Source organism: Rhinolophus sinicus, chromosome 17, assembly GCF_057876585.1.
Source record: "Rhinolophus sinicus isolate RSI-liver-muscle chromosome 17, RSI-T2T, whole genome shotgun sequence".
Classification (NCBI taxonomy): Eukaryota; Metazoa; Chordata; class Mammalia; order Chiroptera; family Rhinolophidae; genus Rhinolophus; species Rhinolophus sinicus.
The window spans coordinates 101262354-101380451 of NC_142517.1; the positions used below are offsets into that span (position 1 = coordinate 101262354).

The window sequence follows — 118098 nt, forward strand, 5'->3', positions numbered from 1 at the left end:
ACCCAGCTGGCTGTGCAACCTGTTATTTAAAAGCTAACCTGATTCAGAATCCGACCTCTCCTTCTACAAGATAACCACGTTAAGAAAGCTGGTCTAACGCCCTTTCTCTGCTTTTCTGTGCAAACCTGCAACAGCCTGCCTCTGGATCTGGATGGGTAGACCACAGTTCACCCTGCCCCTGATCAATGACTTGTGACTCAGTCATTCCAGGTTCTCTCAATCTTGTTCTCCCACTCTGCTTGCCAAGTCCCTTTCTCTCCAGTTCCTTTCTTTCTCTTCTTTCTATCCGTCCCCTATACTTTAGCCCTCCCTGGCAACACCTTGCCTGACAGCAATACTCAGGAATAAAAAGGTGCCTGAGTCCTTTTTGTTGACTAATGCCACCTTTGTTTTGGTGCCAGGTTTGTTTTCGAGGCAGATATCCAGGAAGGCTGGACAGTAGGCTCAGTCCTGCAGAGAGCCTACCGCAGGCAGAGGAGAGAAATCTGCGCTGTAATTTCCCAACAGCCTCTTCAAATCTGTGAGTGATGGCTCAAACACCTTGCCTTTCACAGACAAGGAAACGAGCTCAGAGCTCAGGAGACTGGCCCCAGGCCTCGAATTAAATCAGTAAAGAGGTGGAAGTGAACACAGAGCTCTCAGACTGAAAGCTGTACAGACAGCTGCATGGAGCAGGAGTCCAGCCCACTGTCTTTTCAAAGCCTCAAGCAGAATAGCCGCACTGGACATTTGGCAGTTACTGGTAAGTTGTATTAGACTTTCCTGTTGATTCTTTATCCGGTAAAGGGGTTGCACCGTGAGTTCCTTGTTGAGGATTAATCATTTTCTCTCTTGCATATGACTGAGGCTGTTTCTCACATCCTGCCCCTGGTTTCACTCGTCCCAAGGATTTCATTTGAAGGGCGGGACATTCCCCCTACCTCCCCACACCCCATCCGGAGCCTGCAATCCGGACCAATGAAAGCAAAATACCTCATCCTCCTGGTGACTAAGAACTCAGAGTATTTAAAAGGTTGCAGGAATGGGCTGAAAATTGCTTTTGCTTTCTGCGCAGATGAGCACACTCTCATTGGATTTGGACCACCACTGAGCTGCAGAGTGAAGGGGGCAAAAATAAATTCCCAGGCTCCCAGCCACCATGTGCTACGGCAAATGCGCACGATGCATCGGACATGCTTTGGTGTGGCTCGCGATCCTCTGCATCGTAACTAATATTTTGCTTTACTTCCCCAATGGGGACACAAAGTATGCCTCTGAAGACCATCTCAGCCGGTTCGTGTGGTTCTTTTCTGGAATCGCAGGAGGGGGTTTGCTGGTAAGTTGTTCAAAATTGCTACAACCTTAAAAAAATTCTCTCCTGTTGAATGTGATGTTTTCATGGAAAGCTTTCTATAATTCATATTTCCAAATCCAGTGATATTTGTTTGTTCTTGTTTTGAAAGCAGATTATGCAAAAGTTGAGATAGGTATAGTGTATTGATTTTATTAGATATTGTTTTACAAAATCCTCTTTCAACTAAAAGTGAACTACCTTTTTGGTAAATTCTCTTACTTTACAACTAGAAACAGATACTAGCTTTTAAATCAGATTTGAGAGACTAGAGTTTCTTGTCCTGGAGCCGGCAGTCATTTAACATTTGCCCTGGGGAGCTGGGAGCAGTCAGCTGGTTCTCTGTCTAAATCAACAGTTTTGGATTCAAAATCTCTGCTGTTTATTCTCAGGCATCTGCAACAGAAAAAATAATGAATCGTGAGTGCATTGCTCTTTAGAAAAAACTATAAATTTTCTCCTTTATGTAATGCTGGGGTGTGGTGTCCAGGGAAAACCCTGCAGTTAGCAGCAGATCAGTGTCTGAAGCTAATAGTGGAAAGTTTTTTTTTCCCAAGGTTTGTTTTTAATTGAAGTGAGAGGAATTTGCCAACTTTGGAGCTGAAAATATTAGCTTTAACCACAGCCTGGAAAGAATGTGGACAAACTTGAGTTTGCTATTTTAACATGCTGGGATTAAGAATTTTAGAGAACGCTTATGGAATTGCTAATACTGCACAAAATAGGTTTCTTAGTCAAATACAAGCTATTAAAACATTTAAACCTTTATACACTAATTATGGTCTAGTAAATCTATTTTGAATTTAAGCATTTTATCATGTTAATATAATCATTTGTCCTCAACATCGCACTTGTTTAAGCTTCTTTTGATCTAAAACTCAAAGTATTTCATACTTATTTTATTTACAGAGCTTTATTATGAAGCTAAAACCACACAATTGTATCTTCAAAGAAGCAGTTCACATTTATTATACAGAGATTTCATCTCTCCCATTTGCAAAAACATTTCAATGATTTTGTTAAAGACGTTTGGTATTCTCTATGTTTTACAATAAAAAGCAAATCAGATTTAAAGATAAGGTTTAATAGTTCCAAAACAGCGTTTGCAGCTGGAGTCTCACAGTTAGGAACTCTTATGGAATAAACACATTCATCGGTTATTATTTTAGCCTTCCTATGCTACAGCCTCACCCTAAAGAATGTTTTGACACCTTAGATGAAAACAAGCGGATATTACATTGAAAGGTTTTTTTCTTTTCATAGCTTTACATTATTTGAGATCATTGATCAACTTAACCCAAAGCCAGTCAACAACGTCATAAAAAATATATTTTACCAAAGATGCTTAACCTGACCTTTATGGACTTGGGGAAAGACAATTACTTTAATTTGCTTGTTTTCTAACCAGATATTCCTGCCAGCATTTGTGTTCATGGGGCTGGAGCAAGGCGACTGCTGTGGCTGCGGCGGCAATGAAAACTGTGGCAAGAGATGCGCGGTAGGTCCTCCCCTCTGGTGGTGAAAAACGGCTTCCATGACGTCACCGTGACACTGTGGCTCACTTCCGGTATTTCTCCTTTCCCTAGATGCTTTCCTCTATACTGGCTGCTGTCATCGGAATTGCAGGATCTGGCTACTGCGTCATTGTGGCAGCCCTGGGCTTAGCGGAAGGACCACTCTGTCTTGATTTATCCGGCCAGTGGAACTATACCTTTGCCAGCACCGAGGGACAGTGAGTAATTGTTCCCCAACAGACCACACATTCTTTTCCACCACGTGTGTATAGTGGCAAACCCATCAAACTAAAAAGGCGTCAGTCATCTATTGATCCATCCACTCAGCCAGATTTATTTGGCACTGGCTCAGGCACAGCTTAGGCAATGGGTGTATGCGGCTTGATGCGCTGTCCCCGACGTGGAAAAGCTCTAAGGACTGATTCAGTCCTCATAATAATCCCGTGAGGTGACTTCCACTGTCACTCCCATTTTAAAGATGAGGAAACGAAGGCACAGGGAGATGAAATAACATCCAAAATCACATCACTAGGACATGCAGTCAGGATTTAAACCCAAGTAGCCTGGCTGTAGAGTTTGTGCTCATATATGGTATGTATACTATTTCAGAACAATTGGTTGATTTTATAAGAAAATATTATGGAATCCTTATATGGATGGTAACTATGTGAATTTAACCAAAGCCTAGGGAAGTCATACTACCCCCATACACACACACACACACACACACACACACACACACACTCACATATAACATAATAACTATGTACAATGCACCCTTTACATAGCACCCACTGCTATATAAGACTGGTCTTAATACAACTTTAACATCACGATAATTTAAGATGTTCCATTGTTTTATGTTGATACTTATTTCTTATCTGTTAGTTAGAAAAGAACAGAAATAGCTGGTAGAAACTTATATACATAATAACAAGTGAATAGCATCCTTTGAACTTTCTTAGGTTTAGTTATGAGATTCATGAGTAAACATAAGATGAATAATGAATTTTAATTGCCCTTATATTATGAGGAATATTTGTCTGCCATGAATTGTAGAGCACATAGTGAGGTCATAAGGTCAAGTATGGAATTAGATAAACCTGAGTTTGATCCCAGCTTTGCATTAGGACTAAATGTCTCTGAGGAACCAGGAAAGAGTGAACTGAGCTCTTTGCTTTTCAGTTACTTCGTCTGTAAAACTAAAACCAATGGTAGCTGTCAGGAGGATTGAGGAGACATCATAGGTAAAATAGTTGTCACAGAAGCTGACACACTGTCAGCACTGCTACTGTTAGCCATTAATATGCTCTATTAACTTACAATGAATACAGCCCAATGGTAGCCTCTGAAGGAAAATTAGCACTTACAGGAGTTTGAAATTTTGGTGTTCACAACTGTGATTATTTTTGTTCAGTGCATACTGAATTATTAATAGAAATTGGTTAGTCATGTATGCAGACATACGAAACTATTGCACAAACCCATCTCTTAAAAACTCATCACTAATGCAGCTGGAATGCAGGGAGAGATCCGTATCACTAAATGTTTTTTCTAGCTGTTTAATTGTAAGCTCCTCATTTCAACCTGTCCAGGGATTGCGATATGGGGAATAACTAATGGTCACAAGCTAGTGATTAGTTGGTCAATAGACAAGTGGGTCCTGAGAATTTTTTATATTGTGTCCTGAGATTACAGAGTTGTGTTTCAGTAACATGCAGAAAGACAGGGTCAGAAGAACAGAATATTTTGTAACCAACAAACTGAGTTTCTGATTTGCTCAATGAACCATTCCAAAGCTATTTCGCTAATTCCCAGCCCCTTTGTTCTGTTGTGGTAGGAAGAAGTGATAAGGGGAGAATTATACCAGACCTCTCTGTGGAATTAAGTTAATTCTAGATTTTCCTACATGATTAAATACTATTTCATTAAGAATTCAAACACTCTATGATGTAGCAAAGGCTGAAATTCTAGGAGAGGAATGAGAGAATTTTTTAGACTGTAAGATTATCCAGGAATTTAGAAAATCTCCTAAGTCATTTCACAAAGTGACTTTGGATTGCTACATATTGTTCAATTACTTTTAAAATGTGTTGAGTACCTGCTATGTGCCGGATACTGGTCTAGGGGCTGGCTATACAATGATAGAAGGTCTAGTTCCTACCTTCATGGAGCTCAGACTTGTGGAAAAGATACAAAAGTGGGTATTCTCCTTGGCCTAGGCTAGGTGTCCTTCCTCTGTGGCTCTTTCAACACTTGGTTTACCTGATTAGTATACTTGTTGCATTGAGGTTGTTTACTGTCTCTTCCCTTAAGTTGTGCTTGTCCGAGACAGAGCCCGTGCCACTTTCACTATTGTATCCGCAGTCCTGGCTTGATGTCTAACTCACTCTGAGTGCTCAGTACGCTTTGTTGAAATTTGTGTTTCTCATTGCAACAAGATCTGGGTAAATTCTTGTTTTTTTTAGAATGACTTGGATTGGAAAATTTTGATATAGGACATGAAATTAATTCATTCCTTTTTTTTTTTCTGAACAAAAAAACACCACACAAAAAGCATCTTATGAGACTTCCCATTAGGTGTCATCATGTGTCAGAAGTTTCTCTTTTTTTCATAGGTACCTTCTGGAGAGATCCTCATGGTCCCAGTGCATTGAACCCAAGCACGTTGTGGAATGGAATGTGTCTCTGTTTTCCATCCTCTTGGCACTTGGTGGAATTGAATTCATCTTGTGTCTTATTCAAGTAATAAATGGAGTGCTTGGAGGCATCTGTGGCTACTGCTGTACCCACCATCAGGTAAGAACCTGTGTGAAGATGTTGTAGCTTGACCCTCATTATGCAAGTACCTTATGCATAATGCATTATTGTTCTCACCACAGAGAAAAAGGCAAAATCAAACATTGCTCAGCCGACCAGCATTTATTCCTACATCGTCTTCGTGGCAAAGCATTTACGGCACTCATTTTTGCTCTTAATAATGTTTCCTTGAATGTCACAGTCATGGGGTTATCTTGGTTCTCCCTAGTTGGCTCTGTGAACAAAGGAAAATGCCACCCATAGACAAAGTGCCCCTTTCACTACCACTGCTCTGGCTGCAGGCACAAAAGAAATGTCCTCTTTTTGCATCTCTCATGTTCCCAACTAGTATTCACAAATAATAGCCAACATTCATTGCACTAGGAATGCACTAAACCCATATTTCAGATGAGACTATGCCTCAGAAATTAAGCAATATGTCTAAAATCACCTAGTCAGGAAGCAACAGGTTTCAATACCTGGATCATTTATTTCCACAGCACCTGGTCTTAACCTGTATGCAACACTTGCTGTTCTGTTGGGTTTTCTACAATTCCTTCCTAATAAGGAGTCATAAGAATGCCCAAACAGCTAAGCACAGAGAACCACGAGTTTCAATAGCAGCTCATGAAAAGCCTTTCACTGTGAAAGAAAACCAGGAAGCACTTGTTTCCTGGGGATATGATTTTGAAGAGAAATATGCTTTTGTTAGTAGCGGGGAAAATTCTTGTTTCTATATCCTCCTAAAAACCATATGTTATTGAATTGATAGAAGTCCAGCTTTGGTCCAATTTTTTGAGGGGTTTGTTTTATGTCCTAGTCTCTAAAACAGGATTAGGTAAACAGAAACTTATTTAATTTATATTTTCCTAACCATTTACTTCTCTGGCTCAAGTTCTCTTAACTTTCTTTTAAAATAAGATGAAACCTAACGAACACTAAAAGCCCACTGTTGTCATAAAAAACCTTTGTTGTAAATAAATGGAAACTTTCCATAATTTTTGAGGGGGAGTTAAAATAAAAATGTAGTTTTCTTTATCAGGCAAGTGCAGCAAGATTAATAATTTCCTTGGCACCTCACCAAATTTCCAGGAAAACAAAGGAGTGGGAAATCTTTAATATGGAGTTCTTTCCAGGCAATATGTTTAGGGAGAGGCAAAGAAGAATCCTCTTGGGATTACTATAATGTAACTTATCTTTAGCCTTGAACTTCGTATAAGGCAGAGTTTAAATTAAGTGAGGCCCAACTGGATTTCAGCACTCATGTGTTTTGGGGGCGGCCATAATATGTGTATGTCAATGACCAGAGTTGTAGTGGTTTAGCAGAGTGATGCTGTCCTCTGGGGGAGAGCAAATAGTCCCATTGGGTTTAGCATCTGAGTCACAGCAGGGATGGCTTCTTCCCCAACAATGCAGTGCAGATCTGTTACCTTTGTTTATAAAACAAAAGTGACTTTCAAGATTTTTAGTGTAGATGAGTCAAGTGTGTAACTCAGTAGCATTTAATTGGAAAGGTTACCCACACTGAATCCACTCCTGCGTGAAACTCCCATGGCATTATCTCTTAAATCCCTAAGATTAAAAGTATGCCCCAATCACATTCAAAGCCAACCTAGCATTGGTAAGCCACAGTTTCCATGGCCCTTTCCCAGCTATTACTCAGAGAGGACAACGGGTCTGTCTGGTTTGTTTAGGAAACATTATGTGAGCATTGTCTAAGCTCTCAGTATTGTTGGTCAAAGCTCTGCTGAAGTGGAGATCAGTTATGTTTGCTTAAAACAGGAATTGAAAAGACTGAAATGTCATCATTGTTTGTTTAGCCTGATCATACCCTAATGCATATTTCATTTTCTTTACAGCAATATGATTGTTAAAAGAACCATCCCAAGACGGGACCACAATCTTCCATTATCGCATTGTAATTTATATATTTTACTTGTCTTAATTTGTAAAACTTTGTACTAGTGTATCATACTTCTCATATTCTACTTTTATAAATGTTCGTAAAGACTGGCATCTTCACGTGATGTCAGTGTTTGAACTTAGCAAACTTTTTTTTTTTTTTTTTTTTTTTTAAGGACTGAGAAAATAAACCACACTCTAGAGGTAATTTACAGACTGAGTGACAGTCCTCAGTATATCTGAGGTAAACTCCGGCTTGAAGTAATGTTTTTGAAAAACATTACAAACATTACAAATATAAATATTACATTCCAATTACTACTGTATATACATGTGCTCGTGTTTATTAAATGAACTATTTTTAGTTGCTTTTTTTAAGATCATGAAGGAGAAAATCCAACAACTTGAAAAGATGTTCTTTCCACTGTTTATATGGTGTTTCCCATTCATATGCCTACAAATATCTAACACGAGGACTCTTTGAACTGTTTCCCGTTCTGGGAGAGACAGACAGGTGCCCAGAGCGGAAGGACTGACTGAGAACGCTACAAGCTAAATGAGTGGGTCGCAAACAGGGCAGCTAATTGCTGCGAGTACTGCTAGATCCTAAATTTTCTTAACATGTGGAAAGCTTTTTGTCCTTCCAAGACAAGTCTTAAGGGTCATGTATTTAATAAAAGAAAGGCCTGGATAATTGGACAGGAAGAAAGATGGGAAACGGAATAAAACAGTTGATCAGCATCATAAGAAAATTGGGGGGTTGGGGGGTGGAGGAGGAAGGCGGGGCAGGAGGATCATGAGGAAATACCCCTAAAACTTGATTGTTTAAATACAACAAAATAAAGTATTCACTACCACTTTTTTTCTTCTTCAGTTTCATTGTCCTTTCCCCGCCTTCCCCTTCTCTCTCTCTGTCCCTCTCCATATATATATATATATATAAATATCTCTCCCCCCCCCCCCAGCTAGCAGGTTGTGCAGCCCCTATTGCTAGGGGGCTCTTCTGGTTTCTTTATCCTACTTTTTCTCCCTCATCCTATCCCTCCTTTTCTACCTTCCACTGCTATCCATGCATTGTCATTGCTAAGCCATCCCTTGGGTTCATCACCCCAGTTAGGAAACTTTCCTTTCTGCTGGGTGCTGCAGACATCAGGCTCCTGGGGAGGGTAACAGATATTTTCTCTCTTGCTTTTTATGTCTGTTGTACAGAGTTAGGCTCTTTCAAGCTACAGGATCCCCTGATCTATTGGGTATTGTCTTCAGAAATTTTCTGCTTTTGCTGTTGTCCAACGGTGGAGCAAAGGTATAATGACCACCATAAAGAGAAGGTGTTTTTCTCTAGTTGTCATGCCTTCCTAAGAAAAATATTTATGGCTGCATTTTAAGGAACACAGGTAATCATCAACTAGAAGGCTTTGACATACTTGCTAAGGACAGTGAGGTTGGTCAAAATCACAGCATGAAACCAAAAATGAAATGAAATCTGGGACACAGAGATGGAGCGGGTTTTGTTCACATCTACATCTATACAGGTGTTTATTTGCCTGGGCAACAGACAAGCAGGTTAATAAAGAAGCTTCCTGGCTGTTAGACAGCAGAGTTCCTCCTCTCTGTAAGGCGCCCTGCAATGCTTTCCTGACCGAAGGGTCCTAATCTTTTTCATGCCTCTGTTGCTCTGGCAGTCTGGCAAAGCCAGCAGGCTCCTTTGAAGACTGTTTAAAACAACGTAAAAGAAAGGACATAGGATTACAAAGTAAATCAACACATTGAAATATTTTATAAAATATATTTGGGAATTATAAGATAGTTTGTCTTGATAGCTCTATCACATCGACATCTGTAGACAGAAAAACAGAGGTCACATGTGATCTAGCAGTAGTCTAATGAGTGGGTCTAAGAAATTTTGCAATATGATTCCAATTGAAATTTTGAGATACCTGCAACAATTTTAATGTGGTATGAAAATAATATGCAATTTTATGTTGTTGATCAAAGCATATCAGTATTGCTGATACTACTGTGATTTGTGGCATGCAGGCATAATAAAGGAAATACTAATTTTCATTAGGGTTAAAAAATAATGACTTTTTTCCCCATCCAAGTTTAACACCCATTCTCACAGATATCTACCCAAGTGCCTCTTGGGAGTTCTTGGACACCAGGTTAAGAACCCCTGAAACAGAGAATCCAAAAAAAGAGGCATAACAATCAGTTATAAGCACCTTGTTTTCCTAAATGTATCCTCAAAGGAAAGGCAATAATAATTATTAACCATGATAATAATAATAACAATATGTCAGTTATTGCAGTTAGTTTCTTCACATATTATTTCACGGACCTCCCAACAGCCCTAGAAGGTGGTGCTTGTCTCCATTTTATAGTCAAAGCTCAGAAAGATTAAGTATTCTGTCCAAGGCCATATCTTTAGCAAGTGAGAAAACCATAATTCAAATCCAGGTAAGTTTAACGTGAAAACCCAGGCTTTTCCAGCTCCTCTCCTTGGTCCCTGCTACATTCTCTGTCATCCTGTGCAGGTGCTGGGATCTTATTTCCTCCAGCCACTCACCCACTAAGGGGGCTTCGACAGGCCCCTGTGACCCTCAGTCATCCCCATCTCAGAGCCCAAATTTGAGTGACTCAGACTTTCCCTTGGTTTGTAAATTCTTCAATAATAGACATTGCCGTTGCCCAGAGGAAACAGCTTACACAAGTTACCGTCTGTCCTAGTTTATTTATATTTATGGCTCACACTCTAAGTCTGTAATATTCTAAATCCTTCAATTTGGCTGGAAATTCCCTCAGGGGTACTGAAACAGCTCATTATTACCTGGCAACATACATGCACGCACGTGCGCACACGTGCACACACGCACATGCAGACACACAGCATACACATATACACACATTTTTCTACTATACAGCAATTGAAAAGAACAAACTATTGCTACATGAGACAATTTGGGTAAATGTCACAAATAATGAGAATGAAATCCTCCCCCAATTTTGACACAGTTCTAAATGTAATCACAGAGAACCTAGCTAAATCCTTAAAACAGAAAAGGGTGATGAGTCTCCTTACGCAAGATTTCCCACACTAGGTTTTTATAGGCGTAACATGATAATAGTTCCAAGAGGGGCAGTTTCAAGGTGTCTATATTCACAAGTTGCATCCTGCCAGTAGAAGACTGTCAAGCATTCCACTTGCTAATTCTCACCACACCCCTCTCTGTCACATGTGTACAAAGACACTGATTCATGTGCAGGGCTCAGGGCCAATTGCAATGGCCACTACAGTCTCAGATGTAGACGATGCGGAGAAGGGTCTGAAAGCAAAACCAAAGTATCCAGGTTGGGATCTCTCTGAATACCTAACTCCATATTGTTTAAGGCAACCCCTTGACTAAAGCCGTGATTCTTAAACTGCCATCAGCTCCTCCGATGATCTGCGACAGCTATGAGTATTCAATTTGTAACCTTTAAAAATTTTAACTTTTTATTTAAATCACTTTTTTACATTAGTAAAATGTGAACAAAAATGTACACCTCAGTGAATGTTTTACATATGTTTATACCCATGTAACCACCATCTAGATCAAGATATAGGACATTTCCAGCACCCAGAAAACTCTCATATCCTCTCCCAGGCAATATGCAGCTCACCACCACTGCGCACACCTGGAATAAATACGGTTTTGATTTCTATCACCATAGATCAATTTTGCCTGTTCTTGAACTTTATATAAATTAATTAATAAAGCATGTTCTCTTTTGTGTCTGGTTTTTCTCACTAAACATTATGTTGTTGAATGCTGGCTCCCAAAATATCACCAGAACAATCTGTTTATAAAAGAAAGCTGAGTGTACTGCTTACTGCCATCAAGGAGGACACCACCTTGAAAGAACTTTGGTAGTGTGTTGGAGGAGAGAGGAATAAGTTGAATTTGAGATTTTGAATCTGGCTTAAGGTGAGTCTTTTAATCTGAAGATTTGAATAGGATTGGTAAGGATTGTATTGTTTAGCATTGGTGGGAACAGTAAGGCAAGGATTTTGAGGTGAGAGATTCAAAGACTCTAGAAAGATATACTGTTGATGTTCTTCATTGAAGAGATGGTGGGTCTCTCAGGAAGTTCCTATAATGAACAATGAAGTTATTTGCCTGGAGAAGAGTAGTCTAGAATAGCAAATCTATGCTAACAAAGACTATGGAATAATAAAATTGTAATAGTGTAGACAGTAAGTTGTGGAATGACTTATGGTTTCAGTTTCAGTGTCCAAACTGGCAGTGGGGGTGGGTGGTTTCAGTTTGCAATGTTTTTGAGATTTATGTGTGTTGTCTCATGTCTAGTTTGTTATTTTCCTTTGTGGTACAGTGTTCTGTTGTTTGAATATACAGTTTATTTACAGTTTGTTTACCCATGATTTAATTAATGGATATTCTGGTTGTTTCCAGTTTTTGCATCTTAGGAAATATGTTGCTGTGATCATTCTTTTCATTTATTTTTTAATTTTTTTGGTGCATTTAAGAACTCATTGGTGTTGGTTGGTTTGTTTTTGCCTCGTTGAAGAATCAAAATGCCAATAGAGAGTCTTTGGTTGTGCTTTAGTTAGCACCCGAGGGGCCTCAGAGTTTCCCCCTGGCTTAGCACCCAAAAGGCTTAGCTCACGTCTTCCTGCCCGAGAGACTATCAATCAATCACTCACTGGCTCAGTATTTCTGGATTGCACATTGTGTGCCCTGCCCTGCACCAGGTGCTAAGGACACAGCTATGAACAAGATTTTCCAAGTTCCTTGAGGCAGAGTCCTTGACTATGTTGTTCACTATGGCATTCCTGGCTTCTGGAACAGTGCCTGGCATGTAGTAGGTGCTCAATAATCAGAAGTCCACCAACTATGGTCCATGGGCCAAATCTGGTCTGCTGCCTGTTTCTGTAGAGCTTTATGGGAACATAGCCATGCTTACTTGTTTACATATTGTCTGTCGCTGCTTTTCTGCTACAATGCAGAACTGAGTAGTGTTACCGGCGAGTGGGCCCTCCTCGGCGCAGTGTCCAGGTTCTTGGCGTCTCGAGCAAAGAATTGAACAAGATATGGAGGTAAAGTAATGAAAAAGCAGTTTATTAGAAGAAAAAGGTACACTTCGAAGAAATAGAAGCGGGCCCGAGCAGAACGCAGTGGCTCAAGTGCCATTATTAGAAGAGAAAGTACACTCCAAAGAGTATGGAGAGGGTCCTGAGCAAAGGCAAGGCTCAAGAGGCTAAAAAAAAACACAAAACATCTGACTGGTGAGGACTTGGAGTTTTTATCCCTTTTTTCCTAGAATGGGCTGTTCCTTTCCGGGTGTGGAATAACTTGATTGACACCTGTGATTGACAAGAGGCTATTACCTCATCTTTTTATTACTGCACATGTTCTTTCCTAGAATTCAGTCTGTTATAATGAACTTCTGGGCATATATATAATATTATAATGAAGGTATAATGAGGCCCAGGTGAAATGAAGGTCATTGTTGCCTTCAATGCGCAGGTGTGAGTGACCGGTTTAATCTAGTTGGGTATTTTGTACCCATTTGTTTCCTCATAGAGGTAGATAATTACAATGAAAAGGAGAAGATTTGGGTGGTGAGGGGAGGCCTTTTGGGCAGTAATGCAGACCCGATGTCTATCTCTAACTGCCTGCCTTGTTTTCCCCTTGAGAGACATGATCCCCATAAAATCTCTATGGGAAGTTGAGGGACAGAAGGTCTTTTCTTCTGTATCTGCTTCCTGCTAGACAGGGGGTGTAGAGCTGTCCCTACCTATTGGGCAATTCACGGAATTCTCGCCCTATCTGATCTTAGATGAGAGGAAGGGGTCTGGAGATCCACCTGGAAGACTGTATTGGCTTCTTTGGTTGTGACTGGCAATCTTGCTGGGGTATCCTCTGTATCCCCAAGTCCCCTAAATAAGGAAAAATAGATTTTAATTAATAAATCCGTTAGCTCTACAGAGCCTGTTGCCATTCAACCAGTCACTCCGGTGGCATCAACTGTCTAGGAGCTGGGCCCAGAATGGGTTTGGAAAGAACATTAAGTTTCAATGATTACAATCAACAAGTATACTGGCCTTGGGGGGGTTCCGGAATGGCTTGGGGGATGTTGGGAAGTCACAGGCTTTTAAGTACTTATCTGAGGCAGGGGTGAGAGACATTCTATGATTCAGGCTAAGAACAATCTTTAGTCTAGGATTCAGAAACTGATTAGAAGAGTAATCAAAGCCAGGGACTAAGGAGCTAAGAAACTAGGGAAAAGGAGACTTTAAATTTCTATAGTGAGGGGGCTGTCCCATATCACTTGTAACATGAATATATGTCACACAAGGCCTAAAATATTTATAATCTGTCCCTTTTCAAAAAGAGTTTGTTGAGCTCTAGTCTAGCTGGCCACTTGCCTACTTAAAAATTGATACTTCTGTTACAATGGAAGAGGAGAAGAATGGGTATTTGTGTTATTTTTAAGATTATTATAGAAAGATTCAAAGGTATTTTTTTGAGAAGTATAGATATAAAAAAAAATGAACCTAATTTATCTACTATCCAGCTAGAAAAATGGATATTAGGGAATGTATTTGTCTCCTATGGCTGTCGTAACAAAGTACCACAAATTGGGTAGAGTAGAACAGCAGAAATGTATTGCCTCACAGTGTTGGAGACCAGAAGTCCAATATCAAGGTGTCAGCAGGCCCATGAAGATGCTAAGGAAGGATCTCTTCCAGGCCGCTCCTGTAGCTTCGGGTACCCTCAGGCATTCCCTAGCTTGTAGAAGACTACCTTCTTCCTGTATCTCTTCATATCATCTTCCTTCTCTGCACTTCTGTCTCTGTGTCTAAATTTTCCTCTTTTTATAAGAACATCAGTCAGTTACATTGCATTGGGGTTCACCATAATGACCTCATTTTAACTTGCTTACCTCTATAAAGACCATATTTCCAGAAAAGGTCATATGCTGAGGTACTGGGTATTAGGAATTCAACATATCTGTTTTGAGGGGACACAATTCAACCCATAGCAGTGGAAGATATAGCCATCTCTGTCTGGGACTTCATCAGCATCTTCTAAACTAAATAGATGTTCCATGAAATGCCCTTGAAAAAGTCTGGGATCTAGTGCACACAATACAAACCTTCCTGAAGATTCACGACACACATTAGCATTTCAGAAGCTCTGAGAAATCTTATTGAAAATTTGTTTAACTCAAAGCTTCCCAAATGATTTAACTATTAGACCCTAGGGCTGCCGCTTTGGAAAGAAAGTCAACAGCAGATGAGAATAAAAGCACAGAGCTGGGAACATGGTAAACTTATTAAATGGTAATAGAGGATAGATGCCAGAGGAATCCTTCAATGAAAGCCAGGAGTTTAAGATGAAAGAAAAAAATTCTCCATATAATTAGTTGCTGCCTGGTCAATGGGCAGGAACTTAGATGTGCTTTGTTCATATCTTCTGCTCTCAAATAGGTGTGTAGGTTTATCACCCTTGTGGATCTGACTTCAGTTGTCGAGGGGAACACTAGAAAATTGTGCTCCTTAAGCAATCTAGCTCCCTAGGTTTGGGGTGGGGGGCAGATCCTGATTTCTAATGTCAAAATTTTGGAGGAAAGGAAATTCTATTGTGGCTGTCTTGGTATTCAAGTGGGAGACTTCTCTGCATGGGAGAGATGACAGAATTTCAAAGATACAAGACATTTCATTTCATCACATAATTTACTGTCAAGCCAGGTCTCCCATCAACTCCATTTATGAGTCCCAATGTATTTATCATGGGTTGTGCTTGTATGTGAGTATGAGCAGTAGTATGTGTAGCCTAGAATCCTCTGCAATGGTTTTAAAGCAACTTCCATCTGCATTTGCCCATACATCCTGTTGTGCGTGGGTGTAGGGGGCTAGGGGAGAAAGACATGACATGGATGTAAGGCAGGCAAAGCTTGAGGTTGGAAAGAAACAGAAATGAAATGAGGTATTAGTAACCAGCTTCTGCAAAGGCAAGCTGAGTGATTCACTATTTAGTGTCCCTGGCTAGAAGGTCAGAGTGCCCTATGAGACAGGTAATCAGTGAGTGATTGGGTGTTTCTTTGTCCCAGGGAAGCCTTACACTAGAGGCAAGCATGTGTCCCAACTTGTATAATAAGAGAAGTATTCATGTACACATGATCAGGGTTCCCTATGTAGGTGCAGGCATCAGGGTTTGATGGTTTATGGAGTTGTGCCAGATGAGACCAAGGCTCAGGTATAAAGAAAAGGAATATAGAGGCTACTGTGACCTCCCGGAGCACCACACTTTTCATGGCTCCACACCTTACACCCTCCCACCAGTTCTGCTTCTGAAGGTGAAGCAAACTAAAGAGCTTCCATAGACCAGAGCTTGGTGATTCTCTCCATTTGCCTTTTTGAAGATTCCTCCCTCCTGCTGTGGAAGTCATTCGCTTTTAATATCACAGGGAATTAAATGACTACTGGATTCTTATTTGATGAGCACATTTGAGTACTAAAGAATTATAGAAATGTGAATAGCTGAAGAATCATAAAAAGAGCGCTGTGTTTCAGTCAAGAACTCTGGATTTGGGTTATGGCTGTTGATCTTGGACAAGTCACTTTTTCTCTCTGAGCCTCAACTTTCTAACCTGTAAAATAGAAATAATAATATTATCTCTGTCTACCATTAATTTGATTAAATTAGATCCTATGTAAAAATTCATTGGAAAGTATAAAATTTTGTGTCAGATATATTGTTTTGTCCATTAAAATAGTAGTTATAGTGTATTATTACTGTTATTAATTCTTGCCTCACCTTCCTCTTCCTCATCCAAGCCATGAACTCGGGTTCAGTAGCCACGCAACATGTAAAGAACTCACATATTTCTTCTTCCTTTTATCCTTTAGAACAGGGATTCTTCACACTGTTTGCACACTGAAATCACTTGTTAACTATAGACCAATATCTTTCACGACTATAGATGCAAAAATCCTCAACAATATATCAGCAAATCAAACCCAACAATGTACAAAAAGTATTATACATCACAACCAAGTGGAATTTATTCCATGTATGCAAGGTTGGCTTAACACTTAAAAATCAATTAAAGTAATCCATCACATCCACAAACTAAAAAAGAAAAAAGTCACATGACCATATCAACGGATGGAGAAAATCCAGCACTCATTCATGATTAAAAAAAAACAAACACAAAAAACAAAAAAACTTTTCACACTAGGAATAGAACTTCCTTAACTTGATACAAAAAAATATATAGTTAATACCATACTTTATGATGAGTAGACGTTTTCTTACTAAGATCAAGAAAAAAAGCAAGTATGTCCCTTCTCACCACTCCTTTTCAAAACCATATGGGAAGTCCTACCTGATGCAATAAGACAAGAAATGGATAAAAAGTGTACAGATTAGAAAGAAAATATAAAATATCTTTGTTCATGATAGCTTCTGTAAAAAATGCAAAAGAATCAACAAAAAAATTCTAGAACTAATAAGCAATTATAGTAAGTTTGCAGTATACAAAGTTAATACACAAAAGTCAATTGCTCTCCTATATACCAGCAATGAACAGGTGGAATTTGAAATTAAAAACAAAATGCCATTTAAATTAGCACCTAAAAAAGTGAAATATTTAGGTATAAATGCAACAAAATATGTACAAGATTTATATGAGGAAAACTATAAAATGCTGATGAAAGAAATCAAAGAAAAACTAAATAGATATTTCATGTTCTTGGATAGAAAGACTCAATAGTACCAAGGTGTTAATCCTGACCAACTTGATCTATATAGATTCAATCCAATCCCAATCAAAATCATAACAAGTTATTTTGTGGACAGCAACAAATTCTATATTTTATATGGAGACTCAAAAGACCCAGAATAGCCAATATAATATTGAAGAGGAAGAACAAAGTTGGAGGACTGATGCTGCCTGTAGCTTTCAAGACTTACCATAAAGCTACAGTAATTAAAACGGTGTGATATTGGCCAAAGAATAGAGCAATAGATCAGTGGAACCAAACAGAGGGCCCAGAAATAAACCCACATATAGCCAACTGATCTCTGACAAAGGAGCAAAGGCAGTACAATAGAGCAACGATAATCTTTTAAACAAATGGTGCTGGAATAAGTGGACATCCATCAGCCAAAAAAAAAAAAAAAGAAAAAGAAAAAGAAAAAGAAAAAGAAGAATTAACTCAGAATGGATCACAGACCTAAATATAAAATGCCAAACTATAAAACTCCTGGAAGAACACATTTGAGAAAACTTACATGACCTTGGATATGGCAATGACTTTTTAGATACAACACCAAAGGCATAATCTATGAGAGAAATAATTGACAAGCTAGACTTCATTAAAATTTAAAATGTCTGCTTTTGTGAAACACACTGTCAAGATAAAAGACGTCAGAGAGGGGGGGAAATATTTTTAGAAGACTCATGTGATGAAGGACTATTATCTAAAATATATAAAGAACTCGTAAATTTCAACAATAAGAAAACAACCTGATTTAAAAATGAGCAAAAAGACCTGACCAGACAACTCACCAAAAGAGATATACAGATGGAAAATTAGCATATGAAAAGATGCTCAACTGAGCCGCTGGTGGGCGGCAGTTGCCTCAGTGGTTAGAGTGCATTACTCATAACACCAAGGTCGCTGGTTCGATTCCCACATGGGCCAGTGAGCTACACCCTCCACAACTAGATTGAAAACAATGACTTGACTTGGAGCTGAGCTGTGCGCCCCTCCCTCCCACAACCAGATTAAAAATAATGGCTTGACGTGGAGCTGATGGGTCCTGGAAAAACATACTGTTCCCCAATATTCCCCCAAAGAAAAAAATAAATAAAATAAAAAGAAGACGCTCAACATCAGATGTCATTAGGGAATTGCAAATTAGAAGGAAATACCACTACAAACTTATTAGAATGGCCAAAATGCAAAACACTGACAACACACCAAACATTGGTGAGGATGTGGAGCAACAGGAACTCTTCATTGCTGGCGGGAATGTAACTTTGGAAGACAGTTTAGCAGTCTCTTAGAAAACTAAACAAACTCCTACCATACATACAGCCCAGCAATTACACTCCGTGGTATTTACCCAGTAAGTTGAAAATATACACATATAGGTTTACAGTAGCTTTATTTACAATTGCCAAAACTTGGAAGCAACTAAGATGTCCTTCTGAAGGTGATGGATAAATAAACCTTGGTACATCCAGACAATGGCATATTATGCACTGTTAAAAAAAGAAATGAGCTATCAAGCTATGAAAAGACATGGAGGAACCTTAAATGCATATTATTAAGTGAAAGAAGCCAATCTGAAAAAACTGTATACTGTGTGATTCCAACTATATGACATTCTGGAAAAACTGAAACTGTGGAGACAGTAAAAAGATCAGTGGTTTCCAGAGCTGGGTGTGGTGGGAGAGCAGGGAGGGGTGAATAGGCAGAGAACAGAGGATGTTTAGGGCAGTGAAACTACACTGTATGGTACTGTAATGGTAGATACACGTCATTATACATTTGTCTAAACCCATAGAATGTACAACACCAAGAGTGAATCCTCATGTAACCTATGGACATTGGGTGATAATGATGTGTCAATAAAGGTTCATCAATGGTAGCAAATGTACCACTCTGGGGGGCATTGATAATGGGGAGGCTATGCAGGTATGGGAGATAGAGGTTACCGTATTTTGCCGTGTATAATGTGCACTTTTTTGCCCAAATTTGTTAGGGAAAAGTAAGGATGCACATTATACATGGCTAGTACTAATTTCGTATCTATATAAATGATTTTAGTTCTTTTATTTACGCTTATGAGTTAAAGTGTAACTCTAGAAATCAATAACGATAGCCGCATGCAAAATGATACCCTGGAATATGATAATCGGTTTTATTGAACTTACGACAAACTTACAATGAGAAAGAGTTTTGGGCTTTCTATGGTGGGTATAGTAAATTTGTTACCGGTACATAAAATTTCTTGTACCTTGTTATCTGTTCTTATGTTTTGTAATTATTTGTTGCATACAATTTCTTGTACTATAATATGTTTAAAAATAAATGTTAAACTTCCTTTATAATAAAAAAAGTGCCTAAATGTAAACAAATACAATTTTGAGTTAAAAAATTAAAAAGAAACATTAAGTTTGGGCCAAAAATGTGGGTGCACGTTATACACGGAAAATTATGATATATGGGAATTGAACTCTCTGTACCTTCTGTTCAAGTTTGCTGTGAAACTAAAAGTGCTCTAAAAAAATAAATCTGGCAAAGTAAATTACCAGTTTTTGAAATTCTCAATGCCTAGGCCATAGCCCAGATCTAAATCAGGACGTATAGGGATGCAACGTAGACATCAATAAAATATTAATACAACCCACGTGATCCCAATGTTCAGTCAAGGCTGAGAATGAATGATTGCCCTAGGAGGTGATAGATAATCTTACAGCAGTGGATCTCAGAACTGGATGCCAATTCAAATCACCTGGTACTTAAAAAAAAAAAGGTATAGATAACCAGGCCCCACTCTGAAATTCTGATTCAATTGGTCTAGTTTGAGGCCTGGGCACTAGGACTTTTCAAAAGTTCTTCTGATGGTTTAATACGCTGCCAGCGTTGAGAGTCATGCTGGTCTTGGTCTGTAGCAAGAGGAGCAAACTCCTTAACATGTGCTGCAAACTCTCCAGCCCTGCACCCATGGCAGATATCAGTAACCATTCCCAGAACTCTTTCCCAACAGGTCCAGAATTGGCCTTAGGATCCTTTTCTACTCAGCATTATCAGGCAGAAACGAGTAACTGATCAGAGTTGCCAGTGGAATTTCCTTTGGCGTCTCTGCTTTATAGATTTACTCCATCTCCAAACCAGGGATGGCTATGTTGGACCTGCTTCCCCCAATTCCTGCCTCCACCCCCATGACTTGGAAAGTCTGACATTTTCACAGGAGAACGCTCCAAGGCTGTGACTCTGTGACAGCTCTTCAGGCTTTAGGACAATGCTCTACCTTCACACTATGCCTACAGCCTTCAGAGCTCCAGGACTTTTTGCAAGCGTGAACTCATTTGTTTGAAAATGCCTGGTGCTAGGAGGACACATGAGAGAATGTTTATGAAACACTCTGTGTTCCCAAGATGAAAGACAGCAAGCTATTCATGGAAAAGGCCTATTTAGAGGTCTCTGAAGACTCTCACGGGAGTTGGCTGCCTTTTTTGCTTTGCTGCGAATATATTTAAGGCCAGGAAACAGGCCATACCACAGTTCTTTAGAGAAGGCTCAGTGATGTAGGAGAAGCATCAGTAAGAACAGCCTGGTACAACTCTCGTCTTTGTCACTTCCTACTTTTATGATCTCACGCAAGTTTCTTAATATCTCTCAGCTTCTCTCACCTCATATGTCCAGTGGGAATGCTAATGTCGGGCTCATGTAATGTGTGTGAGAATTCTGGCATGGAGGAGACACTCAGTGTCAGCTGTTCGAAGGAGCCAGGGGCCGCCGTGTGCTGATTTTAAAGGGCCACGTATGCAGTACATTTGCACTTCAGTAAGAGGAGTGAAGGACAGTGCTTAACTGTCCAGAAATGAGTCTTCCTTTGACTAACATGAGAATTAGGAGAACTTATGGCTTTGAAAATTTTCCCATGTTGATCTATAATTAAAAACAAGATCTATGCTGAGTCCCAGAAGTCAGGTTATATACTTTCAGATAGTTGACCTTTCTATTCTAAACACCTCTCAACAGACATATACTAAATGGAGTCAGGAGAAAAATAAAAAGCTTTTATTTCCTTAATGCATTAGAAGAAATCCCTGCTACAAAATACAGGTAACACATTTCATCAATTCTACGATGCACATTTTTTCACACTATAACATACCTGAGATTGTAGTTCATTTTACAAGTGAAGGCATGTCATAGTTTGATCAACGCCATTTCTTTCCTTTCATAATGGTTCATAGAATAAATGGGGCATCTTGCAATTGATGGCATCTTAGATTCAGTGAAATACAGTGATAACTATTCATCACTTACTGCTATATAGCAGATTACCCCAAAATTTAGCAGCTTAAAGTAATATGTATGTATATATATATATATATATTCCCCCCCTCACAGTTCCTGGGGGCCAGGAATCCAGGAGCAGTTTAATTCAGGTTTTAGGTCAGGGTTGCCCATGAGGCCACAGTCAAAATGTCAACTTGGTCCTTTGAGGCTTAACTGGGGTGGAGGATCCATTTCCAAAACTACTCATGTGGCTGTCAGCAGGACTCTCTCCATTGAGCTGCTTTGAACAAGGCATCTGGCTTCTCCTAGAGTCAGTGATGAGAGAGAGAAAGAGAGAGAGAAAGAGAGAGAGAGAGAGAGAGAGAGAGACAACACAGCCACCCAAGATAGAAAGATGGAAGCTACAGGCTTTTACACCTAATCTTGGAAGTTACATAGCTTCTCTTCTGCCTTTTGCTCTTGGTCACACAGACCAGGACTGGGACAGACAGGAGGGGAGGGATCCCTGGGAGCCATCTTGGAGACTGACCCCCAGGAAGGTAAGAAATAAATGTTAGGTTTTTCCCTGGTTTGTTTTTTTTTTTTTGCCTCATATAAATTCTGTTGGAAGAGACTGAGTCTACATTTATGTTTATACCACCATCAAGCCCGTATTTTTCAATTGTATAGCAGTAGAGCTAGAGTGGCGAATGCAATTTGGGGTTTCACTATTTGGTATGGCTGGAGATAGAGAGCTTTCCTTCGGGCTGTGTGCAAAGTGGGAAGTCGTAGGATTTTACTGATCTCTTTTTCAAAGAAATGCATCCAAGCTCTAGAGGCTAGTCCCCCAGGAGAACTCAGCCACATCGGTGCTTCTGACCTTTAGAAAGCAGTGATTTGGCACCAGATGAGAGGTCTAAAAACAAGAGCTCACAGGATCTCAAACCTAGGTTCTTTTGGTTGGACATAAAGGAGCTGGCTAAGCAAATCATCACCGGCTAGCATAGTGGAAAGAAAAAACAAATGCACTGTAAAATTCTGGGTGCTGATTTCAAAAGTAGTATTGGAAATAAGAACCCTGGCTATTCAAAGATGAATTTACGGCAGACCTGGATCTAGTACCACATATCCTGAGTCTGTGGTTCTCCAAGTGTGGTCCTGGCCCAGCATCATCAGCATCACCTGGGAGCTGGTTTGAGATGCAAATTAGCTGTTCTTACTCCAGAGGACTGAGTCGGCCCAGGTGGGAGTGGAGCCCAGTGAGCCATCTGTGTTTTAACGAACATTCCAGGTAATTCTAACACTTGCTCAAATTTGAGAATCACTGCCCACTATAATATCCTCTTCTTTGGTTTGAGACATACCCCAACAACCCCCCTCCCACTTCTCAACAAAGCAAAACTAAGGAATAGTGTTTGGGGATGTACTTGTGTAAGGAAACTATGAAGAAACATGAGAAAATGATTACCATAAAGTCAGGATAAGGGTTACTCCTAGGGAAGAAGGAAGAAGATGGGGATTGTGTAGGAAAGAGTATAAGGAGGGCTTCTAGGATGGGGGTGTTACCCATCTGAAGGGGTGTGGGAGCACCCATTATGTACCTACCATGGATTTCAGGAAGGCAGACAATGCAATTATGAGGCTGGCAATTTGACCCCCAGCACAGAGTAGCTGTGAAGTCCTCTTCATAAAAATAGAGTCACAGGAGCAGACAGGTGGCTCAGTTGGCTGGAGTGCGAGCTCTGGGCAGCGGGGCTGCTGGTTGAATTCCCACATGGGCCAGCGAGCTGCGCCCTCCGCAACTAGAGTGAAGTCAATGAGCTGCTGTTCAGCTCTTGATTGGTTGGAGCGCAGGCTCTCAACCACAAAGTTGCAAGTTCAACTGCTCGACTCCTGCAAGGGATGGTGGGATGCGCCACCCCCTCCACTCCCGCCCCTTGCAACTAAGATGGAATATGGCACCATGAGCTGAGCTGCTGCTGAGCTCCTGGATGGCTCCGTTGGTTGGAGCTGGGCTCTCAACCACAAGGTTGCTAGTTCGACTCCCGCAAGGGATGGTGGGCTGCACCGCCTGCAACTAACAATGGCAACTGGACCTGGAACTGAGCTGCGCCCTCCACAACTAAGACTGAAAGGACAACTTGGAAAAAGTCCTGGAAGTACACACTGTTCCCCAATAAAGTCCTGTTCTCCTTCCCCAATGGAAAAAAAAAAAAAAAAATAGAGTGCAAACAGATGAGATCCAGCATGGGTACATTGTGACAAAATTCGAGGTGTTTTTCAACACCAACCACCAAGTTTCATATTCTCTGGGCACCAGCTAGGTGTTCAGCAATGCAATTAAATTCTGAAACTAACTACCTGAAGTCTGTGTCCAATGCCACAGATTTAAGGGTTTGGTTCCACAAGACTGTCCTACTTTGGAATCTGGTCACAAGTCCTGAGCCACTTGTACTTCGGGTGTTCTTATGACACCTTCTTTAGACTCAATAATTTGCTAGAATGGCTCATAAAACTCAGGGAACCATTTTACTTATGTTTGCCAGTTTATTATTAGGATCTAACTCAGGAGCAGCTTCATAGGAGAGATGCATAGGCCACCGTGCAGGCGGGCGCAGAGGTGCCACGCCCTGTCTGGGCGCACAGCCCTCCTAGTACTTTGATGTGTTCACCAACCTGGAAGCTCCTCAAATCTTGTTTTTCAAGAGTTTTTATAAAGCGTCAGCTTCCACCACCCTTCTACTTCCTAGAGGTCAGTGGGTGGGGCTAAAAGTTCCAACCATCCAATTACTTGGTCTTTTTGGTGACCAACCCCATCCTGAGGCTCTCTAGGGGCCTCACCCTAAGCTATCTTATTAGCATAAAGTCTGGTGTAACAAAACTGGGCTTATTATGAATAACAAAAGACACTCCTGTCACTCAGGAAATTCTAAGGGTTTTAGGAGCTCTGTGCCTGGAATCCTGGCAAAGATGAAATATATTTCTTACTATACCACATAGAAGAAAAGGTCTGAGAGGGGCAATATGTCAGTAAAAATTTTCTCAGTTAAATGTGACAGAAACTCAACTCTGATGCCAATGAGTTCAGGGGAATCCAGACCTCAAACAACTGTTGTCCACATACTTTTGTTCTCTTTCTCTCCCATCTTCCACTTCTGCATCCCCTGGTATGATGGCCCCATTTCTTTTACTGCAGATGAGCTTTCTCCATGTGGCAGCATGTGGGCAGAATACATAGCATCAAATAATTCCTCACTTAAATGATCTATCATCTCAGCTTAGTGACCCCAGAGGAAAAGGAGCTCGTGTCTCTCAGCGTCTATAAATACAATTCCAGGGAAAGGCCCTAATTGCCTTGTGTGGGTCACAAGACCAACTTGCTCTGTCCCTGGAGTTGAGGTAGTTTGAATGCCTGTACATGGACAGTGTGTGGTTAGGGGTGGCTGGGGTGGGGCAAACAGGCCAAGATCACATGGAATGCTAGAGGTTAGTTCTCCAAGGAAACAAACAAACAAAAAGATATTTCAGGTGGCCAAAACAATAATACATGGTTGCTAAAAGTGGATTTGATGGGAACCCCCACATGGGGTACTTTGAGCCAGGGATGGAGAGAGGGACATGGAAAGGAGAGAGTGTAAACCAAACTTAATTTTAGACTGTAATAAAGAATAAAAAGCATTTACTTGAGCAAAAGGAACTGCAGCCTGGGAGACAAAGATTCAGGTAGCAAACTAAACTGTATGCCCCAAGACAAAGGGGAAGCTGTCTTTTATAAAATTCCTACCCAACTTCCCAATTTTATGGGAATAAGTTTTCCAATTTGTGCAGTTTTGATTAGATGGGACACTTCTCAGTCCGTTGGTAGAAAGATAAAATCAGGGTTTCTCTGCAATGGTTGACCAGACAGTAAACAAGCAGGGCATAGTGCAGGAAGTCAAGAGTTCTGTCTGAGGTTTTTCCAGGGGCACAGAGTATGTGAGCAGCCCCTGTCAGCAAATGGCCACTAGACTCTTATCATTCATCAAATTTGGGCCCTCGGTCGACCATGGAGACTCCATCTCAGCAGATACATCCTTTCTTGGGGTTCACATCAAATGAATCTTTCTTTTCAGGGTCCACAAAAGAGAGGTGGTACCAAAGACCAGCTGCAGTTTAAACTGAGACGTTTGAAAAGACATGTGTGTTCTGTAAGGGAATGAAGAAAACTAGAGTGGATGTTTAGGGGTCTGCCCTGACCATTCACCTTGACTCATTTCCATCTCCTATCCAGCCTCTAGGCAATTCCTTGACTTTCCCAGCCCAGCAATGTCTCCAGAAATGAAGATGCAGAATAGGGCTGCAGAATGAGCAGTAGATAGCGGTAGTCCTGTATAAAGAAGAGGGGGGTGCCCCCACAGTCTCAGATTTGCCCTGACTTGCTCAAGTTCACTACTTCTCAATAAACATGGCATGAAACCAAACAGTATTTAAGCAGAGTATAGTAAAAACATGGACAGGGCTGGAGGTGGGGAAGAATGGAAGGACACAACACCTCCAAGGGGGTTGGATATATTTGCTATCACAAATATATTATTGTTACAGACGTGTACCCTTATTGAAAAATGAAAATCATAGAATGAAAATATACTTGGTATTGCTGTCAGAAAACAGATTCTTGGTGTCGTCACAGGAAAGAATTCAAGGACACACCAAGTAAGCCAAGCAAGCAAAGCCAAGCTGGCTGTGGGTTTATTACAAGAAAAGCAGAGCGTTCACTCCCAAAACAGTGTAAGGTTGGGTAGGCCAGGAGAAGAGTAACTGCCCTGAAGAACCAAGAGGCTTAGGATTTTATTAGAATGAGGGTAAGAAATAGTCAAGTTTTAGGGTTGGCGTTATAGGCGTTCCCAGGAAGGTCCTCGCTGACCACTCTTTCCTGTCAGGAGGTGGGATTCTCTTGTCTTTATTTAACCCTTGTCGGAACTGTCATTGTGACACAAGGGGTGGAGATTTTTTCATGCCTGCAATGCTAATAGTATTATAATCCATTACAATTAGCTAACATTCACCTTGAGGGTCAAGATGGCGTCCTGGGTCGGTTCTCGGGCACCAGAATCTAGTTCTAGCCGGTCTGGTAGCTGCACCTTTTCTTAAGAATGAACTCATCTCCTTCCTTTGTCTCCCCTCACATCCTCCTTCCTTTCCTCCCCGCTCTTTCCCCACAGTTCAATTCTTTCTGCTTATGTAACATTTTATCTTAGCCCTATAAGAGGAGTTAATCTTCTCTTGTATCTCTTCACTTTGTTAGTGAGAGAACTACAATCTACTTTTCCATATGGGCCAGGACAGAAAATAGCTTTGGGTTGGGGGTGGAGAGTCCCTTAAGAGAATACATAGCATTTAAACCACAGAAGACATGTGTAAGTAAGTAAAGGGTGAGCAATCTAAATTTTGTATGCAAAGGTGACATAGAGAGAAGCTTTATGCCTTGGGAATTGGAGGGTGGAGGGTAGTGTGGAGGGTGGTGGTGGTGGAAATAATGCTACCACCCTGCCCCTTGGTGATCACTGAAGAGAAGGGACAGAATGGAGGGAGTTCTATAAACAGTGGAATCCATTCTGACTCAGCTTCAGGGGCCAGCTCTGGGTGCTCAAAAACTAAAAGAGCTGCGTTGAAAGGGCAACCACGTGGAGGCCCTAGCAGAGCTGAGAGCTAGGGGAGGAGGGCGCTACCGTCTGTGAAGAGCCCCTGTGGCCCCTGCATGGGCTGGTATCTTGAAGGTCCCTCACAGTGGACAGGAAGCATTTTAATGTGAAACAAACTTCTTCAACAGTGACACTGTGTGGCAGAGAGGAGTAAAGACAGCACTGGAATGATAGTCTCTCCTGGGAATGAGGATGCCTGGCCAAGTCGACACAAGTCAACCCACACTTGAACAAAATGAGCACTGCACTGCACACCTGAAGCCGAAGCTGAACAACAATGCATATCAACTACAATTACATACATAGTTACAAGAAGCGGAGTACAGCATTAGGAATAGAGGCAGCGGAAATGTAATGGCTGTGTGCGATGTCAGAGAGGTAGTAGTTGGGGAAGGAGGTTATCACTGTGTGAGGGATATAAATGATAAATGTTTAACTATTACGTTGTTTTGTATTCCTGAAACTAATTCAAAAAAAAAAAAAAAGAAGATACACTTCAAGAGGAGGACTGACCTTCTTGTTACTAAGCTAGGTGGGGGCTACAACGATTTTGTTCAGTATGGATACTGAGGGGGAAGAGAGTTTGCCATCCCAAAATATAGCTTTGGGGGACAATTGATTACTTTAAGCAGGTTATTGCTAAGAAACAAGACTCAGGAAAAACCTTTGATCTTACCCCTTAATTGCCTAAAAGTATTTACAGAGAGGACCTGTTCCAGGAAGGGAATTATTACCGTAGATAACTACAGTTTAATCTGAACTAAATGTAATAAACACAAGGAAATTAGCAAAGCCCATTTGATCAAAGTCCTCTCTGTCTCCCATTGTTAAAGATGGTCCCCGCAAACATTTGTTTACCAAAGATTTGCTTTTCCATTTCCACGTGAATTGCCTTCCTCCCCTTTGAAGTCCAAACTATTACACACACACATACACACACACACACACACACACACACACACACATACACACACATGGTCTGACAATTAAGTTTACAAACTTGTTGCAATAATGTTTCTAACCTTTTTTGATATCAAAGGTATTATTCATTATGAATTTGTACCAACTGGACAAACAGTTGACCAAGTTTACTATTTGGAAGTGCTGAAAAAGCTGCGTGAAAAAGTTAGACGACCTGAACTTTTCGCCAACAATTCATGGCTCTTGCATCAGCACAATGCACCAGCTCACAGGGCACTGTCTGTGAGGGAGTTTTTAGCCAGTAGACAAATAACAGTATTGGAACACCCTCCCTACTCACCTGATCTGGCTTCCAATGACTTATTTCTTTACGCAAATATAAAGGAAATGTTGAAAAGAAGACATTTTGATGACATTCAGGACATCAAGTGTAATAAGATGACAGCTCTGATGGCCGTTCCAGAAAAAGAGTTCCAAAATTGCTTTGAAGGGTGGACTAGGCACTGGCATCGGTGCATAACTTCCCAAGGGGAGTACTTCAAAGGTGACCGTAGTGATATTCAGCAGTGAGGTATGTAGTACTTTTTCTAGGGTGAGTTCGCGAACTTCATTGTCCAACCTTGTAAGCCTCAACTCCCCAATTTGTCCTCAGGTCCCATATTCCTTTGGAACTTGCATGTACATATGTAATTAAATTTGGTTATTTTTTCTGTTCATCAGTCTCATGTCAATTTGATGATTAGACTAGACAGAAAAACTAGGAGGGAAAAGAGGGAAAATTTTCCTCTCCCTTACCATATTTTGAGTTGTTGGAGCAGTTCAACACATTACATTCTAAAATAAATATTATAAATAGACCTAACTTATGTTTTTGAAAATCTATAACTATGTCATTTTGACTTTTGTAGGTTTTTCTGGAGCCCCTGAGCTCCTTGCTCCAAACCACTGAACACAAGCATTGTTTCATTTCTTCTTTCATTGCATGGTGTGCTGACTTGCTTTTTAAAAAGAAGAAGAGGGAAGAGGGAAGAATGGGAGGATCAATTTTTTTTGTTTCAACTGGGACTACACTGGAGTCATTACAGTTTCCTCTAAGGTACATTTCAGCTCAAATGTCTACAATTTTACATGGAACTATTTAATATTTTGAGAATCTCCTGGTAAAGTTATTCATGCTACTGTGGGGGAGGAAGAAATTTTCTTCTACCCATCTAGGTTCTTTCAAGTGGTCTAATAATCATATTGACATGAGACAGATTAACAAGAGAAAATAACCAAATTTAATTACATTCATCTGTGTGGGAACTCCACATACATGAGAGTCAGAGACCCCATATACATGAAAGGTTCAGAGACAGAAAGATACAATGACGTATACATGACATTCTAAGCTAAGGAATAAGGTTAAGCACCTGCAGCTTCAGAAGGGAGGAGGGTCATTCACAGATTGCCAAAAAGAGCAGATATTGAGTAATTAGATGTTTGCCCTGCCATATAGATAGATCAAAAAACGTTATCTCTAATAACTCTTATTATGGGCAAGGCCCCTAATTTAAATTCCTCTAGGTAGTTAAGGGATGGAACAGAAGTTTCTCTTGAGCCCACAGGGTGGCAATTTCCTTTAGCTCAAAATAAGCTGCATACTACAGAAGGATATGTTGGTGTGACTCACCCTGAATCCCTACCCTACTCACTATGGACTTTTTGTTGATTAAATGTTATTTCTAGCTGAACACCACTGCATCATTTCTCAAAGCATTTACAGATGTATTAGGAATATGACTGTGTAAACTAGTCAAATGGGTATAGTCCACGTGGCTTAAAGTGTTATTCATTCAGGCAACGGGTAGTGTGTGAGACCCACTGTGTGCCAGGCATTGATCTGAAAATTGAAGCTAGAGCAGTATAGAACAGAACATGGCCTCTCCCTCAAGGAGTTTGCTTGGCTGAAGAGAACTGAAAGATATTAAGAGAAGAGAGAAGGAAGATCTGAGCCAGCCTTAGTTGTCACCACTGATTTTGACAGGCGAAGATGAATGCCAACAACTAATCATAGAACCCAATGGAACCAATAATTCACATGCAGTCAGTGATGCTCAGATGTCAGGTGTGTTGAATGATGGCGTCAAGATTACTTGGGTTTGAACCCCAATTCCACCACTTAACAACTGTGTATGATGTTGGCCATGTCACTAAGCCCCAAGTGCCTCAGCTTCCTTTCCTGTGAATTGGAAAGAATACCTACCTCAACAGAGATTTAAATTAGGTAGTACTGGCAAAGTGTAATGCTAAGCAGGGTTACTCTATACATTGAGTTTATGGTAACAATGGAAATGAGTTGAAATCTGTAGACCAATCAGATGATGAATGTATTTTTGTTATGTTCAAATCGAGAGTTGACCCATTTAAAAAAGAGTTGCAGGTTTAGAGCAGATGACATTTCCCATATTTCTTTAGTTTTGGAGCTTGACCTTGGCTACATACCTATCAGAATCATCTGAGGTGTTTTAAAACTGATATCCAGACTCCGACCCCAGAGTTTGATGCAGTTGGTCTGGAGGGTGCCTCAGGCTTCAGGATTTTTAACTACAAATTCATGTGCAGCCAGGGTTGGGACCTACTGGTCTAACTAAATATGGAGAGTGAGCTGATCTGTTCTTGGGTCACAAGCAACCAAGGAAGTTGCTGATGTCTTTCCCTTTATACACCCTCATACTGAGCAACAAGTTGTCTCGAAAACAACCAGTGGAAGAGGGAGGCACTTTCACCAACTGGTGCTAAAGAACTGACTGAGGCACCTATAATTCTAACCCCATGAGGCATTGGTGAGTCCTCAGCTGGCATCAGTAGGATGCCTGGAATATTAGAAAGGCGGATTCCAGGGGCAGCTCCGCCACAGCCCGGCCAAGAGACTCTGGACAAGTTGTCTGCCTGTTCCATCTTGTTTGGTCATCTGTGTGAGTTTATGGAGATGAGAATGTCCTTCCCACATACTCCACAGAGCTGTCCTTAGGTCAATGAGATTATGTCGGTAAGGCACTTTATAAACCATAAAATAACATATGAGTGAAATAACACACACAGTAGAGGCTAGACATTTACACTTTTTGAAACTATGAATATGGCTGTTTTGTAAATTATAGTTTCTGCTGTCCAGAGCTGAGATTTTCCCCACCTCGCTGTGAAGCTACGATGATTGAGACCATTTTCTATAGCAATTTTATACACTGAGTGTCACAAGGGCAATGCTGCAATGCATTATATTTTCTATCCTAATCAGTAGCTTACTAATATTGCTAGGTAAATCTGTATCAGAAGGCACCAGAAGGTAAGCTGTTTTATTTATTGATAAAAAAAAAAATTAGCAAATGATGATAACAACAAAAAAGCAATTTATTAAATAATGTGCTTTGTACAACATCATTTACTTAAAAGGACATTCGTTCATTCAACCGACATTTATTATATGCCTATCAACACACAGACTTATTTCATTTTTAACAGGTGCATAATATTCCATTGTATAGATATGTCATATCTTAACCAGTTTTCCTATTAATGGGGTATTAGATTATTTCCAGTCTTTTCTCTCCACAAATACTACAGCGGTATTCTTAATGGTTGGTCCATATGCCCATGGGCAAGCATATCTTACCTGAAAAAGCACTTCCTGGAAAAGATTCTACCTTCTTAAATTCTCTCCAAACTATAGTATCTCCTTGCCCAGTGTTACTACCATATTATAAGCATTTTTCATTTTTAAAAAATTAAGTATTTTTTATTAATTGTAATAAGAAAGTATTTTACATACCTTTTAAATTATTTAAAGAATACGCAAAATCAGTGAAAAACATATGCCAAGGAAGATTATCATAAGATGCTTTGAGACAGGCATGCCCCTGCATATGTGTACACTCAGAAACTTACTCTGTATGTTCTCAGAATATATTAATAAATTCTTTTCTTGACAATCCATTATACATTTTTAAAAGTTACCACGTTTTCCCGAAAATAAGACCTAGCCGGACCATCAGCTCTAATGTGTTTTTTGGAGCAAAAATTAATATAAGACCCGGTATTATTTTAATATAATATAAGACTGGGTCTTATATAATATCATATAAGACCGGGTCTTATATTAATTTTTGCTCCAAAAGACTCACTTTTGAGTCTTTTCTCATACTTGTGCTGTATTGGCCTCTAAAGTAATAACATAAAAATAGATGAAAATATTGCAGTACATCCTGAGTTCCTTCTAGATGTAACCTGATTAAGCATTGCATCCATGCAGCAGTTAACCGACTGTATCAGGTGTTATCCTCTGACATTTCCACTTCTTTTTTAGTACGTCTGTTTTCTTGATCATCAAAACATCTTTCACTTTCGTATCCTCTATTCTCTATTCTCTCCTCTAGTCTCTCTCCAACAAGTCCTAAGTACCACTATTATTTTTCTTCCCCCCTTTTTTTGAAGTGAGGTATGGGAAGGTAAATTTTCCATACAGAGAAATTCACACTTTGAAGGTACAGCTTTGACCAATGTATACTATTGTATAACCACCACCGCAATAAAAATATTATATAAAGAATTTCCATCAACCCAGAAAATTCTATGTGCCCCTTTGTAATCAACTCCTCCCCTGACCCCAGCCCCTGGTAACCACTGACCTGATTTCTACACCGATAGGTTTGTCTTTTTCAGAATGTCATATTAATCATACAGTATGTAGTTTGGCTTCTTTCACTTAACATAAGGCTTTTCAGATTTATCCATGTAGTAGCAATAGTTTGTAGTATCAATAGCTTGCTCCTTTGTTATTGCATTTATAAATGTACAGTTTATCCTTTACCAGTTGATGCTTCCAATTTTTGGTAATTATAAATAAAGCTGCTCTAATGTTCCTATAAATGTCTCTGTGTGGACCTATATTTTCATTTTTCTTAAGTAAATAACTAGGAGTAGGAAGCTGGGTTGTATATCGTGTTCCCCAAAAATAAGACCTAGCCAGACAATCAGCTCTAAAGCTTCTTTTGGAACAAAAATTAATATAAGACACAGTCTTATTTTCCTATAATATAAGACCTGGTCTATAATATAATATAATATAATATAATATAATATAATATAATATAATATAATATAATATAATGTAATGTAATGTAATGTAAAATAAAATTATAATATAATATAATATAATATAATATAATATAATATAATATAATATAATATAATATAATAAAGTTTTATATTAATTTTTGCTCCAAAAGATGCATTAGAACTTATTGTATGGCTAGGTCTTATTTTCGAGGAAACCCCATAGTATGTGTATATTTCACTTTATAAAAGGCTGCCAGACTGTTTTCCAAAGTGGTTGTACCATTTTGCACCCCCACCAGCAATGAATGAGAATTTCTGTTGCTCTGCATCCTCACCAGCATTTAGCCTTTATTTCTGATGGAATTACTACTATTGTCTCTGGACTGATCTCTTAGCTCCATACCTTTTGAACTCTGATTCAACTTTCAGTCTGAAACCAGAATGAGCCTTAAAATGCCCTCTACTTTTAAGTGACTCTGACTTCTTCACGATAAAGCCCAAATGTTTCAGCTTGACATACACAAGACCTTATGAGTTCTGAGTTCCTTCCTCACCCACCCCTGCAACCACATCCCTGCTATCCTAGTCCAGCGGCCAGACACAGCCAAGCTTGAGTGGCTCCCAGCTGCAGCGTGGCCATTCTCCCTTCGCTCAGTGCTTCTCTGCAGCCTAATGCAGTTGTTTGGGCAGAGTATTGATTTTCTGCTTTATGTCGGTAAGGCACTTACCCCAAGGTGAAAGCATCCTCTGAATTTTGGGTAGTGTTGGCATGTATGCAAACAAATGCCTCCCAAGGTAATTGTTTTTCACGTATTTTATATGAAAAGCTTCAAAAATTCAGGAAAGTAGAAAAACTAGTACAATAAACATCCAGATTCAGTTCAACAATTGTTAACATGTTATCACATTTGCTTTATTTATCAATCTACATCCATCCTTTTTGTCCTTCTTTGTCTTCCCCCACCCCTTCTCCTCCTGTTGCTAAACCATTTCAGATTTTTGCTAAACCATTTGCTAAATACATTTCAAGTGTGTGCGTCTCCTAAAAATTAGGTGTATGAACCTCCTTCATAACTATACCATTACTACACCCAAAATAAATTAAAAACAACCTTCTAATATTGTCTAATACTCTCTATATTCATATTTTTCCTATTGTGTCTCCAAAATGTATTTTACTGGGTTGTTTTCCAAATCAAGATCCAACCAAGCTTCATACATTGCATTTATCTACTAGTGATAGATTTAACACTTTTTTAGTCTCAGTTTGCCCAGCTACATGCTTCTATTCACCTAGATTAATTAGCTCTGTCCCCACACTTTCAAGACTCTCCCACGAGTCCCCAGCTCCATTCAAGTTCCCTGTGCCTTGCTGTGCTTTCCAGAAGCCTATGCTTAAATCTACTGCAGATTTACATTTTGTATTACAAGCCTTTAGTTGAACTTTTCTATCTCCTTAACTAGACTCTAAGCAGAGCCTCTTAAAGGGCAAAGAATGGGTGTCCTTTGCCTCTCCGCTAGATAGTAACTGCTCAAAACACATTAAAAGAATAAATGATGAAAGGCAGTTCCTTGGTCCCTCACTGTGAAGAGCTGGAATAAATAAATGAACTCTGGAGGGATGGAGGCCGAGGGAAGGGAATAAAAGGCAGGTAAAACAAGGGTCTGAGAGGCCATTCCAAATATAGAATATCATATGGGAGCTTTGACTATGAATTGTACGAAGGTCAGACAATTAAGTTCGCAAACTTATTCTAGAAAAAGTGCTACATACCTCATTGCTGAATATCACTACAGTCATCTTCGAAGCACTCTGCTTGCAAAGCTACGCACTGACACCAGCACTTAATCCACACTTCAAAGCAATTTTGGAACTCTTTCTGGAATGGCCATCAGAACTTTCATCAGATTACCCTTGATGTCCTGAATGTCATCAAAATGTCTTCCTTTATCTTCAAGTAAAGAAAAAAGTCATTGGAAGCCAGATCAGGTGACTATGGAGGGTGTTTCAATACAGTGATTTACTGGCTAAAAACTCCCTCACAGACAGTGCGGTGTGAGCTGGTGCATTGTCTTGATACAAGAGCCATGAATTGTTGGTGAAAACTTCAGGTCGTCTAACTTTTCCATGCAGCCTTTTCAGCACTTCCAAATAGTAAACTTGGTTAGCTGTTTGTCCAGTTGGTACAAATTCATAATGAATAATCCCTCTGATAGCAAAAAAGGTTAGCAACATTGTTGCAACAAGTTCTTGAACTTAATTGTCAGACCTCATATACTCTTTCCCCTCTCTCTCAGTAGGCAGAACCCTAGATGTTTACCATTAGTTGGAGATGAACCTAGAATCTAGAGGCACTAGAGACGTTTTGGGCCAGATTCTAGGGAAAGAATCATAAACATAAATATCAAGGATACTGCATCCCAGTGGTCCATCTCTGTTTACACAGCTGTTTTACTGATGCTCTTCCAATGTGTTTTTAAGGAAATATCGACTCCCAGTGGGTCTTAGACTGAACTATGATGACCAGCACTTTATGCCCACAGTAGTGGAGGAAATCACAATTCATCCACCGAGCTCCCTGGATGAAATTTCTCTCTAAATATTAGCTTTTGCTGCAGTCAAACTTTTATCTTTGTGGCAAATTTTTGAAAACTTCTTTCAGATAATTTCTTCTTCTTCACTTTCCATCACTCATGGGATTAACTCCAGATCATATATTAACCCTGATTTCAAAATGACTCAGAGACTGCACACCAAGACTATTTTAGGTGGAGCGCTTCCTCCTGAGTCACCTTGTCCCCTGGTAGCAGGCATCCTGCGGATTTCCTCAGCTCTGCTGTTGAGAACGGGAAGCCAAGGCCAGGAGCAGCCAATAAACACGGAAGCCCAGTGACTCTTCCCGGTTCCTGGAGGACCAGCAAGAAAATCCTGATTTAGTAAGAATTACTTGGCAAGAAAATTGGGAATTTACTGGAGTCAAATGGTTTCAGGAATGTTTTTTATGAGCACACTTTTTTTTTTTTCTTTCCAGGAGGCAAGTATAAAAAGAGTTTTCTTAGAAATTAAATTAAGTAAAATTTTTAGTTTTCCAGGGAGATTTCATTAGAGTTTTATTAATGGGATAACCAAAGACCAGGAAATTGCTCAACTCCCCTTTTCACAATTTTATCAAGTTTTCCACTTGGTCATCTCCTCTTCATTCACTTCTGTCACCCTTACTGAACAGTCTTCTAAATGACAATTGGTCCTGCATCTCCCCCACCCAAGTCTTCATAACTGACCATGACATGAAAGCATCACTAGAGACACTGTTTGGGGCGTGACTGGAGAATACTAGCCATGCATGTTGCCCATCTTTGACCCCGCCTCCACAGCAGACATCAGTCACCTACCTAGCTAAACTAGCCAATTTGTATATTTCTCCCGCTGAAACCAGTGTGTCTTCAAATAACACTGTAGGCAGTCACCACCGAGGAATCCGAATATCCAAATTTAAAATTTATTTGCAATGAAGAAGAGAAGGTTAATGCATAGAAGTGTGTGAGGCAAGGGTGAACATGGTGGAAGAGTCCAAAGAATATGAAAGTCTTGGGCTTAACTTCTAGTTCCTGGGAAAGTTTTAACTTTTTTTCTTGAATCCATTATTTTTCACATGCAAAATGAGGTTAATAATGCATTCACCTTAGTGTCATGGTGATAATTTTATTTTTGTTCTTAATGTATGTGAAAGCTTTTAGCACGATGCCTAGCACAAAGATATTAATTTATCATGATTATTTTGAGGGCGGCCCTGACAGCTCACCTCACTGACACTGAAAATTCTGGAAGCTGCAACCTAATACATTAATCATTAATCATTAATACAAGGTGGGAAATGCTCAATGATTCCACTCCCTGTGAACTTTAACAAAAAGTATTCTTAGTCTTTCCTCTCCAAAGTACAAAATATTGGCAATAAAAATTTTACGAAATCTCAACTAAACCTTCTTAGAACCTTGTAAATATATCTGGTAAAACACAATGTTTCTGGATTTCTTGGTAGCCAATTACCGTCTTCAGACATTATCCTGTTCTCCCCCTTTCTCAAATGTCAGCACTTGTTAGAATTTCTATGACAAGAAGGTGAGGATAATTGAAAGCCAACTTCAAACATTTTTAGTATTCTAAACAACTCTGTTCAAAAGTTGATGGGAGAGGAGGTGGTCGTGTGTTGGCTGAAGAGACTGTAAATTTTACTGCTGGATTATATGCTGTCATCAACCACCCTCAGTTCACTCCATCTCGAGCTCACTTCCTTTCATTCCTTGAAGAGTTCAGCGCCTGGCTCTCTGCATAGGCATTCTCTCCAAAACTACTATTGTTATACTTGTTGATTTTAATATTCATTCTAAGTAATCATCACAATACCTGGCCCTGTCAGTTTCTTCCTTCCAATCCTCTTGCCTTCCACCTTACCTTGGCCACTCACACTCATGGTCACACCTGGTGTTAGTCTGCTAGGGCTGCTGTAGCAAAATACCACAGAGCAGGTGGCTTCAACAACAGAAATCTATTTTCTCACATTAATGGAAGCTGTGAGTCCCAAACCAAGATGTTGGCAGGTTTGGTTTCTCTTGAGACTTCTCTCCTTGGCTTGCAGATGGCCACCTTGTATCCTCCTATGGTCTTTCCTCTACACACGGGCATCCCTGGTATGTCTCTGTGTGCTCAAATTTCCTCTTCTTATAAAGACACAAATCAGACTGGACTACAGCCAACCCTACCAGCTTCATTTACACCTAATCACCTCCTTTATAGGCTTTTCTCCAAATGTAGTCACATTCTGAGGTTATGGGGATTAGGCCTTCAACATATGAATTTTGAGGACAAAATTTAGCCCACAATACACTTTTAGACTTTGTCTTCTGTGGGGGCAGAGCCCCAGAAAGTAGTTTACAGGCTCTCGGCCTCACGTGGAGGAGTGCTGGCTCGGGTAGTAGATGGCTGTCAGCTGTGGCTGATTGGCCGTCAGCTGTAGCCAGTTAGCCAATTAGCCGCTAATATAACTGCTGCGGCTACGGAGGAGAGGGGAGGAGAGTGAAAGAGAGTCGTCGGTGGGTTGCAGACAAAAGGGACAGCAGGTCGCACGTCCAGTGAACCCAGCCTCCAGTGAGACCGTAGTGGTATGACTCCCCTACCTATGGCTCCGTGGGTGTTCCTTTTTGGCCTCACCATATCCTGCGTTCTTGTATGGGGAGCGGGAGCAGAGACCCCACAGGCTTCCCCACACGACACTTCACCAATTCCTGAAACATCTTAATCTCAAATTCCAGGATCCCACTTCGTATATATTCATGATTCCTTTGCCCCTCTCTTCATGGCATTTGCCTGGCAAAGTCCCAATCCTGGTTAATTCCAGCTTTCTTACTGCCCACACCTCTGCATCTGAACTTCAAGAACACTCAACCATGCTGCCCAGTCTCACTATAGATTCATGACCTCAATGGGCCCTCAGTGCCTGCTAGCAATCCTGACACATTTCTCTAGACCGTTCACCATCCAACTTTCTTAGGCAACTGTTTCATATCTTCTCTCTCTCCAAACCTCTAATACCCTCTCCCCTTCCTTATTATCTGCTAATAAACCTGCTTCCTGTTTTACTGAGAAAGCAGAAGCCATCAGAAGATCCCACTGCCTCCAATCTTATACTCCCTGTCTTCCCTTCTGTTACTAGGCCTGAACTGCCCAGGTTGCTAAGGTCAGCTCCTCCATCTGTGCATGTGCTCCCCCCTTCCCCTTCTCATTCACTCAGGGACACTGCTCCAGCGATTCTCCCCTCCCTCTCTCATTGTCAATCCCCACCTCGCTGCAAAACCAGTCCCACCAGTATACACACATGCTATACTTATTCCCATTAATTTTTCCCTTACCTCTCACTTTCCCCCCAGCTACTGTCCCATTTCTCTACTCTCCTTTACAGCATGCAAAACAGTTACTTCTTTATGTTTCCAATTCCACTCTTCCTGTTCCATCATGAACCCATTCCAGCTGGACTCTCATGTCTATCCCACCACTAAAGCTTCTCTTATCAAGGTCATTGGCGACCTTCACATTGCTAAATCCAATAGCCAGTTCTCAGTTCTCCCGTATTACTTGCTCTATAGGCAGCAGTTGACTTAGTTGACCACTTCCTCCTCAACTAGAAACTCAACTTCCAGGATAAGTTCCTGGTTTTTCTTCTAACCCGCTGGTCTTCTTTGCTGCCTCCCTTCATTTTCCCAATCTCAATTCATTAGGCTGCCCAGGTTTTAGGCTTCGGGGCTGTTTTCTACCTACACTCATTCCCATAGTGATTCATGGATTTAAGTACCATTTATACCCTGACAACTCTTCATATTTATATATCTAACTGCTTAATTGGCACCTCCACTTGGATCTTTAGGAGGTTATCTCAAAACGTGGGACACCTGAAACTGACCACCTTATCTTTCCCCTCCCAGACCTGCTCAACCTGCTGTTTTGCTCATTTCAGTTAATGATAACTTCAATCTTCCAGTTGCTCAGGCCCCAAACTATATAGTCCTCTTTGACTGCTCTCTTCTTACATTCAATCCAATTTGTCACCAAATACTGTTGGCTCTATCTTCAAAATATACAAGTATTCAGAATCTAGCCTTTTCTCACCATCCCTGCTACTACTGTTTTCTTGAAAAAAGACCTAACCGGAAAATAAGCCCTAGTATGATTTTTCAGGATGACATCCCCTGTACATAAGCCCTAATGTGTCTTTTGGAGCAAAATTAATATAAAATCCAGTCTTATTTTCGGGGAAACATGGTACTACCACGGTCTGATCTACTATCATCCATGGTGCCACTGTATTGTTGAAATGGCTTCAGAACTCATCTCTTTCTGTCACCCATCCCCTTAACAATCTATTCACAACACAGAAGCCAGAGTGAGCCTTAGTACTCATAATGTCTTAATCAAATTACCCAACTTCTCTTACCTCCTTTGCTTAAACAGTAAGAAAGTTATGGATTTATTCCTGTTGTTATTTTTCAGAGAGGGAGAGAAAATAGATACGAACTCTTGGGAGGAAAGCTGTACTGGTGTTGTGACAATAAATTCCTATCAAGTCATTTTTCTCCTCAAAACTAATCTCAGATGTCACTACCCTTCCCCTTTCCTCCCTTGGCTCAAGCTGCAGTGGTCTCCTCTCTGTGGTTCAATTCTACCTCAGGTCTCTCAGCCTATAATGATTTTCCCCACATTCTCTGCATGGCTCACCCACTCCACTTTCTTCAGATCTTTGCTCAAATGTCACCTTCTCAGTAAGGTCTTCCCTGACACCCTGTTTGAAATGACGTCCTCATCTTTATTCACTGGCACTCCTAGTTGTCCTTTTCTGACTTATTTTAGCCACACTTATCACTAGCTGATAACCTATATGTTTTACTTATCCACTTTTTATTTATTATTATTGTTTGTCTTCCTTATAGTAGAATGTAAGCTCCACAAGGGCAAGAAGTTTGGACTATCTTGTTCACTGATCTCTCCTTAGCTTTTAGAACAGTGCCCGGCACATAAAGGTGCTCAATAAATCTTCAACCCAAAATGTTATTGCTCTTCTCATCACCCCAAGGACTCTAGTAAGTAGGATTTTAGGTTGCTTGTATTCCCCTGGGGGCGGGGGATCTAATAACTAGACTTTGTTGATGCAGTTTGCTCATAAACACTACAGAAAAAAAAATTACATCCATCAGGGGTATAAAGAAACCTCTTTGGAACCCGTTACAATATACAATGGCTAGTTTCTAGGTTTATTTTGTTTGAATATAAAGTGGCTCCAAATATCTCAATTAGAAAGATAGTATGAGTATAATACAATTTAAAATCATTGATATAAAAATAAGTTCTTATTCTGTTGAATTAAAAGTATAATATATATGTTACAGAATATTAATACTTTCTGGAAGACAGTAAATTTGTTAAATACTTCTGGGATCAACATTTTAAGAGTTCATGATACAGAAATCTTTTGGTACCGAAAAGAGTCAATGAGCACATTTTACTTCTGATGTCTGTATTATTTTGGTAATTATATTCCTATAACTTCTTTTTTTTATTATTAATGATGGCTCCCATTTATTGCCTACTTTTTCTAATTATCACCTGACACTGTCCTTTGCACACATAATGTCATTTCATCCTCACATTATCCTTGTGGGGGAGGTATGATGTTTTCAATTCCCATTTCACAGTTAAGGCAGTTGAGACTGAAGGAAGCTAAGTCAAGCAGGGTTCTGAGGTTACCAGTAGTAAGACTTGGCAGTGAGGTCAGGCAACCCTTGAATTCTTTACCACAACTGTCTACATCATCTTTACCAAGTTTCCTTCCATTATCCTTTCTCATGTCATAATTAGAGCGGATCTGTGGCTCTTTAAATTTAGGGCAATAATTTGGAAGGGAGCGTTCTTAAATCCTTGTTTCAAACTTAATACTCATAAAGTCTTAATCAAAGTACCCAACTTCTCTTACCTCCTTTTCCTAAACAGTAAGGAAGATACGAAGCTATTTCTGCTATTATTTTTCAGAGAGGAAGAGAAAATAGATATGAATTCTTGGGAGGAAAGCTGTACTGGCGTTGTAACAATAAACTCACTTACTGTGATGTCTTATTTTACCTAGCCACCAGCCTGTCCCTTTCTTTGTCCTTTTTGTACTCCCTGCAATTTAAACAATGCTTGGTGAATGTGAAATAGTGAATGCAACACTAAAGAACCTTGAATAAAAGACAGATGTATGAAGTCAGGATATTTGAGCAAACATACCACATACCGTGCTCTAATATAAGCCACCTTGGTAGTTTCCTCTTAGTCTGACTGTCCACTGTTGGATGAAATTTGCCAGACTCAATGCCAACCCCCACCCCAACTTCCTTCTTCAAACATGCTCAGGGTTAAATCTTTAGTGCTCCAATCCAAAGGAAAATGACTTATTTTAAAAGCAGCAAAAACACCACATTCCTCTGGCACAGGATGAAGACCAGCTCAGCTCTTCAGCCGTAGATCATTGTCTATTGTTCTCCAAACAGTAAACCACTATTTCACACCGAGAGACTGTGGGCTGCAGTTCTGTCCGAGTCCTGGGCTCCTCATGAATATGAAGTAAAGGGCTCTGACCCAGAAAGTGGCAGGTAATTTAAAAAAAGAAAAAAGAAAAAGGACAGGTGGGAAGTAAAACAGGCTTATGTAACTCTACACTCTTGAAATCTCGTGCAGGTTCTGAGCAGGGTAAAATGGGGTCTCGGAAATGTGGAGGCTGCCTAAGTGGTCTGCTGATTCCGCTTGCACTTTGGAGTATAACTGTGAATATATTACTGTACTTCCCAAATGGGCAAACTTCCTATGCTTCCAGCAATAAACTCACCAACTTCGTGTGGTATTTTGAAGGAATCTGTTTCTCAGGTGTCATGGTAAGTGTGACTAGAGACTTGGGATCACAGAAGGGGACTTTTTTTTTTTTAACTAAGAATTGCTTTGTGCCTAGTAAAAATATGAATAATGGAAAAATCATTCTACTAATCCTGGTTTGGGATTTGGAAGCTGGGTTTGGGTAGAGAAGCAGGCAGTCCCTTAGGATTTGGAGAGTGGCTTTGTTTTCGGTAAGCTGCTCAATTATGTAGCTTTAATAAGCAATGCAGGAAATTAGTCCTGACAAAAGTTTGTGAGACTCTGACATGTAGAAATATTAGGTCCTCATGAAGCCTGCATGTCAAGTTAAGTTATTTAGTCTTCAGTGGCATTGTTCTTTTCCAGAACAGATTTTCCACCTGCACTCACAATTTCTTTAGCCTGGTATTAAGACAGCGTGGAAAAGCGGAGACTTGGAGACTCAGACAAATTTGCATTCAAAAGTTCTGTCGTTTGTGCCATGAGACCTGGAGCAAGTTATTCAATGTCTTCAAGCCTCAGTGTCCTCATTTAGAAAATGGGAATAATGACATTTACTTTTCACGGTCATTGTGGGGATTAAATAAAATCTCATGTATGAAGTGCCAGGACAGAGACTGATTTGGAGTAGGTAACCAATGACTGTTGTGATTGTAAATACTTTTGGAAGGATGGGCCATATCAGTGCTAAATAGTCTGACATTATACCCCTAATAATGGAAGGTGGTTTTGAAAACTAAATCAAATTATTCACGGTAAGAATCCATGAATCTTTTCCTGATGATTTTGTGCTCTTTAAAAACAAGTAAATCATGTTGGCAACTCAGAGGAAGAGACAGTTTTCCTGATCATATCACTGCTAAAAATAACACACTGTGCACTGTAAGCTTATTATGCCACTGATAACTAAAAGAAAATCCATTATAATCTACCTCTATGTCTCTGTGGGTGTTTAATTATTGTAGTATTTGAATAGCTGTGTTGGAAAACAGTTTTCATGTTGTTATTGCTTTGCATTCTAAAGTAGTAAACTTTAAAATATTAATATCCAGTGCTGTTGAAGCTAAGTGATAGCTACATCACAAAGGGTGGTAGTGGTTCTATAAATAAATGCAAACATTTTGGAGAAGACTTTTGAAATGACATATTAAAATTTATGAGAATGTTTATGTCTTTTGACTCAGTAATCCTAAATCGAAGAATTCATTCTAAGGAAATATCCCAAAATAAGGAAAGAGATGTATACACAGATGTTTGTGGCAACACTGTTTATAATATAAATAAGTAGAAGCATCCTAGCATAGAAGTAGTCAAAGAAGTTATACAGTACGTTCCCTTCATACGTTGATGAAAATTGTAATTATGAAGGTATAACAACATGGAAAATGAATATTATTCTGTAAGTGAAAAAGATATAACAAAATTGTGACTAAATTAAGATTGCAACTATGTAAAATATACGTATGTGGCAAAACACTGGAGATAAATACATAAAAACATGTGAGGGTGGTGGAATTAAGGGTGATTTTGCTCCGTTATTCTTGAGCCCTCGGTACTGCAGTTACATTTTATAACAAAAAAAGAAAGCAGTTTCTCTTTCTCATTTGCCACAGAACTCCAGGATCGATGTCTAAATATTTCTACCAATATTATAATGAAGCTAGTTACTGTATTTGGTTTACTATGCCTTATCTCATCGTTATTTCCCTCAATAATTGTAATAAATGCAAGAGTTGTAAGACATTATTGGGTTAGAATCTATTAAAATCTGTGATAACTAATGGTGTTGAAAGGAGGGGACTAGAGAACTCTTTTGCTTATATTCCATGTAAAATTTAAAGCAGGTGAAAGTATCTGTTCTCTGTTTTTCATTGTTTAAGATTTCTTGAAAAATAGTAGTGTTACTGTACCAAATCCTTTTAGGAGAAAGGAGAAGAACACAGATAAATAATGCAATGGATACATAAATAAATAAAGTCTGAAGAAATTTGGAAACTGGAGATGTTGACTGCAAACAATAAAATAACTATGAACTTAGCTTCAAGATTCAGTACTGAGCAAGGGAACAAAGGATAGGTGGAGGATTTGCCAGACGCAATAAATGGTCCCAGGGAGGAATTATAATAATCAAGAAATTAATGTCTTTCCAGAACAAAAATACAAAATCTTTTGCTTAAGATACAAAAAAAGGGGGAAGCAGAATACATTGAATTATCCCAGTTAGTTGGCTTCATACAGACAAAACACGGGAAAATTTGAACCTGAGATGGCTTGAGTGCATGGGGAAATTGAACTTGCTTTACTTTAAATTAAGAGATGCAGTTTCAGATTAACTAGGCCTCTCACCTCCATTCCCAGACATCAGTAAATTGAGAGAGGCTGGCAAACTGCAAAGTCTGAATGGTATTCCTTTGTCTTCCACAACTGGGTCTGTGAGAAATGCAAACTTGCTGCCCAGGGTGGTATTCCCGTGTCCCTACCATTTATTCCTCTTTTATCATTAGCTTTTGATGACTGATCTACCATGATAATAATAGCTTATATTTATCAATCACTTACTCTGAATCAAGCACTATGTTCAATATTTTACATATATTACCTCATATCAACCCCATGAGGTGAATTCTCAACACCATTTTATAGGAAGGACTCGAGCTTACACAGCTAGCAAGTGTGAGAGCTGGAATTAGAACCCAGACCTACCTGCACTAGAGTCTATGCTCTGAATCACTGTGCTGTGGTTAAGAATATGAATATAAGCTAGTATCCCATTTCTGATACTTTCTCTCTTCCCTACTGTAGATGCTTATAGTAGCAGCAGTTCTTCTTGTACTGGAGAGTGATAACAATTATAAATGTTGCCAGAGTGAAAACTGCAGCAAAAAATACATGGTAAGAGCAATAGTTTTTTGAGGATGGTTGAATGGGCTCTTTTCCTCTCACTCAGAAACATGAAAATATAAACATTATCATACCCTCACCATGATCCCTTCAGTTCAGAGCCCAAGAGTTTACTCCCAAAATTATCTTCCGTTTTGTTTACAGTCTTTCCTTCACCTTCGTTCTGCTGATGTTCTTCCAGAAACTCAGGATTTGAAAACACATGAAATTAGAAAATAGTACTCTCCTTTTCTAGCTGGGTTTCTGTGAGTCTATTTTTTTCTTCTTATCACCCTTATTGAGGATCAATTTACATCTAATAAATGGCATTCATTAAAAGTGTATAATTCCATGAGTTCTGACAGTTGAATATACCCATGAAACTACTATCACAATCAAGACACAGAATATTTCCATCACCCCCAAAAGGTTATCTTTGATCTGATTTTTATCATTCTAGATTACTTTGTATTTTATACCAACAGAGTTATATAGTTTTGTCTTTTATATCTGGCCTTTTTCAATCAGCATAATGATTTTTGGATTTATTCACGTTGTTGTGTATATGCAAAGTATGAGGTCTGACAATTAAATTCGCAAACTTGTTGCAACATCCTTTTTTGATATCAGAGGGATTAGTAATTATGCATTTGTACCACCTGGACAAACAGTTAACCAAGTTTATTATTTGGAAGTGCTGAAAAGGCTGTGTGAAAAAGATGAAAACGACCTGAACTTTTTGCCAACAATTCAAGGCTCTTGCATCACGACAATGCACCAGCTCACATGGCACTGTCAGTGAGGGAGTTTTTAACCAGTAAACAAATAACTGTATTGGAACACCCTCCCTACTCACCTTATCTGGCCCCTAATGACTTCTTTCTTTACCTGAAGATAAAGGAAATATTGAGAGGAAGACATTTTGACAACATTCAGGACATCAAGGGTAATACGATGACAGCTCTGATAACCATTCCAGAAAGAGTTCCAAAATTGCTTTGAAGGCTCTGGCATCGGTGCATAGCTTCCCAAGGGGAGTACTTTGAAAGTGACTGTAGTGATATGTAGTAATGAGGTGTGTTGCACTTTTTCTAGGATGAGTTCACGAACTTAATTGTCATACCTTCGTGTGTGTGTGTGTGTGTGTGTGTGTGTGTGTGTGTGTGTGTGTGTGTGTTTCCCTGAAAATAAGCCCTAGCCAGACAATCAGCTCCAATGCATCTTTTGGAGCAAAAGTTAATGTAAGATCCGGTCTTATTTTACCATAAGACTGGATCTTTACAACATAACATAACGTAACGTAACGTACCATAACATGACATAATATAATATAATGTATTAATGTTTGCTCCAAAAGACGCATTAGAGCTGATTGTCCGGCTAGGTCTTACTTTCGGGGAAACAGGATATATATATATATATATATATATATATATATATATATATATATATATATATATATATGATAGATTATGCAAACACACACGAAGATAGATAGATAGATATATCTTCGTGTGTGTGTGTGTGTGTGTGTGTGTGTGTGTGTGTGTGTATGCATCTTTGTCTGGTTTTGGAATCAAGGTAATGTTGACTTCATAAAGTGAGCTTGGGAGCCTTCCCTCCTCTTAAATTTTTTGGGATAGTTTGAGAAAGGCAAGTGTTAATTCTTTCTTAAATATTTGGTAAAATTCACCTGTGAAGCCATCTGGTCCAGGACCTTTGTTTTGGGGAATTTTTTGATTACTGATTGAATTTCATTAATAGCTATCAGTCTGTTCAGACTTTCTGTTTATTCTTGATTCAGTCTTGTAAGATTGTATGTTTCTAGGAATTTATCCGTTTCTTCCAGTTGTCCAGTTTGTTGGCATACAATTATTTGTAGTATTTTCTTATAAGCCTTTGTATCTCTGTAGCATCAGTTATCACTACTCTTTCATTTCTAATTTTATTTATTTGGGTCCTCTCTGTTTTTCTTGATGAGTCTGACTAAAGGTTTACCAATTTTGTTTATTTTTTTCAAAGAACCAGCTCTTGATTTCATTGATCTTTAGTATTTTTTTTAAGATTCTATTTCATTTATTTCTGCTCTGATCTTTATTATTTTCTTCCTTCTCCTTTGGGCTTTGTTTGTTCTTCATTTTTTTAGTTTCATTAGGTGTAATATTAGATTGTTTATATAAGATTTTTTTTCTTGTTTCTTGAGGTTGGCCTGCGTTGCTATGAATTTCTGTCTTAGAAGTGCTTTGGCTGGGTCCCATAAACTTCGGGTTGTTGTGTTTTCATTTTTGTTTATCTCAAGGTATCTTTTGATCTCATTATTAACCCATTCATTTAGTAAGGTGTTACTTAGCTTCCATGTGTTTATGTGTTCTTCAGTTTTTTCTTGTAATTCATTCTTTGTTTCATATTGTGATCATGAAGATGCTTGATATGATTTCAATCTTCTTAAACTTCTGAGACTTTTTTTGTGGCTTAACATGTGGTCTATCCTGGAAAATGCTCCATGTGTGCTAGAAAAGAATGTATATTCTGCTGCTTTTGGTGAAATGTTCTAAAGGTACCAATTAGTCTAATGTTTCATTTAAGGCCACTGTTTCCTTGTTGATTTTCTGTCTGGATGAACTCTCCATTGATGTTAATAGGGTGTTAAACTTCCTTACTATGACTGTATTACTGTTGATCTCTCCCTTTATGTCCTTCAATATCTGCCTTATGCATTTAGGTGCTCCTACATTGCATGCATAGATGTTTATGAGATTTATTTCCTCTTGTTGGATTGATCCCTTTATCATTATGAAGTGTCCTTTTTTGTCCCTTGTTTTAAAGTCTATTTTGGCTGACATAAGTATTGCTACCCCAGCTTTTGTTTTGTTTTGTTTTCATCTGATGGGAAAAAAATATATTTTTCTATCCCTTTGCCTTCACTCTGACTGTGTCTTTCGATCTGAAGTAGGTCTTCTGTAGGCTGCATATATATGGGTCTTGTTTTCTTCTCCATTCAGCCACTCTATGTCTTTTCATTGGAGCATTTAATCCATTTACATTTAAAGTAATTATTGATAGGTATGTAGTTATTGCTATTTTATTATTCACTTTTTTTATTTTTTTTCTTCTTGTTAAAGAAGTCCCTTTAAAATTTCTCGTAATACTGGTTTGGTGGTGGTAAACTCCTTTAGCTTTTTCTTGACTGGGGAGCTCTTTATCTGCCCTTTGATTCTAAATGATGACTTTGTTGTGTAGAGTAATCTTGGTTGTTGGTCCTTTTGTTTTGTCACTTTGAATATTTCTTGCCTGCAAAATCTCTGTTTAGAAATCAGCTGACAGTCTTATGGGAGCTCCCTTGTGGGTAACTAACTGCTTTTCTCTTGCTGCTTTTGGATTCTCTCTTTGTCTTTAAGCTTTGGCATTTTAATTTAGTTATGACGTGTCTTGGTGTGGGCCTTTTTGGGTTCATCTTGTTTGAGACTCTGGGCTTCCTAGACTTGTATGTCTATTTCTTTCACCAGGTAGGAAAGTTTTCAGTCATTATTTCTTCAAGTGGGTTTTTAGTCCCTTGCTCTCTCTCTTCACCTTCTGGTACTCCTATGATATGAATGTTATTATGTTTCATGTTGTCGATGAGGTCCCTTAAACTATCCTCATTTTTTAGAATTCTTTTTTCTTTTTGCTGTTCTGATGGGGTGTTTTGTGCTACCTTGTCTTCCAAATCGCTAATATGATCCTTTGCTTCCTCTAGTCTGCTATTGATTCCCTCTAATGTATTCTTCATTTCAGTTATTGTATGAAGATTTATGACTGGTTCTTTTTTATAATTTCTATCTCTTTGTGTAAGTTCTCACTGAGTTCATTAATTCTTCTGAATTCAGTGAGGATCCTTATAATAAGTGTTTTAAACTCTGAATCTGTTAGATTGCTTGCCACCATTTCATTTAGTTCTTTCTCTGGAGTTTTGCCCTATTTTTTCATTTGGGACATGTTTCTTTGCCTCCTCATTTGACTGCCTCTCTGTGTTTGTTTCTGTGTATTAGGTACATCTGATATGACTCTCAGTCTTGGCAGGGTGGCCCTATGTAGTAGGTGTTCTGTGGGGCCCAGTGGCACAGTCTCCAGGGGCGTCCCTTGTGTGACTTGCGTGTGCCCTACTGTTGTAGCTGAGCCTGGATTGTTGTTTACATTTCAGTAGGTGGGATTGAAACTCAGACTGGCTGGCTGTGCAGGCTGCTGTGATTATAGCTGATGAGCTTTTTTGTGGGGGCTGACCCCATGGAGCAGAATTTGCTTTAGAGGGACTCTGGTGCCTGCTGAGTCTACCCTTTGGGAGTTTTGCAGATAATCAGGTGGAGCTCTGATGTGGTTTGAAGTCAGCCACCAGGTGTGTTGGTTTTGGGGACTCTTGGGAGAGCTGTTGGTGCATACTAAAATCAGCTGCTGCCTGTGCCTGGCCCAGGGTCAACTGGTAGGAGCTGAGGTACAACGTGATATGATGTTGGTAGCTGTCTTTTCTGGGCTTAGAGACACCTGGGAGAGGGTAGGCTGTGGACCGAGATCAGCTGCCACTAGTGCCGGGTTGTGGCCCCTTAGCAAGAAATACAGTGCATGCCAAGGCCTGCTTGTTTAGGGTGTGTGGATCTTTGAGGGATTTTAGGAAAGTCTGCAGCATAGGCCAAGGACAGCCACTGAAAGAGGTTCAAGCTGGTGTGTGAGTTGGGTAGGGTGGGGTCTCAGGGAATCACCAGGGTGGGATCAGCCATGTTAGCCATGTTAATGAAGACTTAGACTTGGAGCCTGCAGGCTGAGTGAAGGGAGGCCTGAATAAAGGGACAATTGCATCTACCAGCCCTTCTGTCTGGGGGACAGCTGCCCCTCCAGCCTTTTCCCTGAAGCCAGGCACTTCAATTCCTCTGCATGTGTCCCTGGTGCTTTTCGAGCTGCTGTCCCTTCACTAGAATTTAGGGTGAGTGTTTGTGAGTAAGTGAGTCTGCGCTTTGGATCTTTAAGAGGGTGTCTGGTTCTACAGCAGCCTCCATCTCACCCAGATGGAATCCCCACTGATTTTTGCAGCCACATGCTGTGGAGACTACTCTTCCCAGCACTGGTGCTCTGGGCTAGGAGCCTAGTGTGGGGCTGGGACTCCTCACTCCTCAGGGGGTCCTCCACAGCTGAAACATCCCTCTTATTATTAACTGCCACTAGTGGGTGCGAGACCAACTCATTTAGCATCTCCACCTCTCCTACCAGTCTTGACATGGCTTCTTCTTTATAGCCTTAGCTACAGGAGTTCTGTTCAGCTATTCTGTGGTTCTCAAGAATGTTCTATAATTTAGTTGTAAATTTGATGTGGTCATAGGAGGAGGTGAGCATTTCTTTACTCCATCATCTTCACTAGAAGTCTGGTCTCAGCTTTTGAATTTATTAACTGGCTGCTGCAAGTTTCTGTTTGACTAGTCCTACTTTCATTTGAAATCAACACTTCTAAAATTGAATTTGTTTTTCTTCCAAAACCAAACTATCCTTACTGGCATCCCTATTTTTGTCTCCTTTTCATCCTAGTTTCAAACTCTGGATTTTTTTTTCAGTCTCTCTCCAGCTATTCATTTTCTCCTGAATGTCTTTTCATCCAGTGCATGTCTCTGTCACATGAACTTGAAGTTGTCCCCACATGGAATCCTTATTTATGGATTCTCTCACTTCCAGCTGGTATACCATCACTGCCAGAGAAAATTTTCAAAATCATATATTGGTTCATGTCACACATCCTTGCTCACAAGCCAACTACATGGCTTGTTGGAAAAATAATTTATTCCAAGACTATGGCAACATAAATTCAAAAAATCTCAGGACATCTTGTGCCAGAAAGCAAGTAAATGTTCAAAGAACAATAAAGAGTGTACAATATGCAGAACGAGAGGCAGCAGAGAAAAAAATGGGAAAAGGAAGTTCTTCTGTGAAGAAAAATGATCAGTTATAAATGCAGAATAAATTATAGAATTAGAAAAGCAGTACACTGCAACCAAGTATTATGATAATTAGAGACCAATGGATATGAGGATAATCAGTGGATGCTAAATTTGTCAGTTGCAGTGTCTTTAGGAACAGGATATGACACAGTCTCAAAGTACTATCTCACAAATTATTTACTAATTGGAAAGTGGAAAATGTACATTTATAGATCTAGAGGAAACCACCTTAACCAAAAGATCAAACTTAGCATCACCAGCTGCAGTGAGAGGCCTATAATGTACCCACACTAATCAAGTTTCTTGCCATAAGTTCAACCCAAGTCCAATTGTGAGGAAACAATCAGAAAAGCCTAAAATGTAGAACATTCTACAAGACAACTGGCTGATATTCTTCAAAAACAATTTAATATCCTGTAAAACAAGGCAGTAAGAGTAAAGAAAACAAAAGAAATATAACGTTGTGCATAAACCTTCATTAAATCCTGTACAAAAAAGTAAAAAACAGCAGAATAATAGACTATCTTTATTTTGGGGAGCTATGAGCTGATGTATTTAGGAGTAAGAAATCATGTTATCCGCAATCTACATTAAAATGATTCAGTAACAAACATGTAAATACACACACACACAGAACAAACGAAAGTGGTAAATATTCACAAAAGGTGAGTCTAGATAAGGGGCATATAAGGGTTTGTTGTACTATACTTTCAACTTTTTTGAAGATTTGAATATTTTTAAGTAAAAGATTATGGGAGTTAAAGCTACTTGGCCTGAAGGAGGAAGTCTAGCCTCCTTGATCCAGCATTCAAGACCATCTTCCACCCAGATCTGCCAAGCTGCACTCACTTTGTAAGCAACACAGATCTAGATTGTGTCCTACCAACCTTGTCTCCCTGGTATTAGCAGTATGACAGTCTGGTCTTCATAACTTCTCTCCTTCTCTGTAGGAACCCCCTCTTAGATCAAACCCATCTACTTCTCACAATTCTGCTTGTGTTGATCTGCCTGTGAATATTGCTCATTCTCGCATCCAAATGAAAACACTTTCTTCCCTATCAATCCTTACTTGAATATAAATATGACCATCTAGGCTAACACCTGATATTTCCCCTCATTTTCCTATATGTGAGATTATAGCTTATGATTCTTAGAGAACCCACACTACCTAGAAAATCACATTCAATAAATAAATGTAGATTGATCACATCCTTTCACTTCATTATGTATGAGGTGATCATTATTTTGATATCAAAATTCCAGAACAAATGGAAGAAATTCAGTAAGTCAACTAGTTGCCTCTATGGAATGCCAGACAAAAAGTCATTTAAAAACTTATTTTTAAGATCAGGTGGGTTTGGATCAAATGTTTCCTTTTTTTTTTTTTTTTTTTTTTTTTTTTTTTTTAAAGATTTTATTGGGGAAGAGGAACAGGACTTTATTGGGGAACAGTGTGTACTTCCAGGACTTTTTTCAAGTCAAGTTGTCCTTTCAGTCTTAGTTGTGAAGGGCACAGCTCAGCTCCGGGTCCAGTTGCCGTTGCTAGTTGCAGGGGGCACAGCCCACCATCCCTTGTGGGAGTCAAACCGGCAACCTTGTGGTTGAGAGGACGTGCTCCGACCAGCTGAGCCATCCAGGAGGCAGCTCAGCTCAAGGTGCCGTGATCAATCTTAGTTGCAGGGGGCGGAACCCATCATCCCTTGCAGGACTCAAGGAATTGAACTGGCAATCTTGTGGTTGAGAGCCCTCTGGCCTATGTGGGAATCAAACTGGGAGCCTTCGGAGTTAGGACCATGGAGCTCTAACCACCTGAACCACCAGGCCAGCCCTCCATTTTTATGTGGGCACGTGTTATTACATAGAGTGGATTAGACTTGGATGAGGACGAGAAAGTACCTATCTGATCACTTATGCCCAATATCCCCTTGTTTCATTCTGTGGCACTAACCTCCTTGTTCTATGTTTAATCTAGACACTGCTGTCGATTATCTTTTCTGCCCTTGGAATTGCTTTTTCTGGATACTGCCTGGTCATTTCGGCTTTGGGCCTTGTCCAAGGCCCATACTGCCGCACTCTTGATGGCTGGGAATACGCCTTTGAGGGCACTGCAGGACGGTAAGAACTAATTCCCCAAATCAAGAAGGTCAGAAACACCTGGCCTCACGGTCATGCTCATTTTCTATGAGCACTTTGAAGTTTCATGTGGCTAGTGTAGTGTAGAATTTTACTATTAGTTTGCTAATATCCAGACGAATATGTTCCTGCACAGATCTTTGTTTAAATGTTTTTTCTCCAGTCTTTTAATGCCACATGCATCCACTACTTTGAAGCTGTCATGGAGATATCCAAATGAAAGACGTGTTTCTCCCACACTTCAGAGCAGGGCTTCATGGTGATTGTGGTCTGACCACTGCGGGAGCCTGGAACTTGAGTGGTTCTGGGAGGTCAGTCTTGTTTCGTGGTTAGGTCAGACATGTGGTCTGCTATAGATGTGAAAGGGCTTGGCTGAGACCGCCCTTGGGTGGTGCCACCAGGGCTATACCAGCAGGGGCTACCCAGAGATAGAACCAGGCAGGGTGAGCAGAAAAGTGCAGCCTGAGATCCAGAGACTAGGTATGGAAGTTTGTCGAAGGAGCCAGGAGCTTACCTGGCATATACTAAAGAACCATCTAGGGAAGCAGCCTTGCTCAAAAGGCTGGTAGTTCAGTCAGGTGTTGAGAGACCCAATCTCGAATCGCAGAATGCCTCACACTGGCATTGTTCTGGCTTATGGGCCCATCAACACTTGCAGAAGCAGCTTAGGAGATAGCAGAGCCCAGATAGAGGTGCACGAGAGGGCCATTGAATCGCTCCCTGTCTTGTCCTGTGCTCAGAGTTCTAATGGAGTAAAATGAGGGAGTGTCTATACCATTCCCAGGGAAAGTTACGTTTTCTTCTCAGCTCCCCATCGCTGGCTTTGTTATTCAAGGCCCACATCTATTTGAGGTCTTACATGCTCACCTGGATTGCATGACAGAACTGTTTCTGCCACCTTTATTCTGAAGGTTCAGCAAGGTCCTACCTCCAGAGCCCTCCCTCGGGGCAGGAGAATCTAGAAAATAACCTTCAGCCTTTCTAAACACTTGGAGGAGACACTCCTGTGGGACTGGAGGACCTCAGGAAAGGAGGCCCTAAGACAGAAAGTCCCACTGGTGCAAAAATCCTTTATGTCATCAGCCCCTGAACTGTTCCCCGCCCCAAAAGCAAAGAAGCCTCCCCTTTCAATGCAAGAATCTCAGGCTGCCCACATGCCTCTCCATTACTCCTTTAAAGTGCTCTTGATATTTGCATTCACCTGTTTCCAGCTTCTTTACTCCTTCCAGACTGTGCTAGTGCACTTATAGCTCTCCATGGTTTACAGGAATAAATTGGACCATAGTCTAGGAGACAAACAGAAACCCTGCAAGTCATCTTGCTTTCAAGTGATGGATGATCTGTGCAGAGCATATACTGGGCACAGTCTAAAGATTTTGAAGAGATTAGCTTCCCTGGCTGAGACTGAGTCAGGAGTATCAGTGTACAAGACATGGGTCTAGGGAGATGGCAACAGGAAATTAGATGTATATTGTGCTTTACAGGTTCCAAAGCATTTTTATGTAACTCTCACCAATCAGTCACAAAACCCTTAGGGTTAGATATATTAAGCCCATTGTCCAGATAAGACTCTAAAGGGCAGCTGGTTGGCTCAGTGGTTAGAGCGCAGTGCTCATAACACCAAGGTTGCTGGTTCGATTCCCACATGGGCCAGTGAGAGACAACAGCTTGAGCTTAGAGCTGAAGCTGGGTGGCCGGTTGACTCAGTGTTTAGAGCACTGTGCTCATAACATCAAGGTTGCCGGCTCAAGTCCCACATGGGCCAGTGAGCTGCACCCTCCACTGCTAGATTGAAAAAAACAACGACTTGACCTAGAGCTGAGCTGAGCCCTCCACAACTAGATTGAAAACAACAACTTGACTTGGAGCTGATGGGTCCTGGAAAAACAGACTGTTCCCCAATATTCCCCAATAAAAAAATTAAAAAAAGACTCTAGAGGTCAGAGAGGTAAAGTCCCTTACCCAGGATCCTACATATCCAGGAGTTCTGACTCCATTTTCAGTGCTCTTTACCACTTGAGACCTAAAGGCCATTGGCAATACCAAGAAATTCTCAGAGTGCCTCTGAGTATCCTGGAGCATAGCGAGTGAAAGGAAAGGAATAAGAAAGAAAGGGAGGAGGACAGAGATAAACAAAGAGAAAGGAGATGTCATGGTGGTGGTCTCCAAAATGCAGAAGTCACCCCTTTCCACCACAGGCACTAAGTTCCAGAGCGACTTGGCTGGTCCCCACGTTACCTGAATTGCCGTTCTAAGAAAAAGCATCTTGCTATTGACAAAATATTCATAGACAGCTCTGCCCTGCAAATAGGTTTGTTTTTGCTGGGGGCATTTTTTGGAAAGAGACCAGTTTTCCATTTTGATTTAGTTGACCAGAGAGAGTATCACCCTTCGAAGAAGTGCTAATGGCCAGGTAGACCTGAAAGTGAGCAAAAGTGAGGACATTAGGGTGTGTCCTCATCCACCTTATTCACCGGATCTGGCACCGTGCAACTGCTGGCTCTTCCCCAAAGTCAAAATGACCATGAAAAGTAAACGTTTTGAATCATTTCAGAACATCGAGGCAGCCACCACAGTGCAAATAAAGACACTCACGAGAGAGGACTTCCAGAACTGCTTCAGAAAGTGGCAAGAATGATGGAATCAGTGTATTTGAGGGGGAGTATTTTGAGGGGGAGTAATGGCAATGTGTCTTTTACTGTAATAATTTTTTTAAATTTAAACATTCACCATAGTTTTCAATCACAATTTGTATGTACCTGAATGATTTTTAAAAACATATTAATTCATATTTAATAATATTATGTATTTAATCATATATATTAGTTTCCCAAACATATAAGTAACTGTAGACTTCTCTTTGGATCAAGTGTATAGACTTGGCCATGGGTCTTGTTGACCATTTTCGTCCTCTCTCTCAGTTTCCTTATAGATTCCAGCATATGGATTCAGTGCCTTGAACCTGCACATGTGGTAGAGTGGAACATTATTTTGTTTTCCATTCTCATTGTTCTCAGTGGGCTTCAGGTGATCGTCTGCCTCATCAAAATAATCATTCAATTATCCAAGATACTGTGTGGAACCTATTCAGTCATCATCCAGGTAACAGACTCCCATTGGCAGCTGTACCTCCTCCCTTTTAGCCCCACTGCCCAGGGTTCAACGAGTCTTATTAAATGGCTTTTAGAATTCCATGATTTTCTTCCCATTCATAATGCCCTCACCTTTACTAAACCTCTAAAATCTCAATTTTTTCCAATATTCCAAAGTGTCTGTTGGCTGGTCTATATAGATTGAATCAATGGGACAATTGCAAAATCTGCATTCTGTGTTGTACGATGCAAACAGCACAGTGTTTGAATGAGCACCATTTCAGTGTCCTATGTAGCAATAACCCAAAGCACAATCTTACCATTTATTGAGAATTTCCCTGTTCATAAAATAATCGAAGGCTCACAAGCTTATCCCATTGAAATAATTTCTTTTTAATGCTGTTACATTCAGCTAATAATCCTTCTTTATGCTGAGTTATCAGTGAGTGGTTTTTAAGAAGAGAAACATGTCTTTATTCTATTGAAACTACTTTTGCTTCATCTGCTAAAATACTAATGTTGATTTAGTTATGGTGGAAACTGCTAAACCTATCCAGTGAGTCCAGAGTGAAGAGAAATCATGAATGAAATATACTGTGCCTTGTTTAACAACATGTAATGTATAATATAATGATAATACTTTTCCTAGCAGTGCCAAATAAATATTTTCTTATTCCATTATGTTTTGAATATGAACTATAAGTTGCTACCTCGATTATGAATTATTAATCAAGTCAAATGTACTGCTTTACTCACTTTGGTTTTCCTTTTTTTATAGCCTGGAATCATTTGACTAAGAACAAGAATGTTTTCCATGATCAAGTTATGGTCATATATTTAAGTGTCATATTCAATATTCAAATGATGTTTTCTTCATTTGGTATTTATTGTACACATTTGTGAAATTTACAGTCCTCACTGAAAGTGCAAATTATGCCACCCTTCCATCTATAATTTTTTTCTAAACAATACCATGTATGTGTCAAGATCTTTAGAAATGTTCATACCCTTTGATCAAACAAGTGCATTTCCAATAATCTATACTATGGAAATAAATAAAATTACAAGATAAAACTTAATGCATACTCATATATTTCAATTTTATTTAATAGTCTGGAAAATTAGAAACACCCCACAAGTCTAAGTTCAGGGGAAGGATTAAGTAAAAACTGGTACATTAGTTGTAATATTATATGGCCTTTGCAAGTGATGTTTTAAATATTATGAATAGTTCTATGTGAAAAAGCAGATTGCAAATTTATGTTTACAGCATAAGCATAACTATCTAAAACAAACAAAACACCTATTAATTAAAATACAGGATAAAATCTAAATCTAGAAAAGTTTACACAAAAATGTCAAATAGGGTAAAAAGGTAATAGGTGACCCTTTTTCTTACTTTTCTATATCTTCCAAGTTTTCTTTATTATGTTTTATATAAACTTACATAACCTAACTGAGCTCGTGGCATCGTTTGCTCAGACCTGGTGGTAACTGTTGTGGGCTACAAGAGACAACCTTGGAATAAATGAGCAGGTGAGAACATGTTCAGTGGATTAGAGAAAGTGACCACTGACCAGTTGATAACTATCATGGGAGTTATCACTATCTGTATTTATTTTTAGTGTCTTAAGCAAAACATTTATAATCTTTCTACCTATACTTACCACGACCTCCTTGAGGATAGCAGCCACGTTTTATATTTTCCCAATCACCCGTAGGGCCTAGTACAAAGTGGGCATAGCAGACACTCACTGTTGGGTATTCATGCCAGGCCCTTCTGTTTCTCATGGCTGCTCTGTGGAGTACCTGTCTCCATCATAAGCCCACTGGATCTTAACACTTCTGCCACTTCATCATCACTCTCCTCCTTGGACACTGTCAGTGAGGCTCTGCCAACACCTGCTCTCTGCCAAAGCTGGGCAGTAGCAGGCAGTAATCTGGAGAATGCCTGTCTCCTTGGCACCTGCTCAGCCTACAGCCTTCTTTAAGAGAAACTGCCCAGCCCACAGCCTTTGCTGAAGTGAGCATCTTGAAAGCAAACCATGTCATATACTATATGACCCCCATGCCCTGGGTCCAGCTGACAGAACTGCGACAGGAACTCAAAACGTGGGCAGACTATTGTCAACCTGGTGGCCTCTTCCTTAGCCTAGAGTTAAATATTGTCTGAAACAAGACTGGCAAATTTGAACTAGAAGCCAAGAATGAAGCAACCCAGGCATTGTGGTCAATAATAATAATAATAATAATAATAATAATAATTAAAGGTCAAGGAAGGAAGTCAACATAGAGAGAATACATGATCACTCTATCAAGCCCATAAACTCAGCAAGTCCAGTACCCTCTTTTTTTAGTTCTCCCAGAGACTACTCAGTCCTCTTGTAAATAGACTTTGCACAGGTCAATCCCACCAGTTTGTCAGACACATTCAGACTGTCTCAATCATGTTTAGATTCAATATGGAACCATACGTTGAGTGGACCATGAATAGATGTCAGCTGAATGACTCCACCACAGGACTGGAAACATTGTTTAAAAACAGAGACACTGTCAAATGCAATACAGTATATGTATCAGTAAATTAAACATTAACACAGTCACCCAAAATTTAGTATTTAAAGAGTACATACCAATGATGCAATTTTAAATAAAAGAGCTGGATACAAATCTATGTGTGCAGTTTGAGCCCAAGTTTTTTCAGTAACCATGAAATTACATATATACACATACAAATCTTCAGATACATAGAAAAAAGACTGGAAAAAATACCTAAACGTTAATAGTTAATAATTATCGCCTAGTGATGAGATTATGAGTTATATTTCTTTACATTGTTCTATATTTTCAAATCTTCCTTTGAAAATGTATTACTTGAATAATTAGAAAAAATAAATATCATTTAAAAAGCAAATATGCTCTAATTTTTTCTGTAAAATCTATCTAACGAGCTTAAAATACGAAAGAACTAGACATGAGATATGTGTGTGTCAGCATTTTTTCTTACCCTTTTTAGGAGACACTCTTTTTATTTTTAATTTTCAGAGAGGTTGAGTATTGCCAGCTAATCCTAATTGAGAATGATTTCTATTTGATGCATTTATACTCTTCTATGTATTATTTCTCTCTTATTTTCCTTGCATCTATCTCATTGTACTTCTCCTGGCTTCTTAAATTGAATGCCTAGCTTATTAATTTTCAAACTTTTTTCTTTTAATAAGCATTTAAGACTATACATTTGTTATTTAAGTACTACTTTGGGTGCATCTCACAAGTTTTGAAGTGTTGTATTTTCCTTATTATTCAGTTAAATATTTCCTACTTTTCTTTATGATTTATTTTTTCATTTATGAGTTTTAAAATGTGCTTTAAAATTTCCAAACATATTTTTAAATTAATTTCTAACTTAATTGTATTGTGATCATAGTATGTGGTCTATATGGTTCCGATACTTTGAACATTTTTAAGGCTTGTTTTATGGCTAATATTTGTAAATGTTCTATATACTTAAAAAGTAAATGTTTCCTCCAAATATTTGGATGCAGGCTTCTATATGTTTCCATTAGGTCAAGTTAATTTTGTTGTTCAGATCTTCAATATCTTTGCTTCTTGTTTGCTTGCTTAATCTAAGTTTTATATGAGGATTAAATTAATATATATATATATATATATATATATATATATATATATATATATATCTCAGAAACCAGCGTTTGGCATATGGATGAAATTTACATAACTTAGTGGTTTAAAGATATACTCTGCAGTCAAATTGCTCAGATTCAAATCTGGGCTCTGCCTTATTAGATGTGTTACCCTGGTCAAGTTTACATAAGTTCTCAGTGCCTCAGTTTCTGAATCTGTAAAATAGGAATAATAATAGAGTTGTTATGAAGGTTAAGGGAATTAGGACATATAAAACTCTTAGAAGCAGGATGACTTAAATCTTAACTGAGGTGTAGTTGGAGCAGATTTAGGATGGCTGAGACCTGGAAATACTACAAATACAACAGAAAAGGAAGAAGATGGAGGAAGATCATCGGGTCCTAACGACAATATAAGGTCCTAAGTTTGGGGAGAGAAAATGCACAAAGGTAAGAGGTAGGCATTGCTAGGCTAGATAAAGTATAAGAGAGGGAGCATTCCTTTCTTATAAAGCAGCGTAATAACCGTCATACTCAGGTTCCTAAAACTCCAGCTCCTGGCCTATACACTTCCATTCCACTGAAAAACTACAAGCAATAGGGGCAGTTCAAGGTTACTATTATGAAAACCACAAGCATAAATATTCAGAAAAGCTCTTGCCAGTTCTGCTTCCTGCTCTGTGAGATGAAGCTGGAAGTTAGGAATGAGATTCCAATCCTGGAGGAAGTGGGATATCCAGTAGGAAAGAAGGAGTCAAGTTTGAGTGTGTGTAATTGGGCAGGTAGGGCAGGATACACAAACTTCGCCACTAAAATCTTTTTACTGGATGTGGTGCCTGGCTGCCCAGGTCAGAACCAACCCACACCTGACCCAAAGAACATAATCAATTCAAATCAAATACTTTTTCTGGTTTAATATGAAAACACACACATGTGCACAAATGTACACTAGCACACACACACATCTAATTTCACTCCCACCGAAAATCACACTAAATTCACAATACAGTTTTTTCTTAAAGGCATAATCCATCAAACATAAGGATATCAGGAGGAGAACAGCAATAAAAATTTGGAAGCTACAAAGCATACTGATAAGACATAACTGACAAAAACAACTCAAGAAACATAAAAATCCCAAGCTATGAGGTGGGGAACTGATAGCCAACTTGATTTACACCTCAGAATCTTCAAAAGACTCAGAAATGGATAACACCAGATACCTCTGGCACTAGGAATAAAGAAAGACCACTAAGAAGAATTGGATGAATCCCTGTATCCCTTCTCCTCTCCATGCCCCTGGGAAGTAACAGACATCTGAAAGTTTATTCTCTGAAAAAGGTGAAATAGTGGGTCTCCAAGTTGGAGAGAACTAGATTCACTTAAGATATACATCCCCCAAACCGAAGAGATTAAATGACTGGTACATCCTGAATGATGAATGCTAAGGCACACCTGCCCCCAAGCCCCCTTGACTCACTTGGATCTCAGCATACTGGCAGCCAGAATTTTACCTTTCATGCTGGAACCTCTCTCTAGGGAGTCTGCCAGTGCAGGAGGAAAAACTTAGATACTTCCTGTACTAAGCTGAAAAGTAGGCTCCCCAGATGTCCATGTCCTAATTCCTGGAGTCTGTGCATATGTTACCATAAGATGGACTTCGCCAATGTGATTAAAGTTCTTAAAATGGGAAGATTAGCCTAGATTATGCAGGAGAGTCTAATATAGTCATAAGGGTCTTTACAATAGGGAGGTAAGAGTATCAGATTCAGGGAGAAAAATGTCAGAGCAGAAGCAGGAGTCAGAGAGGAGAGAAGGTGCTACACTGCTGGCTTTGAAGAAAGAAGAAACGGATCAATCAAGGAATGCAGGCAGCTCGCAGATGCTAGAAAGTTCACAGAAGGAAATTCTTGCCTAGAAACTCCAGAAGATCCCAAAGCTTGCTGGCATATGATTGTAGTCCGGTGAAACTGATTTTGGATTTCTGCTTTCCAAAACTGTAAGATAATAAAATTGTGTTGTTTTATTTCACTAAGTTTGTGGTTACTTGTCACAGTAGCAACAGGAAACTAATATAGTCATAATCAGAATACCTTAATAAATGGTTTGCCCAGTTCACCCAACAGTGAAGTTCAGCTTCAATAAACCACACACACACACACACACACACACACACACACACACTCAGTTTCCAACCAGATCTTTCCTCCATTCATTATCATGAGCAGATAGACAAAGATCTGCACACATCTGATAAAAGCCTTCTTACATGAAAGACAGAGACCAAGGGGCCAGCCTGGTGGCTGAGGTGGTTGGAGCTCCGTGTTCCTAAGGCCGAGGTCACCGGTTCGATTCCCACTTAGCCAGTGAGTTGTGCCCTCTACAGCTAAGATTGTGAACAACAGCTCTCCCTGGAGCTGGGCTGCCTTGAGCTGAGGCAGCCCGCTGTATGCTGTTGTGTGCCCCCATGAATGGCCGGCAGCCACCTGCTGTGAATGGCCTAAGGACTGCCTCAGCCCAGGGGAGTGCAAGGCTCATAATACCAGCATGGGCCAGGGAGCTGTGTCCTACACAACTAGACTGAGAAACAACGGCTTGAACCGGAGTTGGGGGACAGGCAGAAGAAGGGGGGAAAAGATAGGGACCAAAACAAATTTAAATAAAGACCAATTTGGAGGAAACAAACATGGAGAAAAGAAGGCTTTTAAAAAAATCATTCATTCATAGAAAGATAAGAGAAGAGTCTGTGTTCACGAAAATAAATGAGAATCTATTTTTTAAAAAGGGACATTCATAGAACAAAAAACAGAAATCTTGGGAATTAAAAATAAGATAGTATAAACAAAAAACTCAGTATAAGATTAGGAAAATAAAGTTGAGGTATCACTCAGGGACTAGAGCACAAGGAACAAGAATTTTTTTTTTAATGGAGCAAAAACTACCGTGTTTCCCTGAAAATAAGACCTAGCCAGACAATCAGCTCTAATGTATCTTTTGGAGCAAAAATTAATGTAAGACCCAGTCTTATTTGACTATAATATAAGACCAGGCCTAATATAATATAATGTAATGTAATGTAATATAATATATTATAATATAATGTAAGACCGGGTCTTATATTAATTTTTGCTTCAAAAGACGCATCAGAGCTGATTGTCCAGCTAGGTCTTATTTTCGGGGAAACAGGGTAAGAAAATTAGAAAACCAATCAGTCAAAGAAGTCCAAGATGAAAAAAAATAGGAATTTCTAGAGAGAAAGAACAGAGAAAATTGAGAGCACAAATAATTATAATTTAAGAAAATCCTATTAAACAGAGGAGCATGACTATCCAATAGAAAAGAAATACCAAATGAAGTTTTAAAACCAACACCTGAAAGAAGATATTCTATAAGCTTCCAGAAAAACAACAACAACAGGTCACGTAGAAAGTATAGGGAATTGTATCGGCTTTAAGCTTTTCAACACCTAAATTGGGCAAAGACTATGGAGCAATGCCCTTTAAATTCTGCAGGAAATTATTTCTATGATATGTGACATTTTCTGATGAGGAAGTTCTCGAAAAAAAAAAAAATTCCCTTTGCAAGAAGCTTTCAAGAATGCACTCCACCAAAATGCAAAAAATTCTTCTTCTGCCAAGAAATAAGATTCAGGAAACAGGACATGTGACACAGGAGAGAGGTTAGGGGAATTCCCAGAAAGAAGGAAAAGTGTTCCAGGTAACACCTGTTCACCAGGTATAGAACAACCAGTCCATTGGAGCAGTGTGACTTGACAGACAGATATGACAAGAGCAGTTGTCGCCAATATACATCCTTTTAATTTCATGCCAGGTGAGATTTTTAACTGGTTTTGGTTTTGTTTAACCATATGCAAATGATGTTCCTGCTCTCCCTTCCATTTTCCTCTGTTTGGATAAGCTAAGGACACATTTCACTCCCCAGAAGCGCTCCTCTGCCCACCTGTGAGAGCTGGGCAATGGGAGGCAGATTGTGACCTAGAGAAGGTTCAGCTTATCTTCTTACAGGAACTTTCATCCAACAGGGGCACAACTACCTTTTTCTAACACAAACAGGCTTATGCTTGCCATTATTTTTCTTCAAAAATAAACAATATATTGTTTAGGGATAGATATACAGGTAAAGTGGTGAAACGATACAGAAAAGGACAATTTACCTTCCAGGGGATGAGCTATGTTAACCAAGATAAATTCCAGCATCACCCTGGCTATTCCTGGATCTTTAACAATCAGTTCTGGATTTCACACAAAGTGTTTTATTGGAAGTCCTGGGGAAATCTAGCTCGATGAAAGCCTCAAACACAGCAACCCAGAAACTTGAATTAATATTGAGGTTTTAAGGCCTGTAACACATTCTCCAAGATTTGTAAGCTAGCCTCTTAGCAAGAGGCTAGCTTAGTGTCACTAAGACATTAAGGTCTGATCTGTGTCTTAGTGGCGCAGATCTGGTCTGGCATGTCCCTTCATGTGCCCTTGGATGTTTGAGCTCGTAGAAGAACTCTGGTTGTCACTCTAGGCACTAAGGTTAATATATTTGTGTGATTCTAAAGATATTTAGAGAAACTTATTTTTATCTATAGACAAATTGAGGAGCCTGAGAATTTTAGAGAGCAACTCAATACAACTTCGGGACTCCCCCTTCTTCCTTTTATCTTCAATGAGACTCTGGTTCTCTACTTTCAGAACAACTATATCTAATGCAAGGCTACAACAGAACATACTCAATGGAAGTTGGAGCTTCATTAGGCTGGGAGCTAAGATTTCTTCTGCAGACCAAGGATGCAGAACCCTGCTGAATGGATACCATTGAGCTCTTTTGGCCTCATGGTGTGAGGTCTCAGGACCCTAGAAATGAGTAGCCTGGGAAATGAGCAAGATGTGGGAGCTCTACCCCAGGGGGTATCATGTTGTATGCTGGCTGAGTCCTACAGCTCTAGAGAACCCATCAGGTTCACCATGAGGTGAATCTCTACAAGTACAGATATAGGTGGCCTGTCATGGAGCTTCTCTGAACTGCAAAAAGAGGCTGCTAGCTTAGATATGACAGAGCAAGTCTGTCTGCTCCGCCTCTGAGCTCTGGGCCTCCTTCTCTTTACCTACTCTGGGCAGAGGCAGATGGCCCCAGTCCGAGAGGAAGCGGCAGGGAGATTAAAGAGAAACATTTTGCAAGAATCCTAGAGGCAGTTCCTAGTGTCTTGGGCCAGTATTTACAATGCCATAAAAACCCTAAAGATGTGTTCTTTTGGACCTGAAGTTCTGAGACAATGCCCAGGGGAAAAGATTGAGGCAGACTCAGAGTTCAGTAGTTGATGTGAAGTTAGCCTTCATTAATTACAGGTCTTTGGATTTCAGTGATCAGAGATTGGGTTTGATCCCTTATGTTAATAAGAGTTATGAATGAATAATACCAAAATCATTGAGTGAATTGTGTTGGGGAATAAAATATTTATTCAAACTCATAGGATCGCCTTTGAGATTATTTATTAATTATGTTGCATGCTTTTCCATGTGATGTGATGCAATTGGAAATATATGACGTTAACTATGTGATATTTTTGCCAAAAAGTATTTAGCCTGAACCTAATAATGAGGAAACAATCACACAGTCCAGATTGTGAAACAGTCCACAAAACAGTTGGCCAGTGCTCTTCAAAAATGTTTTAAACATAATAAAGGACCAAAAAAAAAAAAGTCAATAAATTGTTTTAGAATAAAGGGGACTTAAGAGACACGACAACCAAATGCAAATATGTTCCTTGATTGAATCGTAGGTCAGAAAAAAGATGAAAGAAAGTTAAAAGAACATTATTGAGATAATTGGAGAAATTTGGTTATAGATTGTATATTAGTCAAGTTTCTGGAATCAATGTTAAATTGAGTGTGATAATGATATTGTAGTGATGCATGAGAATATCCTTATTCTTAGGAGATGCATGCTGAAGTATTAGAAGTGACATATCTACAAATTACTTAAATGATTCAGAGAAAAAGTAAATATGTATGGAGACAGAGACATGAAACAAACGTGACAAAATGTTAATTATTGGTGAACCCAGGTAAAGAGAATACAAGTGTTCAGTGTATTAATTAAACTTTTTCTCTAGTTTGAAATTTCAAACTAAAAAATGGTGGTGGGGGGGTCAAACAAAGAGTCTTTAAAACAGAAAAATGAATGAAATACATGTGAATCAAAAGGCTTGAAAATGTGGCTGTTAAAATTGCTATTGTAAAAGTACAAATAGCCATTATTATGGTTGGTGTAATACATTTTAAGCACTATGATATTAAAAGACCAGGTCCAAGGAGAGGAAAAAACATATTTTTCAAATGATTCATCCATAACAAAGAATTAATTCTATTAACCATGAAGTCAAATATACCCAGCTTATATATAATGTTCTGAAAAGGGGCTCTTTCAGAATCATTATTCCAATTTCTCCTATTAAAGCTTCTTTTTTGAAGAGCCAACATTCAAGGTAACGTTTTTTAAGCTATTACATATTTTAAAACTTTTTTAGTTGTTAGATCTGTATCTGCATTGTCTTCCGGCATTTTTATTATAAATATAAATACATGGGAATCTAGTGGTTGTTTAAAGTGACCACTTATGATGTTAGTCCTCATTTAAATATTTCTTCACATGTGACACAAATATCTTTCCTTGTCCATTGTGCTCATATATTTGTTACTTTCCTGATACAAACAGAATGCAAAGTAAATGTAAATGTGGCAAATTAAATGTAAATAATGCAAGACTTGAAAGTCATGAAAAGTAATGACTACTCAATACACAAGTTTTGACAAGAATTTGGCAGAGTGAGACTAGTAAATAACTGAAGAGAAAGTCAAAAAAGATGACAGATTATGAATGTCAAAAGAATAATTTGAAAATTATCAATTAAGAAATGCCTAGGCTGCCCTCTAATGTTTAGGTAAAATAACCCTATTTGTTAAGATGCTGCAAAAAATCAAAAGTGAAATGAAGGACTCCACATATGCTCTCTGAAAGCTTCGTCATTCAAATCCAAATGACACTTGATTTAGATTTGATTCATTCTAAGATTCAATGTAGACCTAACAATCCTTATTAAAATTGCATTAAATATTAGATTGAATAATGTGAAACTGTTATTTTATACATCAAAAATGTAGGGTTTAAACTAATATAAGATAAAATAATCTTAGTTCTTAATTGTTTTCATTTTTCATAATAGAGGCCTAATCAAATATTTTGTCTCCAGTTTCAAAAGGATTCATTTTACTTGGCCATTTTTTCAGTAATAATTATCTTTGGTTTTTTAAATCTACATTTGGGGTTCTAATGGCATTTGGAGGACAGAGGTAGAATCCACCCACCATTTGGACCATTGGTTCAATGGGAGAAAAGTCATCCTGAGGTCCAAGTCATGAATTAAAAATTAATTTTTGCAGTCAACCCATTTTTTTTTTTTTAGCTGATTCATGGCTAAAGGGTTGTGAGTGTGACATACTGTAATTGTTTTAATATGAAACACGCCAGAATGGGCATATCCAAATGAATGTAGATCTGCTCGATGGCATCACTCTGGGAGGTTACACAGACATTTCCATGATAGGGTCAGGGTTCTTCTCTGGAATCGCCCTGAACACTAATTCAGTGGCACTAATTCTTTGTACTGTCTCTCGAGGCGGCACGTTCATCCACTGAAGACGGATTGTTTTCAGTAAAGCAGTAAGTAAACAACCTGGACAATGTATTTGAGGGCACAGACAAGAAATGAGGTTTGCGTTTTGTCTGGCCATATTTCACTTGTGGCTGCACCATCACCCACAGGCCCTCTTTACTGCCTAGTTTCACAAATGACATTACCTCCTTAGCAACTGGAATAAGGCCAGTCACGTAGAAACTCTCCATAAGTACCTGCTGAACATTGAATACATGAACGAGCACATGACTTCTACATATGAGGGCATTCACATACACAGTCAAGTAGAAATGGCCCATAGTTGGTAAACAAGGAAGGGAAAGAATCTTTTTTTTGTCAATATGATTTTCTTTATTGATCTTCCCATTTTATATCCCATTATTTCTGGCCGGTTAAATATCTTTAAATTGTATCAAGCTCCCCTAGTCCTTCTTTCACAAGAATCCTGACTACTCCTAACAGCAGGAGTTGGGGCTATGCCAGTTTAAAATTATTGTTTTATGGGAGGAACCTTGATTTACAAAATCACTGCTCATCTTTAGAGATACTATATAGGGGAACCTGGGTAGGCAGGACTAGCCAGCATTGTTTTGTCATGGAAAAAAAAAAAAAAAAGGCTTTTCAATCACAGTTGTGTCTTATTTACATCTGAAAATAGGAAGTAATAGCATGATGAAGGATTTGCAAAGTAATGTTCCCAGAGCCACTACTTCCTGGTTCCATCCAGTCTTTATCCGGAAACTTAGTGTGAAAACCATCAGCAAAGTAGGTAAAATAGTGAAACAGAGTGACATACAATGTTGTGGATATGAAAGGATCCTTAAAAATAGCACAATTTGTAATAAAGAGAAAAACGCTGAGGCGCCGAGGATGATGTGCTCTCCCAGCCCGGCACACAGGGGCTCTGCAGCCAGGATGCCTGGAAGTCCATTCCTGGCTCTCTCTAACCAGCTGTGTGACGTTGGGCTGGAGTGAGTCTCACCTTCCTTCTGCTTTAGTTGTCTTGCTCTTGAGGCACTGAACACATAGAAAGCACCCCCAAAATGGCTCTGATTGGCATTATTGATGCTGCTGTTGTTTTCCCAGGCCACACATCCAGTTATAGGGTGTCCTACGATGCATTCATTCAGCAAATCATTATTAGGCCCATACTTTGTACCAAAAACTGTTCTAGGTGCTGGGGATAAATCAACCAACAAAAATTTCTGCCCTTGTGGAGTTTATCTTTTAGTAAGGAGAGAGAGATAATACATTATAAACGTGATAAGTTAGAAAAAGTATATGGTAAATTAGGAGATGATAAGTGCTGTGGACAAAAGAAGAAATAGAAAAGACCCCAAGTGTTGGGGAGAAGAGAGGTGGGGCAGATAGCGATATTGAATCAGGTGGTCAGGGTAGACCTCATTAAGTGGCTAATATTTAAAACTTGAAGGAGTCCAAGAAGGGAAACCGTCAGGGTAGCTGAGGGAAGAGCATTCAAGCAGAGGAAAGAGTTAGTGCAGGGCCTTATGTCACAAGTGTGGCTGTTATGTTCAAAGAAGAGCAAAGAGGCAAGCCTGGTTAGAGCTGAGTGAGCCGAGAAGAGAGAAGAGCCATAGAGGTGAGATTATTAAGAAGCTTTGAAAGCCATAGAAAGGGCAATGGCCTTGACTCCATAAGAAATAGGGAGCCATTGAGAGGCTTTGAGTGGAGGAGTGACCTGAGGAGATTTATATCTTTAAAGGGTCATTCAGGCTGCTGTGTTAAGAATAGACTGAAGAGAGTCAAGGTCAGAAGCAGGAAAGCTTTTTTTTTTTCCAAGGAAACTATTTAGGAAGGTATTACGGTACTCAAGAGGGGCGTGATGGTGGCTTGAACCAGGGAAGTATCAGTGGAGGTACTGAGAAGTGGCTGGATTTTAGATATACAGAAGGTGCCAAAAAAAAAAAATGTATACACATTCTAAGAAAGAAAAAAACTGTATAAAATTATAATACTCAATATATACCAATAACAAAAGATGAACATAAGTCATGTGTATAGATCTTTTTGGCACCCCTGGTATTTTGAACAGACTGGATGTGAAATGTGAGAGAGGAGCCAAAGATAAATCCAAGACATTTTTGCCTGACTATTAGAAGACTGAAGGTGCCATTAACTGAGATGAGGAAGGCAGTGTGACTGGAATGGTTTTTGGGAAATGAACAAGATCAGTTCAGTTTTATAATTCTTATCCTTGTTTCCCTATCGGTAAGATAGTTTTCCTGTTTGGTTTCTTTCAAGATTTTCTTTTTGTCAGGCAACCAACAGAAGGGGAGAAGATTTTTGCAAACAACGCCTCTGATAAGGGGCTAATATCCAAAATATATAAGGAATTCATACAACTCAACAACAACAGCAACAAAAAAACAATCCAATTAAAAAATGGGCAGACCATTTGAATAGACATTTCTCCAAAGAAGACATACAAATGGCCAATAGACATATGAAAAAATGTTCAACATCACTAATAATCAGAGAAATGCAAATAAAAACCACAATGAGATATCACCTCACACCAGTTAGAATGGCTGTCATCAACAAGACAAATAGTAACAAGTGTCGGAGAGACTGTGGAGAAAAAGAAACCCTCATACACTGTTGGTGGGAATGCAGACTGGTGCAGCCGTTATAGAAGGCAGTGTGGAGGTTCCTCAAAAACTTAAGACTAGAATTACCATATGACTCAGCAATCCCTCTCCTGGATATATACCCCAAATATCTCAAAACATTTATCCTTAAAGATATATGTGCTCCAATGTTCATTGCAGTTTATTTACGGTGGCCAAGACATGGAAATAACCAAAGTGTCCTTCAATAGATGATTGGATAAAGAAGATGTGGTGTATATACACAATGGAATACTATTCGGTGGTAAGAAAAGATGAAATAGGACCATTTGTGACAACGTGGGTGGATCTTGAGATTATAATGGTGAGCAAAAGAAGTCAGACAGAAAAAGTCGAGAACCATATGATTTCACTGATATGGGATATAAAACTGAAAGCAACAAAGGAACAAGACAAACAAAAAAACAAAAACTCATAGACACAGACAATAATTTAGTGGTTACCAGAAGGTAAGGGGGGTGGTGGTGGTAGATGAAGGTAAACGGGATCAAACATATGGTGATGGAAGGAGAACTGACTCTGGGTGGTGAACACACAATGTGATATATAGATGATGTATTACAGAATCGTACACCTGAAATCTATGTAACTTTACTAACAATTGTCTCCCCAATAAACTAAAAAGAAAAGATTTTCTCTTTGTCTTTGGTTTTCTGTAGTTTGAATATGGTACGGTACAGGGCTTTTGTTTTTGTTTTGGGGGGTTTTTGAGGTGGTATTTATTCTGACACTTTGTGTTCTCTGAGCTTCTTGGATCTGTAGTTTGGTCTCTGTCATTAATTTTGAAAAGTTATTAGCCATTATTGTTTCAAATATTTATTTTATTCTATTTCTTTTTTTCCTTCTTCTGATATTCCAATATTATGTATGTTACATAAAATTATCCCACAATTCTTAGATGTTTTGTTTGTTTGTGTTTTTTGTTTGTTTGCTTGTCTTTTGTTTTCATTCTTTTTTCTCTTGGCATTTCAGTTTTGGAAGTTTCTATTGACTGATCTTACAGATGTAAGGTGCTATTATCATTAGGTCCTTACTCATATTTTCATATGCTCTCTTTATTTTTTAAGCTTATGAATCGCAGAATAAAAAAACCAGAAGGAACTCAAATTTTCTTCCAAAACGTTGAGTTCACACCTTTGGGCCAAATTCAACAAGATTAGCTAAGTAAGTTGCCTTATGTTCTTCTACAAACCAAGAACATAGTCAAATAATGGTGCCCAAGTTCAAATATACTGTATTAAAAGACCAATCTACTGAGGACTATGCACAAAGGGAATGACAGGATTGCAAAAAGTATTTTCATCTTGACAAGCCAGAAAATATAACATTACCTAAAAAAGAAGTGCTCCCCCCCCCCAAAAAAAAAGCTTTTCTAGTTATTTGTTGAGAAGAAAACAAACAACAAATATTTACCAATGCCATTTTCATTGTCTGGGGGGGAGGATGCCAACTTTCTTTGAATTCATATTCTCTATCATGCTGGACGCTATCATGCAGGTCACAGGAGACCTGAGCTTTAATTATTATTATTTTCATGTTACAGATAAGGGGATTCAAGTTCAGACTGATTCTGCAACTTGTCCCAAATCACACAGCTAATAAATGGTAGCGTGGGAACTGGAGGTAGATCTGTTTGATTTGAATGCACTAGACTTCTTTGCACTTATTGGGATACTTACCGAGGGAAAAATATACCAGCTGAACAGATCTTCTGTTATTCACATTCCAGAGTAAAATTATGTTCCTGGGAGGATGAGGAAGGAAGTCACAGACTTTCTGGACAAAGCAACATTTGAAAGCCCATTTAAGAAATCCCGCCTCTTCTGCTTAATGCGTGGATCTTTCTACAGCAGCTGGTCTAGGCTCCAGTCACAGGAAAGGTTATATACAGATGGAAATCTGTGGGACTGTAGCTTCCAACTATTCTGACCCAGTTGGATCGCCTCCTTGAGACCAGAGAATACATTTCTGACCCCTCTCTCATGAGATCCATCTTATCTGACCTGGGTTTTCTCTTCAACCTCTTCAACTCTTTCCCAAAGGCTGCAGCCATGTGAATCTCTTCCTCTTGTTTCTGCAGTAGGCAGTTTCCCCACATACCCCCAATCCTTCTAGTCCTAACTTTTCTGAATTCCTTCCAACATCTGCTGGTGACATTAAAATCTGCCGACGCAACAGGCTGTTTACCCAGCTTCCTTTTCAAACTCACCAAAAGATTCACAAATGTGAAAAACTTTGTGATATGACAGTCTGGGAGTTTTGACTTGTGTAGAATTTAGCAACTGTTGCTTATAAAAAAGACTTATAGTCTCATTATTTTTTAATGAAAAACATGCAAATACTTTGTTGATTTTTTAAAATTAAATAATATAAAAAAGGATTCTCCTTGTAAAAATATTTTTAAATATAATAATCCTCTCTTTTCCTCTCTGGACTGTATTTAGTTTGATATGTACCATTTGGGGCATATCCTTAAGTATATAGAGATATTTGTACTTCAAATAGGTGAGAAAATAGTTTGGGTAATAATTACCTTTAAAATCTCATCAAGTTAAGAACTAATAAAATATTAACAGATGAAACTTTTCAGTAATAATATAGTGTGGATGTTTAGATGAAGTTTCTCAGCATCTGTTGGTAATTTAAGATTTAAGATTTTACTAAGTTGTGTTAAATAATAAAAACCCAGGAAACACATACTTTAATTTTGTGTATTTAAAAAAATAAATCAAATACATTCATAATAGAAAAAAAATTCTGCAATTAAAATGAGACAAGTAGACTTCTAGGTAGTGATATATAAAGGTCACTAAGACACGTACTTAAAGAATAATAGCAAGCTTCAGAATAATACATGCCATATCATTGCATGCCTTAATGTTTCTAACTGTGGGTTTCTCAACGAAACCAGAGCACCACTCTGGCTGTTGAAAGGCACTATGACTTTCAAATTGTAAAGTCTCAAGCAAGATCTAATAGTAATAAATATGATGATACAGCGATCAATGGCAAATAAAGACTCCTGCTATTAACTGGTGCAGCCACTGTGGAAAACCATATGGAGGTTCCTCAGAAAAGTAAAAATAGAACTCCTCATGACCCAGCAATCTCACTCCTGGGTATTTATCCAAAGAAATTCAAAATACTAATTCAAAAAGATATATAAACACCTATGTTTACTGCAGCACTATTCACAATAGCCAAGATATGGAAACAACTGAAATGCCCATCAATAGACGATTAGATAAAGAAACTGTGGTACATTTATATAATGGAGTATTACTCTGCCATAAAAAGAATGAAATCATACCATTACAACAACATGGGTGGGCCTAGAGAACATTATGCTAAGTGAACTAAGTCAGACTGAGAGAGACAAATACACATGATATCACTTATGTGGAATCTAAAGAACAGAATAAGCAAACAAATGAAATAGAAATAGACTATTTGACACAGAGAACAAACTGATGGTTGCTGGGAGGAAGGGGATTAGAGGGATGGGCGAGAAAGGTGAAGGGATTAGAAAGTACAAATTGGTAGTCACAAAATAGTCACAGGGATGTGAAATACAGTTTGGGAAATATAGTCAATGATATTGTAAAAACTATAGTACCAGATGAGTACTTGACCTATGAGGGGTGGGGAATCACTTCATAAATTATATAAATGTCTAACCACCACGCTGCACACCTGAAACTAATATAAAATAATATTGAATGTCAACTGTAATTTAAAAACATATAGTCATGGGATGTACAGTACAGGGAATATAGTCAATGGTATTGTAATAGCTATGTACGGTTTCAGAGATGTAGTAGACTTGTTGGGGTTATCACTGTAAGGGTGTGTAAATGTCTAATCACTATGTTGTTTTGTACACCTGATACTAATAAAAAATAAAAGAAAAAGTAAAAAAAAAAGACTCCTGCTCCTTTCCTCACTTTTTGTAACTGTGGCCAAGGCACTGTATTTATTCTCAAAAAATTAACATATAGTTCTTGGTATCTAGGAGATATACAGAATTTTAAAAGTGGCCCCTAATCTATAGAAATTATAATCTATTGAGGGTAGAGAAAATACCACACGAAAATTTAAATAACAACACTGTCAACACTGTGTGGTTAATTGCCAGGCCTAACTACAGCTGGTGAATTCATAAATATGGGATGTCTGTAGGCTGAAAAGGTCACGGAAGCTTTCACTTAGGAGACGAAGTGTCAGTTGAGGCTTGAAGAATGGGAAACATTCAAATAAGCTAAGGAAGGGAGAAGGGGAGGGAGGGAATATCAGGCTGGGGAATAGGTGTCCATACAATGGTGAAACAGGGTCCAATTGGGACCCCCACAAAAGAGGCCTCGCCTCTCCCTGGCTTACAGCTTAACAATTGATCAACTCCCTCCCTGCGCTTTGAGCTTGGAATGTCCCCTGTCCCAGTTCTCTGCTTTAGAAAATTACCCTGAAACTTATGATTAATACCCCCATGCTTGCCGATTACAGTCTCGATGGCCTAGCATCCTTTCCAGGTTACTGTCATCACTGCTCCTGGGTTGGTGACCAGGTTGAAGAGCCACATCACCAGACAAGAGGCTCCATGCAGAACCCCAGAACCATCACCTAGCGTCTAGAGGAATGCCCAGATTTTCCCTTAAATATCCCAGACTAGTCTGAGAATGTAAGGCAGTTTTTGGTGGTGTTAACGCGCTGCCTTGGCAGACCACCAGCGCTCTGATAATAAACGCTTATTCCAAGACCTAACTCCTGTGTCGGTCTATTGGCTGAGCAGCGCAGGCAGCACGAGCCCCTGACTCCGGTTGGCTTCCAGGTGACTCATTTCTGGGACAGCCTCAGGGCTCCTGTGGTAAGTCTTCCGGCTTGTGGAGGGTGTTGGGGGCTGCCTGGACTGCCCGGATTCCTTGGCGCAGGACCGACCTCTGGAAGCAGCTGCCCAGCGATTTTGCATGTAGAGGTGGGGTTTGTGCCAGGGCCCGCCTGTCATGGACGCCTTTTCTGCTCAGTTAGGGAAGAGTAAGTGTTTGCTCTGTTTTCTGCCTCTAATTATTGGTTTGGAAAGCGGAGTGGCCCCGGTGTGCGCAGCCAGAGGATTTTGCACTCACCATCTGGGGTTCCTCTTTGAGGGCCATCTGGGGGTCATACTGACCCATTGGCACCATTAGATGAGACTTCAACATCCAGCAAGGCATTATATTCCCCACCCATAAGGGGCTCTGGTTGAAAGCTTACTCTAGTTCTGGAAACGCGCTTGTGGTTGGCAACACTGTTCCCCAAGAAGCGGGGCCCATTTGCCTCAGTGTAAAAGCCACCACGTCTGGTTTCGGCCTTTGGGCATCTGGTGGTTTTAGGCCACATCTGATTTCTGGTTTCTGGTTTTAGGCCACTGGCCGATTGTCTGATGGTCGACAGACCGTGTATATGGAGTAAGACGACATGGCGTCGGAATCTGGCACCTAGCTAGGTGTGGTTTATCTGGTGTTTGGATCCAAATCTGGTTTTGTCTGTCTGATTCAGGGAATGAATACTTGGATCTGTCTGTGTGTATGCGAGTGTGTGTCAGGTGCAGCTGTATTTGTTCAAGCTCAATAGTGGGATCTAAGGTTTCCAGGAGCCCATTGGGCAAAATATTAGGCCATTGGCAAAACTATGGCTATAAGCCATTGACCAAAAAGAAATTAATGTTCTATTAATTATAATAAAGTTCTATTAACAGTACTACTTGGCCAATGTATATGTTAAATTCTGGAGGGCACTGGTTGCTCTATAGTTCATTGAATTATTATACTATTTTGTAACTGAAATTGTTCTGTAGAGGTCTGGGAAATAGGATGAAATTTCTTATGTATAAGCCTTTATGATAGACTCTAAAATGAAGGGAACTAAATTGATAGTTCAGAGAAAAGGGGACTCCACCCATCTCCTAATCCACATGCCTGAGGCTGAAGTAACTGAGAGAGACACTGTTAAAACCAAGTGGCTAATTCTCAAGCCAGATCTCCCACCCCTGTTCTAGCCTCTTTGAAATTGTAGGGGTACTTATAAGATCTTATGACCTCTCTGCAATTATTAATTCTGTTTACATGTATACGATCTCTGATATCTGTGCTTGTCTGTGTTTTATATATAATGTAATGTTTTTGCCTCTGGATGGTATTACCAGATTATGTTTGATTGGCTTAAAAAAGATTAAGCACTTATATAAATTTAGATAATAAAAACTAACTCAAGTACTTTTCAGGATCATGTGATCTAAGAAAATATTTTATACTAAGGCTAGTTTAACTTTTAGTTAAATAGATAAGTTTCTTTTTTGTTTGTTTTTTATTGGAGAATATTGGGGAACAGTGTGTTTCTCCAGGCCCATCAGCTCCAAGTTGTTGTCCTTCAATCAAGTTGTGGAGGGTGTAGTTCAGCTCCAAGTCCAGTCACTGTTTTCAATCTTTAGTTGCAGGGGGCGCAGCCCACCATCCCATGTGGAAATTGAACTGGCAACCTCTTTGTTGAGCTCACGCTCTAACCAGCTGAGCCACCTGGCCGCCAGATATGTTTGTTTAAGGTTATTAGCATCAAATATGGTGTCTTTTGTTTTACCTGGGTTTACAAAAATAAATTTATGTTACCTCTGTTATAAAATTTGTCAAGAAAATAGTTTGGGTAATAATTACCTTTAAAATCTCATCAAGTTAAGAACTAATAAAATGTTAACAGATGAAACTTTTCAGTAATAATATAGTGTGGATGTTTAGATGAAGTTTCTCAGCGTCTGTTGGTAATTTAAGATTTAAGATTTTACTAAGTTGTGTTAAATAATAAAAACTATTGAATATCTAGGTATTTCAAAATAAAATGCTGAACTATTAATTATTGGATGAGTCTGAGTTCACCTACTTTTTGGTTTCTTGTTACAGGAAATCTGAAAGATAACTTAAGATCTGTCAGTAAATGTGTTTTATATATTCTTGAAAATATAATTTTTAAAAGTTGGTAGATATATTGCTAACAAAAATCTATACATCTAAAGGTTGCAAAATGTGTTTATGGATTTGCTAATGGAAATATTGGATACTTCCTTTTAGTTGTTAGTAAAAATTAAGGTTCTGAAGGCTATGGATTTTAATTAATATGCAAGTTTTCAAGAAAGGCATAAGGTATAAAAATATATTTTTGAAGGAACTGAAAGAAAGTTTGTCCTAAGGATGATTATTTCTGAATGAGTGAGAGGAGACCTAAGAGGGACTGGGAAAGTTATAGAAAGTTTGTGGGGAAAAAAATTCTTGAGAAAATTTTATATATGGTTAAGCTAAACACAATTAAATAAATTTAAATATCAAAAGTAAGCTGGTACAAAATGAGTTAAGTTTTCTCTCTCTGCCAAATAAGACAAAGTTTGTTAGACTATTAGTCTGCTACTAATATTATGAAAAAGTTTTCTGTCTGAAAAACGAAGATTATATGTGTCATCAAAATATTTTTCTATTATTTTGTCTTAATTAGGTCTTTAGTTACTCAAGAAAATTAAATCTAAGAACTGAGTTTTGCTAATAGTTATGTAAACTTGTGTATCTCAGGACTGCTAGAGTTCATGTGCCCTCCTCGGTGTCAGATACAGGCCAATATAAAGAAGCTTGTTTTCCTAACCTGGTAAGGTATTATAATGGTTCTGGCCCACTGTTATATCCTTGATAAAGAGGCTCAGATCCTAAAACAAGGCCAGGGGATTTGTTTAAATGTCTTTAACAACCGAGACAGGGAAAACGAGAAAAGAAAGGAACAGTGAGAGTGTAGGTGAAACCAGAGGCAGGTCAGATTTTTAGCTGCAGTAATAGACAGGCCAAGGCCAGGGCCACCTCAGGGCCACCCCAGCAGCCCAGAAGAAGAAAAGGGGCCTGCTTTGGATGTGGAAGCCTTGACCACTGGAGGAAGGAGTGTTCTACTCCTACAAAACAGCTGTGCCCTCTGTGCAAACTAAGGGGCACTGCAGGTGGGATTGTCCCCTGTTCTGAAGGGAGTAGGGACCAACTCCTTCCCTGCAAATGGCTGTAATTGACTGATGGACCTAAAATGCCCCGTAGCTCCTGAGAAGAAAGAGGTCATGCTCATCATAGGGGAGAAACTGCGGGTGACTCTTCACGTGGCAAGTAAGCCTGTTAATTCCCTGATTGATATGAGAGGCATTTATTTTGCCTTGACTTTTCACTCTAGACCTATTTCTTCCTCTAAAATCTGTTTGGTTATAAAGATAAAGAGAGCCCCTAGATTTGGGCTTATTTTACTCAGCCTGTTCCTTACCATTTATACCTGAGAGAAAATGTAAAACAAGCAGATCAGATTTAATAAGGCTCTGGAGAAGTTTTGTCAGGAGACCTCTAGGCCCTGGCTGTAATTGCTGCCCATTGCTTTAGATTGTGACCTCAATTCTGTTATCTCCTATGTTGTTAACTTGGGAGAGGTTCAGCAGACACTTAGGAAATATGGGGGACTGGCACATCCCCCAGGCCAACCCCTCTATACATTGTAGCACCGGAAAGCTAGGGAACCAAGAACTATTCAAAGCCTATAGGGGCAAGGGTCTGTAACAGACCAATTAGCTCCTAAATAGAAGGGACCTTTGCAGTTTTTCCAAGCACCCAATTTTTGTCAGACTTCAGAGAGTGAGTGGCTGGGTCCACTTTCCTCGAATCAAACCTGTTTCACTTAAGTCTCTACAGGACTCCCCCAGAAGGAAGACTGTCGCTCCTGTTCCTGTGAGCCAACTGAAGGCCTTAAGCTCCTCTTCAAACAGACAAGTTTGTGTCATCAGAAACACAGCAGTTTTCATCTGCAGATGTCCCTCTGCCAGGGTTCCAACTCGTCCCTCCCGAGGATGACAAGCCATGCCAGCAGCCACTTAACCAGAGGACTGGCTTTTTCTCTTGCAGTTCCTCCATAGCCCCCTCCCTGCTGTAACCAAATAGCAAATAACTCTGGTGCCCACAGGCAGGGACTAAGCCCACTCTCAGCAGGAAGTAGCAAGAGCAGTCGTCCCTGGATTTAAAAATTGTCTTAATTATTGTAGTTATTTGTTTCATCTCTAATCTAGCCTTACTGATTTTATAGAAATAAAATGAACATAAGACAGGGGGGAATTGAAACAGGGCCTGGTTGGGACCCCCACAAAAGAGGCCTCACCTCTCCCTGGCCTAGAGTTTAACAATTGATCAACCCCCTCCCTGTGGTTTGAGCTTGGAATGTCCCCTGTCCCAGTTCCTTAGTTTGGAATATGCCTTGTCCCAATTCCCTGCTTTACATAATTACCGTGATACTTATGCTTGCTTACTAGTCACAATGCCCCCCATGCTTGCCGATTACAGTCTCTATGGCCTAGCATCCTTTCCAGGTTACTGCCATCACTGCTTCTGGGTAGGTGACCACATTGGAGAGCCACATCACCTGAGGGGAGGCTCCATGCAGACCCCCAGAACCGTCATGTAGCCTCTGGAGGAATGCCCAGATTTTCCCTTAAATATCCCAGACTAGTCTGAGAATGTAAGACAGTTTTTGAGGTGTTAACCCGCTGCCTTCGCAGATCACAGGTGCTCTGATAATAAATGCTTATTCTATGACCCAACTCCTGAGTCGATCTCTTGACTGAGCCACACAGGCAGCAGGAGCCTTGGACTTGTTTGGTCTCCGGTTTCAATGGTATTTGCATTTTTTCCTTTTCTGCAATAAAAAAATAATGAGGCTATAAATCTTTATAAGCAACAGTTGCTAAATTCTACACAGGTCAAAACTTCCAGACTGTCATATCACAAAGTTCACTCTAACAATGGGGGAAAGGGAGGTAAAGAACACTTGTTACATGTTGGCTGTGTGCCAGGTTCCTTATGAGTCTCCATACTCCTCTACAATACGTGCTGTCTCATTTAATTTTCACAACTTCCCAAGTGGGTCAGTAATATTATTATCATTTTATAAATTGAAGAAATTGAGTTCCACAATCACACACAGGTCACAGCTGGTATGAGACAGTTAAGATTCAAACCCAGAGCTGTCTGGTTCCAATGCTCATGTATTTCTCCCCCATCCTATGCTGTGTCTTTAATAAGAACTTCCCAGAGAGCAGGGATCCTGTAAGTGAATTATGGAGACAAATTTGGAATATCATATTGAGGGCTAGATTATGGATAGTTTTAGATGTCAAGAAATTTGAGTATAACTGTCGTGCGGGGTGGCCTGCGGGTTCTCTGCTCCCGCTCCCCACATAAGAACGCAGGATATGGTGAGGCCAAAAAGGAACACCCACGGAGCCATAGGTAGGGGAGTCATACCACTGTGGTCTCACTGGAGGCTGTGTTCACCGGACGTGCGACCTGCTGTCCGCTTTTCTGCCAACCGACCAACTCGACTCTCCTCGATTCTGCTCCTCTGCTCTCCTCGGCTCTCCTCCGTAGCCGCAGCAGTTATATTAGCGGCTAATTGGCTAACTGGCTACAGCTGATGGCCAATCAGCCACAGCTGACAGCCATCTACTACCCGAGCCAGCACCTTTCCATGTGAGGCTGAGAGCCTGTAAACTACTTTCTGGGGCTCTGTCCCCACAATAACTTAAAGAAAATCATCAATGACAAGGAATTTAAATTATCATTTGGGGAATAACTTATTAAAAATAACACTTAACGAAGAATCTGGTAATTGTATGTAGGATGGACTGAAACAGTAAGAGATGGAATAGATAATAATCATTGGGGGATGATGGATGTTCTGAGTAATCAGTCTACCCAGTAATTCAAAAATGCTCTCAATTGTCAGTTGAGAACACCTGGCTAAGAACCAGTATTCTCTATAGGTTATGCAACATTTCACCTGCTCTGACTAATGAAAATTAAATGCATTTGGAACAGAAATCACATATATATGTAGATGAAGCACATGATGAGCTCTTATTTGACCTTGGTTTATGTAAATGACCACAAGAAAGGAAGAAAATCTGGATTATAAAAGGAAGGTAAGCATCATCAGTTAGTCTCTTCAGGCTCAGATTTTGAAAATGAAGGACGTTTTACTAATGACCTTTCTGGTTTTTATTAGTTCTCCAGGTTGGGCAAAAGATAGGCACTATTACATAGGCATTAAGGAAACCACTTGGAACTATGCTCCTACTGGTAAAAATATGCTCAATGGAAAGCCATTTTCCAAAGATCAGTAAGTAAGACCTCTGCACTGAAAATTTTACTATCAGAAGCAAAAGTTGGTAATTGTTACTCATCGAAAAAACGCTGAAGAAGAATTTCTCATGATTGACCCTTTAAGGGGACATTTGCTATTAGGACCACTTCCTTTGTTTGTTGTTGTTTTAGTATAAGAATGGCATGGAAGACAGATATTAATATAAATAAGAAATTATTCCTTCATGGGATTATCACCACTCTTGCCCTTGTGACACATTATTTCAGGGGTCATGTAATTCTGTGTTATCAGTGATTTTTGTTTAAGTGGTGCTCTACGTGTAAAACAACAATTTTCTTTCTGATATTGAGTGTATGCCAGAGACTGAAATTGCAGCTTTTTGACTTCTGTCTTCAAGTAATAAGAAGGGGGACATCTAGAGATTACGCATATAATTTCCTGTTTATTAGCCAAACTGCCCCCAATTCTACCAACAAATCCACAGATGTATTTAAATGTGTAAATGACTCTAAGTTATAAGAATTGATCTAATGCTTGAGAACTAAAGTAACATCAATGAGAAAACCTTTTGTAGTACAATGAATTTGGTAAGTCTTTTAAACTAAAATGCCACGTGTATTACTTGCTACTTTTTATTTGGCTGCAACACCTTTTTTGACTTCTTTCCCAATTTCTCCAGGTCTGAGTTTTCTCTATCAAAATTAGGTTGTAAAGCTTCTTACTTCCAATTTCAGTTTAGTCAACACTTCTTTCTTTCTAGTCAAATTTGTTAAAATTCTCTCTTTTATTTTTTACAGAGAGTTTCAGTCCCAAAAATATCTGCAACGTGGCCAAGATAGGATAGGATCTGTTTATAAGAAGGCTTTGTATTTTCAGTATACTGATGATACATTTCAAAGGATCATTAAAAAACCATCCTGGTTGGGATATTTAGGTCCGATAATTAAAGCGGAGACTGGAGACTTGGTTTATGTACATGTGAAAAATTTTGCTTCAAGGATGTATAGTGTTCATCCTCACGGAATCACCTACACTAAAGAAAATGAAGGTAAGTGGATCATCTCTCTTTATATTCCTGAACTTTTGCTTGTAGACAGTATGAGCCCAATGCTTCAGGAAAAGCAAGGTAACGATGAACTGGGCATCATTATGGATAAGAGTAGTTTGGGGTGAATGCAGAGTCTTTCTTCTGATGTCTTTAATGTTAATATCCAAGACAGTCTTTTTTTTTCAGTTTCTCATCTTGAATGAGTGACCACTCTTTTGTTATTCCTGGGAAAGAAAACACACTTTTCATTCACACACACAAAAATTGTTTTTGTAGGAGACACTCATGAGCCAAATGTTAGTTGGCAGAAATGCTGTTCTGCCCCTATTTCATTTCATTTCCTAGTGGATGAGGATTAGTCTCTTGGAAAACATCTGAGTCAAGAAATATCACTACTTTCCAGAAAGTAGTTCCTTTTCCTACACATCTACACTCACAGCTGCCTGATGACACAGTGGGAAAAAAAGGGAAGAGAAAGCAAACAAATAGGGTTTTGTGTTCAGCATGGAGTAGGAGGGTCCCAAAAGATGTATAAACGATGAGAGGTTGGCCATAATTCAAAATGTTCTATTGAATGAAAAAAATATTTTGCCTAGTTATCAGGATTCCAGCCTCAAAAGTTTGAGATCTGAAGTAAAACTTTAGAAGAAGAAAGAAAGGAAAGCAAGGACCCAGATTCAGGGGAATGTAAGCTATGCAGAGGGCCACTTTTGGACTACTTGGAGGTAACATGGATGCCTGCTGATGCCACAGGTCCCAAGTGTGACTTGTGGTGAAGAAAATATGGAGGGAAACTCAGGAGCTTAGATCTCTGCATTCAAGATACAGGGACATAGTAAGTGTACAATATTTGTGGACTCTATATCAATAAAGGTGATGATAGTCTGTTAATATACTGCCCGCTCATCCCAATTTGGTCTACAATGTGGCCGAGGTGGGCATTCAGGTGGAAGCCAACCAAGGGGGATCTAGGGAGACAGGAGGCAGGAGAGAGGAAAGGAGAAATGCACACCTTACTCTGAAAATACAAATTAACATTCGTTCATTGCTTAATGAAGAGAGTATGAGTCACATTCAAAATAGTGTTGTCAATGGTAGCTGTGACCACAGTGTAGATTGTGTTTTCTAGGTGCTCTCTATCCTGATAATACTACGGGCCTGCAAAAGGAAGATGACCGTCTGGAACCAGGGACGCGGTATACTTACAAGTGGTTTGTGGAGGAAAAGCAGGGGCCTGGCCCCAATGACAGTGACTGTGTGACAAGGGTTTACCACTCCCATGTAGACTCTGAAAGAGATGTGGCTTCAGGACTCATTGGACCAATGCTGACTTGTAAAAGAGGTAACATATTTTTTAAATTTCATTGTAGCAGTTGGGTCAACCAAAATATGCGGGGTGTCCCTCACCTTCGCAATAGAATTTTGCTACTATCAAATGAGCTCTATTTTCCTGCCTTGCCCTTGGTTGCCTAGCAAAAGTAAAGGTGCCATGTTGGACTCTGAGCACTAGGTGGCGATCTTGAATACAATGCCTCAATTCAAGTCCAGTAATGCATGTTGATCACTAGGTGGTAGTCAAACCTAGTACACGCCACTTCAGCCATCCTCACACAAAATTACTGCCACCTTGCTCTCTCCTACAGAGAAGTGATCAGCAGAGTGGAGAATAGAGGCTGTCTGCCTGTTCCTTGCATGATTGGTTCCTTAGGTTCTGTCTGTGGAGGTGCACGATTTTACTTTCATATTAAGTTGAATCAGTTAGAATTATCAGCTTATTTTATAGCAGAAATAATTATTGCAAAGAGGAAATTTTGCTGTTTTTGTTTTTTGTTTTGTTTTGTTTTGTTTTAGGCACACTGGATGGAGACACTGAAAAAAATATCGACAAGTCATATGTTCTGTTGTTCACTTTAACTGATGAAAACAAGAGCTGGTATATCGATGACAATATTAATACGTACACTAAATCCGGCCAAGTTGATGCTAGTGATCTTGACTTCCACGGGAGCAATGTCATGAGAGGTAAGATTTAAAAAACTTTCTCATTTATAATGTCCGATAAGTCTAACTTCTGTGATCCTACTTAGTGATTTCCCTTTGCTCAAGTTTGTGTACTTGAATTTGTATTTTTCAGTTTTTCTCTCAAGATACACTGGTTGACAGTCAAGGCATCTATTAAATCCTGCTGATTTCCAAAGTCAACTCTTGTAGATTATGCAAATTGACACTGAGGTGTCTGTAATGAGGAAATGCATAGAATTGATACCCTGTGGTCCTTATCTACCATGCTTCATAGGTTAATTTGCATTTGTTTTCAGCAATTAATGGATACATGTATGGAAATCTGCCCAACCTCACCATGTGTGCTGAAGACAGGGTCAGGTGGCATTTGGTTGGCATGGGTAATATTTCCTCTGTACACTCCATCTATCTCCAAGGACAAACTCTATTCTCTCGGAATCACAGAAAGGATATCATTACCGTCTTCCCTGCCTCACTGGAGGATGCCTTCATGGTGGCCAAGGGCCCTGGAGAATGGATGCTGGGCTGTCATGTATATGGTAGGGATTGACTACTTTTACATAATACAGGGTCAGAGAACTTCCAAGGTTACAACCCGTTACAAATGTCTCATCTTCCAAATGTAGATACTCATATCTAGGGAGGTGATAGGATTGCCTTTTGGAAAGTCATAGACAGGTCAGGACTGGAATGCTTTTATTATTTTTTCTTTTTCCTGCAAAATTAAGTCCTGTATTTGTTTGAAGCACAAAGCTTAAAATTGTTTAAATGACAAGCAAAAATAAATATATACAAATGTTGATGATAAGTACATCATTTAATATACCATTTACATAATCAAGACATAAAATACCAGCATTCAAAAATAAACACTGCTTGCAAATGAACAAAATGCAATTAATCTTGAAACGTTGAAAATTTCATATTATGTAATCTATTTTAAGTACAATCTTAAATAACATTATATCAATGGATTTATTGTCGAAACACATTTATTTTTGTGCAATTTTCTCAGCTCTTTCAACACCTATACTGCTCAGGGAGATGATGAGGAAGAATTAAAAACTGGCCGCAAATATTTTTCTCTGATTCCTTCATCCTCAAATAATCTGGCCATTGCAATTATTTTATTAATGCTTCTATTTTTATTTCAAATAAATAATTTCCAGACTTCCTTTTTTTTTTTAACTTCACCAATTACCAGGCATACTTACCTTGATCATGTGTTTATCTTTTTCTCTTTCTCTCTTTTTTTTAAATTAAAGTTTATTGGGGTGACAACTGTTAGTAAAGTTATGTAGATTTCAGGTGTACAATTCTGTAATACATCATCTATGTATAACATTGTGTGTTCACCACCCAGAGTCAGTTCTCTTTCCATCACCATATATTTGATCCCCTTTACCCTCATCTACGACCCCCTTTTCCTCTCCCCCCTTCCCCTCTAGTAACAACTAAACTATTGCCTGTGCCTATGAGTTTTTGTTTCTTCATTTGTTTACCTTGTTCTTTTGTTGTTTTCAGTTTTATATCCCACATATCAGTGAAATCATATGGTTCTCGACTTTTTCTGTCTGACTTACTTCATTTAGTATAATAATCACAAGATCCATCCATGTTGTTGCAAATGATACTATTTCATCTTTTCTTATGGCAGAATAGTATTCCATTGTGTATATATATATCACATCTTCTTTATCCATTCATCTATTGAAGGACACTTTGATTGTTTCCATGTCTTGGCCACCGTAAATAAAGCTGCAGTGAACATTGGAGTGCATATATCTTTACAGACAAATGTTTTCAGATTTTTTGGGTAAATACCCAGGAGAGGGATTGCTGAGTCATATGGCAATTCTATTCTTAATTTTTTGAGGAACCTCCACACTGCCTTCCATAGCGGCTGCACCAGTCTGCATTCCCACCAACAGTGTATGAGGGTTCCTTTTCCCCCACAGCCTCTCCAACACTTGTTATTATTTGTCTTGTTGATGATAGCCAATCTGACTGGGGTGAGGTGATATCTCATTGTGGTTTTTATTTGCATTTCTCTGATGATTAGTGATGTTGAACATTTTTTCATATATCTATTGGCCATTTGTATGTCTTCCTTGGAGAAATGTCTATTCAGGTCCTCTGTCCATTTTTTAATTGGATTGTTTTTGTTGTTGTTGTTGAGTTATATGAGTTCCTTATATATTTTGGATATTAACCCCTTATCGGAGGCATTGTTTGCAAAAATCTTCTCCCATTCTGTTTGTTGCTTCTTTATTTTGTTGATGGTATCTTTTGCTGTGCAGAACCGTTTTAGTTTGATATAATCCCATTCATTTATTTTAGCTTTTACTTCCATTGCCTTTGGAGTCAAATTCATAAAATGCTCTTTGAACCTCAGGCCCGTAAGTTCAGTACCTATGTTTTCTTCTATGCACTTTATTGTGTCAGGTCTTATACTTAGGTCTTTGATCCATTTTGACTTAATTTTGGCACATGGTGACAGATAGCAGTCCAGTTTCAGTCTTTTGCGCGTGGCTTTCCAATTCTCCTAGCACCATTTATTGAAGAGGCTGTCTTACTTCCATTGCATGTTTTTGGCTTCTTTGTCAAAAATTATCTGTCCATATTTATGTGGGCTTATTTCTGGGTTCTCAATTCTATTCCATTGGTCTGTGTGTCTGTTTTTCTGCCAATACCATGCTGTTTTGATTATTGTTGCCCTGTAGTACAAGCTAAAGTCAGGAAGTGTGATACCTCCAGTATTGTACTTTTTTCTTAAGATTGCTTTGGCTATTTGGGGTCTTTTGTGGTTCCAAACAAATCTGATGATTTTTTGTTCTATTTCTTTAAAAAATGTCATTGGGATTTTGATGGGGATTGCATTAAATCTGTATATTGCTTTGGGTAATATGGCCATTTTAACTATGTTGATTCTTCCAATCCATGAACATGATCAGTCTTTCCATTTCTTTGTGCCTTCTTCAATTTCTTTTAAAAATGTTGTATAGTTTTCAGTGTATAGGTCTCTCACATCCTTGGTTAAATTTATTGCTAGGTATTTTATTCTTTTTGTTGCAATTGCAAAAGGAATTGTGTTTTCTTTTATTTCTTTTTCTGAGATTTCATTGTTACTGTGTGAGAATGCAATGGACTATATTTATATATAGCATCACGTCATCTGCAAAAAGTGACAATTTAACTTCTTCATTCCCAATTTGGATGCCTTTTATTTCTTTCTCTTGCCTGATTGCTCTGGCTAGGTCTTCCAATACTACGTTGAAAAGCAGAGGTGATAGGGGACATCCCTGTCGTGTTCCTGAACGTAGAGCAAAGGGCTTCAGTTTTTCACATTAATTATGATGGTAGCTGAGGGTTTGTTATATATGGACTTTATTATGTTAAGGTATTTTCCTTCTATACCTATTTTATTGTTTTAATCATATATAGATGTTGTATCTTGTCAAATGCTTTTTCTGCATCTATTGATATAATCATATGATTGTTGTCCTTTATTTTGTTTATGTGGTGTATCACATTGAGTGATTTATATATGTTGAACCATCCTTGTGCCCCGGGGATGAACCACACTTGGTCATGATGAATAATCTTTTTAATGCATTGTTGTATTCGATTTGCTAGAATTTTGTTTAGGATTTTTGCATCTGTATTCATCAGAGATATTGGTCTGTAATTTTCTTTTTTTGTGTTATCCTTTCCAGGTTTTGGTATCAGAGTAATGTTGGCCTGATAAAATGAGTTAGAAAGTATTGTCTCTTCCTCAATTTTTTTGGAAGGGTTTGCGTAGGATAGGTATTAGGTCTTCTTTGAATGTTTGGTAGAATTCACTAGTGAAGCCACCTGGTCCTGGACTTTTGCCTTTGGGAAGGTTTTGGATGACTGATTCAATTTCGTTACTGGTGATCCGTCTATTTAGATTTTCCAGTTCTTCATGATTCAGCCTAGGAAGGCTATATGTTTCTAAGAACTTGTCCATTTCTTCTAGGTTATTGAATTTGGTGACATATAGTCCTTCATAGTATTCTTGGAAGATCCTTTGTATTTCTGTGGTATCCATGGTAACGTCCCTGATTTAATTTCTGATTTTTTTTTTTTTTAATTTCTGATTTTGTTTGTGTGTTTTCTTTTTTCTCTTAGTGAGTCTAGCCAAGGGTTTGTCAATTGTATTAATCTTTTCAGAGAACCAGCTCTTTGTTGCATTAATTTTTTCTGTTGTCTTTTTGTTCTCTGTTTCATTTAGTTCTGCTCTGATTTTCATTATTTCCTTCCTTCTGTTGACTTTGGGTTTCATTTGTTCTTCTTTTTCTAGTTCTTCCAGGTGTAACATGAGGTTTTTTAATCTGGGATTTTTCTTGTTTCTTGGGATAGGCCTGTAATGATATAAATTTCCCTCTTATTACTGATTTTGCTGCATCCCCAAAATTTTGGTAGGATATATTTTCTTTCTCATTTGTTTCTATGTATCTTTTGATCTCTCCTCTTATTTCTTCTTTGATCCAATCATTCTTTAAAAGTATGGTGTTTAATCTCCACATATTTGTGAGGTTTCCTGATATCTTTTTGCAGTTAATATCCAATTTCAAAGCCTTGTGATCAGAGAATATGTTTGGTGTGCTTTCAATCTTCTTAAATTTGCTGAGGCTAGTTTTATGTCCCAATATATGGACTATCCTTGAGAATGTGCCACTAGGAAAGAATGTATAGTCTGATGTTCTAGGATGAAGTGATCCATAAATGTCAATTATGTCCATTTCATCTAATGTGTCATTTAGGGCTGATATTTCTTTATTTATTTTCTGTCCATAGCTTTCAATAATATATTTAGGTCCCCTACTATAATTGTGTTTTGGTCAATTTCTCCCTTTAATTCTATTAGTGGTTGGTTTGTATATTTTGGTGCTCCCTGATTGGAAGCATAAATATTGGTGACTGTTATGTCTTCTTGTTGTATAGTCCCCTTTACCATTATGAAATGCCTATCATTGTCACTTGTTACCTTTTTTATCATGAAGTCTGTTTCATCTGACATAAGGATGTTACGTCTGCTTTTCTCTGAATACCATTTGCTTGGAGTATCAATTTCCACCCTTTTACTTTGAGTCTGTTTGTCCTTGTAGCTGAGATGTGTCTCTTGGAGACAACATATGGTTGGGTTTAGTTTTCTGATCCAATCTGCTATTCTGTGCCTTTTTATTGGTGAGTTCAGGACTGGAACACTTTTAACTCTGTGTAATAAACCCTTTTAGGAATATAGGGATTTTTGTTGTTGTTGTTTTTATGAAGAAAAGGTTTACATTAATTAGCTTGTGAGCTTTACAAGAAACCTGAGCATCAGACTGAGAAGGTATTATTACAGTTTTTTGTGTTTTTTTTTAATTGAGAAAGTAAGTTCTATGAGGTTAAAAACTTGCCCAAAACCTTTTAAGAAGCTCAGCGAGGAATTTTGTAGTACCAAATACAGTTGACCGTTGAACAAATGGGAATTAGGGGCACCAACCCCCCTTGCAGTCAAAAATCTGGGTATAACTTTTGACTCCCCCCCCAAAATTAACTACTAGTAGCCTACTGTTTATCAGAAGCTTTACCAATAACATAAACAGCCAATTAACACACATTTTGTATCCAGTATGTATTATATACTGTGTATTCTTACAGTAATCTAGAGAAAATAAAATGTTAAGAAAATCATAAGGAATAGAAAATGCGTTTACAGTACTGTACTGTATTTATCAATACCATAAGTTTACATCGTCTGTTTATAAAATGAAAAAAATCCGGATATAAGTGGACCCGCACAATTCAAACCCAGGTTGTTCAAGGGTCAACTGTAATTTTAATCCAGTACTCAGAAAACCTCATTATTTTAGTTTATTTCCCTCATGAATCACACTGTCCATTGAATAATAGGCTGGTTAGCTATGAAGTTATTTAGTTATTGATCTTTTCTATTCTTAAATACACCAAACTCTACATATGATCATGTAAATGTTTTATTTGTCAGTCAGAAAATGTGACTGTTATTAGAACTAAAGAATTTAAGTTTTTTGTTTGTTTTGTTTTTTTACAAAAAAATGGGGTTTACTTCTCTGGCCAAAACCTTTCTTTTTTTTAAGTCCCATATTTTGATTAACATCATGTGTCAATTAATTATTTAAACAGCTAAACAACAAGTATTTATCAAGATTTCTTGTGTGTTGTGTCCCTCCCAGGGCCATGGGAAAGGGAGAACCACACATAGAAATAAAAATACATAGCTATGTTTTGTTTTACATAAGTAGATCACACTGCATATAGTATTCTGCTGCTTGCTTTCTTCACTCATCAATATGTCTTGAGATCTTTTCCATGACTTTCCCTATTTATTTAACTTATTTTTTAAACTGTTATATAGATTTTCATATTTGGGATGTATCCTAGTTTATTTAACAATTTGTCTACTAATAGACATTTAAATGGCTTTCACTTTTTTGGTTGATTAACAGTTATAGTTAACACCTTTTTATTTGTATCTTTTTTATGCATGGGCAAACATTTTTCTTGGATAACTACCAAGAAGTGAAATTATATATTGGGAGGGTTTTTGATTTTAAGAATGCTGCCAGATTGCCTTCCAAAAAGTCTGTACTAATTTACACTCCTGTGAAATCAAAACACAGAACTGATGCCCTCATGAAAATTTACCTGCCTTGATTTTTCTACTGCCTGCCAACAGTTAATCTAATAAACCAACTAACTCATTAGTGACCTGGTAGCAATTTTATACCCACAAGGGAAGACTTTTTGGCTAAACAGACTCTCAAATTCTTCTTGGTAGGCAGTTGCCATCTTTATCTATGAGTTGGCCCAATGCTGGGTGTCATTCTCCAGTAATATCTATGTTCCTCTAACATTCATTTTTGCATCTTGGTTTTTGTATTTGTATCATAAATTTTGGCTTTTTTACACAAATTCCATAAATAAAATACCTCAGATTTGTCAGAGAAAGGGGGAGTTGCAATATTGTTGGCTAAAATTATATATATATATATATAGATAGATAGATAGATAGATAGATAGATAGATAGATAGATAGATATAGATATAGATATATAGATATATAGATATATATTACAAAAAATGTTTTAATAACATTCTCTGCTTGGGTTTACTCTTTTCAGAGCCTATGAAAGCCTTTTTCAATGTAAAGAATTGCCAAAAACCTTCAGCAGATTTTACTGCGACAGATGTTATGCATTACTATATTGCTGCTGAAAATATATTTTGGAACTATGCTCCAACTGGTATAGATTTCTTCACTAAAAAGAGTTTAACGGCAAAGGGAAGGTAATGATTCAGTAATTGAAATATTTATGGTTAAAGAAAGACAATTGAAGTTTTTCATAATCCAGCTCCTCCTAGAAAAATTGAGGCATCTTATAATAAAAAGATACTGATTAAATAAAGGTAGAAAAATAATTATGCCAATAATTGGGGGAAAATTGAGCCTCAGGATCATTGCCCCACAGTTTTTCTCTAAATGTTTTGGCAGCCAATGCAAAGGAAAACATACTGCCCACATTTTTCCTAGCACTAAATTTTAAAGTGGGTTTGTTTTATAACTATGACATTTAACAACATAGTGGATAATGTTATCAATAGCAGTTTCACAAAAATCCAGAAACGTTCCTCATGTGTAATTTATACTTAGATCTAAAGGCAATTAAATAATTTCCTGTGACATCCTTAAATCATATAATTTTTTTTTACTCAATAACACTTATGACTGTATTACCAATTGCTATATTAATGACCAAAACGTAAGACTGAAATACATTACTGCTGCATCAGTATTTAAAAGTGCACAAAAAGTTTTTCTGATAGTCCCATTGCTAGATTATATTTACTTATTTGAAGTTTATAGGAGTTTTAATCCTTCTGGTCTATGGACTGAAAGTTATATGTCAGAAAATATCAAGTTCTACAACCACCAAAAAATAATATTTTCATAGTATTTATTTTTGTCTAATTCACTCACAAAGAATTTAAAAAACTAAAAATGTTATATCAAGTGAATATTTTCTCTTCTTACATTTTAACTCATCAATGAATTATTTAACCTGTGTAATGGAAATTTTATATTAATCTTGAGAAGAATATCTGGGATTATAGTAAAAAGTACATTCACAATTAGGTCCAACTCTCATTTTATATTGACAAAAGTAAGTACAAATCAATAATTGATTTTTGGGGGGCTTGCTTGATTCTCCTGGCTGTGAAATATTATGATGTATTAGCACTGCAAGTCACCGATTCATTGGTAGGCAACACTTTTTCTCAGGGGACTCCATTTTATTTTCTTAGAATAAAAAATGAAGAATGACGTCTCTCATCTTAATATTCTAGTTTCTTTGTACATAGCTGTTTTAAAAACAGTGTTTATTACTACCTGCCTGAAAATAAATCAGATATTATGTCTTTTTGATTTTTATTCCAAAAGAAAATTTGTAGATAAACTACAGGTAGACAGACATACTAGATACACACCCTTAGACAAAAGATTGCAAAGATATGGATGGGAAATGTTAACAATGGTTATGTATAGATGGTAGGATTATGAAAATTTTACTTTGTTACATTTTTCCTTATTTTTCAAATTTTCTACAATGAGCACGAATTACTTTTATAAATAAATTACAAGTACTTTAAAACAGATGTATGTAGATTCTAGCTTTCTTTTCACGTGATGACTAAATTTAAAAGTTCTTTGTGTATCTACTTTCTTTACACAGTGAATCCCAGAAATATTTTGAACAAGGCCCAACGAGAATTGGAGGAACTTACCAAAAACTAGTTTACCGTGAATACACAGATGCTTCCTTCCAAATACAGAAGGAAAGAGAAGAGCACCTTGGAATCCTTGGTAAAATTCTATTCATAGCTTGCAAGATTATAAATACAATTTATACAGATTCTATGTAATCAAAAAAGGTATTCACCTACCCACAGTTTTATTGATTTTAGCTGTCATCTTATAACCTTATGAAAAACAACATATTCCCATTCACCCGATTTTAAACTACATTATTTTGACCTTATAAATCCAATAATATTAATATATTCATGTGATCCAAGGTGACTTTCTAAGACCCAAATCATTTAGACCTCTTGCAGTTGGACACATTTCTGGTTCAAGGAAAACCTTACCCAAGTAACACAACTTGACAATTGCATTTTGAAAATCAAGGACAACTACTAACTCGGTTGGTTTCTAGGCCCTGTCATCAAGGCAGAGGTAGGACAGACCATCAAAGTCACTTTCTATAACAATGGTCCCCTGCCACTCAGCATTCAACCTCAGGGACTGCGTTACAGCAAAGACAACGAGGGCTCATTCTACAAAACACCCGGAGGAAGTAAGTAGAACTCAAGAGAGGTCCAAGCAAGCCATCCTGCAATATAGTGTCAGGAAGAAAATACAACTTCTCCTAAAATCATTGTGCAGCCCACTTTTTACATCATAAACAGCTCTGTGTACTTACTGTGGCAAAGTGATTCCTTTGGCCCCTTTTAACTGTCACCCAAGGTGCTGCAAGGTAAGCAAGACATGGTTCTTGCTCTCAGATCTCACAGTCTAGACTAGGGTACTTTTGGTCATAGGTCCTATTTTACAAATGTTTATTTCTTACTAGGCACCCCTCCAGCCTCCTCACATGTAGATCCTGGCACAACATTTGTCTATACATGGCAAGTTCCACCAGATGTGGGTCCTACCTCCACGGACCCCAACTGCCTGACCATGTTATACTACTCCTCAGTCAATGGGACAAAAGACGCAAACACTGGCCTTGTAGGGCCTCTCCTTGTGTGCAGAAAGGGGAGTCTTGGAGAGGATGGCAAACAGGTGAGTCACAGGACCTGTGTCCAGGTGTGCCCGGGTGAGGGGGTGCCTGAGACAGAACCACAGAAGAAAGGCACTATGGCAGCCAGCGTCTTGCGCTTAGGTGAGCTGGTACCTCCCACTTCTAGTCTTTCCTCAGCTCCAGACCTGTGTGTTCCTCTGCCCAATGAGCACCCGCTCTGCCATGTTCCACAGACACCTCTAATTCCCTTGACTTTTAACTTTTCTTCTCCCTCTGGACAGCCACAACCTGTCCCTCCAGCCTATAAGTCTTTTCCTCTGCTCTGTAGCATCGGTCACCAAATCTCCAATACCATTGCCTTATTCTAGAGCCATCATCTCTGTCTGAATTCCTTGAACCTCTTAACTCCTGCCCCCACTCTCATCCTGGTTCAATATAGCTCCACATCCCTTCCTTTCAAATCCAATTACAGCACTCGCCACACTCAAAATCCCTCCACAATTTGTTGGCTCACAAGTCAGCACATCAGACCCTAACGATCCCTCCAGATTCATGCTGCCCTCTCTGCCAACAATGCACACACCGTTCTGGCCTTCCTGCACAATTAGCTCATTAGTCTCTGAGTAAGAAAGCTTAATTGACATCTCTTTGATTTTGCCCTTGTCTCTGTCTGAAATGGCCTTTCCTTACTGTTTTGCCGGCTAAAGGAGCAGACATTTTACCATAGTTCCTTGTGTATGTTTCTATTAAAGCCCTGTCCACACAATTATTTTTACTTGCCTGTCTCTCCCACTAGACTATATGTTGCTTGAAACCATACACACGGTTTTATTTATTTTTGTGTAACAACCACAGCCCTTCTGTGGCAGGTGGTAGGTGCTCAATAAATGCTTGATGAATGACTTTCCCTTGTTCCTCACTCACAAATAAACTAATATCCAAATTCCTTTCTGCATTTATAATGCATGTGTAATAAAGCCTATAAACCCCTTACTATAGTTATATGTATAATTGAATATATAGTTTATTAAATATGTGACTATATATTTATATTCATCTATATAATAAAGTTATATAGAAGTCTTATAATTCTTATGTACATATAATTTTTATACTTTATACTAAAATATAAATATGTATACATATTTCATTTCTTAATAAACCCTAAACTAAACATGCAGACTTTCTGGAATTAAAAATATTTTATTTAACTTACTTTCTATAAAGCATCTTCTGAAAGGACACTATCTGTTATTATCTGATTATATGGTTTACTTTTATGAAGTTTCAGATGTAGGAATGCCCAGAGTAAGATCTTTATATGAAAACAGCTGTAGATATTTCTCCCAACTTCTTAGTTCTGTGATCAATTCATTTATGGCTTTATATAAAATGTCAATAACTGGGGAAAGTCAAATGATGAAATTTTCTAGAAGTATATAAATCCCTTGTATGGGAAATCCTGTATGCAAATCAGCCATTTGACTAGACTTTGAATATAGACCATCTATACTTTGTGTCTATTCTTTTTTCTGTTCTCATCCACAGAAGGGAATAGACAAAGAATTTTACCTACTTGCCGCAAAATTTGATGAAAATGATAGTTATCTCCTGGATCAAAATATTAGAACGTTTTTTACCACAGAGCCTAAAAACGTGAACAAAGAGGACCAAGACTTCCAGAACTCTAACTTTATGAATTGTAAGGGAATGTTTAATTTACAAGATAAATGCATTAAACAGTTATTTAATTTCACTATGCCCAAATAATTACAGATTGTTTAAGAGAAACGTACATTTCCCTCCCAATGGTCAGTTAATAAGTTTCATATTTCCTTTCAATACAATTTCCTAATATAAATATTATCTACTAAGGTGATTATGTTAAATTCAATTTACCAAATATTTACCAATGCCTTTTTAGTGCAATATATTGTTTAGCTATTATTAAATGTAAGACAGAATTTCATTCCTGTCTTATTCCTTTATTGACCAATTAATAGAGTGGGTGGGTGGAGTATTTGTTAAATTGGTCAGTTGGTTGGTTTTTGAAGAGTATAAGGTGTAGTAGACGATGGATTGGTCTAGAATCTGGAGACTTGGACTCTGGTCTTAACAGTTCCTTCCATTCATTAGCTTAATGACACTGCCCCTCTGGCCTTAGTTTTCTCAAATCTAGAAGGAAGGGATTGACTGGAACAATCTTGAGATCCTTCCATGAATGAACTGTTTTATGATTAGTTATTTGCTGAGTTTCAAGTGATGTTTAGTACCAGTAAATTAAATAATCTCGTCCTTGTCACAAATGTCTTGCAGCCATAAATGGATACATGTATGGAAATCTGCCCGGACTCGATATGTGTTTAGGAGACAACGTTTCATGGCACCTTCTTAGTGTGGGATCAAATTCAGACTTACATGGAATATATTTTTCAGGGAATACCTTCATTTCTCTAGGACAAAGGGGCGACACTGTATCTATGATTCCCTATACTTCCCAGACACTTTTAATGACACCTGATTCCACAGGTAAGTAATAGGTCTTCTCCTTCAGCCTGAAACATGTTTAAAGTATGAAAAACGTTGTCATTGTATGCATTGAATATTCTGTTTGTACAGAAAAAAATGAACTTATAATGCTTGGAAAATTTTTGCCCTGTTCCATTTAATTTATAGGAACATTAGTATATCATTTTTCTGTACACAAAAATCCCCCCAGCCTCTCCCAGTTTTCTCCTCCTGGGCTCCAGGTTCTAAATCAACCCACACTCCTCAAAAGCAGTGAAGATGTTTTGCAGTATTTGAATTTGCTTTCATTCAATTATCTGCCGTATTTCTTACTCTTCTGTGCATCTGTTTCTCAGTCCTTCATTCAGCTTTTACCTTTCCCTACTCCCTTCTGCCTTCCTCTCTCTACTTCTGTCATTGCTATCTTTACTATTAAGCAAATTTTTTTGCTGACAAATATTTTTCTTAAGACACCCCATATCAGAGAATTTTTATGGGGATCTGAAGAGCCAAGCCTCCACTTTTAAGCTAATACTCTCATTTGTAAAATAAGTATTATAATAATTTACAATTTACAGAAAGGAAGGCAATGACCAGATAAGATGAGATAGAGATAATAAAGATGTAGTAAAGTACCTGGCTTGTGTTAAGACTCAATAAAACGTCAGTTTCTTCTTTTATCCTGCAGATCCATCTTCACAAAAAACAAAACAGAACAAAACAATTCATCCATCTTGCTCAAAAGCTACTGACAGCAATCAAATACAGGCTACACAATATACCGTGTTTCCCCGAAAATAAGACCTAGCTGAAAATAAGATCAGCTCTAATGCGTCTTTTGGAGCGAAAATTAATATAAGACCTGGTATTATATTATATTATATTATATTATATTATATTATATTATATTATATTATATTATACCCAGTATTGTATTATATTATATTATATTATATTATATTATATTATATTATATTATATTATATTATATTATATTATACCAGGTCTTATAGTAAAATAAGACCAGGTCTTATATTAATCTTTGCTTCAAAAGATGCATTACAGCTGATTGTCTTGCTAGGTCTTATTTTCGGGGAAACACAGTACTAGTTACTCTATAAATACCATGGATTGGTATCAACTCTTTGTGATACCACAGATTCATTTGACTACATTTTCTACATTCTAAAAATTATTTTACTTTTCAAACAAACAAAACCTGTGATTAAGAACAACTAAGGGAAAAAAGGAAAGAGTTCTTTCTCCAATACTCTTTCTCTTCTCTGCTGTGTACATTCACTCAGTGGCAAATTATTGCCATCCCCCCGACCCACCCCCCGGCTTTTTCCTGTGCTTTCCTCTGCAAATATTTTCCTGAACTTAAAAAAAAAAAAAAAAGCCTGCTTTTATTCTCTTTTCTAAATAATATCAGCTGTGGTAAACATGTGGAGACATCTAGTACATATCAAGCACTGTGCTGTATGAGCATCATTTCCTGCTAAACAAATCCTCTTTCCCAAACCCTCTGAGTTGGAAGGTTTTGCTTCCTTGTTAGTCTCCTTGAATCTCATCCTCCATAAAAAGTAATAGCAACAACAGAAATATGTAAAGAGTTGAAAGAGAGAGTTAGTGCTGATGAGGGTAATACTAAGAAGCAGCTTCAGAATGTGATGGGCATAAAATTACCAAAATAAAAAAGACCACCAGAATTCAGGTGGAACTTACTGTTCTGAGCAAGGCTGGAGTTTTTTTGTTTGGATTTGTTTTTGTCATGGTCATTTGTTGGGGTTTTTAACATGTTAGGCTGATTCCCTTCCACTTCCTTTCTCTACCTCCACTGCTACCTCTCTGATCTAAGCCACCATCATCTCTCGTGGATGATTTTAACAGCCTCCTAAAAGGTCTCCTTCCTTCCATCTTGTTCACTCTAGTCTAATTCTCAGCAGAGCTGCCAGGGGTGCCCATATGTCACTCATGGACTCACAATCCCACAATGGCTCCCATTTCACTGGGTAAAGGCTACAGACTTTTCAGTGGTCCATAAGGGCCCACGTGACCCAGCCCTCCATTCCCCACTAATCTTGTCTCCTAGTACGCTTACCTTTGCTCACTCCACTCCCTGCACACAGACTTCTAGTCTTCAAACACTCCAAGCAGGCCCTCAGCTTGGGGGATTTTGCTACGTGTTTCCCCTTGATCCAGCATTCACCTCTCATGAGTCTTTGCCCAAATGTCACCCTGCCATCAAGGTCTACCTTGATCATCCTATAAAATATTGCTCACTGCTCCCTTGAACCCCTTTTGTCTCCCACACACTCCTAGAATTCTCAATCTTCCTTACACTGTTCTCCTTTTTTCTTTAATCCATAGCATTTATTATCTTTCAGCATACATAGAAGTTACTTACTATGTTATTGTCTGTCTCTACAACACCTTGCATATAAACTGTATGGGTAAGGATTTTCAACTACTTGATTCATTGATATTTCCCAAGTTCCTAGAAATATGCCTGGCATAAAGAATATACTCAATAAATATTTACCAAATTAATGAAAAAATGAATGAATTATCTTACTGTGCTTCTTTTGGGGGCTTATGTCTTATGAATGACTTCACAGAGAGAAAAGAATTCTGAATGCAATGCTTTATGCATTCTTTTTTTATTCACCTCTAGGAAATTTTGGCGTGGTTTGTCTGATTTCAGAGCCCTATCAAAACGGCATGAAAAGTACATACAAAGTGATGCAGTGTTCAGAGCCATATCCTGAGCAAACACAGGACCAGGAGAAAATTATCTATATCGCAGCTGAGGAAATTGTGTGGGATTATTGTCCTAGCAGGAAGTGGGAGAAAGAACTGAAACGTTTACAAAGAGAGGAGAAGTATGGTGATAATTTGTCTCTAATTGGAAAGGGTTCATTCTGTAGTTTTCCACTCCTTCCTTTCAGTGTGTGTGTGTGTGTGTGTAGTGTGTATATATTTGTGTTTGGTATGGCATGTGTGTGGACCATGCATGTGTGTGATGAGTGTGTGTGTGTGTGTGTGTGTGTGTGCGTGTGTGTTTAGGATACATTTAATTATAAATAACTTCAAAATTTGCATGTATGATATCTTCAATTACAAATCTTTCTAAATATCTACATAACTTCCTCTATGCTTTGTTTCTTCCTGTCTCTTTTCATTTCTCACATCCTATCTTCCTTATGTGTTTACCATCTAATCACATGACTTTGAGGTATAATAAAAGTAACTTCAGCTATACTTAACATTTGGAATCAGTCAGGTTTTTCTTTTGTCTTTATTTGTTTCCATCTATGTTCTTCTGAGAACTTCAAATTAAAGACACTGTTGTTGATTTTTTCTTTCTGTAAACTTTGCTTTCTTTCTTGATTTGCAATCTTACTACTCATTTATCAAAACAAAAATTTCATTTTGAAAACATGCTTTAAAGTATAGAGTGAATGTCTGACAATCTTACCAGAATGAATACATATTTTTAAAAAAGAAGAATTACTTTCCAAGGTAAAAATTGCCTCTAAATAGTAATAAATTACACTATTTCAAAAAGTTCTTCCATATGAGAATTTGTCTAATGGCTAAATTAACTAACTTTGTGGGGTTTTTTTTGTTTTTGTTTTCATTTTCTCAAAGTCAAACAAACATATTTTTGGATAGAACTGAGATATATCTTGGGTCCAAATACAAGAAAGTTGTATATCGTCAATATGATGATATCACATTCACACAAAAAACGGAGAGAAATGAAGATGAAAAACATCTGGATATTCTAGGTATTGATTTGCTATAAGATTGGTTTTGGGGTTTTCTTCTTCTTTAGCTGCTAGGATTGTTGCACACAGTGAGGATATTGTCAACTTCCGCCTTGACAGAGGCAAATGCCTATAATTCTAACTAATTTGCTTGCTGACAGGCACTTTTACTGGGAAAAAAAGGGATTCAAGTTTTGTTTAATAGAAAATAAAGAGACCATAGAAAGTTAGCACAGTCAGTTTCAGACTACCTGGCTTCCTGCACTCAGAACCCAAGAATTCTGGACCTGGGAGGGACCTTAGTAGTAGCTTTTCCAGATAATTTCATTGAAATTAAAATGAAGCCCAGAAACCCTGCTAGTAAGGAGGGGGACTTCTTTGTTTAAATTTAAGTGTTTAATTTAAAGCACTGGAGTGTTAAGATTTAATTTCATCTCTGTCCAAAAGTGAGGAAAATTATAACCGTTCTTCTACCTTTGACAGATCGGCTAGGAAACCTACAGGTCACCCTTGTGCACCCACCCACATGTATTAGGTTGGTGTAAAAGTAATTGTGCTTTAAAAGGTTAAAAATAATTGCAAAAACTGCAATTACTTTTGCACTAACCTATTAACAGTTCCATAAGTCACACAGTATTTCTAGAAGTCACATGATGTTTTCATATATCAAATGGTATTACCTGAAGTCACATGTCATTTCCATATGCCCAAATCTTGTTTGGGTCCTGATATCTGTGTCTATCAAGGCTGTCTTGGTGGGGATCCTGAGAAGATGGATTTACATGCTGATGAAGGGAAATGCTTACTGTTTTGGCTCCTGTGGAGCTTGTCCCTATGAGACTCCTGGAGGGAGGTCTGTGCTATCCAGTTCCCACTGCTTTTAGGTGGCTCCCTATCTTTCATAACAGCAGGATGTCTGTTTTCTCTAAGATTCTGGCCAATGCACCAAGATAAATAACACAATATGACCTTCTAGATTCCATTTTATTTATGCAAAAAAGGAAAACACTTTCTAGAAAGGGAAAGACAAGCATAGTGTTTGGGAAAGTAGAATTGCCATGGGGGTGGAAGAGGTGCTGGCTTTGGCTCACATCCATTGTCCACCATGTCTCTTCAGGTTCTGATTTTAGTAATTATAGCATAAGTTTGAAGAGAGTGCTTACTGCTTAGTTCATCTCAAAATCATCTGTTTCTGAATTTTTAGAGCCACTGATTCAATCTGCTTTAAAATAGAAAGAAGATTTATAACAAATTTTGTACCTTCAGTTCTTGGCCTAGGATGCAAGGGAGAAAGTAACATGAAGTGTTTAATCTGTGAGAGAGAAAATCACCCTAAATCATAGAAAGGCAGCTCCTCCTAATCCTCTACTAGGGTGAAGGGGGAAAGAATAAAAGGCTTAAATGATGAGGCTGTTCAAGAAAGAAAATAAAGTGCTCCATTGTTAAATTGTGTGTTTTTGTAGGCGTTAACTGATGCTCATCAAAATACGTTTTCTAGAGACAGAGCTTATAAAAATTCTAGATGACTTAAATTTTCCAGGTAACAATGATGTTTTATAATCAGCAATGATCCTCTTATTAAATGTGTTTGTGTTTCATTTGGCTGCATATTAAGGAAAAGGGTAAGAATAAGTCACTGTTTAAATCTTAAGAAGACAGATGACTCACCATTGAAAATAAGTAAAAATGATTTACACATTTTTCTTTTCTATATTTCCTAGGTCCTTTAATATTTGCCATCCCTGGTGAGACACTCCGAATTATCTTTAAAAATAAAGCCTCAAGACCGTATTCTATTTATGCTCATGGAGTGAAAACACACAATTCCACCACTGTTCTAACACAGCCAGGTAACTGCTTTGGTAGAAAGAAAAGCCCTCAAATTTTTATAGAGAACTATGGGGCTAATGTTCTTTCTCAAATACGGGTGTAATTCCAGATAAGAAAGACCAGCGGACTAGTAAGAAGGGCCTGAAGAATTTGGGAGAGAAGTATTCCTTTTGCAAGTTGAGTTTGTTTCTAGGAGGGGCGCACCAGAGGTAAAACTCCCCAGCATACATAATTTCTCCTCTAGGGCCATCTCCCTCCCACCTCTCCACCTGTCCAGTTGCCAGATATTCTTATATTCATTCTCACCAACTCAAGTACTAAAGTAGGAGTTGAGTAGCGTGTGAGGGAGGGGGCGGGAGTGAGAGTCAAGCTGCTAAGAGGAAGTGATGACCCACATGTATTAATATTTCTAAGGCATCACCACTATTGAGCATGCCATTCAGCATTTTCAACTCAGAAGGAAATGAAAACTTTTTAATATAAATGCCCAGGAAGCTGATTCTGAAATGAAGATTTGTGTGCAGGGAGTGCTCTTGGGCTCAACGGCAATGAAAAGATAGAGAGGAAGCAGAATTGGGCAGGGGGTGAAGTTGAGCAGAGATGCAGTCTTAATAGAAGTCACAGCCAAACCTACAAGAAATTCTGAAGATAAAGTTGCTCTCAGCTGTCCTGAGTTGGGGTAAGAGGGTTGGCCCTTTATGTGCCTGCATCAGTCTCCAGTTGCAGGCTTGGGCGAGGTGGCTCCCTTCAGCCAACCCTGTCTGTGAAGGGAGTTGACACCCAGTGGATCTAGTCCTTCATTCTTAAAAGGGCATCTGAGAGAAATATCCACAATGTCCCCCATAGTTCTCCACCCAAACAAGTAGTTCTGGGAATTAAGGGTATCAAGGAAAGAGCCAAATTCAGAAAGGAAAGATTTGTGGGGCATAAGACTGAAGGTAGACTTGGATGGTGGTTGAAATATTCCCTTTGAATTTTGAAAACAGACAGTCCTATGGTACAACAGGAATCTCCCATCAAGGGAGTATGCAAGTCAGCGTTCAGTTCTGATAAGTCAGGAAAGGACCACATTACATGCATTCCAGAAATACTTCTATGCATCTGCTGTGCCCCACGCACAGTGTGGTGTGCTGGAAGGGGAGGATTAGTAAAATAAATTGTTAAAAATTTGGAAGCAGGGAGGCAGGGGATGAGATTGATTAGTGGAGAAGGAGGACTATGTGCTTGGGAAAATTCATTTAGCCTCTGGAAGTGAGGGATATAGGATTAGACAGTGAGGGGTGGGAGTAGGGGACCAAAAGAACTTGACCACTAGTGTCAAGAGAATTCAGATTCGGGAGGGCTCATGCAAATAGCTTTGGGGTGGGGAGGTGGTGCCTGTGATCTGTACATTGGAAGGTTCAGAGCTAGGATTCAAAACAAGTCTATCACATTTAAAAGCCTGAGTTCTCATTGTCACTACAATAAGTGTTTGTTGAATGAATGAATGAATGAATGAATGAATGAATGAATGAATAAATATTTAATGATTAACATTTTTCAATGGCAGAATCACTGTGAAGTTTTGATCCAGTAACCCTGAGAACAAAATAGCCAACATTGATAGTTACATTGATTTTGCCTTATGGCCCAGGTAATGCAGCTTCATTTGCATTATTTTGTCTAATCCCTGAATCCCCATTTAATGTACATGAGGAAACAGAAGCTCAGAAATATAAACACAGTGACTAAGATCACGAAGCTGGGAGCAGTAGAGCCAGAGCAAAAAAAGGAGGAATCTGCTGCCAATTATTTTTATAGCTTCAGGGTCTGTTCATTATCTGGTTCTCCATAAAGAAGTGTGATTTAAAAGATTTTATATAAATACACTGTATTTGCCTATTTTAGGAGAGACCCAAACATACCTTTGGCAGATCCCTGAAAGAAGTGGTCCTACCTCACAGGACTTTGAATGTATACCTTGGTTTTACTATTCTACTGTGGACATGGTTAAGGTAAACTTTAAATCAAATCTGTTTTTATCTTATCTCCTCTTAGAAATTATAATGGAAGGAAGAAGTTTATTTTTGTTCTTAAAAAATTTTGGTTCTATGTAAAGTTTCTGTTAAGTAACTTAAATACTGCTCAGCTTTTAATCCTATACAGATTTGCATTTTTCAAGAGCAAACTAAATTAATACATTATGCTCCCTTAAATTTATGACATTTTCCAAAATGTTACTGTGAATTGGAAAGCATGTATAATTATATAATAATAGCCTCTTGTTTGTTTCAGTGAGTAGGATTTGGGTAACAGAAAACAAAGTGTGGAATTTAAAAATTCTATGACTAATGAGAAATATATACATATTATATATTCTTTGAAAACCCTCAACTCTGGACTTCCAGTTTATTTGCATTAAAAAAAAACCACCAGAGTTCCTTTTTTGAACTTTTACTTATTTTGGCCCACTCTTTGCCTGGAACAAGAATTTACTCTGACATTCAACCCCAAAACAAAATATAAACAAACCGAGGCTCCCAGCTGAAGGTGGCTGTACAGGGCGGGGCTAAGGCCTCACAGGGGTAGAGGAAGGATCTGAGGCCTTTACACATCTTTGCCAACCAACTCCAGGGCAAGGGAATTCTGTTTTTTAATTACATTTTCAAAAAAAAGAGCTAAATCCAGCGAGGAATGTATCTAACATCCCTTTCAAGAGTTGTTCTCTAAGCGAAATAAGTCAGACAGAAAAAGTAGATAACCATATGATTTCACTGATATGTGGTTTGTAAACAACAAAAGAACAAGACAAACAACTGAAAGAACAAAAACTCATAGACACAGACAATAGTTTAGGAGTTACCATAGCGTAAGGGGGGAGGGGAGAGCGGGGCTCTAGAAGAGGGTAAATGGGGTGGTGAACACATAGATAAGATATAGATAATGTATTACAGAATTGTACACCTGAAATCTATGTAATTTTACTAACAGTTGTCGTCCCAATAAACTTTAAATAAACAAACAAACAAACAAACAAATAAATAAATAAAATGTGGATAGTAATAGTGTTGTAAGGATTAATGGGATAGTCCATGTAAAACATTTAGTTCAGTGTTTTATTAGTATGTACTCATGGAATATTAGCTAACTTTTTTTTTCACTTACTGAACAGCTAAGAAAAATTCAAGATCAGAATGGCTGAGATCTGTGGTGTTTTCTCCCAAGTTTGTATGCTAGACTTCCTTTACAACTAGAATGTAGCCTGTGCTGTACATAAGAAGTTCTCCAGTGTATAGATGTAGCAAAAAAAAAAATTGTAATACTCAATATATACTGATAACAAAAGATGAATACAAGTCATGTTTGACTTCTACAATTACAAGATGTGCTCAAAGTGGTTACCATCAGTGTAATTTTAATACAGTTTCTTCCTTTCTTAAACTGTGTATACATTTTTTGGCACCCTCTGTGTATTTGTAATTGTCACTTCTTCCTATTGAATTAACCCTTTTGTCATTATATAATGACCTTCTTTGTGTCTGTGACTGTTTTTGTGTCTGTGACTGTCTTTATAATAATGACTTTAAGTAAAAGATTAAGTAAAAAAAAAAAAAAGACTTGTTCTCTTTAGACTTCAGCTCTAATGAGGGAGATGACAACTTTTTTTCAATCAAGGATTTAGCACGTCAAACATTTTGTTCCTTACTCTACTCAGACTTAGAATCCTAATAATTAAAAACTCAGGATCTGACCTCTGAAACTAAAACTTGATTCTACTTTTTCTATTCCCTGGGGGAAATTTTTAGTTGTGGGCACAGTTAATATTCTTGCTTTGTGTCTTCAGGATTTTCACAGCGGACTGATCGGTCCTTTGATAGTATGTCGCAAAGACACCAAAGCCAGCATAGTTCACCGTGTGCTCCTCTTCGCGATGTTTAATGAGGATTACTCCTGGTACTTGGAAGACAATATCAACACCTATTCTCTAAAACCGAACCAAGTAGACAGAAGTAATCCTAATTTCACCCTCAGCAACAGCATGCACGGTAATGTCCACTGAGCCCCCGACTGTAGCCTCTAGGCCGTTTCCCACAGAGGGAACAGATGAAGGTTCAAATTTGTGAAGCTCAGCGCAGTTTAGAGACAGTTGGGATGGATAACACTTGGACTAGGGGTCAACAAACTTTTTCCATGAAAGGCGGCATGGTAAAGAATTTAGGCTTCCAGACTATATGGTCTCTGCCACAGGCTGTCTTATACTCTGCCATGTGGGACAAAAGCCCCCGCAGACAAGACAGAAACAACTGGATGTGGCTGGGAGCCAACACAACTTTATTTATAGACACTGAAACTTATATTTTATATAATTTTCACACATTAGGAAATATTTTCTTTTTAAAATATTTTTTCCCCAACTATTTAGAAGTTTAGAAACCATTCTTTGCTCATGGGCCATAGAAAAATGCAGTGGGTGGTCTGGATCCTACCTGTGGATGGTAGACCCCTGTGGTAGTAGCGTGGTGAATTCCAGGGCCTCTGGAGCCACGCAAGCAATGGAAAAGCAAGACTATCAGTTACCATTTCTGGAGGGTCTTACTGCACACTTTTCTAAACATTTTACCTAGATGAACACAGGGGCAGGTGGGGTCTGAGGCAAACTGGAGCGCACTTGGCCCCACCCACTCTTCCCTGCCACCATTACCAAATTACATGCACGGGCAGAACTGTTAAAAACCCCATGTTTATAAACCAAAATTTGTTTATAGGATGGTTGTGACAAGGCTCATTCTGTTTACGCCCTCCCTTAATCTAGAATCACAGTAATAAGACAGTTATTCAGATAAAAAGCACACAATCTTACTTCATCAAACTTCTGTTCCCAAACCTTTCACCTGCGGAGGTTCAGGATGTTGACTAGCTAAAGAATTCCTTACTAAGGCAAATCCAAATCCAAATATGATCATTTTCAATTTCTTAGTTTTATTCCCCCAAGAAATATATGTAAACTTAAAAATCAATTCAAAAATCACTGGAGGTATACCTCCATTCTAATCATCATCTTTTCATAGGAATCAGAGGTAGGTGCACACAGCACCGTACTAGGCTCGAAGGAGATACAAAGGCCCTTAAGATGGGGCATCTTCTCTTAAGTTGTTTACAGTGTAGGTATGGCAGACTTGTGCATTGCTACAACACAAGGGTGACTTGGGGGGTGCTGTACAAGAAATATAGACACAGGGCTGTATTTTAAATTCATATGTGAAGGTCAAAAAAGCCTTCATGAAGGGAGTGTTTAAGGATGCATAAAAATCTGTCTAGTAGACAAGAAGGGGAATGACATTCCAGGTAGATAGAAGACTGTGAGCTAAATCACACAGCACCTGGAAAAAAAGAGCCAACAAATTGTGAGAAGCCTTGAATATCCTGTTATGAATATAGACTTCATCTAAGCAAGGGTTTCTCAAGCTTGCCACTATTGACATTTTGGGCTGGGTAACTCTTGTTGGGGGGAGGGGGGAGGCTGACCTGTGTATTGTAAGGTATTTAGCAGCACCCCTGGTATCTACCCCATAGAGGCCAGTAGCACCTTTCCCTACATTGTGACAACTAAAAATGCTTCCAGGCAATCTCTAGAGGACAAAATTCTGTTGAGAACCACTGTGCTAAAGGCCCCAGGCACCCTGAGCTAGGAGACCATAGTGATAGATGTGTATTTCAGGAACAGCTCTGGCAGTCAGCGAGGCATTTGTGCTTCAAGTGTGGTCCGTGGACCCGCAGCATCAGCAGTGCTTGGAAGTTTGTTAGAAATGCAGACATTTAGGCTTCGTAGACCTAGTCGATCATAATCTGCATTTTAACAAGATTCCTGGGCCACATGGTCTAAAGCAGTCTCCTAGTTTTTTTTTCCCTATTATATCTCTCCATCAGCTAAAAGCATCAGAACCCTACCTTCACTGATATATGGTTATAAATTATATATTTGTATCACTGTACTAATGCATTTCAAAAGAGGCACACAAAATAGAAAAGTAAAAAGGAGAATATATATTATGTGTTTTTAATTTTAGTATTTTCTTTCTATGACCGCTTGAAAACCATACTTATATAGACGATTGGAGAAGGGGAGAGCTAAGAGGCATGGCCCTCAAGCAGATGGCCATTCCAATCATACCAGTGACAGATGACAAAGGTCTGATTTTGGGCAGTTAAATGGAGACACACACTCCTAATATTCTAAGCCTCTTGTGATAATTTTAAATACACCTTAAATATACAGACATATTTAAGTATCCACTGATTAAATATTCTTAGTTATGAAATATTCTAGTTCAACCCAATTGTCTTAAAGCAAAGTCAGTCCCTCATTTCCTCAGGCAAGAAAAACTCACTAGCATTAGACACATCCATGAATGGAAGGCTTGGTCAAGTTCAACTGCTTCCTTAGGCTGGCTTGAAAATCCTCATGGCCTCTGAAAACATCCACGATACTGTCAATAAGGTGTGTGTGTGTGTGTGTCTGTCTGTGTGTGTGTGTGTGTGTGTGTGTTTTAAGTCACATTATTTCAAATCCCTATTGAATATAATAAACTATGTCCATCCACAGCAATTAATGGAAGAATGTTTGGAAATAACCAAGGTCTGACGTTTCACGTTGGGGATGAAGTGAATTTCTATCTGCTTGGCATGGGACGTATCTTTGACCTGCACACAGCTCATTTTCATGGCCACAGCTTTGAATTCAAGGTAAGAAGCCTGGGCAGCTCCATTTATTACTGTGGTACCTTGTAAACTAGCACGGCAAGTTAACAGGACAGGAAAGGAAATGACCAAACCAGAACTGAGATTCAATACATACCATCCATCACATATCTGGTACGAGTAAATAATTACACATTTAGCTCTTTATAGTCTATGGATATTTGATAAATTCTTGTGACTACATTTAATCTGATTTTACTCAATAAGTAAACTGTACACTTTCTATCCCAACTTTTTTTTTTTAATTTTCCAACTCTCAGTGAAGTAAAAGAAAACACCTTGAGCACTCATATACATTTTGCCACATTTGCTTTCTCTCTCTCTCTCTCTCTCTCTCTCTCTCTCTCTATATATATATATATATATATATATATATATATATATATGTTTTTTTTTTCTGAACACAATTGAAAGTAAATTGCAAACATCATGACTCTTCACCCCTAAATACTAAAGCACATGCATCCTAAGAATAAGGACAATCTCTGCCTCAACCACAATAACACTATCACACCCCCAAAGTTAACATTAATTTAATAATACAACCTAATATACAATCCATTAAAATTAATGAAATTTGGGAGTCCCCAAAATGCTCTTTATAACTGGTTTTCTTTTTGTTTGTTTAGTTCGTTTTTGTTTTTTGTTTTTAATATCCAAGATCTATTTGTCTATACATAGCATTTGGTTGCTGTTTTCATCAATCTTTCCTAAAATCAGAAGAGGCCTTCTGCCAATTTTTTTGTCTTGATTTCTCGTGACATTTTACTTTGAAGGGTTCAGGCCAGTTGTTATGTAATGTTACGTATTCTGCATTGACCTGATAGTTTCCTCATAACTGAATCCATGTCAAGCATTTTTGACAAGAACATTAGATAGGTGATATTGCCTACTCGTCACACATCACAGCAAGAGGTACCTGATGTCAACAGATCCTAATATTGGTGAGACTAAGTTGGATAACTTTATTCAGGTGATGTATACCATTCTCTCCATTTTAAAAGTATCATCTTCCTATTGTAATTACTAAATAATCTGTGAAGTGATTTTTTAAAACACATTTTATTCTCCAGGAATTTTTCACCTTGTAGTTTTAAAAAAAAATCCATTAATGATCCTTGCCCAAATCAATTTTTATAGTGAAAGTTACAAATGGTAGCTTCCTAATTCTAGCATTCCTCCAATAGTTTTTACAAAACAAAAATGTGGTCCTAGGTGTCAACTGGCTTTATGGTAACTTTTTATTATTATTCCATCTGTTTCTATTTGTATGTATTCTTTGTCTCTTTATATCTTCTGTCTGAATTGCTTTCCCGTATCCAATCAGTCATACTTCTTTATAATCGTTATTGTTGTTTTTTTACTGACCACTTTTGACTAGCCATTCTCTAATTCACAAGTATTTTCAATTTTATCCTTCCCCTTTTCCATCTCCAATTTAGTATCATTTATTTACTTAAGGAGCATTTTCTTTATTTCCCATCCTAATCCCTTATATAAATATTAATGTATAATTGGGGACCAATTATATTTTATGCATTTGACACCTCCATCATTTAATTCAACCACTTAGCATAATACAGTCCATCTTTTCCATAATGATAGAATTCTAGCTGTACTATGTTCATAGCTTCTTTAACTCTCAGGAACTATCATAGAAATAAATTAAATGAGTGTGCATGACTTAATTCACACAAAGTTTTACTGATGTGTTGCTTTCTTTCCTATCCTTTCGTAAACAAATTTATTCCTCTCAAACTACTTTTTTTCTTCTTGGCTTAAAGACTATTTTCATTATAGGGAATTTTATATTATGTAATAAAGTAGACAGAATAATATGATGAATGAACCTCTTTACCCATCACCCAGGTCAAACAATCATGACTTTTCTGTAACACTCCATATATTTTAAGGAAAAGCCTAGATAGATATTCAGGTTGTTATTAAGTTCAGAACTATTTATATCAGACTTTAAAACTTAGAACAAAAGAGAGGGAGATTTAAAATCTGGTTATTGTTCTATATAATATTTCGATGTTCAGATCAGTTCAGTTCAGCAAATGCCTCTTATATTCCTAGAACCATGCCAAGTGTTGTGTGGAGATGAAAGGAAATCAAAGCGCTTTCTTTCAGAGGCTACAGACATATAAAGTGATTATATTATCAGATGTCAAATTAAGTGGAATTTATGGTAGCATTTCTCTAATGATAAGTATAGCTGACCTTTAGTAAGTACTTTTTATGTGCCAAATGCTATGCTTAGTACTTTGCATGGATTTCTCATTGAACCCTCACAACTTCCCTGTGAGACAGGTACTATTTTATAACCATTGTATAGGGGAATGAAATGAAGGATTAAGAAGATAATGAATGGTCCTACAAGCAGGAAGTGGTAGGAATAGAATTTGAACTCCTCGCTCTTATGCCAGAATCTCTCACTCTTAACCTTATCAAAAAACTGCCTTTCTTAGGAATGATCCTATGTATACCCTGCAACCACGTGCCACCAGGTCTCAACACTAGCTTCTTTCTCTAAACTCTGCACAGATGATCACAGTCTTCCCCTTCCCTTGAGGTGGAATGTAATGACTCCTGCATTGATGCACTTACTGTGCTTTAACTCCCTGGAACTCCTGGGGGCAGCAGAGCAGCCCTCTGGGGTTACTAACGGTCTTTGCGACAAGCCAGCCATGGCTACAGTCTCCCTCGGTGCCCTGGCTCCAGGCACACCCTGCACATTTACTGGTGCCTTAGACAATTGTCAGTTCCTAGTTAACGTTGTTTCATACTGTTCTCTACATTTTCTGACATCTTAGAAATGTATCTATGTTCCCGTATTATTATCACCTTAGAAGCAAAATGAATCTTCCTACCTAGCAATCATTTGAGCCCCCACTTTGTGTCCAGTGGGAAATGGCTCGGCATTCCTCTTCTACCTTCCAATGTTTCCAGAGACTCTTGAGAGCCTATGTTTCTTCTAGTTGCCACCACCTCTCATTTCCTGCTTCTGCTCATATCCCTTGCCTCTTACCTCCTGTGGTATTTTCTTATCTCTCCATACAGTTTCCTTTTTTAAAAATTATTAGTTTCAGGTGTACAAAACAATGTAATAGTTAAACATTTACACCCCTCACAAAGTGGTAACCCCCTCCTCCAATCTACTACCCCTCTGACATCGTATATATCTATTACAATGTCATTGATTCTGTTCCCTATACTGTATACTGCACATCCCATGATTATGTACATATTAAATTATAGTTGACATTCAATATTATTTGGCTTCAGCTTCAGGTGTACAGCGAAGGGGTCAGGCATACACACAGTTTCAAAATGGAACACACCCCCATGTCCTCTGATTCCCCTAAACAACCCCAAAGTCAAGGTCATCGTCAATCACAGATTTTAGTGAAAGTTTGGGGGTAAATGAGGGCTTTTTTTTTTTTTCAATACGGCACCCTGAAAGCAGTTACCACTTGACATTACATACCCCTGATTTCAATTATCTCTTCACTATGTATCACTGAGAACCTCTGGCTCTCCTGATTTTTACTCTCATCCTCAGGATTTCTTTCTCTGCATTCTTCCTTTCCAGACTCTCTTGACATCTCTTCTTTCTCCAAATTATTCTGGACTCTATCTTGAGCTGCACTTTCTATTACATCCCCCATCATCCAAATACCTGCCATTTTATTATGCAAGGCAATTCATCTCCCTCTAAAACTCTCTTTCTAATCCATGCCAGCCAGGACCCTGGGCTTCTTCTTTCAAAATCAAAGTATACTACAAAGGAGGTGGTCTCCTAAATATCACGTTCTCTGCTTAGCAGAGAAATTAGCCATTAAGACCCTCAGCTCTCAATCCCAAGACACGGAAGGCAGACATAGCTGCAGGAGCCAGGTGAGGTCCTTTCCTTCCCCTAACCATGAGTTTTTCCTGATCACCTACACACTGAGAAATGATCATCTTCACATCACCCACATTACAAGTTAGAAATATTTCAGTTAAAATCTTTGGGATTTGTGAAATGAGATGTTCCCTGAAATCTAGAGTATTCTCCTGTAGGAGATGCTGAGTAGGTCTCTAACACCAATGCTGACACAGAAACCGTTTTAGAGAGAGATGTTTTCCCTGTAGCCTATCACTGAAATGTTCTGGGACTTGCTCCTCCTCCAAACTCTCAATTGTACGCAGAGGAGAGGTGCAACGGCACCTAGTGCTTTCTAATCGTCATCTATCAAAGTCTATTTGAGTTGGAGAATTACACAACAAATGATAAGATGTGTAAATAACTGACTGATACCTTTTATAAGCCATTTAATGGTGTTTTGTCCCCTTGTCGAGGATTGGGGAGTGTTTCGCTCTGACGTTTATGACCTTCCTCCTGGGGTCTATCAAACTGTAAAAATGTATCCAAGAGATGTTGGAACCTGGTTATTTCATTGCCATGTTAGTAACCACATTGGTTATGGAATGGAAACTACTTACACTGTAATCGAATGAAAAGGTAAGCCAAATTAATTAGAAGTCATCATATTTAAATAAGCTTAAATTTTATATAAGGATACCTTATCCTTCCATACCATTTACATGATGTGACACACCACTCTTTCATTCAAACGTTACTGTTTTTAGATGATCAAGAAACTCTGGTTTTATTTTCTTTATCAAACTTATGTAACTATTCCTGATCTGATCAAAGATACTCTGGAGTTAAATGTAATTTTCAGATTCACATAATACATGCATAAGGATTTGAACAGACAATTCATAGAACACAAAATACAAATGACAACTGAACCTATAAAGGGATCTAAACTTGCTAATAATCAAATCACTTAAAATCATATTTAAAGAACAGTAAGATAATTTTGAGTGAGGAAGCTATCAGTTTGGTAAAGATTTCTTCTTTCAATTTTTCAATCAATAACTGCATTGCATATACTATGGGGGAAGTAGGAAATGTTTCCACAGCTCTTGAAAGATATGGAATAATGATTCTTTTTATTTTCATGTTCAAGTGACATTTTATTTCCTCTCATTCTTATCTTCCTTTCTCCAATACATTTTACTAGCAACTTCAGTTTGAAAATAGTATCTTTGTTATTGAGATTTTCACCAGTTTCTTAGTTACTTAGGCAATCCATTAAGTCATCCTTTGGTCTTTTGACACAATGGTTCTAATATTTTGACCCAGTAATTTTACCTGGCAGTGGATCTCAGAAAATTATCAATAATGCCGAAAAATTTTTATCACCATATTATTTTGTTAGTGGAACACTGAAAACAAGGAAATGATCTACTATACATTTTACTACATTTATCATCTAAAATATCCAACTTTAAAAACCATGCCTTAAAATCTTAATGAGAAAATCTTATAATACAATATTCAGTGATAAAAGAGAAGTTTACAAAGTAGTATTTGAAATATTACCCAAATTCGATATATATACATATACATATACATATGTATGTGTGTGTGTATATATATATACATATATACATATATATATATATATATATATATATATACATATATATATGTGTATATATATATGTATATATATATATATATATATAAAGACAACAGAAATTTATTGAAATATTAATGGTGACTCTCTAGGTAGTGAAATTGTGAGTGAGGTTTATTTTCTTCTTATACATTTCTGTTTCTTCTTAGGTTACTTTAAAGTTTAAATTACTTTTAAAATCAGGAAAACTATTAAATATATATATTTCATATATAATATAAATATATATCATATACTATTTTTAAATATGCTGTGCAGCTCCTGAGTTCTGTGGGTTTTTTTCTCTGTGGGTGCCTTACGGGACTGAAGGAGCAGAGCAGCTGAAGCAGCAGGAAGGGGGGTTGGTGTGGATGGTTCCTCAGAACCCTCTCTGAATATAAGGATGACATTTCTCACAAAAACAAAAATGTATTATCCCTCAATGTCATTTTTACCTACAGAAGCATATTAATAACAATAATAATATCGTTACTAATATAATTATAATAATTATTACTCTTATTCCTTTCATTGTTCAGATTCATTCTTAGTAGAAGAGGCTTTGGTACGGGTCCAAGAAAGAATCCTCCCGTTATAACATCGCTTCTTTGGGAAACTAGATTTTGTATTTCAAATAATATAAAACCAAACTTGGCTCATTCTACAGGACTTCTGGCCACATGAGAGAGTGATGGCAATGTTACTATCGATTTAATAAGCAAACTTTGTGTTGCAAAAGCAGCGGTAGTCCTTTTAAGGATGTTCTTAACACTTAGCCAAACTTTGCATTTTTCCTTAAAGGTACATAATTATTTTAGTTTAATGTTCCTGCTTAGAACTTCATGAAACTTTCTTTTCTACAGGATAAATACCTCCCTGAATCAGAGCTAAAGCTGTTAAAGAAGAAAAACTCCAGGGATGAAGGCATCTTAGGGACTGGCTAGACTTTCTTGGCAAAGTTCCAGGAAAACTAGCTTGAAATAAAAGTTTTCTTCGTGAATTTTGTGTGTGAGCTGCTGCTTCTTTTTGTAAACTGTGTCACTGGAGTGGAGTCTTGTGGTGTAACTAGACTTTAACAAAGGGCAGTGGGACAAAGAGAGAGGTTGCAAACTGAAGTCTAGCTCAGAAAAGATAATACCCAATCCAAGAATTTACCCTAAAGCAAAACATTAAAAAATAATTAAATTCTCATAGCATGAGTAAGCATTTGAATCAGTCTTCAAAATGCAACTCCATGTACTGTATTTTGCCTTCGGCTGTAGGTTATAGAATGTGTAAGTTCCCATTTCCAAAACTCAAAACAAGAACTTGTACTCTGACCTTGTATCTAGAAATATTAACTGTTGGGATGTGTTCTGCTATAAGTAACAGAAAACCAAGCCAAAAAGGGATTATCAGTGGTGTTTGTCTCAATTTAAAAAAAAAAAGAAAAAGTTAGGAGGCAAGTAGCTGTTAGGGTTGGTTTAGCAACTCAATGGTGTGAGGGCCAGTGTCTTTAATTCCTTTGGCCTTTCGCTCGTGGCTACTGCAAGATGGTGGTGGCAAGATGGTTGGTTGCTGCAGCTCCACATATTACATCCAGGTTAAAGGCAGAGAAGAAGGAAAAAGGTGTAGCACCAAACCGCATCTTCTCCCCATATCAGGAAGAGAAAAAGTCTTCTGAGGAGCTCCAGCCAACTTCTGTCTATGTCTCATAGTCAGATAAACCCTTATTATCTGGCTACTCCTCACTAAAAGGAAGGCTGGGGAAGAGCTTTCGTAGCCTTTGTGGTGGCAATAACAGGGGGGAGGTGTTGGCAATGTCTTGTGGGTTGGTTAGCAAACAGCATCTGCCTTAGACAATGGTAAGAATACTATTTGAAATCAGGAATTGGTCAAACAAAAAGGTTCAACATAAGAATTGAGACCAAAGTCAGATCTTTCATTCTTTTTAGTTGTTTGTTTGTTTTTTATTTTAAATATTTTTTTAGTTTTTAATTACAGTTATCATGAAATATTATATTAGTTTCAGGTTTTCAACATTATTTTTTTTTACTTTTTAGCTTCGTAACTTCATAATATATGAAAAACACATGGAGTATTATTGAGCAAATCCCAAAAATACTTTAATATGTGTCTCCAGAAGAAGACTTTTAAAAATTAATATACTAATAATGCTATTATAATATTGACAAAATTAATACTACTTCACTCATTGATATTGAAACTAATAAGAACCTGTAAAATATGGATACAACTAGCCCCACCCCCACCCCAGAGAGTCATCCAAGTCTGAAAGTTTTAAAGTTGTTGCTGATAAAACTAGAATATTCTTTAAGTAACTGAAAGAGGTGTTGCCCAAATCTCACCAAGGATAATATTTAATTCATCCATTCATTAGTTTATTTAAGAACACAGTCCTAGACTTTGGGATTCAGAGATGAACAGGAGTCACAGTGTATTAGAATAAAATCTGATTTAATAGGTATGTTAAATGTGATTAAGTGAATGGAGTTGAATGGGAGGGTTACCATCTTCATGCACTAAGATAAGAGTGTGTGTGTGTTGGAGGGTGTGTCCTGCACAATTCTTGGAAGGTGTGCTTATTCTAATGACTAGTACCCATTATTTAGACAGAAATATTGTTAGTGTAAAAAAAAAATCAAAGAAAATAAGTAAAGGAATATGGTTTAAGAATATGCACTCTTTGGCTCGAGTTCTTTCACCAAGAAAACTGTGTTCATAATATGATTTTCTGGGTAGATTTATAAACAATTTTTTTTAAAAGACCAATAATATATGCCCATCTTCTTTACTTTTAAATGAATAAATTACCATATTTATTTATTCTCCACGATTGTTTGCAATCAATCAGCCCTCTAAACTT

The 118098-nt window shown here is 38.4% G+C and overlaps 3 protein-coding genes across 5 annotated transcripts; all 3 read left to right on the plus strand.

Moving 5' to 3' along the window:
* The first annotated feature begins 603 nt into the window (after positions 1 to 603).
* Positions 604 to 8406, plus strand: TM4SF1 (transmembrane 4 L six family member 1). Of its 2 annotated transcripts, none has more exons than XM_088793831.1 (6): positions 604 to 742; positions 1055 to 1315; positions 2739 to 2828; positions 2917 to 3062; positions 5463 to 5643; positions 8194 to 8402. In XM_088793831.1, the coding sequence occupies exons 2-6, from the start codon at positions 1139 to 1141 to the stop codon at positions 8269 to 8271; spliced, it is 672 nt and encodes a 223-aa protein (XP_088649957.1). In that variant the 5' UTR covers positions 604 to 742; positions 1055 to 1138; the 3' UTR covers positions 8272 to 8402. The 2 variants fall into 2 exon arrangements, with proteins under 2 accessions (XP_088649957.1, XP_019604401.1); XM_019748842.3 differs by having other exon boundaries at positions 616 to 742; positions 7503 to 8406.
* Positions 8407 to 42271: 33865 nt separating this feature from the next.
* On the plus strand, positions 42272 to 57850 carry TM4SF18 (transmembrane 4 L six family member 18). Of its 2 annotated transcripts, XM_019748845.3 has the most exons (6): positions 42276 to 42453; positions 42539 to 42732; positions 45512 to 45601; positions 53519 to 53661; positions 56601 to 56781; positions 57550 to 57850. In XM_019748845.3, exons 2-6 carry the CDS (start codon positions 42556 to 42558, stop codon positions 57562 to 57564), a joined length of 606 nt encoding a protein of 201 aa, XP_019604404.2. In that variant the 5' UTR covers positions 42276 to 42453; positions 42539 to 42555; the 3' UTR covers positions 57565 to 57850. The 2 variants fall into 2 exon arrangements, with proteins under 2 accessions (XP_019604405.2, XP_019604404.2); XM_019748846.3 differs by lacking the exon at positions 45512 to 45601 and having other exon boundaries at positions 42272 to 42453.
* Positions 57851 to 84635: 26785 nt separating this feature from the next.
* On the plus strand, positions 84636 to 116232 carry LOC109456502 (ceruloplasmin-like). Its single transcript, XM_074333823.2, has 17 exons — positions 84636 to 84720; positions 84849 to 85019; positions 85316 to 85558; positions 92192 to 92357; positions 93803 to 93933; positions 94286 to 94426; positions 94703 to 94914; positions 96422 to 96575; positions 97190 to 97402; positions 100056 to 100263; positions 101033 to 101172; positions 102873 to 103001; positions 104869 to 104975; positions 106805 to 107006; positions 109565 to 109704; positions 114064 to 114226; positions 116096 to 116232. The coding sequence occupies exons 1-16, from the start codon at positions 84690 to 84692 to the stop codon at positions 114220 to 114222; spliced, it is 2547 nt and encodes an 848-aa protein (XP_074189924.2). The 5' UTR covers positions 84636 to 84689; the 3' UTR covers positions 114223 to 114226; positions 116096 to 116232.
* Positions 116233 to 118098: the final 1866 nt, after the last annotated feature.

What these genes read in the sequence shown, in the direction of transcription:
- TM4SF1 (XM_088793831.1), top strand. Translation starts at nt 1,139, where the DNA reads ATGTGCTACGGCAAATGCGCACGATGCATCGGACATGCTTTGGTGTGG. An exon ending in ACTGTGGCAAGAGATGCGCG is followed by an intron (nt 2,829 to 2,916) that starts GTAGGTCCTCCC and finishes TCCTTTCCCTAG; the next exon opens with ATGCTTTCCTCTATACTGGC. An exon ending in TTTGCCAGCACCGAGGGACA is followed by an intron (nt 3,063 to 5,462) that starts GTGAGTAATTGT and finishes TTTTTTTCATAG; the next exon opens with GTACCTTCTGGAGAGATCCT.
- TM4SF18 (XM_019748845.3), top strand. Translation starts at nt 42,556, where the DNA reads ATGGGGTCTCGGAAATGTGGAGGCTGCCTAAGTGGTCTGCTGATTCCG. An exon ending in ACTGCAGCAAAAAATACATG is followed by an intron (nt 45,602 to 53,518) that starts GTAAGAGCAATA and finishes TGTTTAATCTAG; the next exon opens with ACACTGCTGTCGATTATCTT. An exon ending in TTTGAGGGCACTGCAGGACG is followed by an intron (nt 53,662 to 56,600) that starts GTAAGAACTAAT and finishes CCTCTCTCTCAG; the next exon opens with TTTCCTTATAGATTCCAGCA.
- LOC109456502 (XM_074333823.2), top strand. Translation starts at nt 84,690, where the DNA reads ATGATTGGTTCCTTAGGTTCTGTCTGTGGAG. An exon ending in GCTGGGCTGTCATGTATATG is followed by an intron (nt 85,559 to 92,191) that starts GTAGGGATTGAC and finishes TACTCTTTTCAG; the next exon opens with AGCCTATGAAAGCCTTTTTC. An exon ending in AATGACACCTGATTCCACAG is followed by an intron (nt 97,403 to 100,055) that starts GTAAGTAATAGG and finishes ATTCACCTCTAG; the next exon opens with GAAATTTTGGCGTGGTTTGT.